The sequence below is a fragment of the Peromyscus leucopus genome, chromosome 3, assembly GCF_004664715.2.
Source record: "Peromyscus leucopus breed LL Stock chromosome 3, UCI_PerLeu_2.1, whole genome shotgun sequence".
NCBI classification, from domain to species: Eukaryota; Metazoa; Chordata; class Mammalia; order Rodentia; family Cricetidae; genus Peromyscus; species Peromyscus leucopus.
In genome coordinates, this window is record NC_051065.1 from 3,104,239 (window position 1) to 3,248,417 (window position 144,179).

General features: G+C 38.4%; 4 protein-coding genes and 1 pseudogene across 5 annotated transcripts in view; all 5 read right to left on the reverse strand.

Annotated features, from left to right (window-relative positions):
• Positions 1-13,652: 13,652 nt before the first annotated feature.
• LOC114695616 (hyaluronidase-5-like) lies at positions 13,653-32,427 on the reverse strand. 2 transcript variants are annotated; one of them, XM_037203480.1, is made up of 4 exons: positions 32,381-32,427; positions 20,278-21,431; positions 18,891-18,980; positions 13,653-14,262 (listed from the first exon to the last, which is right to left on the reverse strand). In XM_037203480.1, the coding sequence occupies exons 2-4, from the start codon at positions 21,229-21,231 to the stop codon at positions 13,726-13,728; spliced, it is 1,581 nt and encodes a 526-aa protein (XP_037059375.1). In that variant the 5' UTR covers positions 21,232-21,431; positions 32,381-32,427; the 3' UTR covers positions 13,653-13,725. The 2 variants fall into 2 exon arrangements, with proteins under 2 accessions (XP_037059375.1, XP_028728847.1); XM_028873014.2 differs by lacking the exon at positions 32,381-32,427 and adding an exon at positions 32,276-32,374.
• A 17,921-nt stretch (positions 32,428-50,348) lies between these two features.
• On the reverse strand, positions 50,349-94,697 carry LOC114695583 (hyaluronidase PH-20-like). The gene is made up of 4 exons (XM_028872958.2): positions 94,614-94,697; positions 56,369-57,526; positions 55,642-55,734; positions 50,349-51,545 (listed from the first exon to the last, which is right to left on the reverse strand). Exons 2-4 carry the CDS (start codon positions 57,326-57,328, stop codon positions 51,096-51,098), a joined length of 1,503 nt encoding a protein of 500 aa, XP_028728791.1. The 5' UTR covers positions 57,329-57,526; positions 94,614-94,697; the 3' UTR covers positions 50,349-51,095.
• On the reverse strand, positions 80,139-94,702 carry LOC114695617 (hyaluronidase PH-20-like). The gene is made up of 4 exons (XM_028873015.2): positions 94,614-94,702; positions 88,172-89,329; positions 87,631-87,720; positions 80,139-80,895 (listed from the first exon to the last, which is right to left on the reverse strand). The coding sequence occupies exons 2-4, from the start codon at positions 89,129-89,131 to the stop codon at positions 80,404-80,406; spliced, it is 1,542 nt and encodes a 513-aa protein (XP_028728848.1). The 5' UTR covers positions 89,132-89,329; positions 94,614-94,702; the 3' UTR covers positions 80,139-80,403.
• Positions 94,703-106,978: 12,276 nt separating this feature from the next.
• LOC114695592 lies at positions 106,979-112,253 on the reverse strand (annotated as a pseudogene).
• A 19,339-nt stretch (positions 112,254-131,592) lies between these two features.
• LOC114695618 (hyaluronidase-4) overlaps positions 131,593-144,179 on the reverse strand; it is a 20,065-nt gene continuing 7,478 nt past the window's right edge. Inside the window, exons 3-4 of the mRNA XM_028873016.2 lie at positions 138,475-138,564; positions 131,593-134,052 (exon numbers count right to left, since the gene is read on the reverse strand). Coding sequence (XP_028728849.1) covers positions 133,651-134,052; positions 138,475-138,564 — 492 coding nt within the window. The 3' untranslated portion in view covers positions 131,593-133,650. The remainder of the gene's footprint in view (positions 134,053-138,474; positions 138,565-144,179) is intronic.

Below are 144,179 nucleotides of genomic sequence, written 5' to 3' on the forward strand. Positions count from 1 at the left end.
TATGTCTTCAGCAATAGCATTTACCATCAAGTTCTAGAAAGCAATCAAGAATACTGGCAATAGCCTGTAATGTTTGGTCATCTGTGGGACCTCTCTGGCTAACAACTATAAAAGAAGTGGCCCATTCCTGGCACTATGATTTTTATTTGCTATCCTGTGGCATCTACTAGGGGCACTGTTCCCCATTATAGGGTAACTCCATTTTAGCTCGTGTGTGTGTGTGTGTGTGTGTGTGTGTGTGTGTGTGTGTGTGTGTGTAGCTTCTGCAGCTGTAGGTTTTCATATATGTTCTTAAAAAGCGTTACAGTTTGAACATAAAAAAAACACTACAGACTGATGTGTCGGAACACTTGTTCTCCAGCAGGTAATGTTGTTTTGAAAGTTGTGAAACCTTCCTAGCATGGAGGCTAGCTGGAAAAGGTCAGTCTCCTGTGGTTGGTCATTCAAAGTTATTATCCTTTGGGTCTGATCTCCTAGTGTGGGCCATATGAGGATACATCAGCCAAGTGTTCACCTCTTTATCACAGAGCCATGTTAGCAGCCATACACTCTCCAGCTTGATAGAATTAAACACTGACATTCTGAATGAAATTATACCCCTCCCATAAGTTACTCATTCCGGGAATTTTGTCCCAGTGACAGTAAAATGAGCTGATATTCCTGCTTCCCAGAAAATAAATAGTAAACAGAAGCCCTTTTTACTTTCCATCTTCTCAAAATTAGTAAAACAACAACAACAAAGTAATTTATAATAACTTACACCATAAAGGTTATATAGCTATGTTATTCCAAGCTCCTTCTTGCATCTATATCTCTTATGTAGATTTAGTACCTTGGGGTATAATGATCCATAAGCAGTCATTAGATTCCCTGAGGATGCTATTTTTTTTCAGATAACTCATTTACACATTTAATATTTGACATGAGTAAATAGCACAATGCTAATGGTTATTTGTATTTTTAGCCAAATTAAACACGTTCATACTAGAAATGCATTTCACTTTGTATCCTACCTGTCTAAATGAAATCATCAATCCATTTTTGTATTCCCAATGTGAACTTCAGCTCATCAATGGGAAGAACATTGGGAAGCAGGTTAAGCCTTTTAAACTGCTGCTGCTGCTGCTTATTGGGTAGCTCCGCCTGGGTGCCTAGTGTGTCAGCTGCCTTTGGCTGATCTCTCATCTTCTCAACAACTGGTCTTTTGTAGTTGATGAAGCATACAGAGAAGAGGGATAATTTTCCCAAGCCAGCAGCTTACTAGTGGCTGGTCTAGAGTTGGCTGGCTTTCCTTGATTTTTGCTACTTAGGATAGGAATTCCCACAAAGATTTAGATTTGTGATTTATTCTAAAGCTCTTATTGCTGGATTGTTTTTCTGCATTTAAAAAAACCCTGCAGTTACATGATGTATATGTGTGTGTCTATTTAAGAAATTTTTGAGATGTCATTTCAGCTATCAGATGAACAGTGGCTACAGAATTTAACAAAGTCTAGTTAGTGAAGGAACACCTGTTATTCACTGTTGTATTGGTATTAGTCATGGTTCTCTAGAAGAATAGATTTTATAGGATGAATATATATATAACTTTCTACATTCTTTTGGATTTACCCTATGCATCAGTAATTCCATTTCCTTGCATATACTGTGCCAAGATATAGATGTCAATGGTACTAACTGCAAGATTTTCAAACAGAAAAACATTTCCAGAAAATAGTATTTCTGTTAATAAGACCTTTCTATAAAAAAAATACCATAATGGTATACTGGAATATGATGTGGTCCCTGCAAGATATGCTGAAATGGGCATTCAAAATACATAATGCATAGGAAGAGTATGTTGTATGTTATATGTATATGTATGTATAAGAGTATGTATAATGGTATGTTGTAGAAAATTATGGGCAACATAGTTCAAATTGTGGAAAATCTACATACACAAATTTGCATCCATAATCCTGAAAATTTTTATGCTATAAAACTAACCAGAAGCTAATAGTGGTAGAGTTCAGGAGGGTTTGGTGATTTGAGCAAGAAACGTTCCCTATGGGCTCAGGTTCCCAGTTGGTGGCACCATTTAGGGCAGTGCATCAGGATGGGGCATTGCTAGAGGGAGAATGACTGTGGAGGCACGGTTTAAGAGTATATAGCCTCACCTTACTCCCAATTCACTCTCTCTGCTTTGTGCTTGTGGCTGTGAATGTGAGCTCTCAGCTTCCTATTCCAGGTATTATGCTTGCCAGCTCTCATGTCTCCCTGCCATACCAGACTCTATTCCCTCCTTCTACAAGTTGCCTTCACCACAGCATCAATAGAAAAGTAAATAACACGAAAGGAAATATTTGGCTTTGACTTTTCATAGTGTAGCCATGAGCAATATTTTGTTTACAATGCTAGAGAAGTTCACAGTAAGATAATATAAAGGATTATGCAAAAAATTTCAATTTAAAATATTGAGTTCAAGAATGCATAATTAAAATTTTATTACTTTTGCAATTCTAACTCAATGCAAATATTTTTTTAAGTTATACATAAAAACCTAAAATCTACAACATGTAAAATATATCTTTTTCCCTAATGGAAAGTTTAATGACCAAAGAATTAACTTTACTATCATACTGCCTTTAACTGAATCTTTAGTTTAAAAAAAAAGACTATACATATGGCATGTCTCATACTGTACGATCACTCTGTTACTTGGTTTTGTTTCTGAAAAGAATTGAGAAGGCTGGAGAGATGTCTCAGAGGTTAAGAACTGCTCTTCTTGAGGACCTGAGTTCTATTTCCAGCACTCACACTGGATAACTCACAGCTGCCTGTAACTCCAGTTCTAAAAGAGCCACCTCTCTTATACCATCGAATGTTTGGCATCCTCATACAGGTGCCCCCCCACACACACACACTGATAAAACAGTTTTAGATGAGTCCAGGGAGAAAATGAGAGGAGGAAGTTGGCAGTAACTCTTCTGGGAAGCCACCAGGCATTTGATGTAACTGATTTTGGCTCCAGAAGAAGTTGAAAACTAATTATGTCCACATCAAATGTTCTTTATGATTCTGTGTAAATCTGTGTTCTCAGTGGGACCAGTGAAAGCAAAGACTGCCAACTCTTCTCACTTCCCTCCCTGTCCTTCCCTCTCCAATCTCCATTCTCACCCTCATCACTCCCACACACGCCCCTTCTTTCTCTCCCGTGTAGGTAGAGGAAATAGTCAGGTTGTCTTCAGTTTTATTGATGAGGTTTTACTTTCATATCATTCTATGTAAAATACTAATTTTATCAAAATGTCGGAACATTGTGCAGAATAATCATGTTAAAACAATCTTGGCAGTTTTATGAGTGAAATTGAGCTCATCTACTCTTAGGAATAGAATATTGGCTGTTAAGCTGCTGAGCCCAGGAATACCAATCATGAGTTCAGGAGTTCAGGACTCACAGTTCATACAAAACTGCTGTGGTTATTGTATTATTCAGGGTTCTCTCTTTTTTTATTTGTTTGTTTGTTTTCCAAGATGGGGTTTCTTTGTATAGCTTTGGAGTCTGTCCTGGAACTCACTTTGTAGACCAGGCTGGCCTTGAACTCACAGAGATCCACCTGCCTCTGCCTCCCAAGTGCTAGGATTAAAGGCACGTGCCTCCATCACCTGGCTTCAGGGTTCTCTAGAGGAACAGAATTTTCAGTACACAAGGCTGGATGTTTCAGCTGATCTTCAGTACACACCAGAATCCTGAAGAAGTAGGCTGTAAGGCCAATGAAGGAATGTACTTTCCAGAAAGAGCAAAAGCAAGCAGGCAAAGAAAGCTAACTTCCTTCTCCCATGTTCTTTATATAGGCTACCAGCAGAAGGTGTGGCCCAGATCAAAGGTGGATCTTACAACCTCAAAAGATCTAGACTAAAGAAATATCTTCCCACCTCAAAAGATAAGGTTTAAAAATAGCTCTTCCCACTTCAAATAATTTAATTGAGAAAAAAATCCCTCACAGGGGTACCCAGACACTTGGGTTTTAGCTAATTCAAATGCAGTCAAGTTGAAAACCAAAAGTGGTCACCACAACTCTACCTCTTGTCAACTTGACACACAATAATATCTTCTTATGTCTTGCTTGATGTTCAAATGAAAACAACAATCATGCCATAATTATGCCTACTATAACTATCCCACATATGAAAACATTACATATTTAACCAGGTCATAATTATGCCTACTATGCTATAACTATCCCTTATACAACCACAAATGCATTACAAATTTTAGAACAAGGGACAATGTCCCTTTAGGGATATTCTTTTAGTATCTCAAACTTAAATATGATAACCACTGATACCCTCTTTATTGAAGTTACATTACATATAAAGAAATTAAGGAAGGAAAACACAAATATCTGTATAAATGCATTTATAACAAAATATGACAGAAACACTCATGTCAATAATACTCCTAATTTCTGCAACTAATCACATGGCCTTAGCTGGTATTTATAACTACCTTCCTCTACTACACATTCTGCATTTCCTCCACCTTCAGTGAGCATCTCAACAAGTCTTGTTTCTTTTCCTGGAGTAGAGACCCATACCTTCATTCCTGGAGGGTCTGTGCCCTTTGCCATCCTGCCTATATTAGGTTGTTATAGTTTCCCATTGACTAGAATCAGAGGCATATACCAAATACCAGCTGAGACATCCAGCCTCGTGGCCTGAACAACTACTGGATCCTTGGACCTTCCGTTGGTAGATAGCCATTATTGGACTAACTGGATCTGTTCCTCAAAAGAACGCTGGCTAATACAGAGTTTGGTACCAGAAGTGGTTCTAGAGCAACAGAAATACAAAAATGAATTATTTAAGTGTCTGGTATACGCTTTTCAATTTACCAATACCTGTGGTAAATGAAACCTCTAGAATTACTAAAATTTTTCACAGAAGTTCAGAAAGTACTAACAATACAAGGTGTAAACTATTTTGAAACTTAAGGAGACCGTTGAATTTGACTATCTTGATTCACTAGTTGTGAAAGGCAAAGGATTTGGTGACTCTGTATATAAAACTTCTGACTATTTGCAAAAAAAAAATAATGATGATGATGACTGGTAGCTCCTAGTATCTCTGGATGAATTGGAAAAAAAAAGAATAAGCTCCTTGATCAAATTAACCAACCTCTAGCATCTCTGAATACGGTGGACAGAAATGAACTCAGTGATAAAATTGACTTGCTCCAGATGTACATAAGCAATCTAAACATTTTTAAGTGTGCTCTGGAAGAGCATCTTCTCTCCAGCAGCTACAGAGATAAAGTGGGAAATCAAACTGAATCACTCATTATCAGGTTGGCTGAGTTACAGTGAAAATTCGAGCTCTAGACTTAGAGGTCGTCGGCAGTTAAAGTAAGGGCATTAATTGGTAAAGAATGGGATCCTGTAACCTGGGATGGGGATTTGTGGGAGGACCCTATGGAAGCTGAGATCTTTGAGCCTTCAGATTCTCAAGAGTTTATCTCACCTGAAGACGTAGTCTTTTCACCATCAGCAGAAGATGTACTCCCACTCCCAACCCCTGAAATATCGCCTTTTCAACCTTTGACTGGGGAAATTAATCTTTCATTGCCTGCTAAGCCACCAGTGACTACCTCTGAAGTAGATACCAGACAAGACAATGCTAATATACTTCAGGCCTCTAGACCTATAAGGCTAAGTAGGCTCCTAGAGAAGACACAGAAAGTGTAGTCCATGAGGAAGTTCACTATACTACTAATGACCTTAATGAGTTTGCTAATTCATTCAAACAGAAGTCTGGAAACAATTGTGAGAATGGATTTTAAGGGTGTGGGATCATGGGGTACGGAACACAAAACTGGATCAGGCTGAGTTTATTGATATGAACACATTGAGAGGAAATTTAAGTTTAATATGAAATCTCATAGAGGTTTTCTTTTGCAATGTTAAAAGTTTGTTTGAATGGTTGGCTAAAGCATTTGTCAAAAGATGACCTACTGGAAAGGAGTAGAGATGGCTGATATTCTTGCCTTAGTGCTGATGAAGAGATTTAGGGCTTGGGGAAATTGCAGTGCTGGAGTGGGTACCCTGTGTAAAATCCAATCCTCCACAATGTGAAGATCCAGAAAACATGCCATTCACTAATCCTACAAGATGCAAAATAGTGAGGTCACCAGCATATCAAGTGTTTTATTGTAGTCATTTTCCTTGTTTCAGACCTTAGGGTTGGAGATGCTGCTGCTCAGTTGGATGAATTAATGCAATGGGTTTGCTGAGCCCCAAATTAGCAGGGATCAGGTGGTGGGTGAATTACCAAGGGCAAGGCAATCATAGTTATTGTAATGGGCAGCACTGATGAAGCAATGTCCATAATGGCCTAATCTGTAATGGGCAGCACAGGCAAAGAAATTGTTATGGTGGCAAAGACTTGTATGGATTTTTAGTACTGCTAATCAATCATGGTGTATCCAAGCATGAAATAGATAAGCCTACTGCATTTTCGTTTGATCTGTGTAAATAGAAATACCCAACCAAATAAAAGAAGGACTACAATGGAGCATGACAAAAGGGAATCTCAGCCTGTGGACCAGTCTCCATGTTTGAGCCAGATTGCAGACCCAGACCCCTTGAATGAAGGGATAGCTAAGTGTCCCAAAGCAAAGACCTTGATAAAATACAGGGTTTTACTGTCTTTCTCCAGTCCTTCCCCAGAGGGATCTACAGCCTTTTACAAGGGTAATTGTACATTGGGGGAAAGGAGACAACCAGAATTTCTGGGGTCTATTGGATACTGATTCTTAATTGATGCTGATTCCTGGAGACCCCCAAGAAACATTGTGACCCTCCAATTAAAGTAGGGGCTTATTGAGGTCAGGTGATTAATGGAGTTTTTGATGAAGCCCAACTCACCATAGGTCCAGTGATTTCTCTGATTCATTCCATGATTATTTCCATAAACCTGGAATGTAAAATTGGGACAGACATGCTCAGAAGTTGGCAGAATTCTCACGTTGATTCCTTGACCTGTGGAGTGGGGGCTATTGAAGTTAGAAAGTCTGACTGGAAACCTTTAGAGGTACCTCTGCCAAGGAAAACAGTGAATCAAAAGCAGTATCACGTCCCTGAAGACATTAGCGCCAACCCTCAGGGATTTGAAAGATGCAGCAGTCATAGTTCCCACCACATCCCTTTGATTCTCCTATCTGGCCAGTGCAAAAGACAGATGGGTAGTAGAGAATGACAGTGGACTATGGAAAACTCAACCGAATTGTGTCTCCAACTGCAGCTGCTGTACCAGACACGGTGTCCTCAGCCTGAGCAGATTGACACCTTTCCTGATACATGGCATGCAGCTGTTGATCTAGCAAATGCCTTTTTCTGGGTACCTGTCCATAGGACCACCAGAAGCATTTAGCTTTCAGTTGCCAAGGCCAGCAGTCAAACTTTACAGTTTCACTTCAAGGATATATTAACTCTCAAGCACTGTGTCATAACTTAGTTAAAAGGGATCCTGATTATCTACTATTTTTCCCACAAAATATGACATTGGTTCACCATATTGACGAAATTATGCTTATCGGATCAGGTGTGCAGGAGGTAGCAACCGTTTTGGACTTGTGGGTAACAGGAATAAGCCTCAGAGAGTGGTAAATAAATCCACCTAAAGCTCAAGGTCCTTCTACCTCAGTAAAATTCTTAGGAGTCCTGTGTTGTGAGTCATGCAGATATTCCTTCTAAGGTGAAGAATAAATTATTGCACCTGGCACCTCCCATCACCAAGAGAGAAGCACAGTGTTTAATGTGCCTATTTGGATCCTGTAGACAGCACATTCCTCACTTGGGTGTGTTACTCTAAGTCATATACCTAGGGACTAGGAAAGCTGCTAGCTTTGAGTGTGGCCTGCAATAGGGGACAGCTTTTCAACAGTGCAGGCTGCTGTGCAAGCTGTTCTACCACTTGGACACTATGATTCAACTGACCATACAGAATGTTTGGTGGCAGTGACAGAGAGGGGTGATGTTTCCAGCCTTGGGGAGGCCCCTATAGATGAATCAAGAAGAGATCTTTTGGGGTTTTGGAGCAAGCAAGTAAACAGCACCCTTCCATGGCCTCTGCATCAATTCTTGCCTCTAGGTCCCAATCCTGCTGGATTTCCTTTCCTGAATTCCTTCAGTGATGGACTATGATGTGGAAGTGTGAGCCAATAAGCCCTTTCCTCCCCCACTTGCTTTTGGTCATGGTACTCCATTATAGCAATACCATAACTAGAACAGGTATCAAGTTCAAAGGGAACCAGTATTCACAGGATAAAGAAATTTAGAATTAATTTTCTAAAATTACCTTTTCAGATAGAGTTTAGTACTATCTGCTAATTCACTAATATAAAGACACACTTTTAAGTGCACATATTGAGGCTTTGGGGTGACAAGTGAGTGAAGTCCTTCCTGTGTAAGTGTGAACATATGAGTTCTGAGCCCTAGAACTCATGGAGAAGCTGGGTGTGATGATATGTATCTGTAGCCCAAGCAATGGGAGTCAGACATAGGTGGATCTTGGCGGCTCGATGGCTAGACAATATATCCCCAAAGTGAGCTGCTGTTTCAGTGAGATACACCGTCTCAGAAAATAAAATAGAGAAGCAACTGAAAGCAGCAGTATTGATTTCTGGCCTACACACACACCTGCAAGTAAGTGTGCAGGTGAAGGAGAATTAGAGGTATAAAGGTAGACAAGGAATATAAAAGCAAGCTCCCTGACATGATGGCTTCATGTTCCCAGAACTCATTACCAAAATGTGAGAAGGAACAGCAGGAAGGTCCAGGGGGCAGTATATAAACAGGACAGGTAGGGGAAGGGGAAGACCCATGTGCCCTATTAAATATCCAAGCCAGAGCAGAACGTCCTATCCAGAAGGAATAAGGCTATTACTGTCACTGTTCTTGAAACTTGGACTTCTTTCCGTCTTTCTCTGACATTCAATTCTTTGTTCTTCCCTGGTAACAAGCTTGGCAATCCCTAGATGATCACTAACACCTGTTACACATGCACACACTTGTACAAACATGCATGTACCCCCCCCCACACACACACACACAAACACATGCACAAAATGCACATATTATTCCTTTCAACTAATATATAGAATCACTACAGAATAACCTTGATAAGAAACAAATATTAATGAAGAAAAAAACATTGTTTTTCCACTACTATGAATCCACCAGGCAAAAATGTAGGCATGAAACTATTTCTAATATGCACCTAGAGAAACAGAAGATGACAGAGAGTGTTTCCAAAGTCTGATGTTTCTATGATGTGTATCTAAACAAATGTTCATCTGACAAAGGAGAAGTAATTAACCCATAGTATCTGATCAGCAGAATCAGAAACTAATCCAATCTGCTTTCAATCAATTGCAGTTACACTCAGCACACATCGAAATCTTTTCAGGCTTCATGGCACTATGTTGTATAATATCAAGCTCACGTTTTTGCCTTCATTAAAAGTATCTAGGAGTCAAGTAGACAAGACACAGCCTGGGAATCAGATTTTTTCAAATGCCTCATCACTCTTTATTGTATTTCTATTTGTTCACTTCCTTACAAGTAGATTAGATGCTAAAGAACACTGTTAGTTTGCCAGCTACTGATACAGAAATTTTCAGAAATTATTACTTCATTGTAGCTGGAGAGTTTTCCTGCCTGGCCCATAGTCAGGACAAATCTCTCTCACCCGCCAGTCCCAAAGCCGCTCAGACGCAACCAAGTAAACACAGAGACTTGGATTGCTTACAAACTGTATGGCCGTGGCAGGCTTCCCGCTAACTATTCTTATATGCCATTTCAGTCTTACAAATGCTGCAGTTTAAAGCAATAGATTCACAATAAGACAGATTCAGATGTAAGAGTTTACAATGTGTGTAAAATATACACAGGCTTGAAAGAGACAAAAAAAGGGGATATATACAGTTATATAAACAAATTCATAGTTTTAAAAAATAAAGTCTTTAAAGAGACAGTAAAATTAATATAAAAATAAGCCACACAAAGATGGATATTTACACAGAGAATCTGGATTGTGTTATCTTTGGGATTTTTAACTGCAGAAAAACATTTGATTGTAAAAGATGTTGAGTTAAACCAATATGTATATTTTAAAGGTACCTTGACTTCAGAATTTGGATGTAAGGATATGTTGCTTTGGAAAGGAGGCTCTACTTTTGTTCCCACAGAAAGCAAGAGGCTATGGATTTGTTCCAGATTAAGATACATCAGGTTTGACCAGTGAAAGGTCTCCGATGACACCAAGGCCCAGATGATCCAACATCCAGAACCATTTCAAGACAACTGGCTCAGAAGATACACCTTCACGGACAACTCCATAATCCTAAAATTTTCTTTGTGCCCCCATAAGATACAGTGCCCCACCCCCCAGCAGGAAGTAATAAGAGAAGCTACGCCCAAATTCCCAAATATACCAAGCTGGCTTTGGAGATGTGTAAAAGTTAAAACCTTCCTTTAAAAAAAAAAAAGAAAGAAAGAAAAGAGGAAGTGTTATGGGATGGTCTGTATGCCAAATGTGTTGCTCTGATTGGTCAATAAATAAAACACTGATTGGCCAGTAGCCAGGCAGGAAGTATAGGCAGGACTAACAGAGAGGAGAATTGAGAGAACAGGAAGGTGGAGGGAGACACTGCCAGCCACCACCATGACAAACAGCATGTGAAGATGTCAGTAAGCCACAAGCCATGTGGCAAGGTATAGATTTATAGAAATGGATTAATTTAAGATGTAAGAACTACATAGCTAGAAGCCTGAGCCATTAGGCCAAACAGTTTAAATAATATAAGCGTCTGTGTGTTTATTTTATAAGTGGGCTGTCGGACTGCTGGGACTTGGTGGGACCCAGAGAGAAAACTCTCCAGCTACACTTCATTGCCAAATGCAAATCATTATTTTGCAAGAATTTCTGTTATGGCCTTTCCCTCTTCATTTTGTATTATATTTTCTAATGACTATGATTTTTCAATTCTGCATCATAAGATTAGCACAGTATTTGCATGTACTTAGAACCTAGCAGTTATCCTAAGTGGACACACACACACACACCAGCCTCTCACATTCACACCCAAAATTCACTTCCAAGGTTATTCTTCTTTCTTTCCTTCCTTTCTTCTTTGTGTCTTTCATCTTTTCTTTCTCTCTCCCATCCTTCTTTTCTTCCTTTTTTGCCTTTATGGTTTCTGGAACTTAAATCAGAAATTTAAACACCCTAGCAAAGTAGTCTTCTACTGAGCTGTATAATCTGACCCTTGTGATTTGTTTGTAGAAAATCATCCCATTTTGTGTGCCGATTACAGCTCAGTAAATATCTAACTCCTTTCTAAAAAACACATCTTTTTTTTGTTGAGGACGTCTTACCTACATAAAATGTTTTGATCAAGCACAACCTTCATTCTCTTCCCTCCAATTCCCCTCCATAAACCCATTATTATCACTTTCAATTCCCACCTTCTTGTGGGAAAAAATAATCTGAATCCATTCAATACTGCCTGGATATACATGGCTGTAGGATCATGTATTAGATCATGGGTAGCCTCTTCAGGGTCACATTCCTGAAGAAAACTCTTTCCCTCCCTGTCAGGGAGAATGTATTGTATGAAACCTGACATTTAAAGGTAGTCTGCACACAGGCAAACTAATACTGAGTCAGTAGGAAGCCAATTACTTCATTATTTTTAATGCTCTGTTGATTAATTGTGTGAATGTCTGTTTTTTCACATCTGCAATTTAACTGTATATATTTGTACCATATTCTATGGCCATTGTTATTTATGGCTCTATCAGTGAAGATGAACAGAAACTCCCTATCATTTTCTATGTGATACTTGATAAAACAATATACTTGATGGAAATAGAAATGCAATTTGCTTTTTCAAACCTCATCATAAACAAAGTTGTGTTTTATGTAAAATATTACCAGTGAGACTAATTTTCAACTTGGCATATTTTTTATCAGGTGCATAACCATGAAAGACCTTTCAAGGTAGATAAGTTTGTTTCAACTTTCTATCCAGCAATACCAATGTGAGAGTGTTTCCATGATCAACAAAACATACCCATTTCCTTTCAGATCTTTACTGAATTATGTTTAAAGTCAACTGTTTTTAATGTATCATATCACTCACTCTTTTCAAGACTTTAAAAAGTAAACCTTAACCGGAATTATGGAAGCCTATGCTGAACCTGGTTACCTCTCTCCATGGAATTTGGATTTTGTTTTTCAAATTGCTCAGTTACAAAATCTCTTCAATTTTTGCGGCCTCCATTCTTTCTAACTCCTGAACATTAGTTATTATGACACTCATCTCTGTAAGGTAGCCCACATATTGCATCTATTTCAGAACGTTATCAGATCATTTCTTTTCAATGACCAACTTTTGAAGACACAGCTTTGACAAAATCTTAACAAGGTTGGGGTGTGAAAGATGCAGTTTAAGGGAAAGCAAGCATTGATGCTAGATCTTAAGGTTAAAAGTACCTATGACCATCTCCAAGTCCAAAACCTTGTACTGAGTCCTCATATTTTGTACTCAACAATTATTCAGTGGACTCATCCTAAGTCCCAGAGGTTGGTTGTCACATACTAGAGACAGTTATAATACAAGTCACCTAATAACTGTCCTCATTGTGTATATATTACAGAACTATAATAAGTATAGAAATATAGACACAACATGTTGTGGGTGAGTGAAGAAAAACAGGGCAGGCTTAAAGATGTTGGAGTGTTTTCACTGGAAAGTCCTGACTTCTCAGTTTGGGTCACAAAGATTGCATCATTTGATCATTTTCTACTCTATGTTCTTCTAACAAGCATGCTCAGTTTTTCCTCCATCTGAAGTTTTTCTCTCTCATACTAACTTGTACTCACCCTTTCAAAAACTTTCACTCATTCCTTTCAGGACATTCTGACCTCTGAGCTTCTTATGTGCATGCCAGAGCACTGTAAACACACTATAGCATTGAAAACACACTATGTTGTCATTCTCAACATTCATTTATTTCATTTCAAACATACAACAGACTCACTGAAGGAAAGAAATATGCTGCTTCACAAGGACTTAGTGACATTGAATACCAAGCCCGAAAGAAGTAAAACTCAATACATGCTTTATGATGCAGGTTAATATACAAGTAGGTGCTTAGATTTTTAAAAAAAGCCATTTTAGGTACACAAATTAAACCTGACAATCATAAATAAAAAATCAATTTGAATACTTTAAAATATGAGTTTTAAGAATATAGTAAGTCATATAAAAATAAAATTATCATTTTTTAAAGTTTACTTTTCCATAAACCCTAAATATAAATATTTTTCAAGATATAATAGCTAAAAATTACAGTTATGGCAGGTTAGAGCACTTCCATTTTAAAAGATATAAATTTTCATTTTCTTGAAGATTTTAACCAATGATAAATTACTAAAACATTACTAAATTTTAGCCAACAGCAAATTACTAAAAGCAAATTACTAAAAGACACTCATTTATAGAAACTTGATTTTATTTAATCTCCACTCTTCTCAGACTGTTAATCCTGTAACTATGATAGCCTTGCACTCAGTTTTTGATATAAGAATATATTTTGTCTCTGAAATTTAAAGTAGAATCTTTATTATTTCTATAGAATTGTTTCTGAAAGATGATGTTCAATTTTTGAGTGATCAAAAAACCTATAGCAAATATTTCAAATGCTGTGAGTAGATAGAGAGAATAAAGAGAAACCCACTGACATCTTTCCTCAGCACACATAGACCTCTTGTGGCAGATGATATAATATCTGACTGATTGCTATTAGCAAAATTAGGGCGTTTCCAGTTGACAGGTAGAGCGCTAGGTTCTTCAATTATGAAGGAATTAATGCAAACGTCTTCAACAGCACACACACTGATAGTGTTCACACTTTCCATGTCATCTCTCTCCTTGCAGTTCAGGTTGGCATAACAGTTGCAACGGAAGTTTTTGGAAAAGTACTGCAGGTCATCAAAGGTGGGACTGCCACGGATTTCATACTTTCCACTTTTCACAAATTGAATCTGAAAATTTTGGGAGCTCAAGTGAAGATAGTCATCTGAATTCCAGTTTTTCCTCGAACACATGCCTTGATCCCGGCAAAGTGTTTGGCTACACATTTTGGCTGCCAGGGTAACGTTGATTAAGTAAGGATTCAGTGTGTTCTCCAAGTAATCACGTAAGGTCAGACAAGATTTCTGTAAAGTCATAAGATAGAATATCAAGGCAGAAGTTCTATGTGACAATATACTGCATCAAGCAACTCTTAGAAAACAAAGCAATAGACACACCGCATTCTTAGGAAGTACTCTTTTTCACTTTAACAAGCAATATTATTTAATCAATTATTTACAAAAAATTCCTGAGTTTTGTGTGCCATTTCATGGCACTGAATAATTATTTAGTTGAGGCACAATTTATCCTTGAACTTCCACAATTATTAAAGAATTAATCTAAGGGATGGAATGTTTCAGCTTTTAGAATATAGGCTTTGAATCTCTCTTGCTCTGAAAGTTGGAGTTAACACCTTCATAAATAACGTTCTGTATGACTTGCAAATATATCAAACCTTGTAAGTCTTAGTTTCCTATTTGGGTGACCCCCAAGTCAAATTTATTAATTGAATTAATTGATAAGATTATGCTTGAGTTTTATCACCTGTAAGATAAGGATGTTTTTAAAGCCTGATACATGGAACTATTCTGAAGACAAAAAGAAAGATACATATATACATGTTTAATATGAGGCCTATGGTTTAATTAACCATAAAAATCATAGTAAGAATTATAATTGTCAGACAAGTTTAAACAGCATCAAAAATAGTTCCCAAAGTGATGGCTCAAAACAAATGGGTTCAACCTGCATAGTTTATATATTACATAATTGTGTATTCATGACAGTCAGTCCTTTGGCAAATTTTGCAGAGTTTGAGTGTTGAGCATCTTAATGCTGGTACAAATGAGGACTGCAGATAAAAATTGATTAGGCAGCTTAGGAATCTTTGCTGGAGTTATAGAATTCTGGAATAGTTCTGGTTCCTAGTTTCTTGTTATCTCCTCTAAAGGAACACTCTGCTTAAAAGCTATGCATTATGGTGCAATAGTGATATTAAACACTGTGGAAGTAACCACTGTCTGATAAGATTTAAGGCCCACTCCATGAGATGGAACCTATGCCTGACACTGTTCAAGTGGCCAAGAATTTGAAACTGTACAGTCCATGGACCTAGGGGAACATCAAATACTACTATTCTGCTAAAGGAACGTAGCAATAAAATGACTCCTAATGATATTCTGCTATACTCATAGATCAGTGTCTCACTCCATCATAATTAGAGAAGCTTTTTTCTGCACTAGATGAGAACTAGTAAAGAGATCCACAACTGGACAATGGGAACAGAGTGAAACATCTTGTAACCATCTTTTAACACTCAATCTTAAATGGGATGTCTTCATCAAATCCCTCACTACAGGGCTCAGGGAATTATGAGGAAGAGGAGGCAGATAATAGCCAGAGGAGATGAAGGATACCAAGCAAACAGTGTCATTAAAACACAATAGGACTTACACACATAGGAAATCACAGAGATTGTGGTAGCATGCATAGGGGCTGTCTGTGCTCTTTCTTAATTTTTGTTTTTCCTTTGTTTGTCTATTTTATTTGCCTGTTTGTTTTCTTAAGAGAGAGAAAGAAGGCATGGAGTTGGAAGGGTGAGGTGGTGAGGAGGATATGGGAGATGAGGGAAGAGAAACCATGGTCAGGAATTTATTGTACAAAAAAGACTTTATTTTCATTAGAAGAAAGGAGGAGGAAGAGGAGAAAGAGGAGGAAGGAGGAGGAGGAGAAGGACGACAACGATGATGACAACAACAACCTGCTACCCATTAGGATATGACTGAAACTCAGCCCATACACCAATCCCTTCCATGTGGAAATGGTTTATTATATATTCCCCAATTTCAGCTTATCTCCTAATGATTTAAGATCCCTATTCAAGGAGGGAATGTTATAAGATCCATAAAGGTCATTGAGGGGGGGCCTTCCCTCTAGCCCTGGGTAAAGACATGACATTCTGACCTACTCCAAAGATTCAATATTGCATACTGTTATTTCTTTCTTCCTTTAAAAGTTACTCCTAGGCAGGCCTGATCCTCAGGAGTTGACCAACACAAACCAACTCCAATCAGCGTGTGTGTGTGTGTGTGTGTGTGTGTGTGTGTGTGTGTGTGTGTGCTGGAGGAATGCTAAATGTTGCATTTTGGGTTGTTTTTGTATTCTTTGTATCTTATTAGTTTCTAGTTTGTTCGTTTTGATTTTTTTTTTTGCTTTTTGTTTTTAGTTTGAGAGAGGTAGGGGAAAGAGAGGGAGGGGGTGGGAAAGGGGGAGGAGAGATTAAGAAAAATTATGAAGTTGGATGGGTAAGGAAGTGAGAGGATCTGGGAGAAGTTAGGGGAGAGAAATATCAAAATATATGGTAGGACTCACATGCATATACTAATTGTCAGTAAAGCACTTCTAATATCAAATATTTTCTTCAGACATATTTTCTTTTTTTAGTGTCACAAAAAGACTGTTTTTATTTATTTTTTATTTAATTTTCCATTTTATTGAAAATAGATGCTTTTCTCAGAATATGTATCCCGATTACAGATTACAGTTTTTTCCTTCCTCTACTCCTCCCAGTTTCTCCCCACTTCCCCTCCCACCTGGCTCCACTCCCTTTCTGTCTCACATTAGAAAAGAACAGGCTCCTAAAGATAGTATTAAAATATAACAAAATAAAATATAATAAGAAAAAACAAAAATTATCACATTGATGTTGGAAAGAACAAACCAACAGAAGGAAAAGAGCCCAGGAGAAGGCACAAGAGACCCACTCATTTGCACACTTACGAATCCCACACAAACACTAAACTGTAAGTCATAATATATATGCAGAGGACCTGTTACAGACCCGTACAGGCCCTGTGAATACGGTTTCAGTCTCTGTGTGTTCATATGAGGTTTGATCACGTTAATCTACAGGGTTTTGTTTCTTTGGTATCCTCTAGTTTCAAGTGTGCGCAGATTGTCAGTATTCTTTAATGCTACATTCTCAGCCCCAAATATATGAAAAGTTATACCAAGTTCAAGTGATGTTGCCGATGCTTTCAGAGACAAAGGTTAGCCAAAAGATAGATAAGTGGAATGAGTATGATTTGAGGATCACCTTATATGTACTCTATGGAAAGATTTAAATCGGCTGTATAAGAGATATAATGTAAATATACCCCACATTAGCCAACTTCAGGTTACCAATCTAACAGTACTGAATGCAGAGTTGGGAACTGAGCATACCACCATTACACAGTATAATCATGTGATGTGGGCAGCATCCATTCTAGGATGTATCCATCTACATTTACCTAATAGCTAGATCTACCCAACCTTGTGCACTGAAATGAACACAAAGTAACAACTGGTATATTTTGAGTATTAGTTATTACTTTTATTTTTATTATGAAAACATGTTTATATTTAATTTATATTAGTTATTGTTTTAACATTAATTTTATATCTTTTTGTATCTTTTATATAATTTTGTATCTTCCTATAATTTTACTTTTAATAATGGCTATGGTTAACAACTCACAAATTCCTAAACAATAAACAATCAAGTCTCATAAGGTCAGACTGGTAGATCTGGCTTCATCACATCATTGTATCTGATAAAGTAGAGTGGAGGGAAACGGTTTTCTTTATGCTTGTTTTAATTCAGTTCTAGCATCTGCCGACAAACACAAAACTGTGCAATCACCAGTTTCTCAAGTTCTTGGAAATCAGAGGAAATGTGACAAGTGATCCATGGAAATACAGATCAGAAATGATGAATAACAAAGATAAAATTAAACTGATCATGAATTGGGGAAGTTTAGCAGAAACATATTGAAAGAGTCCACAAGAGATAATGTTAAGACAGTGCCTTAAATAGAAAGCAATGCCATCAAAGTTGAAGGCTGTCTCTGAGTGAATCATACTGAAGATCCTTCAGAGACATGGTAGAACATCAACCTGTGTCTATTTTTCACTCGCAGACATTACAGTGAAATGTGTTCCTTCAAATAGAAGAAACAGAATCTTATTACAAATCAGTACTTGAGATCTGTACCGACTTGCATAAGACAGGAAATCCCTTCCTGCCCAAAACAACCAAACATATAAGATGCTGTACAGAGACTGTACAGGGTCAGCCTTCTCTTGGGAGGTGACAGCTAAGAATGCCTTCTTCCTGCCCTTGATGTGCCCATCTGAACAAGAGAGGCTATCGGGATAAGACCTCCAGGGACCCTCTACTGCTGACCCTTAAGTCCTCTGGGGTGATAGGAGACTTGCACTACTCTCTCATAACACTCTAACCTGCACTGTTTGTCTCTGTAACTCTTATTAATAAGGATGACAAAAGAAATAGGTAGCTAGACCATTCTTGGTAGATCTCTACACTCAATGTAAGGAAGCCATGTCATTTGAGGAACTATACAGGTCTACTCTCTTTCCTGGTACACACACACACACACACACACACACACACACACACACACAATTTCAATCTTTTTCAGAGCGCCAGGACTGCAAAACACTCTGCATGACCCTCCTCCACAGCTTGATCCTACATCTCCCACCTTATTCATTATGCATTGGGCCTATTATGGCAGTGGAAGGGAAATGGGGAACGTTTATGACTGCACTTTGTTGTGTGTGTATACATATATATGTACATATATGCATGATTATTCAAACATTAAAACTGTAGAAATATCTTCATCTATTTCCTACTAATTCAACTTACCATACTTCGTGCTAAACCAAGAGTTCCCCACATTACCATTCCAGAGGCACCCAGAGCAACTGTTTCACCAATTGTATTCACAAGGTCATCCTAGAAAATATGACAGAAAGAAAGAGTTATCCCATGGGGATGAAGTGAAAGTATTAAACATTTGACAGTAATACCAAAGTTAAACATGATGATCCAACAATTTAAATATTTCTATTCTCTTTATACACTCTACACAAGTATTTTGTTACTGTTTTAAAATGGAGATTATCATTGCTTTAATTACTTCTTCTGGCAAAAGAACACATTCATTAAATAAAAAAGAGGAACAGTTAAGGTATAGTCTATACTACATATAATTATTCATGGATACTAGCATCTCATAGGATTAAAATCAGGATCAAGTGCTGGGCTGAGGAGATAGATTGGTTGGTAAAGTGGATTCTGTGTAAACATGAGGACCCAAGCTCCACCCCTAGGACCCATGCTTGCTGTGGGATGTTCTGTAAGTCCTGTGGGAGCCCGTTCTTGGGTTCCTCGTGGCTTTACACAGCAGGTCCAAATAGAGGATGATTAGGACCACAAGCCTGAGTGCAGGTGTCTGAGATGGTCTGCACTTGGCTGTGCTGGGGGGAATGGTCTGTATGTCAAGTTGCTCTGATTGGTCAATAAATAAAACCTGATTGGCCATGGCTAGGCAGGAAGTATAGGCAGGACTAACAGAGAGGAGAAATAAAAGAACAGGAAGGCAGAAGGAGACACTGCCAGCCACCGCCAGGACAAGCAGCATGTGAAGATGCCAGTAAGCCACGAGGCAAGGTATAGATTTGTGGAAATGGATTAATTTAAGCTATAAGAACAGTTAGCAAGAAGCCTGCCATGGCCATACAGTTTGTAAGCAATATGTCTCTATGATTACTTGGTTGGGTCTAAGTAGCTGTGGGACTGGCGGGTGACAAAGATTTGTCCTGACTGTGGGCAAGGCAGGAAAACTCTAGCTACACATGCTCTAAAAAAAAGGAATGGGGCATGGAGAGGCAAGCTTGCCAGCTTGCAAACCCAGTGCTGGGAGGCAGTCAGGCAGATCTCTGGGGCTCACCAGCCAGGTAGACTAACCTAACAGGCAAACTTCAGGTCACAGCAAGAGGATCTGATTCAAAAATCAAGGGAGACATAAAGGAATGACACTGGAGGTGAATGAACCCTCACCCACACCAAAAATTTTGTTCATTTTAAATGACTTAAAGTGTTCTCATTTTGCCTCCATTACAAACAGCACTTTCTTGTTGTACATATTCATAAATATTAAATACCAAATTTCACCCTTTGAAAACATAAAATTCCGGTTCAATGTGGTTTGTAAAAATGATCTCTTAGCTGATGTGCTTGTTTTACTTACCTGATTCAGGTATTGGGAAGTCAGATCAATAAACACAATGCGAGCATATACAAAAACAGGAACTGGATTATGAGGGTCCCTTGTCTTAGACACCCTAATGGCCTCTCGTACCCGATTTCTGACATAGAGTGCTGCCTGTGGAGATGACTTCAAGTCACTTTTCAAATATATAGATGGGTAAAGCGCTGTGCTTTCCTTCCATATCCAGAAGAGAGCGTCGTTTCTTTTCTTTTCTATATCAGGGCAATGTCCATTGTAGTTGGGGTCTTGAAATTTATTGTTATAACAATCAGGAAAAAGATAAAAACCCCATAAGTGATTTGGCCGAAGTGATTTCCCCAGTTTTAAAGTCTCTTCCATAAAATTTCTTGCTGCATGTTCAAATTCCTTTTTGGCCCTCCTAGTGACTTCTGTTAAATTAAGTTGTTTATTTTGTTGGTGGACCAGTTCAATAGACTTATTCCTGTAAATATCCTTGGGTTTCCAGTTTCTTGACCAGGTGGGCCTCCAGTCTTCCCAATCAATGATAGCCAAGCCCACATTGTCTATTGGCATGTAATGCTCGATGTCACTCTTAGATTTTGCCAAATGATTTTTTAGAGATCCCAACTGGGGTATCCCTCCATGAATACTTGTTTGTGCATCATCTATATGAGGATAGAGGCCAAGTCGATCAGTGTAAAATATTGTGACAGGCTGGCCCGTGGCAGTTTTTTTGGGACTTCCTACTAAAGAGAACAAACTAAGATCTAGTGGCTCATTAAACTTTGTGAGACAAGCTTCAGTTGGGGCATTCCAGGCCCAGAGGAAAGGTACGTTAGGTATAAGTGGGGGTGCTCTAAAATCTGCAGTCAAGCAACATGGGAGCAAAAGGAAGATGATTGCTGTCTGGAGTGCTCCATTAAACTCAAAAAAGCTCCCAGAAAAGGAGTGCTTCAAATCCAACACTCGCATTGCAGAGAATTAAGTAGTATGCAAACACTTATTTCTTCTTACACACTTTGTTCTCTCCAATATTTGGTGCAAAAGGTGAGAAAGATAGTGACATGAGGCCTCTCTGAGGGATGAAAGTTTGATGACTGCCTTACAATGAACTATTATTCTTCTTGCATCGTGTTTCAGGAATGTTTTGTGACAAGTTGTATAATCTATAACTAAGAAAAGGAAAAAAAAACAGTAAAGCCAAAATTTATTACCACTGGATTTGAAGGTTTACTAAGTCCTTAGCAAGCATTGATTATAGGCACTTTAATTCAATTTCAGAAGATAGAATCTCCTACTGTGTTTAAATCAATCAGGGTTTTTTCTCTTATATATGATACAAATTCTGTAACAGCCTCTCCAAATCTCATCTTATCTCATGGATAACTAGCTGTAATTATGTTTCCGTTTTCCTTCTTATATCCTCAGATGCCTTAGCAAAGACAAGTTAAAAGAAAATAAACTCTTGCTTAGCAGGGTTGAAAGACCACTCTGTTACTAAATGCCAAATTTTGAAAACAACTTCTCATACAGTGGAAAATTTTTGCCTTTTCAGATTCATTTGTATGCGTGACTGTAGGAACAATATTAAGAACTAAACCCAAGGTCTTGCCCATAAAGCAAATACTGCTACTACTAAGTTACATTCTCAGTCAATGTTTGTTTGAACAAGGTCTTGCTAAGCTCGCCTAGCTGACCTGGAACTTGGGATTGTTCTTTCTCAGCCTCTCGAGGATTTGAGGTTATATGGCTGTGTGCCACCATTCTGGCTCATAATTTTTTCATTTCGTCCACCTATACTTATCAACTTTCTTAGCAACAACAAGGGAGAAAGAAAAAGGCAGTTTTATGTTTGCAACAAGTTAAAAAAAAGTTCAAGAGCCCCTTAGAACTCCAAGGGACCAAATCTTACAGCAATGTCCACATGTAGTTAAAATTCACAAACTACTTTATATCTTTACAAAAGGAATTGGTTCTAGCCTACCTTTAATAAAAACAAGATACGGATTTTGGAAATTAAACAGTGTTTAATAAGCAAAATTGCCTTGTTATTCTGAGGTAAACTGAAGGATTATTAGTAAATTTGTCATATAATGAATGAACCTACAACCAGAGATTAAATTCCCTGGATCAGTATGCAAAACCTACCACCTCTAACGCATATTAAAATGTTTTAATATAAGGAAAATATGGCCTTTCTATAATTATGTTGCCATGTGACGGTAGAGTGATAATTATATCCTTCTTGCTAGGAATGTTGTCCTTATCATAGCAAACTATTCACTCATTCTCGTTGTTGAAAAATAACCTCAAAAGAGTGGCATAGTCAAAATAAAAGGAAATCCTAACCTTTGTTAGTCTCATGCTTTAAACATAATGAATTATACTCTCCTAATGTTTAGAACAGGTGAAAGCCCCAAGAAGTTCATTATTTAAACTCATACATACCTCCATATTGTAAAATGTAGAAATTTTTACTCTAAAATAAAGGAGGACAAAATAATTCTTTTCAAATATCAAGTGTCAACATCAATGACTGACTGACAGATGGGACAAGGAAACTGAATAAAAGTTTAGCTTTCTATAAATGCCAGATGAGAGAGACACTAGGCTTTTGTCTTTCTGGGTCTGGTTCACACCATTCAATATAATATATTCTTGGTCCATCCGTTTACCTTAAAATTTCATTTTTCTTTACAACTGAATAGTATTGCATTTTGTATGTTAACCACAGTTTCACTATCCATTCATGTGTTGAAAGACATTCAGGTATTTTCCATTTCCTACCCATTGTTAATAGAGTGGCTAGTAACATTGTTGAGCAGCCATCTGAAGTAGGATGCCACATCCTTGGGTCATGTGTCAAGGAGTGGTATAGTTGGGTCATATGGCAGATTTGGTTTTAGTTTTTTGAAGATTCTCCATTCTGATTTCCAGAGTGTGTAAACCAAAGTGCATACCCACTAACAGTGAATGAGAGTTCCTCTTTTTCCACAATCTCACCAACATTTGGTGTCTCTTGTTGACCTTAGCTATTCTGACTGCGGTGAGATGAAATGTTGGATACTTTAATTTATATTTCTCTACTTACTAAGTGATTCCAAAAGCAATATACATTATAGATGTAGCTCTTCGTTGCTTCTCGGGGGTCAGGGTGGTTCCATAATGCTGAAGACACCGCACACTTAGGACACAGGACTCAAATTATTTGAGCTGGGTCTGACCTAAAAGCCACGGGGAGGCTGGCTAGGTTTCCAGGACCAGACCTGATTCCTCTCCTGTTGAGTGGCTCTTAAATCCCATTTGACAACTGTTGTTGGCACTGACATGTGAATGCTACGTATTATACCTTCGTGCATATCTTGCCATGCTGGTAATTGTCATGATTTCTAAGTGTGCAGCTGCATAGGACTGTTAATTGCTTTTTTCCCTTGACAGATTGCGTAATATTTTCTGGAACCATGGAAGACAGTCTGTATGAAAGAGGCTTTTAGGTCAGACCCAGATTTTACACCATTCAACTGTATTCTGTGAATTAAAACATTTGAAAGTGTTGTATAAAATTACTTTCAACTAGTTATATATAAAATAACAGCATTTCAGTTTTCTTTGGTCTCATGCCTAAGATATCTCCCTGTGTATATTCAGATATTCTAAAACTATATGAAGGCTGTGATCTGAAGCACTTCTGATTCCATGCATTTCAGGTAAGGACTATGTCACCTGTATTATACTACAGTTGGCTCCTACGTGTCTTCTTGCTCAATCTGGGAACAGTTTTCTCAATACACAGCAGCTGGGTCCTGATAGCACCTCAGGCTCCAATGGGGAGACTCACCCTGTTTCCAGCCACTAGACCACTCTTGAGTGGCTTTATGGCAAGAAATCTGTTAGTCTCGATGTCTTCTCAAGTAGGGACGTGTTGATTGCATCCCTTTACAAACAGGTTTCTTTCAAAATAATTTTAGAAGTAAGAGAATGAAATACATTTGAAATCCTAGTTAAACTCTTATTCTTTTGTAAGGAAACTTTATCAATGGAATACATGCCTGCTTAATAAATCCTTTGAGTTAGGCATCACTTGTCTGAGAAATCCCAAAAAATTTTGTGATAAAATTGTAAAGCCATCTGTATACACTTACCAATATAGTATTTACCACTATATATTCAAAAATCTCTAAAATGAGAAACTATCTAGAATAAGTCATTGTGACACTTTAAAACCTTATTTTATTTTGATAGAATTTATGCAAATATCAGAACCAGTAATAATCCTAGTGAAGCAACATGTAAATTGTCTTAAATGCTTGCTAATTAAAATAAAATACACAACTAAAAGTTGAGGTACCCAAAAGCATGGAAGTAGGTGATTAAAGAATTAAAGAATTAAAGAGCTCTGTGAATGCTCATTTTTTTTTCTGACAGTCTTTTAAATATTTTTTAGCTGCTCTTGGATCCAACTATCATATAGTTTTCCAAATAAGAAATGAAAGTAACATAAAGTGTAAATCTAAAAATGAATCGGCCAGAACAGATTTGAAGTAGTTGCTTCTCTTCACTGAAGAAAGAAAAATGACCACAAAGTTTCTCACTCTTGTTCATTGCAAGGCTGATCAGGACTTCTGTGTTATTTTATGGCAAAGAAGTTGGTTATTGCTTTTTGAGCTTCTTTTTCAATTTTGTTGTATATATTTGAAATGTACAAAATGATTTTATTAGAAGGTACAAGTTGTTGAGATCAAAACAGGCAAGTTATGATAGGATAGGCCAAACAAAAGGGACCAAATTTCTTGTACTGATTTCTGCTTTCTTTACAGCAAATGCTTTCTTTCATAATGAATGCTTTACTCTGGTACATCATAATTAAAAGTACAGAAAACACAGTCATAATTATGAAATAGAAACCATCACGCTGCTGTATCTAGGTTATGTATGTATATTATGATAGTCCTCATCCATGTAACCATCAGCTTGATGATGTTAGGAACTGCATGCAGCTATAGTCATTTTACCATTAAAATTATAGATTTTTAAAGATAAATTGTTACTATAAATATAAACAGAGAACTTTCAGAAACATTGGTAAGTATTGATATACAAAGATGATGTTTTTGGTGGCAAAAAGAACCAAGGAGTTGGTGAGGCATAGAAAAGAGCACAAAGAATTAGGTCATTCTTTGGCCATTCCCTCATTCTCCATTGCTGTTCAGTTAGAACACCTGAGCATGATAAAGGCCATCACAGGACTAAGCAAACAGCTGGTAGCCTTTGGAGCCTCACACTACCAAAGTCAGCTTTTACTGTATCTGGATCATATCCACAAATATCTAAAGACTCATTCTTTAGAATAAAAATAGATATAGATAGATAGATAGATAGATCGATGGATGGATGGATGGATATATATACATATATATATGTATATATATATGTATATATATATATATATATATATATATATATATATATATATATATAGAGAGAGAGAGAGAGAGAGAGAGAGAGATAGATAGATAGATAAATCCACTTGGGAATAGACTTCAGTTTTATTGTCCTTGTACACTAATGACATTGGGTACAGAGTACTAAAGTTCTTCATTTCAAAACAAAGATGGACGCCTACTGCCAGTTAAACACTACAGGGATTCTAAACTGAATTTCAGACAAACTTTTAAAAGGTAAGATTAAGCCGGGTGGTGGTGGTGGTGGCGACGGCGGCGGCGGCACACGCCTTTAATCCCAGCACTCGGGAGGCAGAGCCAAGTGGATCTCTGTGAGTTCGAGGCCAGCCTGGGCTACCAAGTGAGTCTCAGGAAAGGCGCAAAGCTACACAGAGAAACCCTGTCTCGAAAAACCAAAAAAAAAAAAAAAAAAAAAAAAAAAAAGGTAAGATTAAAAGGATCAGAAAGATGGCTCTTACAGAAGACTTGAGTTCTGTTCTCAGCACTCACATTGGGAAGCTCACAACTACATTTAACTTTGGGCTCAGGGGATCCAAAACTCTCTTCTGACCTCCATGAACACTGCATTCATGTGTACATACCCACCTACTCACATACACACAGACACACACACACACACACAAATAAATCTTTAAAAAAGGTAAGCATTTAAAAAAAACACACACACACAAAAAGTGAACATTTCTTCTCTTAAAGAAAGGTTATTTTCTAACATTTTTTTCTTGAACTATATTTTACAGATAATTTGGCCAGAACTAGATTACACAAACTTGCTTCAACAAGAAAAGTTAGTATAATGTTGCATTTCTCCTTTCTCCCCTTTTCAATTTCTCATTTTTCTTCCTCATCCTTGGCATCTTGTACCTTTGCCTTAGCTTTCAGAATGTTGCCCCAAATGGGTTTGGAAAGTCTGGAGGCCCTCAAAGCCCAAGAAGTTCTACTTCAACATCTACCAGGGACTATTATGGCAGAAGCACCTCTCACACAATTAAGTGAGTTACAGAAAAAAACGATGTGGAACATTACAGATACAGAACTTGATAATCATATTCCCCAATGCTAGGACAGCTTTTTCTCTATTTGATTATGACACAGAAGAAAAATAGGCAACTTACTACTGAAGTAAGTGAGTTTTCATCTAGGGTCTCTGTAGGTCAGAAGTGCTTCCAGTTTATTGGTTATGCAGTATTTAACACTCTGAGTAAGAAAAAGGTAGCCCTTTGACCAAAGAAAAAATATTTTGCAATGTTTATGATGGGCAGGAAGACCAGTATTTCTGTGCGTGGCATGTGTTTGGTGGCAGGGAAGATTAGCAAGAATGGTACATTAACAAAAGAAGGCTATAAATGTTTTTATTAGCGCTTGAAATGAGTTCCAGGGTCCAGTGGTAAAGGCAGCTCCCATTGACTGGTTTTTTTTTTTTGGATGGGTAAGCATTTTAAGGTACTGATAGACACATGTCTGCATTATATTACAGTTAACCTTAAGACAAATCAGCATTCACTGCAAATGTGATTTGTTTTAAAATATTAGAATCAAAGTTTTCAAAATGTTAAGGAAAGTAGTGCTTGACTTCTTGTCATAGGAAAAGAATAGTATTCTGAGTCAGGTTCCTTTCCTTGAGGTGGTGGTGGAGGCAAATATCAGTGACCAGGGATATCAGCTTAGAGTTCCCGTGCAAAGGAACACTGTCTTTATGTCATCAGCCTTCACAGTAAATGTTAATTGTGCTCAAATTCTCACCTCGGGTGAGATGCTTCAAATGGATTCTGGGTGGAGGGGTTTTCTTCACTTCCTGTGTCCCTGATATACTTCCTGTCTCTTATTTGCACAAAATAACTCTTCTTTTTTTTTAAATCTCACTTAATTGTTTCAATCTCACACCAAAGCACAAGTTCATCTCTTGCTTGACATCTAAATTATTATTTCTAAATTAGTGCATTGGGGGCTGTTACACTAAAATGTTATAGCTTTCGGACTGGAAAGGTGTTTCAAGAGTTAAGTCACGTCTTACTTCTATAGAGCACCTGATTTCAGTTCCTAGCCCCACCCAGGTTGGCTCACAGCCAGCACTCCACAGAATTCTACACCTTCTCTGGACTCTACAGGCACCTGCACACATGTAGCATACACACATACACACACACACACACACACACACACACACACACGCACACACACACACACACTCACAAATAAAAAAATAAATCTTAAGAATTATAAATTTGGTAAGAAAAACAGAAGAATTTGATTTTATATAATGGAATTGCAAGATCAAAATGAAAGCCACTCCCACATGATAGTAGGACTAAGCAAGCTCTCTGTGGCCCATCTGAGACAGTGGTACTCAACCCATCCTTGAGAGCTCTGATTTCATATGGTGATATTTTATTTGTACTGAAATGTGATTTTATTTGTATGTCAATATATAAAGTTACCTGGGAGTCAGAGCTAATAGCAAGCCATAACAGAAGCTGGGCAGTGGTGACGCACGCCTTTAATCCCAGCACTTGGGAGGCAGAGCTAAGAGGATCTCTGTGTGTTCAAGGATACAGCCAACATGAAGACACATGCCTTTAATCTCAATACCAACCACAGAAAACCTGGAGGTCTATACAGACAGACAGTGACGAGAAGGTCATGTGGTTGGGTTTACAACCAATGAGAAGGCAGAACAGAAAGTCTATATAAAGACAAACACACAGGAAGTAGGGCTCTCTTTCTGAGAGGAAGGACAACAGAGGCAGCTAAGGGTAAGAAAGGCAGTTTTAAGTCTCAGCTCTCAGCTACTTCTCTGACCTCTTGGGCTTTTAACTCTGCAATTGGCTCTGTGTTTCTTATTTAATAAGACTGTTCATCTACAGATTTCATGTCATCATTTCTCAAATGGCACCACATCTAAATATCTCCTTGAGGTTAAGTTTCAGCAGGTGCATGGATACATACATTCATACATATATGTATATGTAAGGTAGGACATAAACTTTCATACCAATATCTTAAACATTAAATAGATTTTAACTTAAATAAACAATATTATATTCCTTAATAATAGTTGCTTTTGACCTTAGATATGAACTTGCTTCTTAGAAGACACAAATTTAGAAGAGAATTTAAAGAATATTTATACTAATCTAATCCTATATATTATAATAGCTGTCCCAACTGCCATCATTTCCCATCACTAATGATATATTGTGATATAATATTAGAATTCTTGTATCATGAAATGGAACTAGAAACACTTACTGGTAATGCCAATGTACAGGAAAGGGGGTTATGAATGGTATTTAACATTTGTGAATAATAAAACACAATGTATGTGATTAGATTGGGGGTAACGCTAGAAGAATATGAGGATTTGGAATTCCTAGGCTGAAATACCAAAGTATATTATTTAGCAGGAGTCTATATTTAGAGCAGTGGTTCTCAACCTTCCTAATGGCTGCGACCCTTTAATATAGTTCCTCATGTTGTGGTGACCCCCAATTGTAAAATTACTATTGTTGCTACTTCATAACTGCAATTTTGCTGCTATTACGAATTGTAATATAAGTATATGACATGCAGGATATCTGTTATACAACCTCAAGGAAGGTCGCAGCCCACATGTTGAGAAGCACCGATTTAGAGGATGCAGAGTTGTTAAGAATGACAGCAGCACATACACACTCTCCATCCCAGACTGTGAGTCAGTGAGAGAAGAGAGAAGAAGCAGCAGCTAGAAAATCCCTCCACAGAGCTAGAACTCTTGGCTGATAGCCGAGCCCAGGTCCACAGGACTATCCCTACCTACTTCAAGATGGCAGTCTCAAAATACAGGGAGTTTTACCTGTGCTGTTGGCCAACTGCCTGTATATCAAGGTTCTCACAGTCCTCTCCTTGGGTTTAGTTAATTTACTTAAGCAATTCCCAGAACTATAGGAATCAGGCTTTAGAGTCTGTCATACAAGTGCTGTCAAGGCCAGGAATGGAGAGAAACATAGTGTTGTGTGGGTGAAGCATCCACAGCTTCACACTCTCTCTGGGTAAACCTCCACCCAGGACTTTCCACATAGAAATTCCAAAAGTCTGTCCTTTCTGATTTCAATAGTGATTTCATTGCATTGGCGTGATAGAAGCATTGATAAATACATCAAAATGAGATTAGACAAATAGAGTGTGTTCTGGTGATTGTGAACTGGGAGTTCCGGGCAAGGCCTGTTATTCTTTGGAAACTTTGTGCACACTTACAGCATGCACAGTGTTAGGCAGGCAGTCTCTGGAAAAAGGAGTCTTATGACCTCTTATCAGACAAAGAGAAGTCAGAGAATTTATGGACAATTCAAAGGCAAAGTTCAGAGATAGTTAAAGTTTCCACGACATGTCTGGGAAAAAAAAAAAAGTCTCATATCAGGGAGGAAATTATGAATCAAGACCTACAGATGGGAAACACTTGTATATTAAAAAATCCTGGTTACATAATAATATGTTTGTGTATTAAATGCAAAATACAATTGTTACTGAAGAGTTATCAAATCACTTTAATAGACAAAAATTTTATAGTTCAACACACAGGTTTGAATTATAAGAGTGGCTATGTTCTAATTAATTGGCCATAGGCAAATTACTTCCTCTCTTTAATTTGTTCTCTCAGCAACCAGAAGAAAACTCTTACCTACTTGAAGAACATATAAGTAATGTCAGTGAATGTCTTAACTACCAATTTCATATTCGAGGTTAGGACCAATAGTATCAACATTGAGATAAGACCAAATCTCAAATTACCTTGTCCAAATATTTTACTTCAGTATACTTTAGAGCTCTTATGTGTTTAACTACAAAATGGGAGTGATAAATAACTAGTACACAGGTTTCTTTGTGATAGTGCAGCAAAATAGTGTGCATAAAAAACATGGGCATAACACTTCGGGAGGGGTTCAAAACACACCACCCTTAAAGACAATGTTTGCCATTTTAAGGGACTAAAAAGGACTGAGCAAAAGCCAATGAGGGAAGGGCTCTGTCATCTCCCCCAGGAGATAATGTGAACCACATACTAGATACCCTCTCCTGTACATGAAAGAGGAGAATATTCTACAGCAGGGGACTGGGAGCAGATGCTAAAATGAATTTGTGCAATCAAAACTCTGGTGTGTTCTTTATTGACAGTGAGTTTGCCCCACATACATCCTAGTCACTTCCCTATAAGTTACTCCCTCTAGAGGCCTTTCCTATGTCTTGTTAGTTTTCCCTAAAATTCTTGTTTAACATATTTCTTTGAATTTTTCCTGTGCACATGAAAATATTAAATGAATTTTGTTTGTTTTGTTCTTATTTGCCTATTTGTTCAATTTATTGGCCCAAGTCACAGAACTTCAGAGAAGTTTGATTTCACCAGGATGGTCCATCATCATTGCCCAGGATACCCTGCTTATTCCTGAAGCTACTGCTGACATCTTGGAGGCGTTAGAGTCAGCCAAAAGCAAGAAACTTTTAGATCAGCCTCCCAAACATCTGCCTGCAGAGTGTGATCAATTAAATAAAATTATCACTGGACCAGGCACACTGGGAAACAAGAAAATTGCCCCGATTCACTTTTCCATATAGGATTTTGGAGTCTGTCATGCTGATAAAAAATCTAGGGATTTTTCATTTTTCTCTGATATTCCTGTTACAAATGGGGATATAATGCTGGTGTTTCAAACTCTCCCTTTTCCTTTTAAACAATTTATCCACCATCAAGCCTGCCCCTGGAAAGACAGAATCTCTTGAGAATAAATAAACTGACATATTTGCTATTATATGCAGCTGGAAAATTGACCCCTGGTTTCCTTTCTCCACCCAGTTTGCACACTTACAAGGAGTGAGAAATAAGGAACTAAAATGTAAGTGATTCTGCTCCAGCATTAGAATCCTGAGCAAATTCCTTCCTGTTTCACTAACTATAAATATTACAGACTTTCAGGAGGAAACCATTCTGCCTTTATGATGCTCTGAAGACACTCCACATGATCCTCCAGACCCGTCCCCTGCCCTCAGCTATTCACACTGCTAAGTTATGCACCACGTGTTCAGTGGATGGACTGAATGTAATCCAAGTCTTCATACCAACACTATGACAGTGCAAAGATATCAGTAACTGAGATTATTCCTCACCTTGACATTCCATTATAGATTGGACTTGATCAGGAAACTCATTTTTCACTATAAATAAGCTATTTATTCACAATAAGTTTTTATACTCAAAATAATTTTATAATTGATAACATCCTTAATAATCAGGACAAGTAAGACATAAAATCTAAACATAAAAGTTAAAAAAATACTTAGGGAAAAATTTCAGTCAAGCAATTTGGCTTAAACAACTAAAATGGACCTTTATAATAATAAAAACTTTGGTTTTGAGCATAAATGCTTCTGGTAACTTTATACTTAGCAGAGTCCCCCAAAAAAGAAAGAAGAAATATATATGAACAAAGGATGGCCTCCATTGAACAACAATTCTTGTCATTGCTTTCAGTCAAGAAGTCAAGTGTATATCAAGAAGCTTAGGAAATATCATGCATTGTTACCTTGCTTGGAAGGACCTTATGAAGAACTCCTCACCGCCCGCACTTCCATTATAATAACAGACACTCCTCCCACGTTCAAGTGAACCATGGCCTAGCTAGACTCACCAACATTCCCAGAACAGCTGGAATACCATCTCCACAGGTGACCTCATAGAAAGGATTTCAGAGTCAGTTCAAGGTCCTAGAAGCTGATGACATCACAAAGTAGACAGATTTTTCCTAAGACCACCAATCCAGAAACTTTGCTTCTGTCTCTCTTTTGCCTCTTTTAGACTCTCACTTGCCTGAGGGAAAAAATATTCTTAATGCAAATCCTCCTCTCTCTTCCTCTCTTCTCAGTCTCTCCTGCTCAACCTCTGATCTTCTGGGAGGGGCTTTGTTTCAAACTTGTCTTTCCTATCAGCCATACTGTTTTCCTAAGTGAGGCACAATTTTTATAGTGCCTTACAACAGCTGTCCAAACTTTTGTCATGTTAACTAATCAGTCTGACTTTTAGTAATGTCAGTATCTAGCTAATATCAAAAATCTGAATTACATTAGTCTCTGCCAGTATGATCATCAAGTAGACTCGTGGTAGCAGATGGATAAGTGAAGGGATAACATCTACCACCAGACAAGAACATCCTGATATCCTTCCTGCATGTGAGACCCTAATGCCTAAGAAAAAACTCATGGAGTGTTTTTGTTTATGGTCTATTATACTCCAAAATTATCACCCTGTAAATACACAACTGTACACAACACAAATGTACAAAGAGAAGTGTTTATAGTCACTGCGAAAAAAATGCTGCTTACTAAAAATTATATGGCATAGAGTATTTTACACATGTGAACAGAAGACACCAGCACTACCCATCAGACAATTGAGATTCTACCATTTGATTGGACTGGCATATTCACAAGGTTAGAAGATAAATTTAATTGAATTTGAGGCAGTGTGCTTACATCTGTTCTTTTCAGTGTATTTTCTCCTAATGTACCTTCTCTGTTTGTCGTTTAGGGATATTAGGCATTTGAGCTAATGATAATGAAGGAACAATAAGTGTAGGGAGGACCCTCCAACTTTCTGCACCATAGCAAATCCCTCATGTATGCAAAACCATCCCTAAAGTAGGGAGATGAGACTATTTCAAACACTTGACACTTGAGTGGACGCTGAAATGGATCAGTATAAGCAAGCCTGGTAATGTGACCTGAACCCTTCATTAATTTCCAACATACATTTTACTTTCTCAAAAATTATTATACCTTACTAGCTACAACTAACTTTTCCCTTTGTACTATCAATTTTCACAGTTTAGTATTCTTTATTTCTAAAATTTCAAAGTTCTTAGGACTTTTTGCTTCTTTTGATCTTACTTAGCTCATGAAGTCTCCTTTGTACCTGTAAAATTATTAAATAAAAATGTATGTTCTCTGTTAATCTGCCTTTTGGTTTATTCAGTCATCATACACAGAACTTAAAAAGAGTAAATACAAGATTTGGTTGTTTTGTTTGAGTTTTTGTTTGTTTTACTTTATACTTGATACATTAAAAAATTTTTTTTTCTCTAGTGGAGTGTCATTGGAGTATACCAACCACACTCCAGGACAGGCCTCATGACCTGAAATAGTCAGCAACACAAGGCAAAGTAAATTCCATGGTTTGGGGTGTGTGTGTGTGTGTGTGTGTGTGTGTTTATACCATTGCTTTTTTGTTTGTTTTGGCTTTTTTTTAAGTTCACAGAACATAAGGTCTGGTAGGAAGGCAGGCAGGAAGGATCTGGGAAGAGTGGGAGAGAGGAAAACATGATCAAAATGCATTGTATAAAAATGTAAATGAGAAAACAATAAATTAAGTTTTTTCTATTGCTATTATTAGTACTTTTGATTCTTGCCCACTCCCTTTCATAACTAATACAGTAGTAGCAGGTATGAAAAGAGAAATAAATCCAAAGCCCATTTAATGATTTGTAAAATTGTTGGCACTAAAAGTCCCCCAAAATGAAAAAAAAGGGATCTAAATATGTAAACCATGGAGAAACTTTTTTGGTGGAAATGAAACACTCCCAGAATTTGTGCTGCAACAGATATGGTGATGCTCTGCCTTGGTGATAATTCTCAGGAACAAAACTTTGTGATGCTGAGAGACAACCTGCACAAGGAAACCTTTATGGACCATGACTCTATCAACATGTCAAATGGACTCAGACTCTTTGTGGGCTGCGTTCTCTGGCTTCAATTCTTTGGGACATGATAACATCCTATTCAAAGTTAGGCTTTAAGTTGCCTCCCTTTAATCCAATGAAATGGTTTTCTAACCAGCAAAATGCAACTTACCTAGAAAATTTTACTCCTTTGAATTAGATTATTAGAATAAATTATATATAAGTAAGTAACACTTAAATGAAATAGTAGCAAACCATACGATTAATACGAAATCCAGACACTTTTCCAGTGTCAGGAGATTATGTTTAAGTCTAGTCAAACAAGCTGATTGTGCTTCTATTCCACAAAAGAGGAAGAATGGTTATCAAAAATCAAAGCAATGCTGGTCTTTCTTTGGCTATTAGTGTGTTCGTTGCATCTATATGAGGCCAGCAATCATCAATAAGCATTATTGCATCATAGAGTGTAAGTGTGTGGCAGATGTTATACAAAAGAAAAGTAGACTAAAACTTCAACTCAGAATGCCTCACATATAAATATGTGTCAGTAGAGTCTCTCTGCCTCTCTGTACTCCACAGACGTCTGCAAATGTTTACCCTTACAGATGAGAAGACCAGACAGTTGTATTTGTCTCATCACCAAGAACAAAGGAAAGCAGAGAACTGCCAGCATTCTCATATGAGACAAAGAAACAGAAACTCAGTACTAGAGCACCACTGAGAAAACAAGAATATGGCTACATAATGACCAGGGGAATCTCAGGTACAGGAAAGAAAAGAACTTTGAGAGATTCTGGGAAACCATATGCAAAAATACCCATGAATGTTTCTGGAGGTGGGCGCTGTTCTGTTTCAGAATGCTTGATGAGTTTAAACCAAAATGAGATTGGGGATAGAGACAAAACCTTTATAAAACCTACTTTTTTATTAAAAAACAAACGTAACAAAGTTATAAAATATAGGAAAATACCCCAGAGCAGAGAAATTGATAACTCTGAAGACTTAAAAAGAAACTTCAAAAGGCACAGACTCCATTGTAAACATAATTACAAAGCATCCAATGCCTTGGATGTTGCATCTAATTAGTACTTTAGCTACATGATTAATGCTATCGTTGACACAACAAATATTTTTGTTTAGTTGCATATGGCTTATTTGCTTTTAATTCTTAGCATGTAATCACTGCATTTCCAAAAATATACTAAGTAAAATAAATACTATTAAAAGTCGTATTTTCGCCGGGCGTTGGTGGCGCACGCCTTTAATCCCAGCACTCGGGAGGCAGAGCCAGGTGGATCTCTGTGAGTTCGAGGCCAGCCTGGGCTATCAAGTGAGCTCCAGGAAAGGCGCAAAGCTACACAGAGAAACCCTGTCTCGAAAAACCAAAAAAAAAAAAAAAAAAGTCGTATTTTCTGATAATCTACACTCTTAGTAGAATTGAGATTTTTGTTATAATTTCAAAAATTGAGAAAATACAGCAATTTTAATAAGATTTCATTGAAACATTATTAACAACAGAGTAAGTGTATCAAATTTCTAAAAACAGACCATGTATAAATGAATATAGAAACATTTAAGAATTTTCAACAAAACTAGGGTAGAATTATCATTATCATTTTTTCCAAGTGGGATAATAAGCACTAGAAAAAACTTCAGTGATTTGCCTCCCAATCCAATTAGGAAATCTAGGTCCAGCCACATCTCCCTAGGTGAGTCTCTGTTGTTACAGAGGTAACACTGAAACCAACATATTTCAGACAGATGATTTGTCTTGTGCAGCATGTAGATGATGGAAATCTTTCTGCTCATCCAAGTAACCAAAAAATTTGGAGTTAGAATCTAGTTGTCTTGGGCAAGGGAGTGGGGAGGAGAGGAATTAAGCCCATATCTAGACGTCTTCAAAGATGTCAATTTAGACTCCAATATAGTGGTCTTATGTTTGAATTTCCATGTAACAGTGGATTTATATGGCTACATGATAAGAAGTCTGAGTACAACATCAAGTTACATTTTGTGTTTTAAGTTGCCACTAATGATCAGAAAAATAGAATTTTACATTCACACTCACACACACACACACACACACACACACACACACACACACACACACGAACTGTTCCTTCAGTGGATGGGGCTTAAGAATCAGAATAAGCCGGGTGGTGGTGGCGCACGCCTTTAATCCCAGCACTCGGGAGGCAGAGCCAGGTGGATCTCTGTGAGTTCGAGGCCAGCCTGGGCTATCAAGTGAGTCCCAGGAAAGGCGCAAAGCTACACAGAGAAACCCTGTCTCGAAAAAACCAAAAAAAAAAAAAAAGAATCAGAATAAGACCTTTGCATTGAGACCTAATACTTTACCTAATCAAATTAAATTTCAAGGCTGGGGAAATGGGACAATGGGTAAAGTGTTTGCTACATAAGCATAAGGACTTGAGTTTGGACCCCTAGCACCAGCTTTAAAGCCAGGTGTCTGTGCACATGCTAACCTGAGAGCCAGGAGATGAAGAACAAGAGAATCTTGCGAGTCTAGATAAAAGGGAGTGTTCAGGGTTCAGTGGAGATCCTGCCTTAAACAGTAAGGAAGATGACTGGATGGCAATCTGTGGCCTCCACACATGCCTCCCTGGGTGGCCACACCTGTATGCCCACACACCAAACACTCAGACACACACAAACACTGGTACAGAGAAACAGAGAAAGAAGGGAGAAACAGAGACAGAGAGACAGAGAAGACATAGAGTAGGTAAATTTCATTTATTTACAGGAATCTTTTCTCTCCTGGCCATCTAGTTATTATGGCCAAGTGATTGATGCAAAGTTATGTAAGGCCAAAACTTAGTATATAATTTCTCAGATAAATTTGAAGAATAATTAAAATACCTTGCTGAGTGTGGTGACACACTCCTTTAATCCCAAAACTCAGAAGACAGATGAAGGCTGATCTCTGCATTTATGCCCAGCCTGGTCTAGAGAGCAAGATTCAGGACAGTCAGAGCTACACAGAGAAACTCTGTCTCAAAAAACAAACAAACAAACAAAAAAGAACAAGCAAAAAATTCCAATACTGTATTCATTTTTGTCATATAAAACACAATGAAGAAACATGACAAATGATATTAGCTTAAGGCTAGCCTCAGTTCCAAAATCTGAGTTGGATAATCGTGGTGGTTTGAAAGAAAATGACCCCCAAACGGAGTAGCACTATTAGGAGGTGTTGCCTTGTTGGAGGAAGGTAAGATAGAAACATGAAGTAGACTTGTTAGAGACACCAAAAAATAGACACCAAAGACCAGAATCAGAGTTCTAGCCAAAACCAGATGTGCCCAAGTACCCTTGATTTCTTATACCATCAAAATCTATCAAAAGCTGAGATTCATTGTAATTGTTAAAAAAAAAAATTCAGTTGCCAGTGATCCACAACAGAGAATATTCTCAGAAAGAGTCCCTTTCATTTACCTATTGATAGAAAATGAGGAATAATATAATCATATGACTGTTTAAATGGTCTGATGCCTCAAATGCCTTATTTCCTCACACACAGAAGTGATGCTATACATTTCCTATCAATCACCTTGCACCCACAGCCTATGTGCTGGTCTGCTTCTGTTCCTACCCATCTCATATCAGTTTTATTCTGTGGTCTGATGGACTGTGACTACCCCTCCTATTTTGTTTGACAGGCTGTTTTCTTCTCCATAGTCTTACTTAATAATCCCTTTGGCCACTCTATAAGCAAAGTTGGACTTCCAACATTAGAGACAAAGGTCTCATATATAATTAGTTTGAAATTCATTAAATTCTACTTTATGATTCTGATATCCTCTTGATCTTTGTTAAAACAACTTTTTCCTTAACTCCAATTCTATAATTTACTTCCATACTCTTCTGAAATAATAATTTATACATTTGTATCCATATATAAAATTTTATATTTCTAGATTTTACTTTATGTTTTTGTTTTTTTAATATTTGCATGTAAAGAATGTGATACTTTGAAATGAAATCCAAACCTAAACTTGAAATTCATGTATTTCATTTCATATGTCCCTTATACTCATAGGCTGAAAGTAATTGCATACAATATTTGTTTGACTAATCACTTAAGGTCAAGTCTGTAAATTTCCATTTACAGTGATACCTTATAACTGGACAGAAGTCTTTCTTGGTTCCTTAATTCTGGAAGGAAAGAATCTAGCCAGAGTTACAGCGATAGAGACAGTTTAAGCAGAAGTTTATTTAATAAAACAAAGTGACAGTGTACTCCAGAGGCTTAAGAAGGCTGAATCATGGTGTGGGTCAGGTGTCCTGCTGGGTTCTGTATTCTGAGCTCCTAAGAAGTTTAATACAGCTCCTTCCCTCTTATGATATCATTGTTAAATTCCCCATCTTTTGTGTCCAATTGTACTGCACTTGATTTAGGGCCAAGAAATCCCTGAAATATTCTAGAATCTTCTAAATGGAAAAGGTACCTACAGAGGTAGGCTTTGGCATCAATTCTCCTGGCCAGAGCTATATAATTAGTACTAGATGGGGGATTGCAAAGTTAACCATCTGTAGGGACTTAGGCCCCTCCAATCACTAACTGGGTAGTTTCAGTTTGCAAAGTATATGAGAATCCTAAATATTCTGAACTCAGTTTTTGACATAATTTTGATAGAGACAATGAGAACAATAAACACATATACTCTTTGAGGTTATTTAAGGATATGCCCAACACTTTTAATGGCCTGTAGAATCTGCAGTTTCATTTATGAAAGGGCTGAAGAAGCCATGGGTTTCAAATGAACCTGGTAGCAGCCACAACACAGACAGAATGATGAGCATTATGAATAAGTAGCAACTCACTGTCAGCTCCTGACGCAGACAAGTCTGGAGCAGAGTGGGAAGCACAGGGTCCCAACAAGCAGACAGAGGCCGTGAACTGAGGCTCACTTATTCTGTGGTAGAGAATTCCACTGTTAACGGGGACCACATATCTGTTTTGTATGAGGCACTTTAAATCCTCTGTGGGTTCACAGTTCTTGGAGGACTGTGGTGGGTCTTCTATGGGTGTGCTGGAGGGGAGTAACACTTGACTTGTGAATGAACAATTCAGCTGGAGAGCATAAGCATCACAATTGCTGAGGGTGGAAAGCAAGACAGTGATAGGAACTTTCCTGTTGGCCCAGGGGACCAGCTTTCTAGGTCTTGATAACCACTTGACTACCTGATTAGTAAAGGGGAAGTTTCATCTCCCCAAAGAGCCCAACAGTGCATTATGCCATAGGCCTATGTGGCCTCTTAACCCCAGAAAGACCTGTTGGGTTAGACTAAATTTCAGAACCAAAGAGAATCATGGGTGAAGTGTGACCTCCTATACAAAAGCACAAGGGAGTTAAGTTTTGATGGGACCTAGGTCTTGGTCTGTATTCTGAGAAGAACCAAACCAGGGCTGCAATGTCATAGGGCAGGGTCTACTCAGGGTGTGCTTTCAGGCATGACTGAAAGACTCAGTGTTTACTGGAAATTGTAATTTCCATGAAGAATGTAGGCTCCTTTGTCACCTGGTAGGAAATCTAGGATGTGGAAGATGACACGTTTTCATTTTGTAGAAATCAGAGAACACAAAACTGGAGATTATTTTCTTCATGAAAGATTATCCAGCTAGACAGTCTTTTCTGTCAGGGTTGGAAGTTTTCTACACACAGTAAGGTATCAAATCATCACAAGTACCGTACTTGTAGCCTCAGCAAGAGGGTGACTGATAAAATTTTCTCAGAGACATGAGTACCATCCGTTGGCCATGCTGAACCAAGAGAGGGCACCTTGAAACTTGTAATCACTTTGCTTGTATGCTCAACAGACTGTCCATGGATTTACTTTTGTTTGTGGAGGGGTGAAGGAGGAAAGGTCTTTCATGATCTTTTTAGTTTGTCTTTTATTTCTGTTTTGTTTTGAGACCTGGCCTCAGGTAACCCAAGCTAGCTTTGTACTCACTATATAGCGGAGGCTGGTCTTAAACTCCTGATCTTCCTGTCTTTAATACCTAAGTGCTGAGATTATGGATATATGCTACCATATCTGGCTGTCTGTAGCTCTTTCAAGTTCCTTCCCTCTGTGTCCTTTATTTTTTTGTGCAAAACAAATTCATTCATTTCTATTTCAAGTCTTGTGTCACCTTCAATATCTGGGTGTGGTTGAAGCAGGGAGGAGGGAACAAGGAAAGATAAAAATGCATGGTGAAGACAATGATGATTTTTTTGTTTGCTCTGGGCAATACTTGTATAATTATTTTCATTATTTTTTGAGATTATAACATAATTATATCATTTCCCTCTTACTTTTACTCATTTCAAACCCTGTTACTATTTTATTGCTATGAGGAGACACATGACTGAAAGACCCTAACCCTTCAGGCTTACACCCCCCAAGCCCCAGGAGAATGAGGAACTAAAAAGCTAGTTCCAAGGGCAAACTGACTCAGCCATTACTCAACCACCCTTACCACAATGTATGGAGATTTCTGTTAAGATATGTTGCTCAGCTGTGACTGGGATAATTGCAAGTGTTCCAGGAAAGACCACTGTAACCTTTGTGTAACCTTCACTCCTGCCCTGATACCCACCCCTTCCCCCACTGAGGTTCCAGGGAAAATTGTGCATGTGAACATGATTGTACCTACCCTGTGATTAGGCCATAATCTTGTGAAATTAGCCCCTAGACATGAACCAACCGAAATGAAATTGCATGGGAATTGTAATCATATGGCTTTTGTGGGTTTTCCTTTCCTTTAAAAGTACCCATGTGGCTACAGTAGGGCGCGACTCTTGCTCTTGGGAGGAGATAAGCCCGACTGTACAGCCGCATCAATAAACCTCTTGCTGTTTGCATCAACTGGACCAGAGTCTGGGTTCTTGGGGTGTCCACCCGAGAAGGTAGTACCCTGGGTTTTGGGGTCTATCAATGACCAAGGAAACTTACAGAAAGAAGCATTTAACTGCAATACTCACAGTTTAAGAGTGTTAGTCCATGATCATCATGGCAGGCAGACATGATGCTTGCATCAGTAGCTGTGAGGTCACATCTGATCAGCAAGTTATAGGATAGAGAGAAGGACACTGGAACTGGTGTGGGCTTTGAAGCCTCGAAGCCCATCCTCAGTGACACACCTCCTCCAACAAGGTCACACTTACTCCAACAAGGCCACACCTCCTAACCCTTCCTAAACAGTTCTACTAAGTAGGGAATAAGCACTCAAATATATGAGCCTGTGGAAGCCGTTCTTCTTCAAACCACCTACTTCACATATGCCCCTTATGACCACTTCTTTCATCAATTGTTACACACACACACACACACACACACACACACACACACACACACGTTAGATGTTAGGCATCTAACATCTAAAAAATTACTTTTTAAAAATAAATACTAGCTGTGACCATTATGTTTGTTTGCTGTATAAAATAGTCTTACTATATAACTGTGGCTGACACTGTACTCATTAATTACTCCTGACTAGCCTCAAAGTCATGGCCATTGTCTTGTTACAGCTTCCTGACTGCTGGCTTACAGGCATACACCACTTCACCAAGCTGACAGTTTTGCTCTGATCATCAAGATTTTAACACCTTGATAACATTTCACAATATTTTAGAAGAGAGGAAGCCCATTTTATTGTGCTTTACAGGGTTGCCAAGGGCAGAACACACTTCAAGTGGACAGCATAACTGAGAGCTGCTCACCTGAGTTTACATGGGTCTTGATGGACTAGCATTCCCCACTCCCTGCAATATCCTCTACCAGGCTGGCATCCATGTCTGCATGTAGGTCATACAGTAACCCCTGTCACCTGTTTCATGCAATCCAGGAAGGGCCCTATCACACCATGAAATAAAGAAAACAGCCTGTCTCCTGTCACAGAACGATGGTCACTTGACACTGGGTACCTCTGAAACCTCAGGTTCAGTGGGTTGACAGGGTAAGAAGCAGCAAATGTGTCTGTCCCAGGCAGCATGGTTCCATCTCATTCTAGCCTTCAGGAACACCAAGGAGATAGCTTGGTATGAAGTTACTGATGATACAAAAGAAGCCTTCCTCACAGCTCTCAGAGATGGCTTTGATGATGTCTTACTCAGCCAGGCCAACTGGACCTGGTAGAACCACAGCTTGTTGGGGAATATTATTTTAAGGTGTGTTACTTATATTTATGTTGCATTTGTTTAACTCTGTGAAGCTGTGTTACTGTGCCTGTCTAAAACACCTGATGGCCTAATAAAGAGCTGAATGGCCAATAGCAAGGCAGGAGAAAGGATAGATGGGGCTGGCAGGCAGAGAGAAGATAGAGAAGGAGAAGAAAAGAGATGGAGGAGTGAAGAGAAGGAAGCAGCCAGAGAAGGAGGATGACTCAGGGGCCAGCCACCCAGCTACACAGCAAGCCATGGAGTAAGAGTAAGATTTACAGAAGTAAGAGAATGGGAAAAGCCCAGAGGCAAAAGATGGACGGGTTAAAGTTAATAAAAAGCTGGCTAGAGGGTTGGAGAGATGGCTCAGAGGTTAAGAGCACTAACTGCTCTTCCAGAGGTCCTGAGTTCAATTCCCAGCAACCACATGGTGGCTCACAACCATCTGTAATGAGATCTGGCGCCCTCTTCTGTATACATAATAAATAAGTAAATCTTTAAAAAAAAAAAAAAAAAAAAAGCTGGCTAGAAACTAAGCCAAGCTAAGGCCAGGCATTCATAATTAAAACTAAGCCTCTTTGTGTGATTTGTTTGGTATCTAAGTGGTGGGCCCCCTTAAAAGAGTAAAAGCCCCCAAACAACAACAGCTGACTTCTAATGCAGATGAGCTGGGAAACTGGTTTTAGTTGTGATCACTTCAGGACACTGGAATCCTTCTGTGCTGCCTCTGCTGCTGAGGACTCCATGGTCTGTGTCTTCCCTCTTCCTTTTCAGTAAACTTATTTCAACCACAGACACTAATCCTGAGCAGCTAACTGGGTGGCAGCTTTCACTCTTGGGTGGACATCATGAAACTTCCTAATATTAAAGACCTAGGAGGAATTACAGCATGTAGTTCTCTCTAGACATAAAAAATAAGACTGTAGTAGACCAAATGCTGAACAGCTATAGAAAATTCTTAAATCTCATTTCCCTAGTTAGTGTTGCCACTCAATTCCTGTGTTGTGATTCTAACACTAAGGGTGGTTTTAGAAAATAAGTCTTTTGGGAGATGATTATATCACAATGATAGAACCCTAGTAAATGGCTTTAGTGTTCTTAGGAGAGAGATTCCAGAGGTCAGGCATAATCTTTCCACCACATGATGACATGGTCCGTGCTTTTGAGCAGAAAGAGGGACCAGAGATGAAATCAGCTGTCCCCCCGACCTTGGACTTTCAAACTTCCAGAAAGAGAAAAAAATCCTGTTTTTAAAAAGGTACCTAATATTATATTTTGTTATAATAGTTCAAACCAGACAAAAATGATGCAAAGTACTATTTTAGTTGACAGAAACATAAAAGGCGAAGAAACCAAAGGTCTTGAAATAAAATTACATTCTCCAATGAAGAACACACTTGTTGGATAAATATATCCTTCATAGTATAAAATATGTAGTAGATCAGTATCTTAAAAAAAACTCTGCATTCCTATGAACACTACAGCAGCATTCATAAGAGCTAGGATGAAAACAAATTTAATGACCTGTGACAAAAGAATAGGAAAAGAACAGAAATATCTTACCATTTCAAACAGCATGGAGGAATCTGACCATTATGCTAAGTCCGCTAAGCCAGACACATAGAGACAAATGCTCCATGATCTCACTTATATGAGACACCTTAAGTGGTTAAATTCATGTGCACCAGGTACTACACGATAGTGGTTTCTGAGAATTGGGGCTGAGCAGTGGGGGTACAATGGAAAGATGCTGCTCCAAGTGTACAACGTTTCAATCATGGCAGATGAGTTTCAGCACAGTAAAGTGACTATGGCTAGTATTGTACTGTGCCATATACTTGAAATTTGCTAAAAGATTAGTTCTTAAGTATTCTGAACACAAAAGTAAAGACAATGGAATCTATGTGAGATGATGGGCATGTTAATTAGCTTGATGGCAACTATTTCACAATGGCATATTTCAAAATATCAAATTGCACACATTAAGTATATTGTTTTTGTCAATCTCAAGCTATGAGCTGGGAGAGGAGAGTTATAATAAGGCAAGGGAAAAAATCAGTGGTGAGGTCATTCAGTTGATATTTATCCATATTATATGCTGCTAAAAAATATTCCATTGTACCATTGTATATTTATATCTCAGCTTATTTGTATGTTCATCAATTAATGCACATTTGGCCTATTAGTTTGGAGAATGTGTGTGTGTGTGTGTGTGTGTGTGTGTGTGTGTATGTGCATTGCTATTATGAACATTTAAAAATTATTTACAGGAGGATATATTTTTATTCTTTCTTGAGTAAGCACTTGGAATGTGTTTATAACAAAGGGTCAGACACTTTTCCACAGTTGTGATAGCATTAAACTCCTACAAGCAAATCTGTACAAGGAAGTTGTTCTATACCTTAACAACCACTGGACACTTTATCCACACTGTGAGGCTGTAGTGATATCTTGCTATAATTCCTATTTAACTACTCTCAAATGTTATTAAGGACCAGCCTTAATAATCTTCTTCCCAGGGGCCCAGAAGAGAAGCTACGAATGGCAAGAATTATTTTTGGGAAATGAATCTAGGTACACCAAGCTCTTAGTCCATCTACTCTATTCCTCTGGGATAAAATCCTATCTACAAAGCTTCAGTTCGGTTCTCATGCCTAGCTTTTTTCTTACCTGATTTCTCTCTGCCTTTATCTGCTGTCTCCTCTAAGTCATATCTTAAATCTCTCATGTTAGTTCTGCTTCATCTTAGTTTTTTTTTTCTCTTGTTCTTATCCATCTGGCTCTTCCTCATCTTCCATCTCATTTATCTAGTTCTCCATCTAGTTCTCCAGTCAAAATCCTCTCTAAGTCTCCAAGGTTTGCAACTATATACCCATGCAATAGAATGCTCTAGCTAAATCAAGGTCACCAGGCTTAAATTCTAACAGGGTCATAAAGGCAGACAAGAGTTTTCCTCAGTCAGTGACTGTCAGGCTTTCTTTTACAACTCAAAAAGGAAGTGGTAAAGGAAGAGGTCAACTGAGAGCTAAAATCAGTTAATATATCAGAAAAGGGGAATTTGTGTGCTCAAACTACCTTCCTAGAAGTAGTTAGGTAAAATGTAAGGAGTCTATAATGTTAGTAAGGCTGTATAAGAAAGGTCTCAGTTTAAATTGCACAAGAAATAAAGCTATCTGCCTGACCTAGGACACAGGCATTATTTGCCTAAGGGTGTTACTTAGTTCAGGAGATTGTTTGGCTTGGATGCGTAGGTATTTTAGATGAAAACACTATTGGGCATTCTTGGAAGCACACATAGCATAGAAAATCATTGTAAGAACCAGCTAAAAGCTAAAATATCACCAAGACTTCTTAAGCCATGGCTTGACCTTCAGAAAAGTTCTTGACCTTTCCAAGTAGTAGCTTTTGTCATAGCAGCTTGATTCCATTACATTTTCCTGCGACTTGCAGCAAACTACAACAACATTGAACAACAGAGATCAGAACAGGACTTATTTTCAAATATCATAGGTAAGTTGCTTCAGCTCTCTATACCTGATGTTCTTCTTCCTCTAATTGTTGCTAATTATAGTACTGGCATCATAGAATAATTTGGAGGATTGGTACATAAACGATAGAAAATTCTCAGAATAGTGTCTGATGCATAGAAAGTGTATAATGAAAGTTTTCAATTTTTGTTACTGCCCATTTTAGCTAAAAAAAAGTTTAGTTATATCAAATTCAAGTGTCATTTGCATATATCAAATGCAAACTTTAGTTATATCACAATGTCAACCTTCTTAAGCTATTTCTGGAAATATTTTACAGTGTGGAGAGGCCACCAAAACAAGGAATAGTGTGGGTGCATGTTAACTTCCCTTACCTCCCTGTATCCCAGATAAATATAAAATGTTAGGAAGCAAGAATATGGTTTCATTAAGTTGATTTCTGTATGGCTAATGAAGAAATTAGTTTAAGAGTCCTCATATCTTGGCAATGTTGGGGTTGGAGTTATAGGTAAAAGAGAAAGAGAATGGGGAGAAGAAAACACCAAAATAGATTTTTGGGAAAAAAGAGGAAGTACAAGGAAATGTACCAGGGCAGACAGACAAACCAGGTGAAGCCTGGAAAGGACTGAAAAGGCATCATGGAAGCCCTGGGATTGAAGACTGACTCAGTAAACAGGGTGTAGAAGGTTAGAACAGCAAGATCTAGATCAAATATGAATACCAACTCGTGCAGAAAATTGAGTCAGCATGAGTAAAGAAGAAACTGATACCTTCTGTTTACTAAAGGTAGAATCTTTAAAAAAATAAACCAGTGCCTCCAACTGAATTGTAAGCTCAAGGAGGCCCCCAACATTGGAAGCAAATATTTCTACAGAAAAAATAAAGTCTCCCTGGTATACTGAGGAAGAATACATTCACCAAGGACAGGTTACAAATCCAAGTCTTTAGTAAATAACATCTCAGTCTTTTTCCCTTTCCCTTTCCCTTCCCCTTTCCCTTTTTCCCTTTCCCTTTTTCCCTTTCCCTTTCCCTTTCCATTCTGGCCACCAAGCACTGTAGTCTGGGCCATTGTGCACCATGTCAACTTATGAACTCTTGCCCCTGGACTAATTATGATTCTTCTACCATTCCTCTTAAACCTCTTTCTGATTACCCTAATCCACTCCCCCAACTCCACAACTTTACATTCAGCCACTCTATACATCCCTCTTATCCCAACACTTGGACTTTGATCCTTCGACTTTCCTCTTTGCTCCACCTTACCTCCCTCTTATCCCTCTTTACTCCCCAGGCCTTCTCCAAGAAAAAGGACAAAGCACAAGTTTAGCCTGTCTCCAGAATTTTTTTCATACATATACCTGTGTGTCAGACATTTGTATAGATGTTTCTCTGGAAGTCACAATAGGTTTTCCAATCCCCTGAAGCTTAAGTTATAAGCAGTTGTGAGCCATGCAATACAGATTATTTACTTTGAACTTGGGTCCTCTGGAAAATTTGTAAGTGCCCTTAACCCTTGGCATTCTTTCATCACAAACCTGTTATGCCATCCATGAAAATAAAATATGTTTTACTACACCATGATAGCCCATAATGAAAGTTATCAAAAATGACCACTACCACTCATAAATATCAAAAGCCTGTACAGAATCCCCAATAGATTTCCTTATTTAACAAATATTTAATGAGCTCTTCCTAAGTCCCAGGTACATTTTGTCACATTATAGATACAGCTATGCATAAAACTGACCAATTAGCAATTTTCATGGTGCTGAAACCTTAGGTTGAGTGAGGAGCAAAAGCAGATACCTCATATTGTGAGTGGAGAAAAATAGAACAGACCTAAAGATGAGTGAATGTCTTTATTGCAAATTCCTAGTTCTCAAGATAAGTCAATAAAAAATTCGTCACGTGGTTATCTATTGCTTCACACCACTCTAATAAACACAATCAATAATCTCCTTCTCTGAAGTTCTTTCTCTCATATACCACTTATTAACTATTCACACTGCAAAACAACTTCCACAGATGGGAAGAGATGCTTCAGTGGTTAGGAACATTGGGATGCTCATGCAGCAGACTGGAGTTCAGTTACTAAAATCTATATGGTTGACTTAGAGCCATCTATAACTCCAAATCCACAGGATCTGACACCCTCTTCCAGCCTCTATAAACTCTAACACATGTTAGGCATACATACACACAAATACATAAATCAAATACAATTAATTAATAAACTAATTTAAACATAAAACAAGACATTCAACTTTTCTGCCCAGCTAGGCCCAGCACATGTTCCACCAGGGCCCAGCCAAGAAAGTCCTCCTGATCCTCCCCTCCATGTGCTCCAGCCCAGTCTGGTCAACACTGCTGCCACTGTCAACAAACTCCAGGTCAGCTCGGGACCCCTCCTACCACATGACTTCATCTCTCAAGACACATCCAACCTCTCCATCCATTCCAGTCCTACACATCATGTACCAGAGCTGAGCCACCTGGTCCTCCCCTCCACATATCATCCAACTATCCCAGGTCACATAGCCTATGCTGGTGTTATTATCATCCCTGCCTGTACCACACTCTAGGCTTTGCCCAGGATTATACACCTTGCATAGCAGCCCAGATTCCCCCTCCTACCACCTGATTTCATTCTTCCTATGCCTGATCGAACTTCCAGATCCAGTCTGGTTCTGCGTATCTTGTACTAGGGCAAAACCATGTAAGCCCATCAGATTTTTCCTTCCATGTGCCCTCCTCGATCCTCAGTTCTAACCAAATCCCACACCCAGTGTCTTGACCTACTCTGGTCAGCCCTGCCCATGCCACCCCTAACCTCCATGCAACACATAACACATCCTGTATATGAGCCCAGACTTACGTCCACCTGATTTTCTCCCACTGTTTCCAACCTTCAGGCACAGCCCCATCTACTCATTCTGTTCTCTGTCCAGGTCCATGTGCCCAAGTATAATTAGAAAAACACAAATAATATGAAAGGTCAAAGTATACAGCACCCTTCAATTACCCAGTACTATAGAAATATTCTTCAATGAAAATTATTTGAATGAATCCCCAGACACAGAATTTAAAATCACAACCATAAGCTTCATCAAAGAATTCAAAGACTTTAAAGAGAATGCAACAAAACAGTTCAATGAACTTAAAAAAATAAGCACTTAAAGAGAATAAATGTCTGAATGATGCCAAAGAAATCATAAGCAGAATACTCAATGAAATGATGAAGACAAGCTAGGATTTGATAGTGTAATTAAATAAAAAGGTGTGAATACTGAAGAGAATTCAAACTGAAGGTGTAGGACTGAGAAACTCAATAACCCAACTAAAGTATTCAAGGAAAATACTACTGGAATGGACCATGTAGAAGAAAGAATATCCAGGATTCAGATAAAGTAGAGGGTTAAACCACACAAGAAATAATATGAAAAGTTTTTAAAGCACAGGGGAGAAACATGTAGGAAATGGGGGACACTATCAAAGGACAAAAACTTCATATTATAGGCATAGATGAGAGAGAAGAATTCCACATCAATGGCATAGACCATATCTTCAACAAGTTCATGGAAGGAAACTTCCCCAAATAAAGTAAAACAAAGCCAAACAGACACAAGAAGTTCACAGAACACCAAATGAACAAGACCAGAAAACAAATTCATCCTAGCATATTACAACTAAAACATTAAATATGAAGAACAAAGAAAGAGTATTGAAAGCTGAAAGAGAAAGTAACACTGTCACATCTCAAAAACCCAAACCTTAGACAAAGAACGACAGGCAGCTAAGGAACGCTGAGAGTGGAGAAATTGTCTTTCCCAGGGAGGAGCCTCCTGATTGGTTATCCACCACCAACTGGTCAATACTAAAGTTATATACATACAAGTAAAATATAGATAAATCTAAATAAAAAATCAGCTTGAATTTGCTTATCTATCTGTTTACAATAGCAATTAAATAAAGAGAGGCCTTGAATTGAAGAGGAAGCAAGGAGGGCATTGGTAGGGTCTGAGGTAGAAAAGAGAAGGGAGAAAATTATGTAATTATATTTTAATTTAATTAAACAATAAAATTAAATGTAAGTAAATAAATAACTTTCACTTCATCTCTCTCATAAATCTGTAATGTCCTCAAACTTTCATCTGCATGCCAGACCATGCTAAACGTATTACAGCATTTAAAACACACTTTGTTGTCATTTTCTTTTTTTTATTGAAAATAGATTTTTCTCTCATACAATGCATCCTAACCACAGTTTCCTCGCCCTCCACTCCTCCCAGCAACCCCTCCTCCCCCAGATCCACTCCCGCTCCATTTCTTTCACCTTCGAACAACAAAGTCACATTTGGCAATACTGAATAGCAAGCTTGAGAGAAATAAATAGTCAATAAATGTGTTATCAAACAAATGAATAATCATGTGAGTGATTAAATGAAAATGATCATTTGGGAAACACAAATTAAATTTGACAATTAGGAATGGAAAAATAATTAGCTTACAGTATAAAAGTGGTTTCTGAAAACATGTAAAAATATGTAAGATTGTCATTTGTCAAGTTTATCTTACTATAAAATAAAGATATACAAACTTTATTTAAAAAGTTACAAAATTCACAGTTCTATAATTGGGCTGACTAGCACACTTCAGAATATTTTAGCATACTTTTTTACATAAGGAGTTTTTAATACTTCCTTGATCATTTTTTAAACTATGACAAACTACTAATAAAGGCACTCATTTACAGTAATTTGATTTTATTCATTCTTCATTCTCCTGAGACAAAAACTAATATCCAAGTATGGCTGCCTTGTTTGCTACCAGTCTTTCCTAGAAGAATAGACATTTTGCCTTTAAATATCAAAATATAATCTCAATATTAAAATAGAATTACTTTTGTAAGATAGAATCCCATTTTGCATTTGAGTTAGCACAAGACTATAACAAAAAAAATATTGGGAGCAGATATAACTAAGGGGCACCCACTGATATCTTCCCTAGGAAATTCAAGGGCCCCTAGAGCAGATGATAGAGTATGTGATTGATGGCTATGAAAAAGAGAAAGCTTTTTCCAGGTAAGAGACAGAACGCTTGGTCTGGTTCTACACGGGTATCTATACAAATACCGTTGGCAGTGCACACTTTAACATTTCCCACGTTTTCAATGTCAGATCTTTCTTTACAATCCATGTTGGTAAAACAGTTGCATTTAAAGTGCTCAGAAAAGTACTTCAGGTCTCCAACTGTGGGGTTGCCAACTACTTCAAAACTCCCATTTTTCGAAAGTTTAATTTCTAAGTTCTTTGGATTCAACTGAATATAGTGATCTGAATTCACATCTTTTCTTGTGCAGATGCCTCGATGACTGCAAAGTGTTTGGCTGCACATTTTGGCTGCTAGGGTGGCGTTGATTATGTACGGATTCAGGGTAGTCCTCATGTATTTATGGAGGGTTGGACAACCTGTCTGTAAAATAATAAGGCAGTCAGTGTAGCAAGGTACAAGTTCCTATGTGAACAGATATACTATAGTAACTCTTAAAGACGAAGGAAGCATCAGACTGAATAATGATAGGAAATACTCTTTTTCACTCAACAAGCAAGGTTATTCCAACTGTATTTTAACATTTGTAAACTTTGTAGGACATTTCATGCCGCTGAAGAATTGTTTAGTTGAGGCTTAACCTATCTTAGACTTCATCTTTCCCAGTGATTCATGGATTAATCAAAAGTATGGAATTTTACAACCGTTAGACTATGAGCTTTGAGGTTAACTTGCCTAATAGTAGTATCACCTTCGTTAATAACCATGTCTGCCAAGCTAAGATAGCTCAGATTTGTACATCTGAGTTTGCTATTGGGATCACATAAGGAAAGTTGGTTAATTTGATTATGATTCAGTTTCATCACTTGAAAATTAGGGATGATGTTGCAGTCTGCCTCATAGGCTTATTGTGAAGACAAATGATGTTTATGGAACCTACCATTTCTTCAGTTAACCCTCAATAAATCATAAATAATTTTAATAAAAGTCACACTTGCCAGATGATTTCAACATAATTAAACAGATTCAAAATTGATGTCTCAAAATAATAAACTATGTTCAACTGTGTATGTTTTAGCTAAGTGATATACAGTTTAAGGTGTGCACAATGACAATTCTTTAACAAACTGTGTAGACAGAGAGAGAAAGAGCAGAAGTGGTCCATTTTAACATTATTGTGCTCTAATACTTGGTCACTAGCCATTAAAAAACATTGTTGATCAAGATCTGTCATCATCAACAGTTCTACTGGATGAGCCAACTGTGGTAGCAAATTAGCAGGAAAAGCAAAGGACCTTGGCACCTCTGACTCGAGTCTATTTGCTATTTTCCTTGTGGTGAGACTCTATTTTTGGTTCAATAATGGCCTGGCAAAGATATGTGCCCTTCTGTCCCCAAAGCCTGTGACTGAGTGAGTTTACAATGGAGGAGACTGTAGTTATGATTAGAAACATGTTCAAAGGGCCAAAAAGGGAAGTAGGTAGAATTGAGCCTGGAAAGCCAGCTGCCAGGCAACCTTCCGCTATGGCTCTGTTTCAGTTCCAACTTCCAAGTTCCTGCCTTGAGTTTCTGCCCTGTAATCCCTCATCAATGGACTATGATCAGGACGTATAAGCCAAATATATGCTTTCGCCTATAAGTTATTTTCATCAGAGTGTTTTGTTGCAATAGAAACCAAACTAAGAGCAACTAACTTAGCAGGTTCATATGAAGCTCTTCTGATATTCCATTGATGTAGAATGTTGTATATTTAGATTTTAAATGTGATTTTGTTTCTTATCATTCTGGTTGTACTTTAATTAGAAAGTAACCATCCAAGATACTTTTTTGCAAACTCATATCTCTGTGTTAGTTGCTTATAAAGTGCCTATATTTTAATTTTATGTAGTTTTTCCTGAACACTATTATATTCTAAGTGTTTATGGATTGTGTCAATATTCTTTAATATTACATTCCCAGTACTAATGATACATTAAAAATTATACCAAGTTTAAGGAATATTGAAGTTGTTTGCAGAGAGAAGGATTAGACAAAAGGAAGATTACAAGAATGAGAATGTTTTGAGAATCATCTTTCATCTTCTCTGTGGAAAGATTTAAACTAGAAACCTAAGAGATACTGTATAATTAAACCCACACTGGCCAACTTCAAGTTGCCCATCAATAACACTGAATGCAGAGTTGAGAACTGAGCAAGCTACTATTTCACAGTATAAGAGTATGATGTAATAACAGCCATTCTAGAGTGTTCCCCCAATGCAGACACAACAGATATACACAATCTCAGGTACTGGGGTGCACATGAAGCAAAATAGCTGATGTAGTCTAAGCATTAGTTATTTTTGTACTTGATGAAATTTATTTATCCTTCGATTTTTATTAATGACCATGTTTAATAACTGGCTCATGAGGATCCCAAATATTAAAAAAGTGTTTTAAAGTAGGACTGGTCAAACTGGCTTCATCACACCACTGGATCAAATAAAGTAGAGTAGAAGGAAATGGCTTACTTGACACTTTTTGTGAATCAATTTTAACAACTCGGGGAAAAGCCATGAACTGGCTGGTAGGGAAACTAAGAAGATGCTTCATGTGAAAGTATAAGGACCTGGAATTTATTTTCATAACTAACTTCCAAAAGCCAAGTAGAATGTCATTTGATTATATGCCCAGCACTAGAAAGACAGAGACAAGTCAATATTTTAGGCTTTCTGGCCAGTCAATAGAGCTGAACTGCTAAACTCTGGGTTAAGTGAGAGACCTCCCTTAAAAGATAAGGTGGAGAGCAACAGAAGAAGACTCAATATTGCCTCTGTGTCTACATACACAGACACACACACACACACACACACACACACACACACACACACACACACTTGATACTTGGTATCATCATTTTCTCAGGGAATCTGAGGAAACATGAAAAGTGATTCATGAGAATCCTGAGCAGAAATGACACAAGACAAAGGAGTGTGGTGACAGAAATAAAGTTCATCATAAACTGGGGAAGGTCACTGAAATATGGAGTCTATAAGAGACAACACTAAAACAGTACCCAAAATGGAAAATAGTGACATTGAAGTTGAAGCCTACTCTTGAATAAATCGTATGGTAGATCTTTGCAGGGAATGGTAAAACAATGGACAGCTGAGATCAAAGTGACAATAAAAACAAATGTAACAGCTGAAGAGTGACCCTCCCAACCTACTCACTGTGGATGCCTAATTGATTCTTCCTCAGAGGAAGGAATTCTCAATTCTTTTATTTTTAAAGGAGGTAGTATACAGAGATCATAAACAGACCCACCACCAAATTAATATCCTTGACAAAGGTATTTATAATTTTGGAAGAACAACATGTAGTGGGTAGCCATTCCACCTTTGATCTGGAAGTTCCAACCCCCATTGAGGCTTCGGTAACTGTCACACCTACAAGGCAGGGCCGAGAGAGGACCCTGAAGACCCTAGATCCGGATGCACCAGCTCTTTTGGTTCCTGGACCCTGGACGCTGGAGGTAGACTGAGCAGAGTTCTCCAGAGAACACCACCAGACTGTGCTACACCTTTCCCAAACCCTGTAACCAATCCTCTCACTTGTAAGTTACCAAATAAACCTCCCTTTTAACTACATAGAGTGGCCTTAATAATTTTACCAATAACAATAGCAACAATTTGGAATATACCTCAGAAGGTTATGATTTTAAGATAATTTTCTTCAACTCAAAAGATTTTACCAAGACATAGATCCAATTCCCTGACTTGCATTTTCTGTTACTTACATTCTATTGATGATCAAACTAAAGACAATAATGTTATATGAGATGGGTTTTTGAAAAGTAAGACTTGAGAGAATCTAGCAAATGAAGCTGTTTCAGTGCTTTTCCATGATATATGGATGTTCTCTAAAAGACAAATGTTATGCTACTCAAAAGCCTATCTTAGCCTGAGAATACAACATCTGGTCTCTACAAGAGCAGGACAGGACTCCTGGGCAAAGAGCTTCTCTGAGAATCTCCATGATGTATTCATCATTTGTACACACACATACACACACACACACACACACACACACACACACACAAACCTTCAGCCTCTGCTTAGCCATGTTAAACTCACATACATTGACACACATACACAGATGCACAACATATATGCACAAAACTCTTTCATACAAGAGACTAGTAAAAGTGAGGACAGGACTTGATATGGGCAAATAAATTATAGAGACCTGTTGTCTGACATTAAACATCATGCCAGAAAACTGAAATAGTAGTCCTGGTTTTGCTACTTACAAACTATGGAGCCTAGAGAACTTCAGTAAATCTCATCGAACATCTGATTCCTCACTGGAAGACAGGTTCAACATTTTCTACTTCACAACAACAACAACATATACAGCATATCTGGATTTGGCAAATACCGGGTATTTACTTATTGCCAAGCATAATGCTATTTTCTTAACACAAAGTCCTGACAAGCATTAAGGATAGAATTATTTTCTCTTTCCTACCGATATCTTACCTGTGCACATTGTGCTATATATATAGAATCCCATATTACAATTCCACTGGTCCCCAGTGCAACCGCTTCACCAATTGTATTCACAAGGTCATTCTGACAAAGGTGATGCAAAGAGTTAGCAGGGAGTAATCATTGGAAGCATTTACACAGGACAATGTCAACAAACTAAGCATGCTGACCCAACAATAACACTTTAAATACTTCTACGGTCCTTAAAGCTTCTTCTCAGGCATTTCTTTACTATATAAGAATTTATCATTGTTTTAATGACTTCTGCTAGCAAAAGACCCAGATCCCTGGAAGAAGAAGAAGAAGAAGAAGAAGAAGAAGAAGAGGAGGAGGAGGAGGAGGAGGAGGAGGAGGAGGAGGAGGAGGAGGGAAAAAGAAAAAGAGAAGAAGAAAAGAAGAAGAAGAAGAAGAAGAAGAAGAAGAAGAAGAAGAAGAAGAAGAAGAAGAAGAAGAAGAAGAAGAAGAAAGAAGAAAGAAGAAGAAAGAAGAAATAAAATATTGTCTACATTTTGCAGTTCTTTCATGGCTGCTAACAGATCATATTAAATTAAACACTAAAAATGTAGTAGTTTTGTCTCATTTGAAGAGCATAGAACTACTGATGTGTATGTTCCTAAATGATGCATAAAACTGAATTACGCTTTTGAATAACATTACATTCCTGTTGACACTATTTCCTGCACAGTAGCACAAAACTGTAATACTTTGATTTACTCACAATAGAAAGGAATTCCCAGACTTGGTTAGTAAAAACAACGCGTGTATACAGAAAGACAGGAAGTGGATTGTTTTCCCCACGCACTTTAGAAGTCCTGATGCCCTCCAATATACGGTAGCGACTGTAGAGTTTTGCATTTGGAGATAATTTCAATTCACTCCTCAGATAGGTCGATGGGTAAAGGGCAGTGCTTTCTTTCCATATCCAGCCAAGATCATTATTTCTGTCTATTTCTATACTAGGACATTTTCCATCATAGCCTGGCTCTAAATAATTATTATTATAACAATCAGGAAAAAGATAAAACCCCCATAAGTATCGAGGCTTAAGTCTTTTACCCAGTTTTAATGTCTCTTCCATGAATTTTCTTGCTGCCTTTTCAAATTCCTCTTTGGCTTTCTTGGTGGCTTGTGCAGTGTTCATACCTGGATCTTGGGTCTGTACCAACTGAATAGACTTATTCCTATAAATATCCTTGGGTGTCCAGTTTCGTGCCCAGGTAGGCCTCCATTCTTCCCAATCAATGATAGCTAAGCCCAATTGGTCTACTGGAATATAATGCTCAATGTCAGTCTTAACTTTGTCCAAATGCTCTTGCAAATTTCCCGCCTGAGGTATTCCTCCAAACACTTCTGCTTGTTTCTTATCTATATATGGATACTTTCCAAGTCGGTTAGCATAAAATATTGTGACAGCCTGCCCTGTGGCAGTTTTTCGGGGACTTCCGATTAAAGGGAAGAGGCTCAAATCTATTGAGTGATTAAATGCTCCAATACAAGCTTCAGTTGGGACATTCCAGATCCAAAGGAAAGTCTCATTTGGCAAAACTGGCACTGCCCTATAATCCACCATAGTCAAGGAGCATGGAATCAGAAGGAAGATTATTAACACTGACTGGAATGTTCCCCCAGACTCAACAAAGCTTCCCAAATAGAGGTGCTTAAACCTCAACCCTCCCATTGGAGAGAGTGGTTACCATGTAAACACTTATTTCTTGTTGCACACTTAGGTTTGTCCAGTATTTGATGCAAATGATGAGGAAGAGAGTGATATGTGGTCACCCTGAGAGACGACAGTAGGGTGGCTGCTTTCTATTGAAGATTGTTCTTCTTGTGTCACGTTTCAGGAATGTTTTGCAGCAAGTTCAATCATCCAGAACTGAATAAAAGACAAATATGGAATTCACTGTTCACTGTAGCAGAGATGAGAGCTTTACCAATTCCTCAATGTTTTATGCAGAGAACTTAACTCAGTTTCAAAGGATAGAAGGTCTACTATTGTGTTTAAAGCAATAAGATTTTTTTTCTCTTCTGTATGATACAAAATCTGTAACAGTCAACATTAATCTTCTAAAATCATCCCTGATCTGTCACAGAACTGACTGTAACTATTTTGCCTTTCATTATGTATATAAAATATTGTATCTAGCAATACTTTAGCAAAAACCAGTTGAATAAACATAAATTCTTGCTTAAATTCTTAACAAAAAAACCACTGTGTAATGATCTACTAAATTTTGAAAATAACCTTTCAAAGAATTAAAAAACTTTTCAGATATGAAAGGAATTATTTTTAACTTTGGAAATCATAAGAACCAATGCATGCACTTAGATTGAGGAAATCTCTTGAAGTCAGCCATGAAAACATATACACCCAAACAACAAAAATGGACCCAGGAAGTTGTATTTATGTGTACAGCATAATAATCAAAGAAAAAGAGGCTACCAATTTGAGAATGACGGGAGACATGGTAGTAGTCGGGTTAGAGTATTTGGGAGAGACTGGAAGGAGAAAAGTGAAGGGGGGGAGTCATGTAATCTTTTAATTAAATATCTATAAAAATTGGAGATCATGCATTACTAGCCCAATAATGCCAAAGAAATACCTACCAGGAGTCTTGATTTAGGTAATGCAGAGGTGTTTGGGGATAATACAAATAAGCAAAGTCTCCTTCAAAGACTGAGAGTCAATTTAAAAAAATGAAAGAGCAGAAACTTCTATTTTTTTCCACATGGAGAGTTTATTATAATAGAAAGATGAAGAGAAAGATAGGAAAGAAGGAGACAAGGAAGAAAGAGCGAGGAGAAACTTCTTTAGCAGAATTTATTTCAATTTGTAGAAATTTAGGAAAACCCATACAGTTGCCCCCCAATACACATATCATTGATTTAGGTTCTCACATCTCCAGGTGGAATAATCTAGATATGTTAGTTGGGAAAATTAAAAAAAAAATCAATGCACTCTGAGGTATCAGATATTTGTGGAAGACATCACCACAAAATAAGGGTGGAACATCTGTATTTACAATTAAATCACCCCTTCATAGTACTCAAGAGATTGCTATGTTACTGTTTTAACCTCAAAAGTGATCATCAATATTTTGTCAATAGAAAAACAGGACAGTGAATTTTCCCTTTTTCAGGAAGGTTTAGTCAGGCTCTCCATAATGAGAGCACTTTTGGACAAATCTAACTAGAAAGAATACTTCAAACCACAGCCTAGATGTCACTACCGTATCCCATTCATTGTAGGTAAAACTGAGCTAACTGCAATCATGATGACCCAAGAAAGTGACAGTCTACTCATAGCACTTTGTCACACCTTGTCAGGGACATACCTGCCACAAATTCAGTCTAACAGTTGTAATGGGTATTTCAATAATAATAATAGTAATAATAACTGAAGTAGATTAAGGTGGAACAAGTGAGGATGAAATGGGCTAGAGTAGGAACACCAGAGTAGCAGGGCAAACAATAATGGTATTATTATATGGATGCTTTTTATTAGTCGTTCTGTGTTGGGAAAGCAAGGCTTCTGGCTTTTCCTCTGCCCTTGCACCACATGCAAGAGATACAAGACTTCTGGTTGGTCTCTAGGAAGAAAGCTATGAACTCCAAAGGGAACACTAAATGAGTGTCTTCTCATCTAATGTAATGTGACACCAGCTACCTAGAGATAGAGCCCACAGGCTGGCATCTCAGTCACCAGGTGGCCTCCTCCACTTCAGATGACAGTCACAAGATACAGGCAATTTTGATCAACCGGCTATGCAGGAGACTTCTTTTTTTAATTTTATAATTAATTTAATTTTACATATCAGCCACAGGTTCCCCTGTCCTCCCTCCTCCTGCCCCCCGAGGCAGGAGACTTCTTACTGCCCTCTCCTTGTGTTTAACTTTTAAAGCAACCAGAAATCAAGCAAACAGGTTAAAGTGTTTGTCATAACAGATGCTACAAAAGATAGATGAAGAGGTACAAATGGTCCGAGTGGGAGAAGCAGGAAAGAGCTTCACGTTCTTTCCATCCAGGACTCTTGATCTGCAGTCTGAAAGTCCCCCAAACTTTAGGGCTCTTTTTTATGTTTTTATAAAGATTTCATTGAATAGTCAGGATGCAAGCATTGGTAACTATGTCCAAATGAGATTATACAAAATAGAAATGATCAAATGCTTATAAACTGGCTTTGGGAGGGTAGGAAAGGATTGTCATTCTGGTTGGCCTCTTGTAGAAACCTCTACCTTATGTAGTGTGGAACAGGACACTTATCAAAAGAAGATAGCCTTGTGATTTCTACTTAGGTAAAGGGAAGTCAGAGGACTTACTACCAGTTCAAGACAGAGCCCAAGGACAATTAGAAAGCCTATGACTTAGAGCCAGAAGGAAGCTGTTAAGTGGGAGCTAAAGATGAAATCCAAAATTTATGTTTTATAATGTCACAATTAGGTACACATTTGTATGTGTGCTGAGTAAAAGTATAAAATACATATTTATACTGTAGAATCAAAAAGATTACTCTGATACACAAAAATTTGAAACATGATACATTTGAATTTGAACCCTAGAAGTCATTTTCTGATTAAGTGACCAAAGGCAAGTTACTTGTTTTCTATAATTTAATCTTTTCAACAACCAAAAGAAAAACCATTATTCAAAGAATTCCATAGTGTAAATATCTTAATCTACTGGACTAAACAAACATTTTAGATAGGACCACCAGACATACAGGGTGGTTCAGTCTCAGTGTTAGCTTACCAAAATTATTAAATTTCACTACTCTTTATGCTTACTTCCTTAATTAATTATAAAATACAGCAATAACTATTCATCTGGGACTGGTGAGATGTTTAGTAGTTAAAAGCATGTGCTACTCCCCCAGAGGACTCAAATTCAGTGTCCAGCTATTACATAAGATAGATCACAGTGGCCTATAACTTGAACTCCAGGGGATTCAATACCCTCCTTTCAGTTTACATAGGCACCCACACTCATATTTGTATATAGATCCAAAAGGCATGCATACACATAATTCAAAAATAAAAATAAATTATATAAAATAACTATTCATAGGTTCATTGTGTCAATAAAATAATGTACATAAAACATTCAGCCTAATACCTATAAAAGAGTTCAGAATACACTATCCTAAAATTCAATGAACTAAAGAATAATAAGCAAAAGCACATGAGAGAAAACTCTCTGGTACACCGCCGAGCAAAATGTCCATCCTGTAGAAGGTAAACTCTCCATTCTAAGGCCACATTTCATAACTGAAGACGGGGAGTGGATGTTAAAATCGGTACTGACAAACCATGCAGAGTCCTTACTGTCAACTAATTTCCTTATGTCTCCTGGTCATGTCCCCACACATTACTTCCTCTAGAAGTTTTCACTGCTCTCATTTGTTTCCTCATAATTATTGTTTGCTTAAAAGGCCTGCTAGGACCTTGGTCATGGGCATTTCTTTGGAGCTTCATGAAGGTTTCCATGTACATGAGAAAAACACTAAATAATGTTTTAACTTTGCTCCTCTTTACATATTTATCAGTTCAATTCATCATACTCCCCAGACACAGAACTTCAGACACAACATAAGCTCGTTTCTTTTGCTTTGATGCTAGCAGAATGGGTTGCCATTGTCTGAGACAGAAGGCTTACTCCACAGACTGCAGCGGACGTTGTGGAGACATTAGAGTCAGCCAAAGGCAAGAGGTTGTTGCTACATCAGCCTCCCAGAGCTCTGCCTGTAGAGGAAGAACAATTAAAGCAACGCTGTCCCTGGAGCACGCACACTTGCTGGAGAGGAAATTCGCCCATTTGCTCTATCTGGTATGTGACTTTGGAGTCTAGTAATCATATCGAGAAACCTGTGGATTTTTAAGCTCCTCTGATATTCCAATTACAAATGGACATGTAATTGCTATGTGCTTCAAATCATGTTGGGATAAGGTATGAGAGGTAATTGATTCTGCCCTAACATTCATATTCTGACCAAATTCTTACAACACCCACTAATTGTAACATAACTACATTTCTAGAGGTTACCACCACACCTGAGGGAATCCCCCAAGTCTCACACTGCCCTGAAGACACTCCACTTGATTTTATAAATCTGCCTTCTGTCCTGGGTAATTCCCACTCTATTCATTGTCTACATGTTTAGTGGATGGACTAAATACACATTCAGATAACCATGCTGACATTATTACAGTGAAATGATTTTAGCAACTGAGAGCATTCATCACTTTGGTATTCTTTATGGATTGAATTTGTTTAAAGGACTCATTTTTACCATGGATAAACCTCTTGCACCAAAAAATCTGCGGTACTCATATTAATTTTATATCTTATGACAATGTGAATAATCAGGACAAGTAGGAAAGAAAATAGAAATTTTAGGTTTAAGAAACTCAAGAAATTAGACTTAAAAACTGAAATTATTACCTTAGCCCTTATAAAACTATTGACTTTAGTTATGAGGCATAATACTTCTGTGCTAGCTTTTAGCTATATTGACACTATCTGCAAACTTTTCATTCCTGGATTAAGAGGACTTTGCAGGAACTTGGGTAGATAATTTGATGCTGTGACTTATGAAGTTAGTGTGTGTGTGTGTGTGTGTGTGTGTGTGTGTGTGTGTGTGTGTGTGTGTGTATGACTTATATATAATAACTTTTTACTGGTAGACCCAGCACATATAATAGTGGAAAAAATATAGCCTTCGTTGAATGATAATTCTTTTAATCACTTTCAACCAAGAGACAAGTGAATATCAAGAAGATTATGAAAAAAAAAAGCATGCACTGTTACCTTGCTGGAAAGAACCTTATAAACACCTGCCCACCATCTGTATCTCCTACATAACAAAAGAAACTCTTCTTAATTTATGTAAACCATAGCTAACCTAATCTACTCCAGCACTACTAGAACAGGGCAATGGTAAGACCATACCTACAAGTGACCTCATACTTTGGAATTCACAGCAAATTCCAAGGTCCTAAAAGCAGATGACATCACAAAGTAGACAGATTCTCCCAAAATCACAAACCAAGATACTTTATTTCCCTGCTATATTCAGTTCTCCCATCCTTTAGGGAAGAAAATTCTTTTTAAATAAAAATTCCCTATTTTCCACTTTTGTTGAAAGCCTGATAGATAATTACCCATCTCAGTCTACTCAGCTTTCGATGTGTTCCACTATGGGTTCACTTTTCAGACATGTAGCTTTCCTAGTAACTTCATTTTTTCCCTAAGTCAAGCATGAAATTGACAAAACTACATCAGTTTCCAAAGCCCATACCCTATTAATTTATCAATTTGATAATAATTTCAGCTACTATGAAAAATATGTGAACTAGCTTTCAGCTCTATGAAGGGGAACACATGAAAGACTTACTGTAGAATACCAAAAAAATGAAACAAGATGGCGTAGAGCAACATCCCTCGATTTCTTTCATGAGATCTCCTCATGGCTTGGAAAAAGTCTGTGAAAGCTCAGCGACTATTCCTTGATCAGAGACAGTGTAAACACATTTCTCTCTTTTATTAAATATAGACATAATCATGATGCTAGATTTTCCTTAATTCAATGTTGCAATTAAAACCTTGTGATTGGCTTCATAGGGACTACCCCAACTTCTTGGTAAAAATCTTAAGTACCTCTAACATTGTTAGACCAAAAATCTGGACTGGACCAGAGCAGGGAAATAACTCAACTCCCCCAGTTTTCTTCTGTGAATCTGTCACTTGTCAGTTCAGTTTACAGAAACAGAACTTTAAAATAGTAGAGGGAAGTATGTTTTTTTTTCTTATATTTGGTACAAAGAAAGCACTTAATAAATCTACATTTTTCCTAATTGTTGTTACCAACAATATTTCCTTTGTCCCCACTCTTTTTTGCACGCATGAAAAGCAAAGTTTCCTTCAGAATGTTTTAAATTAAGCTATTTATGGTGAACCATAGAAATTTTTTTTGATGGGAATGAAACACTTCAAGAAAGTCATGATGCTTACTTAGCCCAAGTGGTGGTTCTCAGGAACCTGAGAGGAACCTGCATGAAGAAATCTTCATGTATCAGGAGTCTATCAACATAGCAGACTACCTCATCCTCTAATTGGATTGTTCCCAGTTGGCTACCTCTTAGCATCTATGAGAGAGAGCATGCTAGGACAGCATCAGATTGGAGGTTAGAATTTTGCTGCCTTTTCTCAATCCACCTGAAATAAATTTCTAGCTGGTAAAATGCAACGTATATAAAAGGTTTATATTCTTTTTTAAATAGATTATTGGAATAAGTTTCATTTTAATAAATAATATTAAAAACAACAGCAAAATAGTACAGATGTAAAATCCATGTATTTTATAGTGGTGGGTCATTTTATATTGATCTAGCTAAACAACCTGTGAGACGATTAATATTGACTTTCGACTTTATAAGGTCTGGGACTATCTGGGGACAACCCACTGGGAGTGACTGTGAGTGAATTTTATTGTCCCACAATAGTGCAGTTCCTTCAGGACAAAGATGGATTTGTGGATTTCCTTTCTCCCCTATCAGAATATTCATTGGTCTGCTTGTATTGCCACTGGGAAAGAGTCCCAGAACATTAACTTATAAATTTTTTTAGTTATTCAAGACAGGACTTTTCTGTGTAACCCTAGCCATCCTGGAATTCACTCTATAGACAAAGCTAGCCTTAAACTCAGAGATCCGCCTGCCTCTGTCACCCGAGTACTGGGAATAGAATTAAAGGTATGTACCACCAGTGCCCAGGGTAGCATTAATTTCTAATTAATCTGTTTGTGCCTTTAAGGACATCTAACTACAAAAAGACACCTTTAACACCTAGGACTGTAGTTCTCATCCTTCTAAATACTGCAACCCTTTAATCCAGTTCTTCATGTTGTAGTGGCCCCCAACCATATTTTGTTGCTACTTCATAACTGTAATTTTGCTGCCACTAAGAATTACAATGCAAATATCTGATATGCAACCCAAAGGGGTTGTGACCCATAGATTGAGAACCACTGACCTGGAGACACAGCTGTGAAATAGCTATCTCTTTGGTTACCTCATGTATAACTCACCAACTAACCTTTTAGGGTGTACCTAACTCTAAAAGGGGTAGATTTATATGCGGTGCCAGCCTGATTTTGCCTGCCTGTACACCTACTCTAAGTCCTTTTCCTCAAAAAATCCAGACTCCAAAATCTTTCAGGGAAAACATCTCATAGTGATTCTCCTGCCTCAGCTTTCTGAGGGCTGAGATTACAACTGTCAGCCTTTATACCCAATCTCTTAAAGACAGCTTTTCAGTGCTATGCTTTCATAGTAGAGTCCCTACAATGAGAGAGGAGGGTGGGAACAGAGAGAGAGACAGAGAGACAGAGAGAGACAGAGACAGAGACAGAGAGACAGACACAGAGAGAGACAGACAGAGAGAGACAAAGAGACAGAAATAGAGACACAGAGAGAGAGGGAGGAGGGAGGGAGGAGGAAGGGAGGGAGGGAGGGAAGAAAGGAGGGAGGGAGGGGAGGAGGGAAGGAGGGAGAAAACACTGAAAAAATGTTATGTCGGGATCTATGGTCTGTGATGATCTAGCTGTGTGGACTATCTATAGTCAAAATTCCAAATGTGCAACTATAGGTAGAATATTATCATTTTTGATGCCTAGGGGCACAACTGACAAAAGAACCCCAACTGAGGATATTTGCTGGGGAGGAAAGAACAGGGAAATCAATGATAAGAACACTAAGGAAAATAGTGACCACAGTGTAGGTTCCCTTCCATGAATATCAAATCTCAGACAGTACTTCCTTTCAGCCAGAAAACATCAAATCTCTGAAAGAAAATCTTTGTTGGAGGTCCCAGTAGCCAAGCCTTGTTGGGGCTACCATTGAAATCTAGCATTCTAGGAGTCCCAGGACTTCAACATAAATGTATATCAAGATAATAATAACACATAGAAGAATAACTAAAAATTAGAGGTGAATTATAGGCTTGCAGGATATTTGCTTATGACCTGTATACAGGAAATTGGTTGAAAGCAAGGAGTAAAGTTGTCATTTAAATTATATAGCATTCCAGTTCCCAAGCCTCATATAACATGAGAAAGATAGTTATTGAAGGGGTAGACATATTCAAAGTAATTTTTGGTCGCTTGTTTTCATTATTGTCCCCACTACAAGGTATGGTTTAATCTGTACACATCAAATGATTCAGAACCATGATAAGACTCCCAAATTAAATTTATTGCCTTTACAATAGGGGGTTTGTATATTAACAAAGTTCTATGACTCCTGGAAATGTCCTGGAACCTCCTGCTTGGGAAAAACAAAAATTAGTTTTGGCAACAATTCACCTGATTAAATGAACACATTTAGTACAGGATAGGTACCCCTATGACCTTAACTGGTGATCAGAGAGTTTCAGTGTGAAAGTGCATGGGTGCCTGAAGACCTAAGCTTAGGAGGCAAAGCACTTTCCATGCAAGTGTGAGGACCTGGGTTCCTATCCCTGAACACATGTAAAGCCAGACATGATAGCATACATTGGCAATCCCAGCATTTCTGGGATAAGTTCAGGATGGAGACAGGAGAATCCCAGAAACCTGTCAGCCAATTAGCTTGGTGTACACAGCAACAAACAAGAATCCTTTGCTATAAGACTGAAAAGCAGGCCGTGACACCCCAGGTTGTTTTCTGATTTCTATGCACAGGAACACACACACACACACACACACACACACACACACACACACACATTATAGTTAAAGCCAGCAGAATGGTGTGCTGTAGGTCACAGGAAGATTATTAACTCTTCAAAAATTTTGTTTTGGAAGGGATAATCTCCATCAAGCCTTTAGATAGCTATTTATTTTTTTATTTTTATTTTTTTATTTTTTATTTTTTTATTTTTTATTTATTTATTTATTATATATTTTTTTGGTTTTTCGAGACAGGGTTTCTCTGTGTAGCTTTGCGCCTTTCCTGGAGCTCACTTGGTAGCCCAGGCTGGCCTCAAACTCACAGAGATCCGCCTGGCTCTGCCTCCCGAGTGCTGGGATTAAAGGCGTGCGCCACCAACGCCCAGCAAGATAGCTATTTATAAGCAAATGACTTTGCAACCAGGCTTGTCTGGAACTCACATCAATCCTCCTGACTCTGCCTCTTAATTGCTAGAATTAGAGGCATGGCTCACCACATCTGGCCTGTATATCCATTTCTGATGCCCTATTTTTTCCCTGCCCCCCAAAACTATACTCGACTGTAAGGAAGTTGGAAAGCAAGGTGAGAATGTGGACTTCAGTGAATGGATCTCTGGATTTAGTTTATCTGTGGGTTTTGTCTGCTCTCTTAAAATCTCATCTTATCTCCCATAAAATTTTCTGTAATAGGTTACTGCCACCTTTTTCCGTAGGCAGACAGCCTCTGACAGGGTCAACATACATACATAATTGGGGTATTGTGGTAGTGAAATAACCTCATTCCTTTCAAATAACAGTGTATCTACTATTTTACTCAAGTTCCCTACGGTAACTGAAGAGTTAGAATGAACACATACGTTTCAAATGGCATCTATTGAATTGGCTTACATAATATGGGCTATGTAGTTCAACCATGGTTGTGTACACTCTAGGGAAACTGAGAATCTTTAAAAGTCAAGGTCCTAGAACTACAATCCTGTAGGTTCCAAGATATTGCCCCTAGTATTCAGGCATGTCCTCCTAAGGTAACTGCTCATTGCCAATCCATGATTTCCACCCAAATAACACAGAAGAACACAAAGCCATGTGAGACACTTGAACAGTGTATTTTTTTTCTTTTGAGGGATGACTACTATATTTCATAGAGTTCAAGAAAACTGTGTTTTAATTGTTTTTTATATTATGTATCTTACAGTGGATGGTTTTCCATGGTTTAGTTGGAGCATTTGTTGCTGATTTCTTCGTGGTGTTTACAATGACGATGCCTCTTAAATTAATGCCAATTAGATTCATAGAAATTTAGTTGGCATTAGTTGCAAATATATGAGTTGCTTTATAGTCACAAATTTATCTTTAATCTTTAAGAAATGACAAGTGAATATGGCTTTGGTCATAAGGAAGAATCATCTGAGAACACATAAGTGCAGCTATGCCTCTTCTTGAACTACAGGGAGAATCAAAATTTCTGTTTCTCATGGAAGCTCCATAATAACTGAGATGTTTTGGTGATAGACATTTAGACTAAAATGGCTGTAAGTATAGGATTTCCTACATCCTCTGCTCAATGTTGTCACAACAGAGAATAGATTAGATTAGCTCATTATTATATTGCTATAATAATCTGGAAATTCTCTCAATAAGAAGGAAGTCTTATTACTCCACAATGGCATTTTATTTTCCTGCTGTAGGGAAACATTCCTATGGTAGAAGGTAAAGTCAGAAATGAACTGAATAAACAGAAGTGAGATGGTGGCCCAAGTGTGCATATAGGAGCAGACTGAACTGTGAAACATAGATGTCATAGTTACTAACCCCCAAAACTTGTTGGGGGCACAGAGGTCCTTGTACTCACAGAGAAGCACTTGGAGAATCAGAAATGTTAATCATGCAGGAGTGTCTCCTCAATGGAGGAGATAAAATGCAACACCTGCATTCCAACCAGAATGCTGAGAGTGGATTTTGTTAATGATCTGGTGGCCTTTTTGCTCTCTGTGGAGACAGACATCATCCACCTTTTGCTATATAAGTAGACCTCACCCAAACTCCCCAAGATGATTATTCCAGACTCTGCCTCCCTAGACCATTACCCATCCTTAGGAGAGATGTCACAAGTACTTTATGGCCTGCTGGCCTTCATACTATCAGTCAGAGACCACACTAGATTCTAGGCCTTTTAGCTTTACAACCCGCCTTCATGGTCACACTTAAAAGAGTCTCTGTGTAGTCACACTTTAAGCGTTATTGTACACCTGGAATTGGACTGATGGGACTGATTGTTGCCTGGAAACCTTTTCCCAAACTGTACTGTGTTTTTAAAATGTTGACAATGAACCACCTGGTAATCGAGGTTGACGAATTCAGTCTGCACCGGGCTTTCATTCTCATCTCTTTTTTGTGTAGTTTGCTTCCCTGTCGGACACTTGCAGGAACCCCCCTCAACTTGTGCCAAAAATATGGGGCACAGGAATCTTGGAGAAGGTAAGAAAAGTTGTCTTTAAATAGAAATTGGGGGCTAGGGAAACTCAGTCCTCTCACTGAAAAGGGGTCTCGACCTTAGCGTGAGAGAGGGGAACTAAATATGGGCTCTTCTCAGTCTTCTGAGACAAAGAATTGTACACAATTAGTAATGTTTGTTAAGATCTAAACGACAAAAATATTCAGAGCAACAGCTCTGTAACTTTGTATTAGTAACTAGAAAATTTAATCTCTGGTTCTCTAAACAAAGAACCATAGATGTTGAAAATTGGAAATATGTAGGAGCCAGTGTAAAAACAGCCTCTGAGGAAGGGGACAAAATCTTATCAATTATTTTGCAATCTGGACATGAGTAATGTACTGCTTAGATCCACTCCAGAAGGTCCATAAAGAGGATGATCCTTCAGATAGGCCTTACTGCTCCCACATTTAAGGAGACTAGGTTAGATATGCTGTCTCCTCTTTCAAACACCCACAATTTGTATCCATGTATAACGAATATTCAGTCCCATCAATCTGATTTAAAAAAAAAAAAATCTAGTCTATGCTGCCTCACTTCCAGAGACTCCTTATGAAACACGAGAAGAATAATGAACAGAAAATGACTGGACTAAGTCCCCTGTCATGTCAGCCTTTGCAATGCCTGTGACTCCCAATCCTCAAGACCCAAATGTATGACAACATTGCCATTTACTTTGGAGTTGTTAAAGAATTTCAGGAAATCTGTTGCTGACAGTGGCACGCATTCTCCATTTCCTGACATGATGTGGGGAAATTTAAGGAGAGCTATTGCCACTCCTTGAGACTACAAGCAAATATGAAAAGTTTCCTTAGCCCCAGGACAGTACTTGATGTGGAAAGCAAAATATGATTTGATGAAGAGTCAGGGATAAGCCATAGCAAGAATGCCCCTATTAATTCAGGCATGTTTCAGGGAGCAGGAGAACGTAATGACTTTCTAGTAGAAATGAATAGTTCTGCTCAGTACTTTGACCAAGCATGCCTTTGTGCACTGTGAGCCTGGAGAACTGTCAGTCTTCTGATCACTCTAAAACATAAGGTGAATGAGCTTTGGCCTGAGTTTCTTGCATGCATTAAGAAAGCAGTATACTAGAAAGTAACTCATGGGAAGATATCCGGAAGCTCACATTTGATGGAATCACCAAAGAGTGTGGAGCTGCCATACCATAGCCCATAAACATGACGACTTTTTCAAATAGGTAAAAGCTACTCAGGATTTGGGCAACACCTCTCATGATGCACAGGTCACTGCAGCAGTCATTTTAAAACATGTTTCAAAAAGGACCTTTGTTGTGTGATATTCTGATTGCACTCTGAGACTCCAGAGACTGACAATAAAGTTTACAACAAATCAGAGGGTGGAGTTAGCTGCTTGCAGACCAAAATTAACCATAGAGGTTTTGGAGGACTGAGGACATATAGAGAGACACAGGAAGTAGTAGGGAGGGGTTTAGAAAGGCTCAGCCCTTTTGGATCAAGGAAGGATAGAGAGAAGAGGTCATGGGTTCCTCCTCCACTACTTCTCTGATCATTCAGGTTCTTACCCCAATATCTGACTCCTGAGTTTTTATTGATTAAAAAAAATTAGATAAATTCTTCACCTGATATCCAATGCAGGGGCCCAAGATCCCAAGGCAGCTGCTTGCTGCCCACTTTGCAGCCCCCAGAGTCACTGCTGGGGCTTGCTTTCCCTCCAGGCCCCCAGGCTCTCCTCTCAAGGCTGCAGTTTTCCCATTGCAGCCTCTCCTCCAGCTTCAGCCCCAATCTCACCACAAAGGTTTTTTCTTCACATCCTCCTGTGTCCACTTTTCAGGTAGCAGGCTCCCTATCCTTGTGAGTTGTGGACTTCTCCTGGAGCCCCTTCCCAGGCTGCTACCATGCCAGGTTGGCCGCCTCAACACGGCTCAGGCTTGAGTCTGAAGCAAGTTGCTGTGTACCCCAGATGTACTTAACAAATTGTGGTCCTTTAATTTCTCCAAAATCTGCTGCATATGACATCTAAAATGTCTAGGTTTTCTGCAGCATCCTTTGAAGTCTCCAAAAGGATGAGGGGGCCCCCACAATGATGATTCCACCTGGATCAAGGTAATGCTAGTAAACTGACAAACACCACTGGAAGATCAGCTTTGGACTACAAACTGCTCAGGACAATTTCAAGTTGGTTGACTAAGATGGTCCAGCCTCACAGACTACTCCAGCCAGAACTTTGGTTAAGTCATGTACTTTCCCATTACACAGAGACTGGACAACAAATGATATAGCTAGTTCTCCCAGGACTTGACCACTCTCTCAACTTTCTCAGGGTCCCCAAAAGATGCCATCACCCCTAGGCAACAGGAAGCAATTTTAAGGGCACAATGCCCACATTCCCAAGAGGTAGGGTGGGTGGTCTTTGGTCATTCAGTGGGTTTTAGATGTTTGTCATCATTTAGGGAGATTGGTTGCAAATTGTTACTGGTATTGGTAATGGAGGAAACTAAGCAAGGAAGGCTATATTCAGGGCTCTCATTCTGAAAAGAAAAAGGGGGACACAGAAATGATAGGATAGAAGGGTATATTATTGATGTGCTTTTAAACTGAAAAAAGCAACTACTAGTCTTAAGTATTTTACATTGGTATAGATTTTTGTATATTGAGACAAACAAGGTTATTTTTGTTATATTGTATATATGTTTCTACTCTTGTTTTAAGGTATTTTTGTATATTGATACAAATTTAAGGTTATTTTTGTTATATATATATATATATATATATATATATATATATATATATATATATTTCTACTTTTCTTTAAGGTATTGTACCAAAGCAGTTCATTTAACAATATAATGTGACTTTCTAGTCCTTGAAAGTTATTATTACAAACTATTTAGGATAATTAAGAAATACAGGTTAGTAGTTAATCATCTAACAAATTTGTGGCTATGTTAGGTATGTTTTCAAGGTCAAACAGATATATTTTAGATAGAAATTTGGTCTTCAAACACTTCAAAGATCTATAGGATATGGTATTTAAGATGTTTTAATAATATAAGGCTTATCATAAGAGTGAGACACATCTGCTCCTTGCGGCACCAATCTAAGTCAAAAAAGGATGGTTGGGCATCCAAGAACGTCCATAAGGAGTTTGCTTTCATTTGTGGAAACTTTAGCCACTGGGCAAGAAACTTCTCTTGCCTTGACTGCTGACATTTTGCTAGCCAAATTGGAAGAGTGTACACAAAAGAAAGCAACCACCAAACTTTAACATGACAAGATAGGACAGTCATTCAAAATTTCTGCTTCACAGAAAAGTCTTCTAGGCCTGTAGGCCAAAGATGGATGCCCCAACATTGTAGAGGAACCATGGTTAACTGTCCAGGCACCCAGCCACTTCTGTTATTTCTGTTTTGGAAGTTGCTTGCTCTGCACTTCCTGTTTACTCAGGTGATAGTATATACTTCTCAGGTCTGTGATGGTGTTGAAGAATAGATAATTATAATAACAGTTTTTCCTTGTTACCAAATTCAGAAAAGAAACTCACCGAACAGGTATAAAGTATATAAGGTTGAGAGACATGAAAGCTTCAATTGTTTAACTAAGAAAGTGTTTTGAGATCTAAAGAGATAGTTTTGGATTGGCAACACAAGTTATGATAGAAAGTGAATTAGGTACAAAACTTTGGACTCACCAAGATAGGATAGATAATGGAGTATTTTCTCTGAAATTGCCAAATGCAAATGGACTGGACATTGTGGATGTAATTCTTACCTGATAATTGTTCTTATTATACATAGTTTTACTGTGTTAGAGTTAAAACCCTCCTTTGTTTTGCTTAAACAAAAAGGAGAAAATATTATGGAATATTTTGATTGCGTTCTGACACTCCTGAGACTGTCAATGAAGTTTACTTTGAATCAGAGGGCAGAGCTAGCTACTAGCTGACCAAAATTAGCTGTAGAGGTTTTAGAGGACTGAGGACATATAGAGAGACAGATGAAGTAGTAGGGAGGGGTTTAGAAAGAATTTGTACCCTTTTTGATCAAGGATGGAGAAAAAGAGGTGATCACTGGTTGCTTCTCCACTTCTCTGCTTCTCTGATTGTTCAGGTTCTTATCCCCAATATCTGACTCCTGTGTTTTTATTTATTAAAAAAAATAATTAGAATTAGATAGATGCTTCAGACCTTGCTTTGAAAGTGGGAACTGAGGGCATTGGAACAATGAATATAAAATTTCTAATAATCCAGCCCTTCATCTTTGCTGATGATGTAAAAAAGGAAAAACACTGGACTAAAGAATTTAGGTCCAAATTTGGTAAGGATGGTAAGCCTTTAACTTCCCAAAGGGACAACTCCCAGCCACAAACAAAATCAAAATCAACCCAGACAACAAAAAATAAATCAGGTTCAAGAACAATATCCAGTCATTCATGAGGAACAATAGCATCTAGTACAATGGAATTAAATTTCTTAGCTTTGTGGAAAAGACCATTTTCAGAGGACAGACATTCATTGCTGACCTTCTATGTAGAAAACTATCCCTTTAGAGACATTCTAGATACTGCAACAAATCAATGTTATTTGGCCTCTATACTAGCCAATGTCTACAAACCCACCTTTACAAGGTGTTAGAGGCTGATGGGATTCTTTAAAAAGTAATAAAGTCTTAAATTGGACTAATAAAGTGTAAAAAAAAATGCAAGCATAATTGCATGTTACTTAAATCCCCTTGGCGGTTAAAAAGAATTTAACCGAAAGGATAATCAATAAAAATTGGATTATTTTGAAGTTTTCACCTAAAAATATTTTTGGTACAGCTTGAAAATTTATTACATCAAACTGTCTACAGAATGTAGTAAAAACTAAGACCTTCCAGCAAGTTCTTTGTCCATGAAACTGTTATGCTTTGATATTGTTCACAGTTTTGTTTCATGTACAGTATTAGCTGAAATTAATTGAGAGACGGGTGAATTGAGGAAGGCTTTCCCCTTTCCTCAGTCCTCTGTTAGCTACTCTTATAATCCTTTCATGCTTGCTTGTATTAATTATACTAGCTATAGAGGTGATGAACTCAACCTTGCCCTCTATTATAGCCATTATTTTTTCTTTAAAAATTAGAAGGGAAGAGATGTTGGGGAAACAGAGGTCCTTATACTCACAAAGAAACACCAAGAGGACCAGGAATGTTGTCTCCTGAGTGGAGGAGATACAAATCAACTATCTGAATTCCATCTGGTGGCCTTTTTTCTATCTATGGAGGCAGACATCACCCACCTTTTGCTGTATAAGCAGACCTCACCCAAATTCCCCAGAATGATTATCCCAGACTCTTCCCCCTCTAGACTGTTAACCATTCTTAGGTGAGATATCACATGTACTTAATGGCTGCTATTGGTCAGAGACCACACTAAATTCTTTTAGCTGTACAACCCACCCTTATGGTCACATGTACTTTGTAAAAGGGTTTCTATGTAGTCACACCTTAAGTTTTATTGTACACATGGAATTGGACTGATTAGACCGCTTGTTGCCTGGAAATATTTTCTCATATTGTTCTGTGTTTTAAATATGCTGACAATGAATGACCAAGTATTAGACTTCCCAAAGTCTGATCCTAGTTGATGAAGTCAATCTGCACCAACCAGGCTTTAATTATCTTCTTGAGGTTTGCTTCCCTCTATAACAGCTGCAGGGACCCCCTCAAAACCTCTATAAATTGCTGATCTAGAGCAATTATTTATATAAAAAGAAAATGAAGAGTTGCTAATCAATTTAGTGGGAGAGCATGAAAAAGGAGACAGTCACGGCTCCAAATCCAGTGATTCCATCACTGTTCAGCAGGTAGCCTGGCATCAACACAGAGGGAACAATTTCCTTTCACCTTGAAAGTGAAAACTTTTTAAAGAATTTATATCAATAATGCAGAAACCTTAAGTGTTTTCTGCCTCATTCCCACATGGTAAGTCTGGGTTTTTATTTTCTTTTTATAGAAGTCCAGATTTCTTTCCAGCAAAAATATATTTGACCTTGGGAAGGACATTTGACCTCAAGCATTTCCCTTTCACTCCCTGACAATTATTCAAAAAGATAAAAGTAAAACAAGAAGCAATTTAAGCTGTTTTCTTAATACCATGGCAGAAATCCAAAATCAAATCTTGTAATAGTTTTGGTTTAAGAACTTTTTAAATGTACCTTAAAAACAAATTTACATTACCAGAAAAAAAAGTCAGAGAAATCTTTCATTATAGGATTCAAATATCTGTATAAATAAATGATATATATGTGATGGAAATGGATCTTTTCCTCGGCTTTTACTGAATTTGCCTAGTGTTGTTATATTTAAACTTTTAACAAGCAATAGGAAGTACAAGTTGAAAATGGAGCATTTGTGAGCAAGCACAAGGCCTGGTACTTGATTTTCACCATCAAAAAAAGAGATTAAATTAAAAACAGTATACCAATAAAAAGTGTTCTTTAAAAAGTAAGGTAACACTGTAGAGTAGTGGTGCTGTTAGTAGATGATGCTAGTTAAATTATATACTCAGAGAGATGCCTTACTTTTCATCTGAGGGAAATAAATTCTAGGTAGACTATAGTTCTAAACGTGAGATGTAAAACAGTGAAGCTAATGAAGATAACCATGGTGTCATCTAGATCACACAAATGGCTATGGTCCAGGCAAAGATTTTTAAGTAGGACAAAACACATGAACACTACAGAGGAAAAAAAGAAAACCTCATTAATGAAACTATATTAAAATTATGAACTTCTGAGACAGGGTAAGAGTGTATACTTACCTTATTATATATGACTCCCTTTGTTCAACCCCTAGAAGCAAAAAATAAAAAAAAACAAAAACAGAAAGGGAAGAATGGAAGAATGGAGGAGTTAAGAGGGTATCTGTTCTTCACACAAGACTGCTAAGAGAGAAAAACCAAGCTTCCAGATTCAGGGGAAATTCTTGATTGGACTAGCACTGTTACAGGTATTCTTCAACTGGTTCTCTACAAGCCTCTAAATGAACTAGGAATGACTTGTTATGTAAATCAACATGCACATACTAAATATTATTCAATATTTAAAATGAACCAGCTATTACCAAAACAGTGTAAGTGAAATCTCACAAAAATTATACTGAGGAGAGAAAGCAGACACAAAACAGTACACACGATAATTTTATATAAACACATTTGTAGAGCAGTAAAACTCATGTAGGGAGATAGAGTCAAATAATAACTAACTTTGATGAGAAACTAGGTCCTCATCAAAACAATCTCAATGTGAAAATGCTTTGCACTGTAGATGTGTGATCTATGTTCTCTGTACATTTATACTTTGTCAATGAGAAAGATAGATATACCCAACAGCAAAAATCATCATCACTGACTGTGATCCAACAGTGCTACATGGTGTGATGATATAAATTAATCATTAAGTTTCAGGTGAATTATTGCCTACCATAACCACACACATTTCAGAGTTCATTTGTTACTATATGTAGTAATTACTTTCCTTGTTACTACCAAAAAGTGCCTGACAAATTCTTAATGAGGGGTTTACTTTGGTTTACAGTTACAGGGAAGTCCACTAGGATGGAGAAGGCATTTGAGACAGCTGAATACACTGCAACCATACTCAAGAAGTAAAGACCGATGAATGCTGGTGCTAAGCCATCTTTCTCCTCTGTGTCTGCGTCTGTCTGTCTCACTGTCTGCCTCTCTCCCTCTGTGTGTGTGTGTGTGTGTGTGTGTGTGTGTGTGTGTGTGTGTGTGTGTGTGTTATGAGATCAGGTTTTGTAATAGTTTTGACTAGCCTGATAGTCATGAGGTAGCCAAGGCTGGCCTCAACATTATTGAAATCTCCCTACTCCAGCTCCTGAATGCTCACTTTACATCATGCCACCCCACTTGGCTACCCATCATACCTTTGATCATAAAGATACCCATGTGCTCTGATTCACCATTGCCCCAACACATCTTGCAGGCAGATCAGGTTGTGGGTCAGATTTTGTGACTGGGTTGGTGTCCAAGTCCTGCCACTGGAACCCTAGCCTGGTTACAGAAGATGGCTGGCTCAGGCTCCATAAGCTCCATTACTAAGAATCCTCACTAGGGCCAACCTCACAGATTCCACAAAGTATCTACTGCAATGTTTCCATACAGTCATCTAAAGGCCCAACTCTACCAGCCATCTTTCCCAGTACCCTCTGCTCCATCCCTACTACCCTTACCTGATACCTCTGTTCTATCCCCAACAGCCCCCATTCCACCTTCAAACCCACAGAAGCATCTTAATTGGAAGTTTGTGATGATGCCAAAGTGATTGTGATCCCAGATCTCAAACTTGGCATCGACCAGGTTGTCTTCCTGAGCCAATCACAGTGGACCTGGTAGAACCACAGCTGGTTCTCCAGGTGGCTGAGTTGGACAGGTGGTTCTAACTGGGGTTACTTCAGTGCATGGGAGTCTTGCTCTGCTGTCTCTACTATTGGGGCTGCTCCAGTCTATGCTTGAGCTTCCTTCCTTCTTCCTTTTCATTAAACTTGTTTCAACAGAAACTAATCCTGGTGTGTGTGTGTGTGTGTGTGTGTGTGTGTGTGTGTGTGTGTGTGTGTGTAATGATACAATTTGTCTGCCTGCAAAATGTGCTGGGACAATGGTGGCACGTAACTTGAGAGTAGCTCACCAATGTCTGATTTTACTTTGAGGCCCACCCCACAAGAGGGAGTCCATGCCTGCTGATGGCCATGTCAGAGGAGCAGCAAGTGGAAATTGAAGTTCCGGGTGTCGGGCCACCAGGAGGAAAATCCCGGAAAGGTGAATCTCAGTTACGCAAGGCCCCACAAACACAGACTCCAGAATGTCTTTTGCTTCTGCTTGCCTTTACATATTTGCTATTGCTATCATTCTCTGGTATCTGGCATGGTGTGAGTGCGTGTGGGAGATCCCCACTTCCTGTAATGTAGTGTACTTATCCCATGGATACATCTTGTTCTACTGGGCATTTTTACCTGTGGATTATTATGAAGATGATTTCTTCCTAAGGTGTTTTGTCTAAGGATAATAATAATGTTATTTTAAATAGAGTTTTGATTATTAGAAATATAAATAAGGAAGTGTCACACAGCTAGACCATGTGAGTTTCTATTGAGGAGTCATATAGACTGTGGCTTAGGTTAATGATTAAGAAAAAAAAATTGAGTCCCAGTAGCCCAGCTAGCTTAAAATCTTTTAATGCTAATGTTGGGAGATGTGTTCACAGGTTTCAGAGTGCATCATAGCTGAAACATAGCTTTGAAAATAACTTAAAGTTAGACTAAGATGTTTTAGTTAAGTAGCTTTGAGGGGAAAAACTCAAGAAGACAACCTAAAGTTTTAGAAAGGTACATCGTTAAATGAGGAACTCTTTAAGGTCAGGGAACAAGAACAAAGCAGCCCAATTATCATTAGCTGACCTGCCTTTTTTCCTAGGATTGGTTGATGACCAAAGGTGATGATTCATTCCTTATACCCATTTCTACCCTCAATCTCCTGATATAAAAAAAACTATTGATGAGTGGGTATGCACCCCAAAGATTTAAAATAGAACTGACTGTTTTTCATGCATAAAAGTTTAGGTTTGTGATTCCTTTAAAATTAATATTTTAAGTAAATGTTTTAATATTTGTTAGGACTCCTAGCTTGGGGCTCCTGTAAGTGGGAGCGGGTGTATCTCCGACTCTTTTGCCTGCTCCTGCAACTCTTTTCTTCCTACTGAGTTGCCTTGTCAAGCCTCTATGTGAAGGCTTTGACCTTGTCTTATTGTAACTTCTTTTGTCCTGTTTGACTGTTGTCTCTTGGGGGCCTGCTCTTTTATGGAAAATAAACAGAAGGGGGTGTGGATCTGAAGGAGAGAGGAGGTAGGGGAGAGCTAGGAGGAGAGGGAAGGAGAGGAACTGTGGATGGGATGTATTTCATGAGAGAATCTATTTCCAATGTTGAAAAAGATTAAGAACCTAATAATTTGGATCATTTGTATTGCTTTTGCAACTCCATCTTACTTCACATTCCGGTAAACCAGTCCATATATCCTGACCATTCCAGTCATTGTCAAATTCTTTCTTTTCAATAACTAACTGATAAAGACATTGTTAAGTTTGAAAATAGAATCATGATAGCAGTGGAAGCTACAGCTTCAAGTCGAGCAAATTGGTCATAACTGATCTCAAATTCAAAATCTTGCATTAAGTCCCTAATAGTTTTTATTCAGTCACTATTCAGTGGGCTAATCTGAAGTCTCAGGTACTGTTTGTCACAACATAGATGTAGTTGTAATAAGGAGATCATACCCCTGACGTTGTGCTTATATTAGGATAGCAGTGTAGAGTAAAAATAGTATGTCATGTCGTTATGTGTGAGTCAAGGAAATGGAGCACACTTAAAGAAGTAGGAGTATCTGCCATGTAAAGTCCCAAATTCACAGTGTGGGTCACGAAAGTTAGTCATTTAGTCATTTGCTTTTCACAACACTTGACAGTGTATTTCATGCCTCCTCTTTCTGAAGTTCTTTCTCTTTTGTACAGTAACTACTAACCTTCTAAAGCAATTTGACATAATCTCCTTCAGGAAACTTAGACAACACCAAATTCTTCTTTGCACATCAGAGCACCTTAAATTTGTCACAACATGGAAAATGCACTCTGTTGTCTTGTCAACATGCATTTCTTTCATCTTCAAATACATAGCAAGCTCACTGATAGAAAAAATACACTACTTCATTTAGATTCAGTAAGACTGAATACAAACACTGAATTACTATTTAAGAAAGAAATTGATAAGACATGAGACGCCATTTCAGCTATCACTTCTGCTATCAGATGAATGCGAACTGCAGAACTGCAGTTGGCAAGGCAACACTTCTCATTAACTGGAAAACAACATTTGGAAGTTAATTCACTAATATCATCCCAGCAGTTCTGAGTGATAACACTCCATAAATACTCTATAAAGTGGGTGAATGATTGGTGAAATAAGTCACCTCAGGTATGCAAATTAAACTTGACAATCAGGAATGAGAAGGAAATTAGAGTACTTTATAAAAGTAAATTCTGAAAATATACTAAATTATATACCAAAACAGAATTATCAGTTTTAAAGTTGAGCTTTCCACAAAACAGTTATAAAAACTTTTCAACATGAAGTAGCTAAAAACCATAGTTCTATAAATGGACAGACTAGCACACTTGAGGCATTCCATTTTAAACAGCAGAAGTTTTCATCTTATTACTTGCTTGATCATTTTTTAAGCAATGACAGACTACTAAGATGACATTAATTTATAGTAATTTTATTTTATTCAGTCTTCATTCTCTTTAAACCAAACCTATGGTTTAAAAAGAATATAAATTCAAATGCAGCAGAGCCTTGCTTGTAATCAGTCTTTGGTAGAAGAATAGATACTTTGCCTTTGAAACTCAAAAATAGAATCTTGATTATTAAAATAGAATTACTTTTTCAAAATAGAATCCCATCTTACATTTTCAAATGACTGAGGCCCACTTTTAAAAAGTACAACAAATGCTGTGGGTAGAGAGAACTAAGGAGCACCAATGAGCATCTTCCCCAGAAAAAGAAAAATATCTTCTGGCAGATGATTCAGTATGTGCATGAGTGCTATCAGAAAGAGAAGGCTTTTGCCAGGTAGGAGGTAGGATGCTAGGTCAACTACTTCGGCCTTTATACAAACATTGTCGCCTGTGCACACATTAACATCTTCTATGTCTTCTATTTCAGAGTTTTCCTTACAGTTCATGTTGGTAAAGCAGCTGCATTGAAAATGTTTGTAAAAATACTCCAGGTCTCCAACTGTGGGGTTGCCACGGATTTCATACTTTGCATTGTTCGTTAATTCAATACTTAAATGACTTGGGTTCAAGTGAAGATATACATCTGAACTTTCATTTTTCCTTGAACACGCACCTTTTCCCTCACAAAGTGTTTGGCTGCACATTTTGGCTGCTAGGGTAACGTTGATTATATATGGATTCAGGGTTGTCTTGAGGTAATTATGTAGGATTGGGCAACCTGGCTGTAAAATAATAAGGCAGTCAACATGACAAGGCACAACTTCAAGCATGAACTATAGTAACTCTTAAAGAAGAAAGAAGCACCAAACCAAACAAGTGGTAAGAAATAACTCTGTTTCACTTTAACAAGCAAGGTTATTCCAACTAATTTTGTAATCTGTAAGTTTATCAGGTCATTGAAGAATTGTTTAGATGGGACTTAACTATCCTAGTCTTCATCTTCCCCAATCCTTCATGAATTAATCAATAGAATGGGGTATTATAGCTGTTAGATGATGGGCTTTGAAGCTATCTTGCCCGATAGGAGTACCACTTTCATTAATTACCATGTCTGCCAATCTAAGATATTGCAAGCTTTCTAAATCTTAGTTTAATATGTCTCAAGCTTTCTAAATCTTAGTTTAATATCACATCATAAAAATTAAGTATCTTGGTTATGTTTCTGTTTCATCAATCTTAAAGTAGGAATGATTTTGGAGCCTTACCTCATGGGCTTATTGTGAAGATAATATGAATGATAAGATATATATGGGACCTACCATTTCTTCCATTAACACTCAAGAAATCACAGAAAAAAATGTAACAAGAATTCCATTTGTCAGATAAGTTTAAACATCACTAAATATAGTTCCAAAACTGATGGCTCAAATGATACATAGTCAAACATGTGTATAATGACAGTCCTTAGACTAACTGTAGACAAGAATGATAAGGAGCAGAAATGATCCATCTTAACAGTATTGTGTTCTAAAACTTGGATGTTGGCCTTTAAAACAAATTGAAGACAGTCTTGTTCTCTCATGATCAACAGTTCTACTGAATGGATTGACTGTGGTAACACATTGGAAAAACTGCAGGAAATCTTCGAAGCTCTGACTTGAATCTACACTTGATATTTTCCTTGTGTTGAAATTTCTTATTGTGTCAGGAATTGCCTGGCAAAAGTATCTGCCCTCCAGTCCCCAGAACCTGAGACTATGTAAGTTTACAATAAAGGAGACTATAGATATGATTGGAAAATTTTGGTTGACAAGGGAAGACAATCTTGAGTTGTTTAAGAGGGCTCAATATAATAAAACAAGATCTTGTAAGTATATAAACATTTCCAACTTTGTTCATAGATAACATAGGCAAAGTCTGTGAGACAAAAGTGTAAGAAAAATTGTATCTGTACAGTAGACTATGGTGGCACACTCCAGTAATCCCAAGAGAATCCAAAGGATTAAGAGTTCAAGGTTATACTCAGCTGCATAGAAATTAATAGCTAACCAGCATATGCTACATGGGAGTCTGAAAACATACATACAAGTAACATTATATGGCCTGAGTGGATTATATTTAGGGATATATATCTATATACATATAAGTATGTAATAACAATTAATGGAGAAGAGGTCATTAATTTGAAGAAGAGTAGGGAGGGGTATTTGGGAGCATTTGGAGGAAGGACAGGGAAGACAGACATACAATTATATTGTAATTATAATATAAATAAATAAGTAAATAAAATCAATGAGTCACTACTACTAACTCTATAGCAGAAGAAAAGATATATGACCTTGCTACAAACTGCAGAAATATGAAGTAGGAATTCAGTTGACTATGGCCAAAGCTATTACCTAAAAGAGTTGAGAACTCTTCCAGAGGATAAAGCCAAGTGTTAAGGAGTCTTGGTGATACTGGCTTTTGAATATTAGTCATTTCCTGCAATGAATTTCTCATGTGCTATTGTCACTTTCCCATTCCTAGAACAGTGTGTTTGATCATTCATTGGGCACAATTTCTCCTATACAATTAAAGTATTTGGATAACATCTCCCTACTGTGCTAACAGCAGTCACACAGCCAGACCCCTAACTTCAGACCTTTCTATAATTATCACCATTAGCAACATCCAGCCAGGTCCATCTCCAGATGTAAGTATTTTATCTGAGATACTTCCTAGACTTTCTAAGTACAGACCACAGATAGATAACATCCAGACTATCAGTTAGAGAAGGCCAGGTGGATGTGCTAATTAAGCTTAACTCTCATCTCTTCCAAGGGCCATCTCCAACTCTAGAACTCTTTTTAAAAATTAACTCAGAACTAGAACTAAAGGGCTTTTACATACCAGGTACATCAAGCTGTGATGCAGATTGCCTAGCTACCAAGCAGACTTGCCCCATCCAAGCAGAAAACAATGGAGCCAGAGAACTGCTGACTGTATGTATATTTAAACTGGACTGGGAAGAGAGGAAGGAAAGAAGAGAAAGAGAACTACAAGAATGAGATGGAAGATGGGGAAGAACAAGATGAGGAAGACCTGTATGAGGAAGAACAAGATGAGGAAGAACTAGATGGAAAAGAAGTAGATGGGAAAGAACTAGATGGGAGAATTAAGATAGAACTTAAGGATAAATGTAGAGAGAAATCAGGCAAGAAAGGAGCTAAGTATGAGAGCAGAAAAGAAGCTGTGTAGGGAAAGAACTGACTCAGAAGAATAAAGTGAATGAACTAAAGAGTTTTGTGTACGTAGATTTATTTATTATCATCAAAGATTAGATTATCAGCTGATTGTAGATTCTTCCACGGACCCTGGGAAAAGGCTATCAAGGGGTTGGACCCCAACAGTCTTTGATACCTGTTGCCACAAACAGATTTGGTACTTGGGGGACTGATAGGAAGCGGGGTTTGGAGCATACCCAGGGAGAAAGGTATCGCTTCACAGAGAGTTGCCCAGTTAAAGGCTCAACTCTTCGGAAGGTACAATTTTTGGAGACCTCCAGAGTATCAACTACAACCAGACCTCTCTCACCAAAGGGTGCTATGGACCCATGGGACACCGATACCTCAGTTTGGGGTGGTGAGATAGGACCTTAAAAAGCCCCAAACTTCTAGAAGGTAGAAGTGATGACAAACATGATATGTACTCAGTCATCAATGAATATTAGACACAAAGTGAAGGATAGCCAGGCTACAACCCACAATGCTAGAGAAGCTAGGTAAAGAGGAGGACCCTAAGAGGAACAGGTATGGATCACCCCAGGAAGGGGAAAAGGGAGGAGGAAGTAGAGGACAGGGCATGGGGGTGGGAATATAAGAGTTCAAGATGGCTGAGTTGGAGGAGGAACAAAGAGTGAGAGCAATGAGAGATATCTTGACAGAGGGAGCCATTATGAGGTTAGGGAGAAATATGGTGCTAGGGAAATCCCCAGGAACCCACAAGGATGTCCCCAACTAAGACTCATAGCAATGGTGTGGAAGGTGCTTGAACTAACCTTTCCCTGTACTTAGATTGGTGACTACCCTAATTGTCATCATAGAACCTACATCCAGTGACAGATAAAAGAAGATTCAAAGACCCACAGGCAAGCACTTGGCCAATATCCCGGAGTTCAGTTGAAGAGAGGGAGAAGGGATTATAGGAGCAAGGGGGGATCAGGATCATAATAGGAATAACCACATAAACAGCTGGTCCAAGCTAGTGGGAGCTCATGGACTCTGTACTGACAGCTGGGAAGTCTACATGGGAATGCACTAGGCCCTCTGAATGAGGGTGACACTTGTATGGCTTGATCTGTTTGTGGGTCCCCTGGCAAGGGGACCAGGACTCATCTGAAGTACATGAACTGGCTTTTTAGAGCCCATTCCCTATGGTGGGATGCCTTACTCAGCCTTGATGCAGTGGGGAGGGGCTTGGTCCTGCCCCAACTTGGTATGCCAGCCTGTATTGAATACCCAAGGGAGGCCTTACCTCCTGTGAAGAGTGGATGGGGGTGGAATGGGAAGACCAGGGTGGGGGGAGAGCAGGATAAGGAGAGGGAGGGAGAACAGTGGTTGGTATATAAAATGAAAAATAAATAATAAAAAAGAATGCACACATTAAGGAAGGAAGGAAGGAAGGAAGGAAGGAAGGAAGGAAAAAAGAAAAGAGGAAAGAAAGGACCCTCAATCAACAACCAGTCAGATGAAGACAGAGACAAGGGTTAGACAAAATTCAGACTAGAGAAATGAGGATGATTTGATAGTCATTTTATTTGTACACTACAGAAAGATTTGAACTGGCAATCTAAGAGATACTGTATAATTATACCTACAATGGCCAACTTCAATTACCAATCAATAAAAGTAAACACAGAGTTGGGAGCTGAGCACACTATTGTATAGTATGATCATGTGAAGTGTTCCCCCCATGCAGATACTACAGATATGCACAAGCTGAGGCATTAAGATGCACACGAAATGAAACAGCTTGCATATTTTGAGAATTAGTTATTTGGGATTTTAACAAAATTTATCTTATTGTCTTTCTAGTCTTTAGTTTTAATAATGACTGTGTTTTACAACTGGCTCACAAATTCCTGAATATTAAAAAAAATCAAGTTTCATAATGCAGAACTGATAGAGCTGGCTTCTTCACACCGCTGGGTGGATAAAGTGAAGTGATAGGAAATGGCTTACTTGACACTTTTTATGGAAAGTTATAGCAAGTGAAAAAAAAATAACTATCAGGACAGTGGGATAGGAGCTGACGTGGGAAATGGCTTGGTCTGTAAAATACTTTCTGTGCAAACACAATTGTCTGAATTTGATCCCCAAACCTTCTTCAAAAAGGCAGGCACAGGGTCATTTGTGTTTAAAGCCCCTCAATGGGGAGGTGGAGACAAGAGAATCCTTAGGGATGGCTGGCCAGACAGTATAGGTAAACTGCTGAATTCCAGATAAGGTAGAGAACAATTAAGGAAGATGAGATCTTGCCTCTGTTTCTATGCATGCGTGCGCACGCGCGCACACACACACACACACACACACACACACACACCACTATACTTGCATTTACCATTTTGTCAGTGAACCTGAGGAAATAGAACAAGTGATCCATAACAATACTAATCACAAGTGACACAAAATATTTTTGGTTGTGACCCTAGCCTTTAACGGCTGAGCCAAGGAATAGGAGACCATGGTAAATGAAGACCACATGAGAAAAGGAAGAAACAAAGTGCTAAAGAGGCCCGCAGAAATCCACAAAGATACTCCCACAAAAGACTGCTGGCAATGACCGAGAGACAGCCGAGACTGACCTACTCTGGTGATGGGGTGGCCAAACACCCTAATAGTTGTGCCAAAACCCCATCCAAGGACTGAGGAATCTGGATGCAGACATCCACAGCTAGGTCCCGGGTGGAGTGCTGCGAGTCTAATTAGCGAGAAAGAGGAGGGTTTATATGAGCGAGAATTGTTGAAACCAAGGTTGGATAAAGCACAGGGACAAATAGCCAAATGAATGGAAACACATGAACTATGAACCAAAGGCTGAGGCGCCCCCAACTGGATCAGGCCCTCTGAATAGGTGAGACAGTTGATTGGCCTGATCTGTTTGGGAAGCATCTAGGCAGTGGTACCAGGCCCTGGGCTCACTGCATGAGCTAGCTGTTTGAAACCTGGGACTTATACAGGGACGCTTGGCTCAATCTGGGAGGAGGGGACTGGACCTGCCTGGACTGAGTCTATCAGGTCGATCCCAGTCCTCGGGGGTGGCCTTGATCTGGAGGTGGTGGGAATGGGGGGGGGGGGCTGGGGGGAAGGGGAGGGGGGCAGGAAGGGGGAGAACAAGGGAATCTGTGGCTGTTATGTAGAACTGAATAGTATTATAAAATAAAATAAAATAAAAAAATAAAAACAAGTGACACGAAATAAAAGAGGGGTAATGATAACACTAAAAAGACTGTGACTTGGGGGAAGAAGTGGAAATCTAAAGAAAAGGGTCTATAGGGAACAATGTCAAGGCCGTACCTAAAATGGAAAATAGTGACATTGAAGTCTGTCCCTGAGTGAATCATATGGCAGATCTTTAGGGGGATTGGTAAAACAATGGGCAGCTAAAATTAAAATGACAATAAAAACAAATGTGACACTGAAGAGTGACCCTCCCAACCTACTCACTGTGAATGCCTGATTGATCCCTCCTCAGAGGAAAGGTGGAGCTCTCAATTCTTTTAATTTTAAGAAGGTAGTACATAGAAATCATAAATGGACTCATGACCAAATTAATATCCTTGAGAAAGGCATTTAGAATTTTGGAAGAACAACCACAAGAACTTGGAATATACCTTGGAAGATTATAATTTTAAGATAGTTTTCTATGACTCAAAGATTTTACAGCAATACATATACCTGTACCTGACTGCATTTTCTGTTAGTCACTTTCTATTGATCAAACTAAAAATAATAAAGTCACATAAAATGGGCAGAGAGGGTCAGAGGACTGTGAAATACATCTATTCTTAATAGTTTTAAATTAAGCATTTTGCTATCCCGTCTAAATGTTAATATCCATGGCATATGCAGCTACATGTTAACAATGTTTACATTCAGATATACATATACACACACACTTTTATTCAATAGTATTGGGGAAATGGGAATAAATACTTGATATGTGGAAATAAATAAATCATAGATACCTGTTGTCTGACACAGAACATCATGTCAGAAAGCTGAAACGGTAGTCCTAGTTTTGTTATTTACAAACCACGGAGTCTAGAGAACTTCAGTGAACTCACTGAATGTCTCATTCCTTACTGGGAGACAAGTACAACATTTTCTACTTCATAATAAAAGATGCAACACAACATGTTTCAGCCAATGCTGAGCATCTACTGCTTGCCAGGCATAGGACTAATTTCCTTAACACCAAGTCTTCAGAAACATTGAGGATAGAACGATTTTCTATTTCCTACCAATTCAACTTACCGCACGTTGTGCTAAACTCATAGCATCCCATACTATAATCCCAGCGGGACCCAGAGCAACAATTTCACCAATTGTATTCACAAGGTCCTCCTGGCAAAGGTAACAGAAAGAATTAGCAAGGAGGGAAACATAGAAACATTTACATGGGACAACATACCAACAAACTACGCATGCTGAACCAACAATAACACTTTAAACATTTCTATACTCTTTAAATCTTTTTACTGTGGCATTCCTTTACTATTTAAAAAGAGGGTATTGTTGTAATTATTTCTGCTGAAAATATCCATAAAATATAAATAAAATAGTTAAAATATTGTGTCTATTTTATGATTCTCCGTGGCTGCTAACAGGTCGGATGATTGCAATAAGCATTAAAAATGTAGTAATTGTAACTCTTTTGGAGAACATAGAATTAGCCCTGTGTGTATTCCTATGTGACATATGCAACTGAATTACATGTCCTTTAAAAACAGCACTAATTTCCAGTAAGCATTATTTGTGAACGCTAGGTCAGAGATGCTGTGCACCATTTGTTTACCTCCAGAAGGTATTCAGTAGTGTTATCAGTAAAAACAACACGGATATAGACAAAAATCGGGACAGGATCCCTTTCATTCCGAACTTTGGACACTCTGATAGATTCCACGACTCGGAAGCGGACATAGAGTGTTGCTTGTCGATTCGACTTCAAGTCTCTCTTCAAATAGACAGATGGATAAAGGCCAGTGCTTTCTCTCCACATCCAGTTAAGATCATCATTTCTTTGCTTTTCCACATCAGGGCATTTCCCATCATAATTTGGGTTTTGAAACTTATTGTTATAACAATCAGGAAACAGATAATAACCCCATAAGTTTTTTGGTCGAACCGATTTCCCCAGTTTTAAAGTCTCTTCCATGAACCTTTTTCCTGCCTCTTCAAATTCCACTTTGGCTCTCTTGGTGGCATCTGAGATACTAATTCCTGCATTATTTGTCTGAACCAAGTCAATAGACTTATTCCTGTAGATATCCTTGGGTCTCCAGTTTCTCAACCAGGTGGGCCTCCATTCTTCCCAGTCAATGACAGCTAAGCCTAAACTGTCTGTTGGGATGTAATGCTCAATGTCAGTCCTAGCTTTGGCCAGATGATCTTGCAAATTCCCCAGCTGAGGTATTCCTCCATGATGTTCTACCATTTTTGTATCTATGTGAGGGTAGAGGCCAAGTCGATCAACATAAAACAGTGTAACAGGCTGCCCTGTGGCAGTTTTTCGGGGACTTCCGATTAAAGGGAAGAGGCTCAAATCTATTGAGTGATTAAATGCTCCAATACAAGCTTCAGTTGGGACATTCCAGATCCAAAGGAAAGTCTCATTTGGCAAAATTGGCGCCGCCCTATAATCCACCACAGTCAAGGAGCATGGAATCAGAAGGAAGATTATTAACACTGACTGGAATGTTCCCCCAGACTCAACAAAGCTCCCCCAATAGAGGTGCTTAAACCTCAACCCTCCCATTGGAGAGAGCAGTTACTGTGTAAACACTTATTTCTTGTTGCACACTTAGGTTTGTCCAGTATTTGATGCAAATGATGAGGAAGAGAGTTACATGTGGTCACCCTGAGAGACGACAGTAGGGTGGCTGCTTTCTATTGAAGATTGTTCTTCTTGTGTCACGTTTCAGGAATGTTTTGCAGCAAGTTCAATCATCCAGAACTGAAAAAAGGACAAATATGGAATTCACTGTAGCCATAATGAGAGTTTTACCAAGTCCAATTTTATGTATGGAGTTTAAATCAATTTTAAAAGATGGAAGACTTTATTTAAATTATTTAAAGCAATAAGATGTTTTTCTCTGTTTGATAACAAATTCTGTAACAGTCAGCACTTAATCTTCAAAAATCATTCCTGATCCCAAAAAGAACTGAATGTAACTATTTTTCTTATTTTATTCCCAGGTATATAAGATGCTATATCTATGAATACTTTAGAAAAATACCAGTTGCAGGTATATAAATTTGTATGTATTGGTTGTGAAAAACCACTCTGTCATGATCTGCCAAATTTTGAAAACATGTCGCAGAATTTGATTTCTTTTTCATTTTTGTGATTCTTGCATGTGTGTGTGTGAATGTGAGAGTGGTATTTATAACTGAACCTAAGACCTTGCACATGCTAGGCAAACACTGAAATGAGTTATATCTTCAGTAATTTGTTTGTTGACTTATTGATTGGATCATGTACTAAGTTTCCCTGGATATCCTAGAACTCATAATCCTTCTGCCTCAGCCTCCCAAATACGTGTGATTATTTGTGTACAACCATCCCTGCTTGCAACTTGGTCTTTCTTCCCACTTTATTTGTATTTTTCCTGTAGAGAACAGTATGAAAGAAAGGAAAAGTCACTTTTTTCCACAGGTAGTAATTCAATGTAAGTTTGAGAATTCTGCTAAATCAAATTTTACAGTGATGTCCTCTAACTATTAAAATTAACAAACTATTATATATTGATTGCCTCTAGTCTTATTAAATAAAAATAAGATAGGAATTCTGGTCTTTAAAGGCTGTTTCAAAAACAAGACTGTGTTGTCATTCTGACCGCTGACAAACTGAAGTGTAACAGCAATAAAATGGTCTAAGGTCAGAACCAGAGATTAAAAAATGAAGAAAGTTCTGCATTAATTAAATTGTCCCTTAATCTTGTCAACAAGAGATTGCTAACAAATTTGCTGTTGTTTTACCCTCAATGAATATCATTTGTCTCATGTTGATAGACAATAGGACAGTGGAGTAACTTCTTCCACAGGAGTGTTGTTCAATCAGCCCCTGAACCTGAGAACACTTCTGGATGAATCTAACTAGAAGGCCAGTAAGAGCGCAGCTTAAATATTATGAAGGCACAATGAAGACTCATTACATACATAGTGATCTAAGAAAGTGATGGTTAGTCCTACACCTAGCACTGTTTTCAAATTTGAAAGTCACAACTATCAGTCATCTACCCAGCACAAATTCAGTTTCGTAGCTGTAATGGACATGTATAAAAGAAATAATAACTGAAGTCGATTGAAGTAGAGTAAGGATAAGCTAGGGTGGAATGGGGTAGAGTGGGAGGTACCGGAAGGGCAGGGCAAATAATAAGGGTGTAATCACATGGGCACTCTTTATGTTATCCTGTGTCAGGAAAAAAAAATATATATCTGTTACTCTCTCTTCTCATGTATCCAGCACAGAAGATTCCTGTGAGCTTAAAAAGTGTGGAGGTTTCTCTTTATCTATAAATAATGAATTTTACAAAAGACACCAATTAAGTATCCTCAAATCCAGTCTGACACTATCTTCATAGAGATATAGCTCATGGGCTGACAGCTCCTTATGGAATTCCTCTTCCCCACATCAGGAGGCCATCAAAAAGTGATGATTTTTATCAACTGGCTATACACTAAGTTTCCCATGGTCCTCTCTTTGGATTTCATTAATTTCCGTAAACACAGAACTCTAGGAAACAGGTTTAGCAGATTGTCATCATAGATGCTGCAAAGGACGAGTGGAAAGATGCATCGGGTCAAATGTGAAAGAAGCAGGACAAGGTTGCACCCTTCCCCAGGTGAAACTCCATCCAGGAATCCTCACATGAGCTGTAACCTGAGAACACCCAAATTCTGTGCTTTCAGGTTTCCACAGTGACTTTATTGCATAGGCATGACAGAAGGAAGCATTGATAACTGTATAAAATAAGACAAGACAAGATAGGAAAGAGCTAATACCTGTAAACTGGTGTCAAGCCCTGCCACACCCCTTGGTCTCTTTTAGGAACCCCTCCCACCATACTCGGTATGGAACAACACCTTTGGAAAAAGGAGTCCTACGTCTCGCTATGAGAGAGAGTGTATGACCCATTCAAAAGCAAAATTTAGAAAAATTAGTTCTTGTACCAGAGGGGAAAAAAAAAAGAACCAGGAACTAAGGCTGGAAACCACAACTTATGTACAACAATGTCGTAGTTACATCTTGATTTGTTTATGTACCAAGTATAGTGATATAAATCACCTTGATAGACGTATATCAGATTGTATGAACTAGTTTGATATGAGAAATCTTTTGAACCTGAAACATTTAAATTTGAATCTTTCGAGAGGCCACTCTTGGGCTGGAGAGATGGCTGAGAACTGAAGAGCTCTGTGGCTGCTCTTCCAGACGTCCTGAGTTCAACCCTAGCAAACACATGGTGGCTCACAACCATCTGTAATGAGATCTGGTGCCCTCCTCTGACCTGCAGGGATACATGGAGGCAGAACACTGTATACATAATTAATTAATAAATAAATCTTTTTTTTAAAAAAAAGACCAATCTCTAATTAATTGTTATTTATTGTCTTCAGTTTAATCTCTTCAACAACCAGAAAATAATGCTTACCTATCTGAGTTTTCCTTAACTAATGTCTATAATATCCATAATGCACTAAACAACTGAATTTTCTACATAGGACCAACAGGCATACAGTCTGACTCAGTCTCAAAGTCAGCTTGCCTAGACATATAACTTTGCCTCATTTTAGAGATTTTTTCCCCTTTCATCTTTAACTACAAAATGTGGATTACAAAGAACTATATGCATAGGTCCCTTATGATATTATAAGGATGTATATAAAGCTCTTAGGATAATGACTGTGAAGAAATTAGTAATACACCACCATAAAACACAGTGATATGGCATTTTAAGCTAATAAGGATTAATCAAATATTTAGGAGAGAAGAGCTTTCTGATCCATCCCAGAGCAAAATACCATCGTATAGAGGATTGCCTTCTTGTACTAAGAACACATCTCATAACTGGACAATGAGTGGCTGTGAAAATAAGTCAGTGCTGACAAACTTACTGCACACCCCATACTGTCAACTGGCTTCTACATATGTCTCCAGGTCATGTCCTCACTCATTACTTCCTCCAGAAGTTCTCACTTAGTCCACATAATTATTCTTTGCTTTAAAAGCCTATTAGGATCTTGGTCATAGCTATTTCTTTAGAGCAATAATTCTGAATCCCTTTGGCAAACTTCTATCTCCAAAAGAAATATTTAGATTATGGTTCATAACACTAGCAAGCTTACAGTTATGAAACAGCAACAAAAACAATTTTATGATTGGGGGCCACCACAACATAAGGAACTGTATTAAAGGGTGACAGCCTTAGGAAGGTTGAAAACCACTGCTCTACGGTTTTGTGGTGGTTTGAAAGAAAAAGGCCCCCAAAGCAAGTGGCACTATTAGGAGGTGTGACCTTGTTGGAAGAAGTCCTGTCACTGTGGGGCCTGACTTTGAGGTTTCTTTTCTCAAGCATCCCTCAGTGTGACAGTAAGTCAAATTCCTGTTTCCTCTGAGTCAAAATGTAGGGCTTTCAGTTCCAGCACCACATCTGCCTGCCAGCCATCGTCCTCCCCATCCTGATGATAATGGACTGGAATTCTGAAACTGTAACAGAACCTCTCTCAAATGTTTTCTTTCTAAGCGTTGCCGTGGTCATGGTGTCTCTTGACAGCAATAGTAAACCATAGTACATGTTTCTTTACTTGTCCTATGATGCTTCCTGTGTATGTGAAAAAAATATTGAATAATGTTCTTTGCTCCTATTTACCTGTCAGTTCAAATCATCATGATCCCCAAATCAGAACTTCAGGAACAAAATAAGGTTTCTTTCTTCTGCTTTGGTTCTAGCAGAATGGGTTGCCATTGCCTGAGATAAAAGGCTTACTCCACAGATGACAGCGGACATTTTGGAGACATTAGAGCCAGCAAAAGGCACGATGCTTTTACTACATCAGCCTCCCAGAGCTCTGCCTGTAGAGTATGGACAATTAGAGCAAAGCTGTCCCTGGAGCATGCACACTTAGTGGAGAGGAAACTGCTTTTCTTGCTCTGACTCATCTGTCCTTTTAAAGTCTGTCATGCTGATAATAGTATGGAAACCTGTGGATTTTTCAGCTCTTCTGATATTCCAATCACAAATGGACATATAATTGCTGTGGTGTTTCAAACCATGTTGGGCTAGGGTATGAGAGGCAACTGATTCTGCCTCACATTCACATTTTGACCAAATTCTTTCAACATCCACTAATTGTAACATAACTACATTTCTGGAGGTTACCACCACACCTGAGGGAATCCTCCAAGCCTCACCTTGCCCTGAAGATACTCCACTTGATTTTATAAACCTGCCTTCTGCCCTTGGCAAATCCCACTCTTTGTTCATTGTCTGCGTGTTTGGTGAACGGACTAAATACAAATTCAAATAACCATGCTGGCATTATGACAGTGAGGTGATTTTAGCAACTGAGAGCATTCCTCAGCTTTGGTATTCTTTATGGATTGAATTTGTCTAAAGAACTCATTTTTTCAATGTGGATAAACCACTTGCTTCAAAAGCGTTTGTGGTATTCACATGATTTTTCTGTCCTATAACAGTATCAATGATTGGAACAAGTAGGACATAACATCTAAATATAAAAATAAGTTTAAATAAAAACAACTAATTGAACTCAAATGTTCAAAAGTATTACATTGGTCTTTATAAAACTATACTTCAATTATGAGATGTAAATAAAAACTTTCCAAGTCAGCTCTAGGAAACCTTATAATTAACAGTGTCTCTAAATCTTGAGTTCCTAAGTTAAATGGACTGTAAAATGGATAATTTGATGCTACCAGTTGCAACTTATAACAACTAAGTAATATACTAGGAGCATATCATAAGTTTGAGAAGTATAACCTCCATTGAGTGACAATTCTTTTCATTGCTTTAACCCACACAAGTGAATACTGAGTTTGAGAAAGAAAAAGAAAGAAAGAAAAGGAAAGAAAGAAAAAGAAAGAAAGAAGGAAGGAAAGAAAGAAAGAAAGAGAAAAAGAAAGAAAGAAAGAAAGAAGAAAGAAAGAAAGAAAGAAAGAAAGAAAGAAAGAAAGAAAGAAAGAAAGAAAGAAAGAGAAAAGCATGTACTGTTACCTTGCTGGAAAGAACCTCAGAAGCACCTATTCACAATCTGCTTCTCCATCATAATTTTAAAAACTTAATTCACGTAAACCATGGCCAACCAAAACTACACCAGAACTCCTAAGGGCTAGCAATGGAAAGACTGTAAGTGACCTCATAGTTGGAATTTCACAGTTAATTCCAAAGTCCTAGAAGTAGATGACATCACAAAGTAGACAGATTCTCCCAAGATCACAGATCATGATACTTATTTCCGCCCATTTCCTCCTACTTCCATATTCTCCATTCTTTAGAGGAGGAACTTCTTTTTAAACAAAAGTTTCCTATTTTTATCCTTTCCTTGGGAGCCTGACTGGTAACTATTTTTTCTCAGTTTTTCAGCTTTCAGACATGTGCACAAAATGGCACAACCCAAGCCCATATTATATTAACTAACCATTCTGATAGTGATTTCAACATGTAGGTAGTATGAACAATTATGTAATTAGCTTTTATCCCTGTCAATGTGAGCATTTGGTAGAACTACTGTTGAGAGGGCTGACTAAAACTGGGTAGCATTTTTTACCAGAGAGTAACTTCCCCCTACCGTTCCTCCTGGTGAAATCTTCATGCCTAGGAAAACGTCTAGTAAACCTCTAGTCTGTTCCTTGATCAGAAGATGACATGGTCATTTTTCTCTTTTATTGAATATAAACTTGACTTTTCTTAGGTCATAAAGCAAGACTATATTGCAATTAAAACTTTGTGGTTGGCTTCACAGGCTGTACCTCAAATTCTTGATAAAGTTCTTCTAACATACATTTATTATATTTTTTGCCAAATATATGATACATCGGGTGACTCATATAACATGAAATAACTTAGCTATTCCCCTGACAAGGCCATCCAATTCTAAAATATTTACATTAGAAAATCAAGACTCTGGAATTGGCCAGAGAAATAGCGCACCTTACCTGTTTTTCTTCATTTAATCTGTCATCTGTCAATTCAGTTCCTAGATACGGAACCTAAAAAGAATATAGAAGAATATTTATTTTTCCTCTCTTATACCTAATACATAGAAAGTGCTCAATAAATTTAAATTTTTTCTATTGTAATAGTGTCTCCTGTTCCCAACCTCTTCTATGTATAAGACAGTACCATGAATGAAATTAAAACATCCTTTTCTATATGACAAAGAATATCATCCTTCTGGCAAAGTGGCAGGATACAGAGTGCGAAAAGATCTTTACCAATTACACAGCCATCATCAGAGAAGCTTCTTCTTGCAGAAGATGGGAAGGTCCACAACTGGACTGTAGAAAGTTAGAGGCTTTGGAACACCCAGTCGTAAATGGGATGTCTCCGTCAAAAATTTCTCCCCTCCAGGGTCGGGGAACTATGAGGAAGAGGAAATGGAGCCAGAGGGGATGGATGACCTCAAGAAAACAATGTCCTCCAGATACAAGACTGATGCACGTATGAATTCACAGACACTTGCAGCATGCACAGGGCCCACACATGTTAAAGACAGACAGGGTCCAGGTACTGAGAAGGGGAAATGGAGATGGGCTTCTGCCCCTAGCTGAGAAGCTATCTCCAATTGGTACTCGAAAAGGAAAACGTAGTTTTCTTCAGTGGAATCTCACTAGGTATATTAAACATACTTCAGAGTAGACCCCATGCCCAACAGTAGATGGCCAACATAAAACAAACTCAGTAGTATTTATGTGGACTTTATTGTCTCAAATTTTTTTGTTTGGGCTTTTTTTTCCATTTTATTGGTCTTTTGCTTGTATATTTTGGATTCTGTTTTAGCAGGTTTGTTAGTTTTGTTTTGTTTTGTTTTGTTTTTTCCTTTGTGTGTGGATGTGTGGTTCTTGTTTTTTGTTGTTGTTAGTTGGGAGACTTTTTTTGATTAGGGGGTTGTTTTTTTGGGGGGGTGGTTCTTTCTGTTTTTTAAGGAGAAAGAAAGGGAGTTCGGTGTGTAAGAAAGATCTGAGAGGAACTGGGAAGAGAGAAAAGTATTATCAGAATATATTACATAAAAATTTTTTCTATAAAAATAAATAAGTAAATAAATGAAAATAAATAACAATGAAACAAGTAAGTAAAACTAAAGCTTCCTCAGGAATGTTTTTAAAAGATAACCTTCTTCGTACTAGAATTTGCTGCTGGGCAGTGGTGGCACACGCCTTTAATCCCAGCACTAAGGAGGCAGAGGCAGATGGATCTCTGTGAGTTCAAGGCCAGCCTGGTCTAGAGAGCGAGATCCAGTAAAGGCACCAAAGCTACACAGAGAAACCCTGTCTTGAAAAACCAAAAAAAAAAAAAGAAAGAAAGAAAGAAAGAAGGGAGGGAGGGAGGGAGGGAGGGAGAGAGAGAGAGAGAGAGAGAGAGAGAGAGAGAGAGAGAGAGAGAGAGAGAGAGAAAAGAAAGAAAAAGAAAGAAAAATTTGCTTTGATGGCAATGAACAACTCCAGGAAAGTCACATCACAGGAGAACCAGGCTGATGAAGCTGAGCCCTAGCCATGGTCCTCAGAACCAAACTTTGTGATCTTGAGAGGCAACCTGCATGAGGAAGTCTTCATGAATCAGGACTCTCTCAACACATCGGGCTGGCTTAGCCTTTGCATGGATTACATTCATTTCACTGCTCAACAACTTTGAGAGGGAACATGCTAAGAAAGTACCCCTTCAAGGTTGGGCTTCAAGTTGCCTTGCCTCGACCCAATTGAAATGGCCTTCTGCTCTGTAAAATGTGAGTTATTGGAAAATTTGTCTATTCTTTTTAAATGGATTAGTAGAATAAGTAGATTCAAATAAATGACATTTAAGACAAATAGTAGCAAAGTATTTTTGATGTAGAATCCAGGTATTTTTATAATGTTGGGCATTTTTTATATTAGCCTAGCCAAACAAGTAGCTTGGTAATTAATAATACTGATGGTCCACATTACAGTATCTAGAGTCACCTAGGAGAGAAATCTCTGGACGTGTTTGTAATGGAGTTTCTGGAGTGGGATAACTGAGATGGAAAGACCCCCCCCCCCATGTGAGTGGTACTGTTGTGTGGGGCAGAGCCGGAGACAGGATGGAGAACTGCCTGAGAAGCAGCTTCAGTCACTGTCTCCTTCCGTAAATCCAGTGTCTCAGGAGCCTCGTTCCTCCTGCCATGCCTTCCCTGCCTTGACGGACTCTACCGTCAAACTGCAAGCCAAAATGTATCCTTCCTTAAGCTGGACATGTCAGGGGTTTGGTCATAGAAATATTAAAGTAATTAATACATAAAATTGGGCATTGTTGCTCTGATTCATGGAACTTGTTTGTGACAGGAATGTGGAAAATTTTGAAACTTTGGGATAAAAAAAAAGCCCTAGTATGTTGTAAACAGAGATTAATAGCCTGTTCCAGTCAGAGCCTGGAAGAATAGCATGCTGAGAAAAAAATGCAGGTTATGGGATTTCAGATGATAAACAGGACTCATTCGTGGACTTGACTAGATGCCATTCTTAGTAGATCTGGTAAAGACTCTGAGAGCATTCTACACATGTCCTGAGAACTTGAGTGAAGCTGAACTCAAATATAATGGATTATTTTTGTTTGCCTTTGAAATCTCAAAACAGAGTAATGTTCAGCATGTGCCATAGCTACTTTTTATGTGTTTAATCCATTCTACAGAGAGAAGAGAAAAAAGCGGGCCAGGAGATATGAAAAAAAAAAATCTCAGTTGGATAGAAGAAGCCAAGAATTTAAAGTTGCAAACAAAATGAGTATTGAGAAAAGAGCTATAATTTTTTAGGAAATTAATACCATGAAAAGAATCATCTTGCTCTGTTGAAAAAAAAAAAAAACCAGAAAAGATGACCTGAAAACCTCACACTCATTAAAGGATCTATCTTGAAATAATGCAAAGCATTTAAAGAGAAACCACCTAACTTGAAAATGACTCCTAAGGGATTCACTGCTCAAAAGTAACCACCTAGGGAAACATGTTCCCAGGATCACTACCAGAGGCTGCTACAATTGCTCTTATCAAGCTGTCAGTAGAACTTGGTTTTACTAGCATGAAAGAGGCAGGAGTAAAGGGCTTGTACCAAAGGTTCTCAAAGACCTCTAAGACTAGGCAATGTATATCAGGAATAGAATTACAACAACATTGACCTGAAATGCCATGTAGCTATGTACAGGAAGGCAGTGTCAGAAAGGCCATGCTAGGTTATCAGAGATTCTAAGACCATGGGATGTCCACAAAGGAAACATTCTGGCATTGGATTAAGCCATGTAGTGAAAGGCTATATGTAAAGCAAGGGGCAGAACCAGAGAAATGGACTGCTCAAGCCTTGTGAATCCAGATGATTCCACCATAAGCTCCAAGACAGAATTGTAAGATTTGGTGTTTTCTTACTATGTTTTGGTGTTTTGGTCCAATATTCCCTTGCCATGACCATATTCCTCGATTTTGGAATGGAAATACTTATTCTGAGTTGTATGTTATAAATATTTAACTTGTTTCTGGAAATAATTGGGCTCATGTTAAGAGATTGCTTGGACCTCAAACAAGCAAACAAACAATAACAAAGTCTTTAAAATGCCCAAACTTAATTGTAAACGCAGTTGCAGAGCAGCCAGTATTCTGGAAGTTGCATCTAATTGACATTTTATACTTAAAAAATACTTAAGAATAGCAGAAAAAACATTGTGGTTTTTCAGTTATGAATGGCTTATTATATGCTTTCAAATTTTAGCATAAAGATACATTAAAATCCAAATTTATAGCCTTACTATTTCAACAAATTATGATCTTTGTTATAATGTTAAATAGTAGATAAATATGGTTGTTCTTTTATTAAAATTTCTTTGAAACATTGTTAACAAGAAAGCCATTTTACTAAATCTAAAAAGTGACAATCAACATCAGATTTTTAAATCATTTAAGAATTTCCAATAAAATAGGGGTAAAATTAATCATTTTAATTTTCCATATGAGGAATTAAGAACTAAAAATTTATTTGCCTGCCAACCCCAAACTAGAAAATTCAGACATCAATAAAAATGCAAAACCAAATAATCCAATTTAAAAAAAAATGGGATACAGGTCTAAACAGAATTCTTAACAGAGAATCTCAAATGGCAAAGAAATATCTAAAGTAATGTTCAACATCCTTAGCCATCATGGTAATGCAAATCAAAACAACACTGAGATTCCATCTTACACCCATCAGAATGGCTAAGATCATAAACAGAAGTGACATCTCATGCTGGAGAGGATGTGGAGCAAGGGGAACACTCCTCCATTGCTGGTAGGAGTACAAAATTGTACTGGGAAACAATATGGCAGTTTCTTCAGAAAATTGGGAATCAATATACCCCAGGACCCAGTTATACCACTCCTGGGCATATACCCAAAGGACACTCCACTATACCACAAGAACACTTGCTCAACTATGCTCATAGCAGCTTTATTCTTAATAGCTTGAAACTGGAAACAACCTAGATGTCCTCAAATGAAGATTAAATAAAGAAAATGTGATACATTTACACAATGGAGAACAACTCAGCTGTTAAAAACAATGACATCTTGAAACTTGTAGGCAAATGGATGGAACTAGAAAAGATCATCCTGAGTGAGGTAATCCAGACCCAGAAAGACAAACATGGTATGTACTTACTAAAAAGTGGATATTTTCTATGGCTATCACTCTGTATAAATAAAATGCTGATTGGTCAGTAGCCAGGCAGGAAGTATAGGCAGGAAAAGCAAAGAAGAGAATTCTGGGAAGTGGAAGGCTGAGGCAGAGAGACACTGCCAGCCACCGTGATGAGAAGCAACATGTTAAGATACCAGTAAGCCATGAGGCAACTTATAGATTAATAGAAATGGGTTAATTTAAGATATAAGAACAGTTAGCAAGAAGCCTGCTGTGGCCATACAGTTTATAAGTAATATATGTCTCTGTGTGTTTACTTGGTTGGGTGTGAGCAGCTGTGGGAAAAGTGGTTGAGAGAGATTTGTCCTGACAGAGATTTGGCCCGGCAGGAAAACTCTAGCTACAGATATTAGCCATAAAATAAAGGATAACCATGCTGCAATCCACAGACCCAAAAAAGCTAAGTAACAAGGAGGACTCAAGGGAGGACACATGAATCTCACTTTGAAGGGGAAATAAAATAGACATGGCCATTGGATGAGCAAGGGATCTGGATAGGGAGAGAGTACTGGAAGAGACAACTGGAATTAGGGAGAGGAGCATCTCTGAGGCAAGCTAGAAACCCAGGGCAATGGAAACTCCCAGCAATCTATGAGGGTGACTCTAGCTAAGATTCCTAGCAAAGGGGGATACAGAGCCTGAACCTGCCATCTCTATAACCCAGGAAAGACTTCCAGTTGAGGGATTGGGACACTAGCCACATAATCTTCAACTTAATTTGTCTTGCTTACAAGATGTGCTGGGGCAAAGGTAGTGCAGAAATTGTGGGAGTGACCAAACAATGACTGGCCCAGCTTGAGACTCTACCATGAGAGGGAGCTCACCCCTGAGGGCCAGGACCCAGAGACTGAATAGCTCAGAGACCTGAGATAGAACCAAACAAGACCAGAAACACCCCCCCCCAAAAGGCAATGAAATGATTCCTAATGATATTCTGCTATACTCATACATTGGTGCCTTGTCCAACTGTCATCAGAGAGGTTTCATTCAGCAACTGATGGAAATAGATGCAGAAACCCACAGTCAAACATTAGGCAGAGCTTAGGCAATGCTGCAGAAGAGAGTGAGGAAGAATTATAGGAGCCAGTGGGGTCAAGGACACCACAAGAAAACCTACAGAAACAACTAACCTGGGCTCATTGAGTCTCAGAGACTGAACCAACAAGCAGGGAGTCTGTGTGGAACTGACCTAGGCCCTCTGCACATAGCAGTTGTGGAACTTATTCTTCCTATGGTCTCCTAACAGTGGGAGCAGGTGTTGTCTCTGACTCTGTTGCCTGCTTTTGGGACCCCTTCCTCCCACCAGGTTGTCTTGTCCAGCCTTAAAAGAAGAGTAGAAGAGATGCCTAGTCTCATTGCAACTTGATATACCATGGCTGGTGATATCCGTGGGAAGACTGCCCTTTTCTGAAGAGAAACAGAGGAGGAGGAGTGGAAGGGAAGGAGAGGGGGGAAGCTGGGAGGAGAGGAGGGAGGGGCAACAATGGTCCTGATGTGAAAACAAGAAAATAATAAACAAAAAAAATGCAACACCAACAAAGGATATTCTATACTGACTAGTTTGTCTTATACAGTTTGTGGATGATAGAAATCTTTCTGTTTAGATGATTAACCATCGTACTTTGCTCCTGGAGTTAGCATTACTTGGGGGTAAGGGAAACTAATGATGGTAGTCTAGATGAGAAATAAGAATTGTGTACGACTCCTGTATAATGCTCTTTCTTTAAAGCATCTGATTGTTTTGAATTTTGATAACTTCCACCAAGTTACTGACTCAATTCTTAATTTTTACTTTGCCATGTTTTGATCATGCACCTCCGAGAGTCTAGAGGTCTCAGTACAAGTAAGTTATATTTCATGCTTCAACTCATCCACTTGTGATGAGCTGAATTCATAATTGCTAATGTTTTACCTCAATGGGACTGAGGAACCAAAATGAGCCTTTAAATTCCAATGAACACTTGACCTAACTCACAGATAATTTTCATTTATTTTGGAAAGAAGGATTTTTTCTTTTTTTTTTTTTTTTTTTTTTTTTTTTTTTTTTTTTTTTTTTTGGTCTTATGATCACTGTGGCTCACAGTGATTGATTGAATATCATACTAACTGTATAATTTTCTTAGATAAATTCAATGAAAAATTAGAATGGCCAAGACATTTGAATGATGTAAAACCCACAAAAATATAGGACAAAGGGCATTAACTTAATGCTGGCCTCACAGAATAATCATGAACTTTTTGAAGTGTCTCTCACATCCTCTCCCCAGTTTTGACAAATATTCATATAATACATTCCAATGCCTCATATAGTAGACACAAGGGTTAGTCATACTCTACTGATGACATTCTGTCTCTTTGTACCTCAGGTCAAGCAAATCTATCTCATCCTTCGGCTTCAAACTTCAGAATCATGTCTCCTTCACTAATGAATCCCTAAAAGACTTTGGTCAATGATTCAGGTGAGAAAAGCAATCAGATAAAGATAAAGCAATCAGAGTCAAGCCAGGTAGGTCCTCAAATGATCTGCTCCATTGTAAAGCCAGGCTTGAACCAGGCATGGTGGTACAAACCTGTAATTCCAGTACTCAGGAAGTGGGGGTGGGGTGGGAGGGTGGAGTGTGTGGCTGCAAATCAAAGGCTAGTCTGGTCTACATAGTCATTTCCAAGACAGATAGGGCCACAGGACATGACTCTATAAAAATTCCCAACAAATGAGCCATCTTGAATGATACATGAGCTGTTTCTGGCTAGCTTCAGGTTTTAGAACAGAAGTTTAAAACTTCAAGGGAGAAGAATCTAGAAAGCACCAAAAGAAAAGGCAGAATGTGAAGGGATGGAGAAGTGGAGAATAGAACCAGGGAACCAAACCAAAATATTTGACCAAAACCAGGCTGTGCCCAAGAAATCTTCATGTCTGATATCCTCAGTGTCTGTGATTCACTGTAACTCTGATGGCCACTGAGGCTCAACAGAATGTATTTACAGAGGGAACAGTGGCTGCTCCCTATCTCAGGTCTCCCCTTTCCATGTTCCTAGTACTAGAAAACTTAAGGAATGATAGAAAAATTGTCATGTGCCTACTTATAGCAGTCAGTAACTCAAATGCCTTACTTTCTCACATAGAAATGATGCTGTGGATTTCCCATAAATCTTTGACAACCAAACCCTATGAGCTGGTCTCTCTAGGTTCTTGGTAATCCATGGCTTCTCAACTTCTGTCTGTTCCTTCTGTGGCCTGGTTTTTATTTCTCTGCTTTAAGTATTCTGATCTACACTGTGGGTTCCCTGCTTGCTTTGATTTTGATTCTCTTATTTCCTCTATATTCTGCCTTAAAAATCACTTTCGCCATAATCTGTACTATGAAATTTAGACTCCCGATATCAAAGATAAGGTTTAATATTCATCAGTTTCCAGTTCATTAAATCCTACTTTCTGATTCTGATATTTCTGACTTATTGCAATTACTTTTCAACTGCTCCAATTCCTAATCTATTCTATAGATTTTCTGGCATAAAACTTATACCATATGTTTTTATATCTAAAATGTTCAGGTTTCTAGATTTTACTTTATATTTTAGTGGGGTTTTTTTTAGTATTTGCATCCTTATGGTGACATATATTGAATGAAACCCCAAACCTAAATTTAAGTTACTTTTTTTTCATATGTACCTTATAGTCATAGGCTGAAGATAATTATACACAATATTTGTTTTAACTAAATGCATAAGGTCTGGTATATAATTCCCCATTTGCAGTGTCATGCTGCCACTGGGAAAAGGTTCAAAAGAAAGGATTTAGACAAGATACAGAACATTTAGGCAGAAGTTTATTTAGCAAAGTGTCAGTGTACCCCGGAGTCTTGGAGGAGACTGATTTAGGGCAGAGAGTAGCCTCCCATTCGCATTTGTAGAGTGCTAAGAAGTCTCTTACAGTCTCCCTTGCATTAGGATGTTATCTTGAAGTTCTCCACCTTGGTATGACCATTATTTTACTACTACATGTGCACCAAGATCAAGACACTTTTGTGAGTTCCCTTTGCCACTTGTCAGGATATTCATTGATAACGTATGTAGAGCTGTTGGGAATGTCCTAGAGCCTAGTTTCTGATACAGTGGGAACATTCTAACTGAAGTGTCAAGGATGCCTAACTACAAAGAGGCATTTTACTCATTAGGGTACATAGTTACCTCATATGTAACTCCATAACTAACCCATCAGGATGTATATAACCATAAAAAGAGCAGATTGACAAACTCCTGCTGGTTGCTGCCTTGCTACCTACTCTAACCATTCTTTTCTAAAACTCAGTACTCTGAAACAGTAACAAGGCAAGATGATGATTTTGTTCAACAAACCAATACTTTCTGCTGAATGGGATGATTTTACCTCCAGAGTCTAAGGTGGGAACAAGGAAATGGGAACAAAATACCTTATACTCTCAGATCACTAATGCCCAGAGGTAAGGAGTAAAAACCTGGGAAACATTGTCTGGTTCCATATAATATTGAAAATAACAAGGTAGTATACTGGCCAAGGGAAATTGATTGATACATCTTTGATAAGAGTAGATACTATTTGATAGGTCTTATAGTTTAAATGTGGAATGTTCCACTTAGGCTCATGTGTTTGAACACTTGGTCCCCATCAGGTGGCAGTTTGGGGAAGTTTTGTAATGTTTGAAACTGTGACTTCTGTCAAAGTCGGCCACCTAGAGCAGGGTGGGGTCTGAGCTGATACTCCTCTCAGTTCTGGCTTAAACTCTCTGTTTCCTGACAGGTCAAGATGCAAAGCTCTTCCAACTCTAGCTTTCATTGCTATGAATGAAGCTACCAAAGTTTTCCAAGCTTTCCACACAGTAGTGGAATCTCTGCCCCAAAACTTTACTGAAACAAACCTCCTTACCTTTAAATATATTTTGGAAATTATCTTGTCTCATCAATGAAAAAATATACCCATTTTGTAGCCTGAAAGCAAGAAGAAGCAAGTTTAGTTGAAGTTATGAACAGGGACCAAAAAATGCCAAGTCAAAACAGGAGTCCTAGTACTGAGAGGAGGGCCAGCCATGGATATACTCAGTCCCCAAAAATATTTGGGAAAACTGACCCAAATATCAAATCCTTGATCCTCTTACTTTGTGGAACCATCCAGGGAAGTGATACTGGTTTTATTCTTAATCATATTTTCTCCTACCACCCCAGAGGTATTAATGAAGAAGCAGTCATTCTCACTCAGCACTAGATAGGGACCCACGGTGTCAAGAAATCCAGTACTTACCATGGATCTGTTGAGGCTTCAGCAAACATCCAGGTGTCTGCCATCAGAGGGGAGATTGGGGTTTTTTGTTTGTTTCTTTGTTTTTAGATAGAGTCTTACTCTGTAATCTAAACTGCTCTGAAATCCACAGCTCAGGCTTGAGGTGATCCTCCTGCGTCATCCTTCTGAGCACTAGAATTATAGGTAGACACAGCCAGCATAAGGAAAAGTTTGTGATGTTGTGTTTTGGTAGTGGGATCCCTGTAAACCATCCCCACTTCACACACAAATTTTTTTTTATCAGTATTAAGGAAAGAGATTTAGTGTGTCACAGCAATAATTCCAATAATTCCATAGAATAATAACCATATATTAAATCTGAAGAGCATTAAGTAAAATGGCCTGCCTTAGCAGAGTCAGACACAACTGTTAAAAAAATACAGTCATTTGTTATACTTGTAGTATCTGCATAAAGATGTCATCAAAGGATAGAATAGAAACATATGAAATCATTTGTTCATTTATTCATTAATATGTTGTCAAATTCAGTATTCTATACACTATGTTTATTCCATTTTCGTTCTATTAGAGTACATATTTATAAAAATATCCAACTTATTTTTATGAAGAAATTAAATATTTCTGAAAAAGAATCATTTTATTACTCCTCTCTAGCAACAACCCTGAAAACACTCTTTCCAATTAACTAGCTACTTCAGCACATTTGCTCAGTGCCAACTTCTAAAGTCTGAGTTTACATGGTTCTCTTTCACAGAACACCACTTCACTGTTACACAGGATACAAACAACATTTTTGTAATAAACATGTTTCTCTTTGATACAGAACATTTTTTTCACCCTTCCCAGCAATCACGCAAATAGATTAAAAATGTAACCTTCAAAAGGCACACGTATTTACATTTTCAATTCTTTATTGTCTTAAAATTGTACAGGTCCTTTACAATACACTATTTTGTTATTTAAATGACCTCTAAATGTTAATGTACAATGAATATCTTTTTTGAAGCTCAATCATGAATTAAGAGTTCATCAATATGATTATTTGAAACAGTCCTAAGAGCTGAGAAGTCTGAGTCCTGCACTTGAAAATATCAGTGGTGCAGACTTTTCTTCCCTGGGAGACCAGATATCTGTGTGGAAAGTGCTTTTGAAGATTGCTCATTATTTATGGCCAATCTTAAAGTCAGTCAAATTACATTGTTAATTTTTTGAAACATCAAAGGGTATCTTAAAAAAATTAAAGAATTTGTTAGCAGTCTTCTGAGGCAAACTCAAAATTACGATTATCTGCATGCAATAACACTCCTCTTTAAATAGCTTGGAAGGATTTACACATTTTATAAAGAACGTGTTAAAGAGTGCAAGGACTCTTGAGTTCACAACAGAACAAATGCTGGTAACAACAACACTGGTATCTATTCAGCTAATGTTTATTAGCAGGCAATTAATGAGGCTAGTCACAAGCCACAGTGTAGGCTTTGCCCTTGGAGAACATTAACTAGTTTGGTCCGCATTTCTAGTTTTTGGGTGGAAACAAAACAAAACCATCTTGATTCAGCCAAGAATTTTGATGAATTTATTGTTCCTAAGATGTATCCACTTAAAAGGTAAGTGAAGTCCACCAATGAAGCATACTGTCATGTTGACTTTTGTAAAAAAGGATGGCCAGTTATTTTGGAGTGATTTATTAGCACTAGAGGACAAATCAGAAAATGGTATCAGATGTAGATTTCTTCTGTGGCTATACTTTCTTATTCCATGACACAGCTTTTACTCTGTAAAACTTTGTCCCCAAAGGAACTTTAAATCTGTTTTGTGCCTTTTTGGCTTGACAATATTCCTTTTCCATTACTTTTCCAAGGACCCAGGGTCTTCTAGATGCACCTGAAGCTCCCTCACCTGGTTTGAGGTCCAAGGCAGGAAGAGACTCTGAATGCAGAAAATACAAAGTAGGACTAACAGTAAACAACACATAATTGTCATGCCGCTCATCTAGGATGATGAGAACCAAATCTCCCACCTGAAAATCTCGAATGGCTATTTTTTCAGAATGCCGTGAAGATACTGAGGACATGCTCTGAGACATCAGTCTTTGATTTAACCGCTTGTTTTCTTCTTCCTTCAACTGCAATGTCCGTTCTAGAAGCATGATCCTCTGTTTCTCTTCAGATAACATGTTTTCTTGGACAGACATCATGCTTGTCTCCATTGCCGAGTCCACTCTTCCCTCATCTGCTGTCTCCACGGCTGATCTCTCTGTCTCACCTAGGAGCTCAGGTGCACAAGCTCCATAAACCTCTGGGGCTGCAACCAGAGGTGCCGAGGGAATAAAACTGCTAGTACGCAGTTTATTCACTTCTTCAAGCTTTTTCTTTTCTTCAAGCAAACGAGCTCGATCCTCAGAAAGTGGCTCTATCAAATCTTTATCACGCTCTTGTTGCTGCATTGTACTTTTTAACTTATCACTAAGATCATTTATAATGTTTTCTTTCCTCATTTTCTCTCTTGTTAAAACAGTGTTAAAATTGGTCTGTTGTTCAGCAATTAAAGATGTTCGAACATTTTGCATTTCTTCATTCTTTCTTTTTTCTTGTTCTTCAAGCTGTTCTAGAAACTTAGCTTTTTCTTCCTGAAGCTTCTCTTGAAGTTCAGCAACTAAGCTTGAAGAATCTTCTCTGGATGATTCAAAGGCAGGACTTTTGGCTACTTGATTCTCAAGATGTTTAATTTTTTCTAATAACTCTTTCTCAACAAGTTCTCTCTCCAATTTAAATTCATCTAGTGCAGTTTGAACAGCTTCATCTTTTTCACAAGTTAAGTTTCTGAATTAGCTGTTCTTTGTCTTGTCCGTGGCTCATGACCAATTTCTCCTTGCCTTTCTCAAGGTTCTGGATAAGAGCCTCATACTTCTCTTCTTGCTGGGTTATTTTTTCATCTTTTTGTCTTTCAAGCGCATTCAGTTCTGAATTCAATTTACTCTGCAGTTCAACTATTTGTTCTTTCAGGTTTTTTTCTATTTCAAATGCTTGGTGATGCAAAGATGTTACATTGTCTAATTCAGCCTTAAGTATATTAGATTCTTCTTCATGTCTACTAATTCACTCTGAAATGCACTGATCTTTTTCAATTGTCATTAAAGCTCTTAACTCTGATAAGCCCACTTGATAATTCTCATTATTATCATGAATCTTCTGGTTTAGTTTTCTTATTTCTGTTCTCAAATTTTCTGTCTCTTGTTCAAGGAGAGACTTCAAAGTCTCCTTCTGCTGTGTTCTACTCTCTTCCAACAAGAGCTTTATCTCATCAGTTTCTGCTTCTTTTAACGCGAGTTCAACCTCTAATCTATACCTCATGTCTGACAAATCAGAAACCTTGAGTTTCAATTCCTGCAGCTGTTGTTCTTTTTCCTGGATAGTTGAGGCATGAGATTCCAGTATCTGGTCAATTCTTTGTTGATTTTCACTTTTTAATTTCTCCAAAGACACTTTGTGGTCTGTCATAACTTTCTCAAATTCATGTGTGTGCCTGACATGCATTGTATCCTCTAATTCCTTTAGGTGGCTTTGCTCTAAGCACTGAAATTCGGTTCTCAGTGATTCTATTTTCCTATCACTTTCAACATGTAGCTTTTTCATGTCTTCTAACACCATCTCTCGTGACTGCTTTAGTTCTTTAATTTCACAATTTTGAGTATGCATTATATTTTCCATCTCTAACAACTTCTGATCTTTTTCATGTTGCATGAAGATGACAGCATCCTTTTCACGTTTAATCAAAGCAAATTCATTGTCTTTATTCTGTAAAACCTCTTCAAGGGATACTAAATCTCCTTTCAATTTTTTAATTTTATTTACATTTTCTTCACTGTCTTTTACTAGAACATCAAGTTTACATTCATACTCATTTTTTAAAGATTGGAGTTCTTTCTGATGTTTTTCCTTTAGTGTTATTACTAGAGAGCATTTTACTTTTTCAATAATGTTTCTTATTTCTACTGCTGTACATTTTAAAGAATTTGATAAGTCACACTGCTCTTTTTGTACAATTGTTCTGAGGTGGCACAGATCTTCCTTGATGGTTTGTATACTGACGTGAGAGTCTTGGGCAGCAACTCTGTACTTCTCCAGCTGGACATGCAGAGCAGCACGATCTCCAAACCCCTCTTTTCCACGTGCACTTGTGTCCTGCATGCGCCTACTATCTATTGCATTGATGACTGAAGAATAAAGTGACTCCACCATCATTTCTGGACTTTGTGGATCACTTATAGGGTTTGGAGATGATAAATTTTCTTCAATCACAAACTCATTCACAGCAGACATAAAATCAGACTCAGGACTTTCTGCTAATGAGTCCAAGTCTAACGAAGCTTGGTGAATAGTTTGTTCTGCATTTGGATGGGAGATGGTTTCAAAATCAAATGTATGAGCATCAATGCTATCTGGAGATAATTCTTCTAAGGGATACACTGCTGGGCATAAGGGATCCTGAACAGTTAGTGGAGGAGGAGTTTTTGGTGAGGTAGTAGTTGTACTTTCTATCCTTGGAGAAGCAGCCGACTGTGGGGATGCCTGACTTGTGGACACCTTTTGTTCATTCAGCAGATCTGTGATGGTCTGTGACATTTCATCCAAACTTTGTGCTGCTTTTACCAAATTATGTAGGGCAAGTACATGCTGGTGTAAAGGCTCAAAGTCACAAAGTAAGGGAACCCTGAGGAACGGCTGCACTTCTGAAGGACAAAATGATTGAAGAAACTGTAAATCTTTTAATGATATATCTGGAAGTTCACAGTCAAATTTTCGAGGCTTCTGAGTACAAAATGAGGGGGGCCAAGTGTCCAGTCCCTTAAACAGACGGTTTCTTAAAAAGGATTTCCTAAATAATTTCCCAAAGGATTCCCTTTTTGATTTTTCAGCTTCATACAATTGTTTCCCATCTTTGACTAGAGCACCAGCCCACTCTCTGTAGTGTTTAATGAACATTTTCCTCCTTACAACCTCAACAACAGCTAGGCAATACATCTGCGGAACTGTGCTAAGAACCTCGACAGTTCTGACTCTTTCTAACAGCTCTATCACAAGGCGGAGCAGTGCTTGCAGTTTTTCTCCATCTTGATCAGCATGAAGCATCACAAAGCAACACCACTTCAGTCTGACATGTAGATTGTTTGCTAGCTCTTGTTTGGCAGTGGTACATTTCTGCTTAATATCCAACAATTTTCTGTGGTTTTGCAACATAATCATTAGCTGATTTGCATGATTCAGGCACAGATCAGGTAACACAGATGCATCCTTCAAGTTTTCAGCTCTCATTTGATTAGCTAAAAATCCTTGAGCAAGCTCTTTCTGTTCATTTACCAGCCGGCCACAGCTAGCAATCATCTGGTCCAGGGCATATAGCCTATCTTCAAGCCCTTTAGTGGCTTTCATATTCTGATTATCAAGTTTGGCAATAGTTTGATGACATTCTAAGATAAATGGTTGAATAATCTTTGGGTCAAGCCTGCTCATAGAATCAAAGCACTTCCTGACCAAAGATTCGACATCATTGGGTCTATCTTGAACATTTATCCAGTCTAACAAGGAAACATTAAAAAATGGTAGATCACTGTCTTTATCATCTACTGAAGCTTCTTCTTGCTGGACAGTACTTTGACAAGATTCCCTAAGTTCTTTGCCATGTTCAGCATTGGTGGGATCTGGAGCTACATGCTCCACTGACTTGTGAAATGAGGTTAACAAAGATGTGTTAGTTGTTCTAGGCATATCAGGAGAGAGCACCAGTTCAGAGGATCTTTTCATCTCAGTTTTCTCTGCGCCTTCATGTTCATTTAAAGAGTCCAGTCTTCCCAAACATTCCCTGTAGCTATGTCTGGTTAGGCACTCCAACAGTGGAATCTTGGCCATCACTGAGACCGCAGTTCCTAAATGAGTAAGTTTTAACTTGATGTCTTCTATGGATTGCAGATAATCTGAATAAATACTTTCAAACTTGAAAAGAAGCTTTTGGTATGAATTTGAACAGTCCTCCAGATTGGCCATGATTGCAGCCCAGCCTTGGTGCTGAAGATGTTCATCATGGACAAGACCTTCACAGAAAGAGCAAAGCTTCTTAGCAACTTCATACATTTCCACTGCAAGTTGTGTCCTTGAAGCAACAGTATGAAAAACTGCAGGCATCATAAGAGGTTCCTCAACTTTTATTTCCGTGTCATTTTCTGTTGAAAAGGTAGTTTTAGGAATAGCAGGTGCACGGTCACATAAGATCATTTCTTTATTAAAAAGAAAAATTGGATTTGTGTCTGTTCCAGCGCTGTAGGTACACACTCTTCGATCTGCAGCCATGCATTCTCCTCCATTGACCACTAGCACCTGATGCTGAATAGCAATCTTGTATTTGCTTTGAATGGCATGGCATGCTTAAGGTCAGCCACAGTTTGCACAGTTAGCTCAGTGTCAAATGTCAAAGTGGTCCCAGTGTTAACCAGAAACACATATAACTTCATGATGATCTTTCTGGAATCTGTGAGCTGTACCTCACACTCCAATGCAGTTCCGCCAGGTACTGTGAAGAGTATTACTGCTTTTCTTAGAAGATTACAAGTGGCTTATTTGTGTTTGCTTGATATTGACAACTGAGTGGCACTACTGGTGAATCTCAAAGAACCAACAGCACCTCCTCCGCCCGCGGCAGCAGCACAGCCGGCGGCCCCCCGGCACCATCTTCTGCCGCCGCCCTGGCCTCGGCGGTGGCTACCGACCGCCCCAGCGGCGCCGCCGACCAACACGACCGTCGGCGCCCGGCCACTGAGCGCCCGGCGCGGCCGGAGGGTCGGCGGGAGCTGGGTCAGGTGCAGCCGCTGCTCGGGCCCCTGGGCTCCCCGCGGAGACCCGCGTCCGCGGGCCGAGGCGCTGGCACCTGAGGCAGCCCGAGCTGGCAGGGCCAGGTCGCGGCCGCTGCGGGTTTGTTATTGTCAATTTTTTAAAAAGCTCCAGAAACGTGTCTTAAAGCTATGATCTGGGAATGGGTTGTCTATAGTCAAGATTACAAAACTTGCAACTATTAACACAATCTCTTTTTTGACGTGTAAGTGTCCAACTGAGGAAGGAATTCACATCAGGGACTCTCTGAGAAGTGACCAATTAAGTCCAAAACATAAAACCTTGGAAGGATAGCTCCCATGGTGCATTTCTCTTCCTGAGCAGTGAGGCTTAGACAGACGTTCCAGCCTCCTGATAAACATCATCCAGTCGATTCTCCAATATAGACCTTTCAGTTGTAGATCTCTGTACCCTCATAGAAGTGTGGCTAGAGGGAAGACCACTAAACTTTATGAATATTGCAGAGTTCCAGACACACTAAAATTTAAAAGCAAAGGGACCAGAAAAATAATCATCAGTTCATAGATGAGTAAAATTTCTCAGAGATAAAGTCTGGGTATGGGGAAATTTGCATCTGAGACATCAGAGCGTGAACTGTGTTTGGGGAAATGGTTAAGAGAAAGGAGTAGAGATGTCGATTAATTTACATAGTGCCACACTCTCCAGGCCTATTTGTTTTGAGAAAGAGAGTTATTAAGGGTGTAGGTTTTGTCACAGCAAAGTCTGGTTATCTGCTTTTTATTATTGCTCTTCCATAAGCTGTGGTTCACTCTGTTGGTGTCAAATGAGTCACAGTCATCATAAGGTTCCCGTATTTGATTGGCTTTATTAGACAATGGAGTGTTCTCACATAAACAGGATGGCAGAGATCCCAAGAGTATACCAAGACCTTCTGTAGTGGAAAAAGAAAGGCTGACCCTGGAAGCAACCTACAAAGACTGAACAATACATTCAGTACTGCATAGGGACTATGACATTGACCAGCCATGGGACCTTAGTCTTTCCAAACCCCTGACTATTTACATATTTACTATGTAAAGTGCATGAGAAGTCTGAATATCATGCATTCATTTCTGCCACGGTTTTGAGGGAAACTGGAAAGCCAAAAGAAAATTCATTTGTAAGTAGAATGTCTGAAAAGATTACCTGGGAAAATAGAGACCCCAAGATGCCCTACTTAAAAATGGCTACACAGAGAAATATTCTCCCATAAGTCACAGTGACAGCACTAGAGCTATGGTACAATGTATGGGGGGATAAATCCTGAGAGGACCACAGACCCTGGCATACCCCGTATAGTGCTGATATTGTAGGTGTGTACAATGTAAGGTATATGGAGTCATAGATGCTTCTACTAATATTTCAGAAAGCTTCAGAAGTCCGTGAATATGTAGTAAGGTTACATTCCTTTCACGGAGCTTTGAGTGGGTTAGCAGAGACGTAAATTGTAATGGAGACCAAAAAATAATAGAGATGCTAGGAATGTGAGATATCTACCAAGGAAAGCTGCAGGCATTGGCAGAGCCAACCCAAGAGAGCATGTATATTCTGTGGGCAATGAAGATGGAAGAGAGAGGCTACCCAAACCAGTTGAAGCCTGGATTGTGTTTCCTCAAGTCCAAGACGGTACACAGGAAGCTACAAGGCTTCATGTTTTCTGACTTTAATCAAATCTCTCCTTGCTATGCCCCCTCTCCTTCATTTGGGAACTGGAATATTTATTTGGTACCATTGGCTATTGGAAGAATATAAGTTCGGGTTTTGTTTGTTTGTTTGTTTAGAGAGGCTCAAAGTTTTTTTAAAAACTACCTTAGGAGGCTGGACAGATGGTTCAACAGTTAATTGCTCTTCCAGAGGACTTGGGTTCAATTTCTAGCACCTATATGAGGGATGACAACTCTGTAACTCCAGGTCCAGAGACTATGATTACCTCTTTTCTCTTTGGGAAGGTTAAACAATCATTTAATTAAGCTTCCTGTCCAATTCATCTTTTTTTTTTCTTTTCTTTTTTGGTTTTTCAAGACAGGGTTTCTCTGTGTAGCTTTGTGCCTTTCCTAAGACTCACTCTGTAGCCCAGGCTGTCCTCGAACTCACAGAGATCCGCCTGCCTCTGCCTCCCAAGTGCTGAGATTAAAGGCGTGCGCCACCACCGCCCAGCCTCTCTTTCATCATTTTTATCCCTTTGAAAATATCATAATTTTTATTAGCTTAATAGCTTCCTTTTGTTCCTGTAGATGTTCTTCATTATTTGTGTCCTTTTTTTATTAACCTTCTAACAGAAAAAATAGACAAACTAGTTAACATAAAAGCAATTAACAGTATAAAAACACTGTAAAATTAAAAGTATTTTTAATTTTTAATTTTTCCTTTGAGACTTGTTTATTAATTTATTTTTATTCATTTTACATACCAACCACAGATCCCCCTCTCATCTCTCCTCCCGCTCCCCCCTTTCCCGCCTTCCCCCTTCTTCATCCCTCCCTGTATCAGGGTAAGTTCTCCCATGGGGGGAAAGCTAAGCCTGGTACATTCAGTTGAGGCAGGACCAAGGCCCTCCCCACTTTATCAGGGGTGAACAAGGTGTCAGAGCATAGGTAATGGGATCCAGAAAGAAAGCTCATGCACCAGGGATAGATCCTGATCCCACTGCCAGGGGACCCTTAAACAGACCCAGCTACACAGCTGTCTCCCTTATGCAGAGGACCTAGTCCAGTCCCATGCAGGTTCCACAGCTGTTGGTCTAAAGTTTGTGAGTTCATTTGAACTTGGTTCAGTTGTCTCTGTAGATTTCCCCAGCATGGTCTTGACCCCCCTTGCTCATGTAATCTCTCTTCCCTCTCCTTAACTGGACTACCAGAGCTTGGCCTGGTGCTTGGCTGTGGATCTCTGCATCTGCTCCATCAGTTACTGGATGAAGGCTCTATGATGACAGGGTAGTCACCAATCTGATTACCTGGGTAGGCCACTTCAGGCACCCTCTCCACTATTGCTAGGACTCTAATCTGGGTCATCCTTGTGGATTCCTGAGAACTTCCCTAGCACCAGGTTTCTCCCTTACCCCATAATGTCTCCCTCTATCAAGATCTTTCACTGCTCTCCCACTCTTCCCTCCCCCAGCTCGGCCATCCTGTTCCCTCTTGTTCTCATCCCCCATGCCCTCCCCTCTAATGCTCCCCGCCCCCAGTTTACTCATCAGGATCTCCTTTGTTTCCTCTTCCCAAGATGATCCAGACATCCCTCTTAGGATCCTCCTTGTTTAGTATCTTCTCTGATACTCTGGGTTGTAGTCTAATTATTCTTTGCTTTACATCTAGTATCAACTTATCAGTGAATAAACACCATATTTGTCTTTCTGAGTCTAGGTTACCTCACTCAGGATGATATTTTCTACTTCCATCCATTTGCCTGCAATTTTCATGATGTCATTGTTTTTCTCTGCTGAGTAGTACTCCATTATGCATATGTACCACATTTCCTTCACCCATTCTTCAGTTGAGGGGCATCTAGGTTGCTTCCAGGTTCTGGCTATTATAAATAATGCTACTATGAGCATAGTTGAGCAAGTGTCTTTGTGGTATGATTGAGCATTCCTTGGGTATATGCCCAAGGGGTCTTGAGGTAGATTGATTTCCTAATTTCTGAGAAACCACCATACTGATTTCCAAAGTGGCTGTACAAGTTTGTACTCCCACAAACAGTGGAGTGCTGTGAGATGTCTTTCTGTATGCTGTGAATATGTGTTGCTATGATTGGCTAATAAAGAAGCTGCTCTGGCCTATGGTGAGTCAGGTTATAGCCAGGCAGGAAATCCAAAAATAAGACAGGAAGAAGAAAGGCAAAGGCAGAAGAGACGCCATCCCACTGTCCAGGGAGCAGCATGTAATAGCACACAGGTAAAGTCACAGAACATATGGCAACATATAGATTAATAGAAATGGGCTGAGCTTAGTTATAAGAGAACTAGCTTTCAAGAAGCTTGAGCCATAGGCCATGACCATATGGTTTGTAATTAATATAAGCCTCTGTATGATTACTTTATAAATGGCTGCATGACCAGGTGGGACTGCAGGGCCAGGCAGGACTGGAGAACCTTTCGACCACAGTGGAGGAATGTTCTGCTTGTTCCACATCCTCACCAACATAAGCTGTCATCAGTACTTTTTATCTTAGCCATTCTGACAGGTGTAAGATAATATCTCAGAGTTGTTTTGATTTGCATTTCCTTGATGTCTAAGGATGTTGAGCAATTCCTTAAATGTCTTTCAGCCATTTGAGACTCTTCTGTTGAGAATTCTCTGGTTAGATCTGTAGCCCATTTTTTAATTGGATTGTTTAGAATTTTGCTGTCTAGTTTTTTGAGTTCTTTATATATTTTGGAGATCAGCCTTCTGTCAGATGTGGGGTTAGTGAAGGTATTTTCCTATTTTGTAGGCTGTCATTTTGTCTTATTTACTGTATCCTTTACCTTACAGAAGCTTCTTAGTTTCAGGAGGTCCCATTTATTAATTGTTGACCTCAGTGTCTGTGCTACTGGTGTTATATTTAGGAAGTGGTCTCCTGTGCCAAACCTTTCTCAACTACTTCCTACTTTCTCCTCTATCAGGTTCAGAGTAGCTGAATTTTTGTTGAGGTCTTTGATCCACTTGGATTTGAGTTTTGTGCATGGTGATAGATATGGATCTTTTTGCAATCTTCTACATGTTGAAATCCAGTTATGCCAGCACCATTTTTTGAAGATGCTTTCTTTTTTTTCATTGTACAGTTTTGGCTTCGTTGTCAAAAATCAGGTGTTCATAGGTGTGTGGGTTAATGTCAGGATCTTCAGTTTGATTCCATTGGTCCCCATGTCAGTTTTTATGCCAATACCAAGCTGTTTTTATTACTATAGCTCTATAGTAGAATGTGAAGTCAGGGATGGTGCTGCCTCCAGAAGTTGCTTTATTGAAAGGGATTGTTTTAGCTATCCTGGGTTTTCTGTTTTTCCATGTAAAGTTGAGTATTGTTCTTTTGAGGTCTGTGAAGAATTTTGTTGGGATTTTGATGGGGATTTCATTGAATCTGTAGATTGCTTTTAATAAGACAGCCATTTTTATTATATTGGTTCTACCTATCCATGAACATGAGAGATCTTTCCATTGTCTGATATCTTCTTCAATTTCTTTCTTCGGAGACTTAAAGTTCTTGTCACACAGGTCTTTCACTTGTTCAGTTAGTTACCCCAAGGTATTTTATATTATTTGTGGCTATTATAAAGGGTGATGTTTCTCTGATTTATTTCTTGGCCTGTTTATCATTTGTGTATGCTGCAAGCCACAGGAAAATGTGATGGAGTTCAGCTACTATCACAAAAGCTAGTACTTGGAAAGGTCAAGGACTTTTCCAAAGGTCAATTCATGGCTTAAGAAGTCTTGGAAATATTTTAGTTTTTGTATATATATTAGCCAACTCCTGAAATGGTTTCCTTGTATGTTATATATGCTTCCAAGAACTACCAACAGTGTAATTTATCTGAAATACCTATCAAGCATCCAAGGCCAAATGATCTTCTGAATTAAAGTGTATTAAACTTAGACCCTCCTTTCTTATACAGACTTAATGGCATTTATACTAACATTATAGACTCCTAACATTTACCTAACCACCTCTAGGAATGTAGTTTGAGCACACAAATTCCCTTTTTCTGATATAACTGATTTTAGTTCTTAGTTGACCTCCTCCTTTACAGCTCTCCTTTGGGGTTATAAAAGAAAGCCTGACATCACTGCCTGAGGAAAACTCTTGTCTGCCTTTATGACCCAGTAAGAATTCAAGCCTGGTGACCTTGCTTTAGCTAAAGAAAGCACTGTTATTGCATGGATATATAACTGTAAACCTCAGAGACTTAGGAGGATTTTGACTGGGAAACTAGAAGAATGAGATGGAAGATGAGGAAGAGCCAGGTGGTGAAGAACAAGATGAGAAAGACCAAGACAGGGCAGAACTAAGATGAGAGAATTAAGATAGAACTTAGGACAGAAGATAAATGTAAAAAGAAATCAGGCAAGAAAGGAGCTAGGCATGAGAACAGAACTGTAGCTGTGTAGATAGAATTTTATCCCAGGGGAATAAAGTAGACGGACTAAGAGCTCGGTGTACTTGGATTCTTTTCCCGAAAATAATTTGTGCCATTTGTAGCTACTCTTCTGGTCCCCTGGGAAGAGTATTAAGGCTGGACCATAACAATATTCGAGATGTATATAGGAAGGCAACTGATTTTTTTTTTTTTTTTAGTTAATCTTGGATCCTGCCACATTACTGAAGGTGTTTATCAGCTGTAGGCGTTCCCTGGTAGAATGTTTGGGGTCACTTATGTAGACTACCATATCATCTCCAAATAGCAAAAGTTTGACTTCTTCCTTTCCAATTTATATCCCCTTAATCTCCTTTTGTTGTCTTATTGCTATAGCTAGAAATTCAAGTACTGTATTGAAAAGATATGGGGAAAGTGGACAGACTTGTCTTGTTCCTGGTTTTAGTGGAATTACTTTGAGTTTCTCTCCATTTAATTTGATGTTGCCTACTTAAATTGCCTTTATTATGTTTAGGTATGTTCCTTGTATTCCTGTTCTCTCCAGGACTTTTATCAAGAAGCAATGTTGGATTTTGTTAAAGGTTTTTTTCAGCGTCTAATGAGATGATCATGTGGTTTTTTTTTTTCCTTTCAGTTCGTTTATATAATGGATAACATTGATAAACTTTTGTATGTTGAACCATCCCTGCATCTCTGGGATGAAGCCTACTTGATCATGATGGATGATTTTTTTGATGTGTTCTTGGATTCAGTTTGCCAGTATTTTATTGAGTATTGTTGCATCAATATTCTTGAGGGAGCTCTGTCTGTAGTTCTCTTTCTTTGTTGCATCCTTGTGTTGTTTGGGTATCACGGTGACTGTAGCCTCATAAAAAGAGTTTGGTAATGTTCCTTCTCTTTCTATTGTGTGAAACAATCTAAGGAGTATTGTATTAGCTCTTCTTTGAAATTAAGGTAGAGTTCTGCTCTGAAATCATCTTGCCCTGGGCTTTTTTTTTTTTTTTTTTTTTTTTTGGTTGGGGGCCTTTTAATGAATGCTTCTATTTCCATAGGTGTTATAGATCTATTTAAATTGTTTATCTGGTCTTGATTTAATTTGGGTACATGGTACCTATCCACAAAATTGTCCATTTCTTTTAGATTTTTCAATTTTGTGAAGTACGGGTTTTTGAAGTATGACCTCTGAATTTCCTCTTTGTCAGTTGTTATGTTTCCCTTTTTTCATTTCTGATTTTATTTATTTGGTTATTCTCGGCCTTTTAGTTAGTTTAGATAAGGGTTTGTCTATGTTGTTGATTTTCTCAAAGAACCAATTCTTTGTTTCGTTGATTCTTTGTACTGTTCTCTTTGTTTCTATTTTATTTATTTCAGCCCTCAATTTGATTATTTCCTGGTGTCTATTCTTCCTGGATGAGTTTGCTTCTTTTTCTTCTATAGCTTTCAGGTGTGCTGCTAAGTCACTAGTGTGAGATTTCTCCAACTTTTTTATGTAGGCATTTTGCACTATGAACTTTCCTCTTAGCACTGGTTTCATAGTGTCCCATAAGTTTGGGTATGTTGTACACTCATTTTCATTGAACTCTAGGAAGTCTTTAACTTCTTTATTTCTTCCTTGACTGAGTGATGATTCAGTTGAGCATTGTTCAGTTTCCATGAGTTTATAGGCTTTCTGTAATTTGTGTTGTTGTTGAGTTCTAACTCTAAGGCATGGTGGTCCGATAAAATACAGGAGGTTATTCCATTTTTTTATCTGTTGAGATTTGCTTTGTGATGGAGTATATGGCCAATTTTACAGAAGGTTCCATGGGGTGCTGAGAAGAAGATATATTCTCTTGTATTTGGATGGAATGTTCTGTAGATGTCTATTAAGTCCATTTGAGTCATAACATCTGTTAGTTCCCTTATTTGTCTGTTAAGTTTCTGTCTGGCAGACCTATCCTTTGGTAAGCGTGGGAAGTTGAAGTCTCCCACTATTAGTATGTGGGGTTTGATGTGCGATTTGAGCCTCAATAATGTTTCTTTGACATATGTGGATGCCCTTATATTTGGGGCATAAATGTTCAGAACTGAGACTTCATCTTGATGGATTTTTCCAGTGAAGAATATTTAATGTACTTCTTGATCTCTTTTGATTAATTTTAGTGTGAAGTCTATTTTGTTAGATATTAGGATAGCTACACCAGCTTGCTTCTTAAGTCTATTTGATTGGAACGACATTTCCCAGCCCTTTACTCTGAGATAGTGTCTGTCTTTGAACTTGAGGTGTGTTTCTTGTATGCAGCAGAAGGATAGATTCTGTTTTCATATCCATTCTATTAGCCTGTGTCTTTTTATAGATGAATTGAGTCCATTGGTATTAAGGGATATTAATGACCAGTAATTGTTAATTCCTGTTGTTTTTTGGTGGTTGTGTTGTATGTTTCCATTCTTTAGGATTACTTGGTGTATAATCATCTATTGCCTATGTTTCATGGGTGCATCTAACTTCACTGGGTTGGATTTTTCCTTTTAGTGCTTTCTGTAGGGCTGGACTTATGGAGAGGTATTGTTTAAACCTGGTTTTATCATGGAATATTTTGTTTATTCTGTCTATGGCAATTGAGAGTTTTGCTGGGTATAATAGTCTGGGCTGGCATCCATGGTATCTTAGTGTCTGCATTACATCTGTCCAGGACCTTTTGGCTTTCAGAGTCTCCATTGAGAAGTCAGGTGTTATTCTGATGGGTCTACCTTTATATGTTACTTGGCCTTTTTCCTTTGCAGCTCTTAATATTTTTTCCTTTATTCTGTATGTTTAGTGGTTTGATGATTATGTAGTGAGGGGACTTCTTTTAGGGGTCCACTCTATTTGGTGTTCTGTAACCTTCTTGTATCTTCATAGGCATTTCCTTCTTTAGGTTGGGAAAGTTTTCTTCTATGATTTTGTTGAATATACTTTCTGTGGCTTTGAATTGGTATTCTTCTTCTTCTATCCTTAATATTCTTAGGTTTGGCTTTTTCATGGTGTCCCAGATTTCCTGGACATTTTGTGTTATGACTTTTTTGGCTTTAGTATTTTCTTTGACTGATGAATCTATTTCCTCTATTGTATCCTCCATGCCAGGGGTTAAGCTTACATCTGTAGTTCCTGTTCATTTACTCAGATTTTCTATTTCTAACATTCTCTTGGTTTGTGTCTTCTTTATTGTTTCTATTTTGCTTTTCAGGTCTTGAACTTTTTCCTTCACCTGTTTAATTGCTTTTTCTTGGTTTTCTTGGCTTTCTTTAAGGGATCTACTGATTTCTTCTAATTTTTTGTTTGTCTTTCCCTCTATTTCATTAAAGGAATTTTTCATTTCTTCTTTAGAGGCCTCTATCATCTTCTTAAAGTCATTTTAATGTCATTCTTTTCTGCTTCTTCTATGTTATGATGTAGAACCACTAGCTTCTATATCAGATGCCATATTGTTCTTTGTGCTGTTGAATGTATTCTTGCACTGGCATCTACCCATCTCTTCCTCCAACTGGTGCAAATGGTGTCTGTGTCTCAGGGAGCCACTCTTGGTCCAATCAGAGCTGGCAGAATCTGTGACTCAGGAAGCAGCTGTGGTTTTGGAGTATGGGTGGGTTTGAGGGGTAGATTGGGGCTTGTAGGTCACAGGGTCCATGGGGGGGGCATTGTCAAGCCTGCCTGCAGGAGTCCTATGTGCTGGCCTTCCACTGGGGCTGCAAACTATTTTTTATTTTTTGAGATTACAATAAAATTATACAATTTCCCCATTCCCCTTTTCTTCATCAAAACTTTCCCAAATATCCCTCCTTGCTCTTTCAAATTCATGGCTTATTTTTTTCATTAATTGTTGTTACATATATAGATACATACAGACATACATACTTCTAGAGACATAATTATAATATGAAGGGCTAATATATGAAATATATAAAGAGCTAAAATAACACAGTAACAAGTAAACAACTGGCAAGTAGCAAACTGGCAAGAGCCTTGCACAGATATTTCTAAAGAAAAAAATGAAAATCACAGTGCAACATCATTTATTACCTATCATGGAGGGTATTATTAAAGACAAAAGACAAGCATTTGACAAGGATATGGAGAAAACGGAAAACACACTTTTGAAGAGAATGTATGTTATTGATTCATTGAAGAAAACTCTATGGTAGTTCCTAAGACACTTAAAATGTAATTGGCATATGATGTAGCAATCCCACTTTCGTTTGCCTAAAGATTAGAAACCTGTTTGTTAAACAGGTATCTGCACTCCTGCTGTACTCATCGAAGCCCCGTTCACAATAGTCAAGACATAAAGTCAATCACAATGTCTATCAACAGATATGCATAGAGGGAAAATATGGTGTATATACATAACAGTCTTAAGGAATGCTGTCATTTGTGTTAACATGGGTAGAATTGAAGAAAAGTATGCTAAACAGAATGAGCAAAGACTAAATACCCATGTTCTTAGCTCTACTGGGGACACAAAACAATTTAGTCCATAGAAGCAGGAAGTAGAAACTTGGTTAAAGGCTATGAGAAAGTATTGAAATGGAAAAATAATATATAAAAGATACAAAGTCTTGGAACAAATGAGTTTTTATTTTGAAATTAATTTTACAGTGTGGTGAATATGATAGACAAGTGTGTTTTACATTTCAAAATTTTTACATGTAAATTTTAAATGTTCTTATATTATGGAAGTATTTTAGATGATGGATATGTTGACTTAATTGTCTCAGGTTGTCTCATGAATCATAATGTCACTCTATATTCCATAAATATTGATAACTATAAGTTGTTAATTTGTGATATTTTAAGAAGATATAAATTTTTTCTCTCTTAAATATTTTATTTATTTACTTGTTAATTTCATGTATGTATGTGTGCTTGACCATTACACAAAGCATATGTGTGAAGATCAGAGGACATCTCATGAGGGTCAGTTTTCTCCTTCTACCATGCGGATTTCTGAAATAGAATTCAGGCTATCATGTATGGTGGCAATCACTTATCCCATGAGTCATCACTTCAACCCCAATCTATCTTGTCTACATTTTACTTTTACACAACATTATGATTATTTTTCCCAGAGACTATTACTGTAAATCCATTCTACCCAATTTCATTTAGTTTACTTTTTCATTTGTGTACTTCTTGCCTGTTTTGCAAACTTACATATATTGAGGAAAGGCACAGGAACAGTATTTTATGGCTTAAATTAGAATCTTAGATCACTAAGTCACTGTCTTTGTAGACTTGACATAATAAATGTCTTAATTCTTTTTTATTTTATTTATTATCTCTTGAAAAATATTTCTAAGGAATTTATATTTATTAAATGATTAATATTTTATGTTTTGTATTACTACTATAGACATAAGACTCAAAGAATCACTCTAATATTAAAACCAGAAGACATAATGCCAATAAGTGAAGAAATTTATGGAAGTAAACCATGTAGGTTTTCAGAAAACTAGAAATCCCAATAAGCTTACATGACTTGGAGTTCTCAGAAATTATTTGATTTAAGCAACATTTACTACATATCTAATATTTCACACTTATCTTCTCTAGACATATCACATAAAAGATGAGGTGACTAAGACATAACATGGACTGTGGGTACAATATATGAAAACAAAGTAACTGTGATACACTGAAGTATGCACATTTGCATATTAAACACAAAACCAATTCAATAAGCCCAAATACACAGGTCTCATGAAAACACAAACAATATGAAAAGTCAAGACAGTATATCTACCCCCAAATGTATCAGTCCTATAGAAATGTTCTCCAATGAGAATTTTCTAGGTAAACCCAGGACACAGATTGTAAAAGAACAAACACAAACTTCATGAAAGAATCCAAGGAGTTTAAAGATGAAGTGTTAATCAGTTCAGTGAACTTTATTAGAATTGCAATAAACATTTACATAATGACCAAATAGACACATGCATACAGCAGAATAAAATGATGAAGACAATCCAGCATTAGAGGATGAACTCAGTTAAGAGAAAGAAACATTGAAGAAAACTTAAGCTGAAACAAAGTTGCAAGTGAAAATTCAATAACCCAACCAGAAAATTCAGGAGAAAGCTGCACAAGTAGAATCTATCAAGTAGAAGAAAAAGGAACTTGGAAGATAAAATAAAGGAATTAGACCACACAAGCAAAGAATATGAAATGTTTTTAAAACAGGCAAAAAGAACACACAGAAACTGTGGAACACAATGTAAAGATCAAATATTTGAATCACAGGCACAGAAAAAGGACATAAATCGGGCCAGGCGGTGGTGGTGCATGCCTTTAATCCCAGCACTCGGAGGGCAGAGGCAGACAGCTCTCTGTGAGTCCGAAGCCAGCCTGGTCTACAGAGCAAGATCCAGGAAAGATGCATAGCTACACAGAGAAACCCTGTCTCGAAAAACAAAAAAAAAAACAAAAACAAAAAAGGACATAAATCTCAGGCGAATAGCATAGAGACCAGATCTTTAGCAAAAGCATAGAAGAAAAATTGCCTACACTAAGGAAAGATAAACTAATACACATTCAAGAAACACAAAGCACCAAAAAAAAAAATGTTCCCCATGGCATATTATAGTCAAAACATGAAATATACATAACAAAAAATGAGTATTGAAAAAAGAAAGAAAAAATACAAGTCACATATAAAAGAAAGTCCATCAGAATAACAGCTGGTTTCCAAGTGGAAATTTTAAAAGCCAGAAGAACCTGGAGCAGTATACTCTAAGTTCTAAAAAGACTATAGATGCTAACCTAGACTATATTGCCTTTGAAAATATCTGCCATAGTTGAAAAAGAAAAAGGAAAAAAAAATCGATGATACAAATATCTAAAAGGATTCATTTTTACTAAGCCACCCCTGCATGTAGAGCATACTGGACGCAATGCTTTGTAATGAATAGAGTAATAAGCATAACAAAGAGACTGTAGAAAGAAAATGAATTAAATGTATATATTGAAACACAAAGTATAAGTAAGAAAACAAACACCGTAATTTTTTAAAATGACTGAAATAAATCCATACTTTCCAATAATAACTTCAAATATCAATAGCCTCAATACTCCAGTCCAAAGACACAGACTGTCTCAATGGATGAGAAAACAAAATCTGTCTTTCTGTTGTCTACAGGAAACTCATATCCAAAGATAGAAACCATCTTACAATGGAAAGATGGAAAATGCACTCTAATCAAATGAAACCAGGAAGCAAGCAGACATGGCTACCCTAATATCTGAATTAAATAGACTTCAAGAAACTCAGCAGATTACATTAATATTCATGTGTATGTCTACTTGTCATGACAATAATTAAAGAAATTTGTAAAGAAATAGAAAGAGGGCTTGCAGGTGGGGTAAGGGAAATGAACAGTTGAAGTGGGGAGGACACAATAGAAATTGCTGAGGATCACCATGTACTCTATAATGTATGAAATTCTTTTTCTTTCATTTTTCTTTATTAAGAAAATTTCTACTCACTCCCCATACTATCCACAGATTCCCCACCTCCCTCCTTCCAACCCCCAGTCCTCTTTCCCAAGCCACCCCACATCCCCACATTCCCTCAAATCGAGGTCTCCCACGGGAGTCAGCAGAGCCCAGCACACTGAACCTAGGCAGATCCAAGCCCCTTCCCACTGCACCAAGGCTGTGCAAGGTGTCACACCACAGGCACCAGGTTCCAGAAGCCTACCCATGCCCCAGGGACAGATCCAGATCCCCCTGCCTGGGTGCCCCCAAACAGTTCGAGCCAAACAACCGTCTTCTGTATCCAGAGGGCCTAGTCCAGTCCCATGGGGGCTCCACAGCCACCAGTCCACAGTTCATGGGCTTCCACTAGTGTGGACGGTCATCTCTGCTCGTCCTCCCATCATGATCTCAACGTCCCTCGCCTGCAGTATCTCTCCTCTCTCTCATTAGTTGGATTCCCAGAGCTCGGCCTGGTGCCTGACCATGGATCTCAGTATCTGCCTCCATCAGTCACTGGACAAAGGCTCTATGATGACAGTCACGGTATTCACTAGACCAGTCACCAGAGTAGACCAGACCAGGCACCCTCTGGACCACTGCCAGCAGACCAAGGTGGGGTCAACCTTGTGGATTCCTGAGAGCCTCCCAGCACCCTGCCTCTTCCTATTCCCATGGTATCTTCCTCCCTGCCGTCCCACTCTGCCCCTGTTCCAGCTTGACCCTCCCATTTCCCTATGTTCTCATCCCCCACTCCTCGCCCTCTGCCAGCCCCCCCCCACACACACACCCAGTCCACTCATATAGATCTCATCCACTTCTCCTTCGCAGAGTCATCCATGTGTCCTGGATAAAGAAAATATGGCACATATACACAATGGAGTACTACTCAGCAGTAAAAAAACAATGATATCATGAAATTTGCAGGCAAATGAATGAAACTAGAAAATATCATCTTGAGTGAGGTAACCCAGACTCAGAAGGACAAACATAGTATGTACTCACTCATAAGTGGATACTAAATGTGAGGGAAGGGATGGCCAGACTGCAACCCACAACTCCAGAGAGGCTAGCTAACAGGGAAAGACCCTAATTATGAAATTCTTAATGAAACAAATTGTTTTGTACAATTAATAAATGCTAATAAATTTTTTAAAGAATTTATGTTTCAGTCTACTGGAGAACCATTTATAAACAAACATCTACTTGAGACTTCTGTTTGGATCACAGTTGGGAGGCCCAGATATGTTTTCACTGAGGTGACTCTCCAAGTGATTCCTCTCTATCTCTGAGCAAAAATAATTCAATATTACCCTGTTTTATTCAACAAAGGTTTTTAGAAAATTCAACTGTGAGTATAGTGCAATTCCCAGTATTGAAGCTCCAGGGTGGAGACAGTATCCACTGTTCAGGAAGTTTCAATGAATAGAGAAATGAAAACATGGAAATGAAAATATGCCCACAAGGATATAGTGGGAAGGAGCTGATCATGACTCAGCACTATCTCATTCCCTTCCCATGTAGTAAATCACTAATGACAGGTTTGTGCAGCATTTGTTGTGAGAATACACATGAATTATAATCGGAAACTGTTCCTATCAGAAAGGACATAGCAGCCAATTGTGCCTGTTGCATAAATGCCATGCCATAAACAGTACATTATAAATTCAGTATTTTGTGGGAGCTGGAGGGATATCAGAGCCATGGTTGTTAAGAGCACTTGTTGCTCTTACAAACGACCTAAGTTTGAGTTCTATCATCTGTATGGTGGACCACAAGCATCTATAACTCCAGTTAATGGGATCTGATGCCCTGTTTGGACCCCTGTGGGCACATATATACATGCAAGCAAAACACACATTAAAAAATAAAATCAACAAATCTAGCATTTTTTCCCTTTTTCTACAAAGGACAAGGAAGTGATACCTATTAAGTCTCACCAATGATTTAGCATGATCTGAACAACGATGACACCAACAGACATGCTGACATGGAAGAAGGAAAACTCACTAGGCCTCAGCCCAACACAAAGAGCTACAGACAACTGAGGAATGATGAGAACAGGGGAAAATAGTCTTTCTTGGGAAACTGCACACCAACTAGTTATCCAATTCCAATGCCAAGTGGTCAGCTCTGAAAAAATACAAGTAACATTATGTAGACTGAGCAGGTTATGTTTATATATTTAGGAATGTGTACGTGTGTGTGCATGCATGTGTGTGTGTGCACATGCATGCATGCATGTGTGCACGTGTGTGTGTGTGTGTGTGTGTGTGTGTAAAACAATAGTTAAAGAAAAAGAGGTCATGGATTTGAAGAATGGAAAATAACCAATAGCTACTCATACATGCATGTATACATAGACTCACACATATATGTATAGTCATGATGGAGACAGAAAAACTCAGATTCACTTATTATAATGAATTGGTTCCATTCAGAGGTTGAAACACCCCAAGAGATAGTAAGCAGACTAGAGACCCAGGAGAGCTGATGGTATGATTCCAGTCTGAGTCCAAATCTGAAGGCGGAGTGCATCAGTGTTCCAGATGTAAGATAGTGCAGAGTCTCCCTTCCTCTACCTTTTGGTTCTAATATTTTAGACTTTCATACACTGGTCCTTTTCAGACCATGGAAGGAGGCCCATCTACATTGCTCTAAGCAATATATTTTCATCTGCTCATTGAACTGTCATTCTCATATAGAAAAACTTTCAAAGACACAATCATAGTGTGTAGCCAAATATCTGGGTACTGCATGTCTTGATTAGGCTGTTACAGCAAGGTAATCATGACACTAGGCAGCTTAATGTAGCAGAATAAGTCCTGATGACAAGCTACAGGCTTTTACATTCTTGCCTCAGAATGCAAGGAAACAAAATGCCTTAATTCAGACTCTTAAAATTTTATACAAGAAGCAAGCAAGAAATGTTCCTGGAGACTCAACGAGAATGAAATATCCACTTTAGCTATTTGGTAACATTCTAATTTGTTCACGTTCTTGGTACCAGCGAAGACAAAGGCAGCTATACCATTATGTATTTAATTCGCTGGCACATAAACCATGTAATACTAATATCAACCAATATTCAAATATGTTTTTCTAATTATTAAACCCTTATGCTACACATTTATGATTTTGATACTGTAACAGAGCTTCTATTCAAGGCTTAGGATAGTTTTTAATATTCAGGAATTGATGAAATTATACATTATGTATTGCATACATTGTTTCACAGTGACTTCCCTGACTCTTTTTCCTTGATAGAACTGTCGTTCCAGTGAGGTAAGTGTTTAGGCACTAGTTTCTCAGCTAGGTTTTGAAGCCTGATAAAAGATTTGAGAAGGATTGTTCTCTGTTGATGTTCCCCACTTTGACTAAATGATGTAAAATGTTTTGGTGAACTTCCTTTTTGGACACTAGCAACCACTGGCTATCAATGTTTTCACGCACTAAACAACAAAGATGAGAAGAGTAACAATAATGACTTCAAAATGTTTATATTCTAATTTATCATGCCTTCTTCACTTATTGTCTTGAAAAAAAAATTTCCCTCCACAATTTGGTTGCCCTCAATTATAATTGTGTAGGAAATGCAGGGTAAGTGGCTGATTCTTTCTCTTTATTACCGGGTTTCAGAGTAATAAGTTGGTCCCCTCACATTCTTCAAACATAGCCAAGAAAGGGGTTTTTGTTTTAATGGTGCTGTGGAATAATCTTTTTTTTTTTTTTTTTTTTGGTTTTTTAGAGACAGGGTTTCTCTGTGTAGCTTTGCGCCTTTCCTGGGACTCACTTGGTAGCCCAGGCTGGCCTCAAACTCACAGAGATCTGCCTGGCTCTGCCTCCCGAGTGCTGGGATTAAAGGCGTGGGCCACCACCGCCCGACTGGAATAATCTTTTTGTATACTCTGAAGATGTGTCTTTGCCAAGTCGCCTTCTGATTGGTTTGATAAAAAGCTAAATGCCCACTCTCCAGGCAGGAGGTATAGGCAGGAGAGCCAGCCAGCCAGAACTCTGGGAAGAAGAAGGGCAGAGTCGCCAGCAGACAAGAGGGAACATGCAAGAAAAGAGGTAAAAGGCCTGAGTCACGAGGCAGTGTGTTGATGAATAGAAATGGGTTATTTAAGTTATTTAAGTTATTTAAGTTATAAGAGCTAGTTATAAACAAGCCAAAGCTTTGCATTTATTAGGGAACAGGCTGGTGGGACAAAATAATGCCTATATAATGGCATTATTTTGACTACATGGATGTAAACATGCTCCATTTATTTCAACACATAACTGCTGTTTCTTTAGTGACTAACGTTTTCCATTGTTGGCAGCAGGAGATTCCTTTTTCTTTGCTTTTGTGTGTGTGTGTGTGTGTATGTTGTCGTTTATTTTAATTGGTAATCAATTTTAATGGGTGAACCTTTTTTAAGGAATTATTATTAAGAAACTTTCTATTTATTTTACAAACCAACCACCTATCCCCCTCCCCTCCCTCCTCCCACCCCCAGCCTTCCCCCTATCCACCCCACCCACCCACTGCGTGCCATTCCCACCTCCTCCAAAGTGGTAAGGCCTCCCATGAGAGTCAGCAGAACCTGGTACACTCAGATGAGGCAGGTCCAAGTCTCTCCCACTGCACCAAGGCTGTGTAAGGTGCCCCATCATAGGCACTGGGCTCCAAAAAGCCCACTCATGCACCAAGAATGGATCCTGATCCTACTGCCAGGGGGCCCCTTAAGCAGGTCAAGCTACATAACTGTCTCTTCTAAGCAGAGGGCCCAGTCCAGTTAATGGGTGGATCTTTAAATTGGTTCCTGACTGCTTCTAATGCTCTCCTGGTGATCATGGATTGTATCCTTGCTTTGTGTTATCAGCCATTTCAGAGTCACATTGTACAGGCCCTATCTTAGATATAGACTGATGTTTCTCTAAGATGCCCAAATGGAAGCACTGCTAGTTGATCATTCAGTTGACTTAACAGTTCCTTTTCAATTAAGTTGAAAATGATCATTTCGGGGTGCATGATGACAGAATAGTATTGTAACTGACATTTCTGTAGAAGTTGGCAAAATGATAATAAGTAAATGAACCAATGTCAATATGTCTTAGTATTTTCTGTTGAGATCAGATGAAAAGATAGCTCATTTGAGCTTCAGAAGAAAAGGCTCAAGGCCTCAACACTTCTCTGTCTTAAGTACATTGTGTCACTATTCTGCATCATACATACTTTCCAAAAATATTTATCTAATAGTCACAAGCACTTAGATAGTCAATGAATGGCTCTAAGGGTGCTAAAAATAGCCCAATATATTTTAGTTCCCGGCCTGCCACACTCCAGCTCCTCACAATCTCAGAAGTTCTAATTAGTCAGTGAACCTTGTAAGAATCTTTGACATAGGTATGTCTTCTTCCAGACACTTCAGTTCACAGACACATAACAAGTTCCAGGCCAGCCTAACTAACCTAGATGCTAACTCAAAATAAAAGTAAGTGTTAAATCACTTGCTTACTTTCAATCCCTCCCCTGGAAGAGAAAATGATTTTTAAATAATATGCATAAAGATTATGAAATGATTATGAAAACCACTCACATCATTAATTGAAACACACAGTTTATAAAATATATATGTTATGATTACAACAATATAAAAGTCATTTTACAAGAAGTATTAGGCAAGACTACACCAAAAGTTACCAATGTGTAGTATAGTGTTTATTGGTGATTTCTTTGGTTATTCTTTTAATTTGGTGAATGTTCTATAATGCTAATCACATTGTCTTTGATGTAAAAGATTAATTTAATTTTTGAATAATCTACTACATAATCATACCTCTCATTCACGGTATTATGAAAGCTTTGTTTGTTTATATGGTACATTTCAGAATTAAACTTTCACAATGTAATGACCTCTAACAATCAGGGACCCTCAACTGCACTGTTTGTTTGTTTGTTTGTTTTTGCTTTTTTTGAGACTGGGTTTCCCTATGTAGCCCTGGCTGTTCTGGAACTAGCTCTGTAAGACTACACTGGCCTTAAACTCACAAAGATCCTCTGGATTCTGCCTCCTCAGTATTGGGATGAAAGACAAGCACCACCATCAGACAGCTATGAAGTGAAAAGAGTTAAAAGAGGATAAGGCATCAACTTTCATTCCTTCTTTATCAGCATCATATCTTTCTTGAGTCATTATTCCTACTAAATTATCATTATGATAAGAAAATCCTATCCCCTGAGAGCGGCTCTCAAGGCCACACCACAATGCATAAGTAATTATAAGTGGTCCCTGGCTACAGAAGGAAATAGCTTGACTGTTTTATCTTTACCTTTCCTGTTGTTTTAGTCATCACAAGATTATCCTGGACAGCTAAGTGTACTAAGAACCCAAGAGTGCAAAACAGGTTGCTGTATTTAATCCCCAGAATAATTTGCTGAGGTAAAAATTATATTACCAAAATTCAGACCATAAAGGGGAATTTTAAGATTTATAGCACCACATTGGTAGTAAAAATATAATTCAAATCAGGTTCAAAGTGATTCTAAATCCAAATCTACTACTCGAAAGTCATATGGGGAGCAAGGGGATACAAAAATAGCTAATTTTTCTCATGGACTTTTTTTCAACAGCACCTCTTAAGTGTCATTTATGAAATCTCTTTCATTAAAAATTTCATTTTCAAAAGTGACCAGCTGCATTTTATCAACATGGCTTGAGCTTTTGAATCTACTGCACTCTCGGCCTGGACAATCATTTTTCGGTATGAAGACTGGTAGGGTCTGTGAAGGAAGAGGTTGATGATTGAGAGAGACCTTTGTAAAGAGTTGGAAGCGGCTCCCTGAACTCTTCTAAGAAGACACACCAGTCTTCCTTGAGTTCAGCAGGGAAGCAGACACAGCTGAGGCTGGGTTGGCACTGCCTCTGTGAGTTCAGCAGGGAAGCAGACGCAGGTGAGGCTGGGTTGGCACTGCCTCTGTGAGGTCAGCAGGGAAGCAGACACAGGTGAGGCTGAGTTGGCACTGCCTCTGTGAGGTCAGCAGGGGAGCAGACACAGGTGAGGCTGGGTTGGCACTGCCCTCTGTGAGGTCAGTGGGGAAGCAGACGCAGGTAAGGCTGGGTTGGCACTGCCTCTGTGAGGTCAGCAGGGGAGCAGACACAGGTGAGGCTGAGTTGGCACTGCCTCTGTGAGGTCAGCAGGGAAGCAGATACAGGAGAGGCTGGGGTTGGCACAAAAACCCTGAATTTCATCTTCTATGATGACCTACTTGACCAGGTCATGACTGAGGTGACCCTATCTGTTGAACCACGTGACTACTTGTAGTCCATCCTTAAATAAATTTCTATCTAGAAAACGTCATTGAAAATCACAACCTTAATATTCATTTGTATTCATTATACAATTAGAAAAAGAATAAAATTTGATTTAAATACATTTTAAATATTCAAGTAAGAAAACAGTATACATTATTTTTTTTCTCCTCCATCTGGTTTTTAACCAAAGTGTAGCAAATAAAGTAATAGGTTCCTATTTATGTTGTGACACATATGTTGACTTATAGTACCTCTCAGAGGAACCCATAAGAGAAAAAAATATGAAATCCATCTGTTCCCTAACACTCTACTTAAGAGGACACAATTCCCTTTAAACTCAATCATGTCACAGCTGAGTGCATTGATAACTGGCTACAACTAGCAGACACAATGTTATTACTGAGCTAGAGAAAAGGGAAACCCCAGAGCAGCTATCGGATTCCTTTGTTTCTCTACAATCAGCCCCTTCATAGCCCTGGTAACAGTGACATTGAAAATTCTCTTCCATCACAGCTAGGTCTGCTTCTGATGCTCTTCCCTTCACTATGAATTCCCCATCCTCAGAGGTCTCGATGTGGTAACTTGCAGGGTTCAGATGGAGGTAATGGGGTGCTTCCCATGTCTTCCGTATGCACCTCCCATTATTCTTGCAAAGGTGGTGACTGCACATCTCAGCTGCTCTGGTCACATTGATTATGTAGCTCCCAAAATCAGAATTCACAAAGTGGTTCACTTTTGAACAGTTCTCCTGAAAAGGTATTTAAAAACAAAAACAAAAACAAAAAACCCTGGATCAGATATTTTAGACCCAAAAGACAGTTGTTTAGACTGGCCTAAAACTGGATGGCTTTGTCCTAGTGGGTAAACTCTTGGACTCTACTATAACCCAAAGGTCTCAGATCGGAAATGAGAAAGGCCAGGAGATGTTTCAATAAGGCAAAGTAACTGAACTAACAAGCTGCCTGAGTCAACATGTAGATTCTTGCCTTTCTTCAATCCATGCATTGTTTTCTTTTCCTCCTGGCTCTCAAGGTAATGAGTAGTATGAGAAAGAATGACCAAACACAAAGTAGAATCTACGCCAGAGCTCCTGCTATAGGCTGTCTCTCAGGGTGAGTTGTTCTTTCCGGTTGTGTTAAGAAAATCTGAGTCATCAAGTTCAGATTTATTGTAGAGCCTCCCACCTATGGCATTCTGGACTTCTTGGTGACTTATACTTAAACATGACCTGTTGTGGGTTCTATATTCCTACACAGCTAGATACAGGAAAGCTGTTAACACTAGGTCATTTGTGTGTATTTTCTAGAACATGTTCTACATAAATGACACCTCATTGTGTATACTATTTCCTGATGAATCTCTTCCTCAACAGCCATGAGACAGCAGCTGAAGCTCTGGCTCTCTGAGTAATGCTCATAGATATGTGTGATGGCTATTCTTCATTATCAATTTGACTATATCTGGAATTAACTAAAACTCAAATGACTGGGCACACACCTGTGAGGGATTTTTTTCTCCATTAAATCATTTGAAGTGGGAAGAACCACTTCTAATCTGGATCCTTGAGGTGGACCACAGTTTCTGCTGGCAGCCTACACGAAGGACACGGAAGAAGGAAGCAAGCTCTCTTTTTGCCTGGATGTGTTATAGTAATACTTTGGGTAGATAAACAAAGGACAACTGGAGATAAATAGTAGATTGCAATTAATGTGGCTTAAGGAAAGCCAGACGATTTCTTGAAGTGAATGCTATTTCAGCTGGGAGAAATTTGAAAAGATACCTCAATCTTGTTTTAAAGGCTATCAATTTCTAGCTGGCTTCTCTTTAGGGAAAAAAATACTTCTAGTAGGGAGATTTAAAAGTTAGCATCTTTTTCTACTTCTCCAGATAGGATACAATATTTCATGTAGTGATTCAATGCAAGGGATCCAACCTCAAAAATCTATAGTGGATAAGAACAGTTCTACTACTAACTAGCCTGACTAGCTACTAAGCTGTTTCATTTCCCCTCTTGTCTCTTTGTCTATGAATAGTCATCAGCTGACATGACCAGTAAGTGAGCAGACCCAAAACAAACACACAAAAAAAGCATACCTCTTAGCACATGATACATATCAAACAAATATCGGTGTGATGATTACTGTCTTTTTACAGTGAATATTTTAGGCCTATGTAAGTCCTAAGTACTGATTTTGACTTTTGCCCTAACTCTGGCTTGCTAGGGGAATACTGAGATCTTTGATTAGAGTGATCTCTACAGGAAAGCAGAACAATAGACTGCTGTGGATATCGCTCTATATAAATAAAACACTGATGGCCAGTGACCAGACAGGAAGTATAGGCGGGACAAGGAGAAAGGAGAATTGGGGAAACAGGAAAGAGGAAGAGACACTGCAGCCACCGCCAGGACAAACAACATGTAAAGACACCAGTGAGCCACCAGCCATGTGGCAAGGTACAGATTTATAGAAATGGGTTAATTTAAGATATAAGAACAGTTAGCAAGAAGCCTGCCACGGCCATACAGTTTATAAGTAATATAAGCATCTGAGTGATTATTTTATACGTGGATTGTGGGACTGTGGGGCTTGGTGGAACCTGGAGAGAAGCCCTCCAGCAACAAATGGCGTCCAATGGCTCGAGTTTCCACCTTAAACCTGAGAATATTTAATAAGAAATTGTCTCATACAGGCAGCTAGACACCACAAAACGCGGGTTTGAACTACTGGCGGGTTCCTGGCGTTTGCGTTTGACCAGCAGTATGGCGGTAATGAGGTGTCTGCCAGCAGCCACAGCACTGTTTCAGTCTTAGAATACTGCAGTTTAAAGCAATAGATTCACAATAAGACTGATTCAGATAAAATCGTTTACAATGTGTGTAAAATATAAGTAGGCTTGAAAGAGACAAAAAAAAAGAAAAATTAATATAAAAAAGCCACGTAAAGATGAATATTACACAGAGAATCTGGATTGTGTTGTCTTTGGGATTTTTAACTGCAAAAAAACATTTGATTGAAGCCGGGCGGTGGTGGCGCACGCCTTTAATCCCAGCAATCAGGAGTCAGAGGCAGGCGGATCTCTGTGAGTTCAAGGCCAGCCTGGGCTACCAAGAGAGTCCCAGGAAAGGCACAAAGCTACACAGAGAAACCCTGTCTCAAAAAAAAAAATTTGATCGAAAAAGATGTTAAATTAAACCAATATGTATATTTTAAAGGTACCTTGACTTCAAAATTTGGATTTAAGGATATGTTGCTTTGGAAAAGAGGTTCTGCTTTTGTTTCCACAGAAAGCCAGAGGCTATGGATTTGTTCCAGATTAAGATACATCAGGTTTCACCAGCCAAGACCCCCTGAAAGGACTCCGATGACACCATGGCCCAGATGATCCAACATCTAGAATGGTTTCAAGGCAACTGGCTCCCACAATACAGCCTCAAGGACTACCCCATAGGCCTAAAATTTTCTTTGCGTCCCCATAAGATACAGTGCCCCCCTCCAGCAGGAAGTAGTAAGAGATGCTACACCCAAATTCCCAAATATGCCAAGCTGGCTTTAGAGGTGGAATTGGCTCACTCCCCATCTAAACCCAGACATATTGCTTAAAAAAAAATGGTTAAGAGATTCTTGTGTCCCAAATCAGAAGAGCCCTCTGGTGTTAGACAGAAAAAAACCAATATTTTTATTTAAAACAGGTTGATTATAAATGCGATCTCTTTCTAAAAAAGAAAAGGGGATATTATATAGATATATAGGATATAGAGATGATAAGAAAAAGGGTAGATTAATGAACCTACTTTTAAAGAACAACTTGTTTAAAATGTTTTACATTGGTATAGATTTTAGTTTATGTTTAAAATGTTTTACATTGGTAAAAATTTTAGTTTATTGATACAAACTTAAAAGTTAATTTTGTTATCCTGTATATATATTTCTATTCTTTTTTGAGGTATTATGTTTATGTAACTCATTTAAAATTGTAATGGATAATTAAGAAATAGATTAATAATTAGTCATCTATGATAATCATATTTATAGCCATGTTAGATAAGTCTTCTAGGTGTACATAGATATATTTCAGATGGATAGGTAGTCTTCAAACACTTCTAAGACCTACAGAATATGGCATTTAAAATGTTTTAAAAATTTAGACGTTCTGGACAGTGAGACATGTCTGCTCCTGGTAGCACTGGATTTACTTCAGAGAGGCATATGGGCATCAAAGACACTCCATATGGAGTTTATCTTCACCTTGGCAAAGATAGCCATTTGGGCAAGAAACTGTTCTTGCCTGGACTGCTTGATCGACTGGACATGCAAGACCCATGGAAGGATGACCACTGAACTTTGCTTGACAAAATGGTCCTTCAGGTTTCTGCTTTGCAGAGGAAACTGTCATACATTCTACAGGACACTGAAAAAAATGATGGAGAGACTCTAGGCCTGTAAGCTAAAGACAGATGCCCCAACTTTACAAAGGAACATTAGATGACTGTCCAGGCTGTCAGCTGTCTCTGTCTACCCTGTAAGACTCCCAAAAGTTGCTTATATCCTTCTCCCATTTCTCAGGTAATATTATATCCTTCTGAGGTCTTTGATGTGTTTGAAGACTAGATAGTTGTAATTTCCTCAGTTATGATAAAAGATAAGTTAGATATAAAACCTTAAACTCACAAGTATAAGGTAGATAGGACATCTTTAATATTGTAACTGCAATTCTTGCTCAATAATTGTTTTGTTATATGTAATTTTACCATGTTAAAGTTAAAACCTTCCTTTTTAAAAAAAGAAGAAAAGGGGAAGTGCTGTGGATATCGTTCTATATAAATAAAACACTGATGGCCAGTGACCAGACAGGAAGTATAGGCGGGACAAGGAGAGAGGAGAATTAGGGAAACAGGAAAAAGGAGGAGAGACACTGCAGCCACCGCCAGGAGAAGCAGCATGTAGAGACTCTGGTAAGCCACCAGCCACGTGGCAAGGTATAGATTTATAGAAATGGGTTAATTTAAGATATAAGAACAGTTAGCAAGAAGCCTGCCACGGCCATACAGTTTATAAGTGATATAAGCGTCTGAGTGATTATTTTATACGTGGATTGTGGGACTGTGGGGCTTGGTGGAACCTGGAGAGAAGCCCTCCAGCAACAATAGACCCTGGAGGTACCGACCTACCTCAGATGAAGTTAAATTCATGTCTCCCCAAATGACAATGCCTGCAGCTCCCAATGCAGCACTTTCTCCTATGATACTAATTAGGTCTTGCTAGAGGGAAGAGAACAAAGTTAATTAGTCATTGGAAGACAAATCAGCTCACCAGGAATTAAGATTTCAGACTGAGCCCAAATACTCCCTAGATTATCACCCTCTGCTTTCCTAGAGTGACATAAATGTGAGATAGAGTGATGCTCGGAATCCTATTCTCTGATCATATACAACTCTGTGTGTGTGTGTGTTTGTGTGTGTGTTTGTGTGTGTGTGTGTGTTTAGACAGAGTCTCACTAAGTACCCTTGGCTGCTCTGGAACTTACTGTATACATAAGGCTAAACTCAAACTCATAGAGATCTTCCAGCCTTTGCCTCTGAGTACTGGGATTAAGAGCATGTACTACTCAAGAAAACCAACTAAGCAGGACTCATGGGGACTCATAGGGACTGAACCAACAACCAAGGAATCTGCAAGGATCTGACCTAAGCCCTCTGCCTACATGTTATGGTTGTGTAGCTTGGAAGCAGGGCCTGTCTCTGACTCTTTTGCCTATTTTCAGGACCCTTTTTCTCCTACTAGGTTGCCTCATCCAGCCTTAGTATGAGGGGAGGTGCCTAGTCTTATTGCAACTTGATCTGGGATTTTGGTTGATATCCCTGAGAGGCCTACTCTTTTCTGAAGGGAAACTGAGGGGGAGTGATGAGTGGATCTGCAGGAGAGGGGAGGATGTGGGGAAAGACAAGAAGGAGTGGAGAGGAGAGGAAACTACAGTAGGGATGTAATATATTAGAGAAGAATAAATAAAATATATATGTACATATAAATATTTTAAAGAAAAATATTACATCTCAATAGGCAGGATTGTAGTGATATTTTGTGTATGCTCTAACAAATAAAGTTTGCCTGAAGATCAGAGGGTAAAGCCAACCACTAGTTAGCCAGCACTGGGGATCTCCTGCCTTTGCTCCCAGTACTTGGGAGGCACAAACACCTTTAATCCCAGCACTGGGGAAGTAGAGACGGGAAGTAATATGGCTGGGCAGAGAAAGAAATACAAGGCAGGAGGAGAAAGGAACTCAGTCCCTTTTGGCTGAGGACTTGGTGAAGTGAGAGGTGGCTGTGGCTTGTTCCTTAGTTACTCTAATCTTTCAGCATTCACCCTGATACCTGGCTCTGGGTTTTTATTAAGACCAATTAGAATTTGTGCTACACAAGGTATTATTTTTTAAACAATTAGTATATAAATAGCCATCAACAGCTGTGTATTTGAAGTTCACTGGGGACATTTGGTCACAAGCTAGCCATATGTATAAATGCATAAACAGAATCCAAAGATTTTCCTTTTCCTGAGACTTTCAGTTTCCTTCTCTAATCTGCCACGTACATCTGTGGAGCTTCACCAGCACCGTCACTCAGGTGGCTTTGTGTCTCCAGTCTCTTTGTCCAGCCTTTATATTTGGCCCCTGAAATAATCTATATTTAATTTCAAAGTTCTGGGGTTTATCCAGTCTCATCTTGCAATGACAAATCCTCAAGGATTTCTCCCAATATGATTAAAGTAAAGGAAATAGAGGTTTCAGAAGGAAGAATTTGTGCTTTATCATTTAAAGATTATCTTGGTGCCTAAAGATGATTTTGGACCAAGGGAACAGAAAGGGGAAATAGGAGTTGGGTCTATGATACTGGCTTCCTAGCTTATTAAATTACAATGTATTCTTCCTCTATTCAGAACACTAAACACTTACCTTTTACTCCAAGGATAATTTTCATAAGTTAGGTGATAGAAAATGGTGAGTTGGAAGAAAATACAAGCAAAAAAATCAAACTTTTTAATTTGGCTCCCTTATCATAATATCAATACCTAGGGAATTACTCTTTGTCTGACATTTCCATAGTCCATCATTCAAATGAACAATTTTACAATGTCCATCTTTAAACAGATTTTACTGATATTGTTCTCGAGATTTTTGAAATGTGAAGAGAGAGTTAAGTTTGAATTGATTTATGCCTCTGGTTCATACCCATTTCTATATTGCAAGACTATAATATCAGACAGCCCACAAAACAAGGGGAGGTTCTCTGGGGTTCAAACGAGATGATGTACATAAAAGGATTTTGAAAACTGTCAACAGTCTGGTGAATGCAAGTGGAAGAGGAATCACCTATGCGTGGCTCAGATTGCAAACTGCAGAATGGACAGCTGTTGACTCAAAAGCATAAGTATGAGAAACTCAGACCACTGACTTTGAAACAACCTTGAGACCAGCAAGAGGAGAGTCACACAGTGTGATCAGAAGAAAGTCTCCAAGAGCCTGCTTATGATTAAGGTGACTTTATCAAAGGAGGAATGGGAAATGGCATTTATATCTTGTATTTATGTCATTGATTTACATTCATTAAATATGGAAGCTACAGGTTTATGTGTTGACAGCCATACTCCCAAGGTTATATTAGTTTCTTTTAAGTATGTCACTCCCTTAGTGTCCTTATGAGAGAGGGTTTATTGGAACCGATTAAAAATATAGCAAGTCGAGCAGGGCGGTGGTGGCACACGCCTTTAATCCCAGCACTTGGGAGGCAGAGCCAGGCGGATCTCTGTGAGTTCGAGGCCAGCCTGGGCTACCAAGTGAGTCCCAGGAAAGGCGCAAAGCTACACAGAGAAACCCTGTCTCGGAAAACAAAAACAAAAACAAAAACAAAAACAAAAAAAAAAAAAATAGCAAGTCTTCAAGCACATTTTGACCAAAGATAAATGGGTGGTAACATTTTAAAAAAAAATGTTATTTTTACAATAGTTCACTGTCATCTGGTAGAGTTCAAGGTGATAATTGAATCACAGACAAGCTATGGTCTGGGGACCAGAAAACTAAAGGCACTAAGGAAGCCATCAAGAAGGTGCCTTCAGGAATATACAGGGAGCACCTAAGAGGTGGGACTTCATAGATGGTATCACACGAACAGAGAAGTAAAGGAACAAAGTGGCTGTAGCAAAAATGAGCCTCTGAGTCCCATTCTGGCCTCTACTTTTGCCCATGATTCTCAAATTCAATCAGTGTTTCAGAAGTTAATAAGTACTTTGGTTAAAGGACAAAGAAAAAGAAACCAATCTGAAATTAACCAGAAAACTTCCTCCATCCATGCTAGCTTTCGTAGTGCATGCAGACCATCTTGGCACCCATCACAGTACTGAGTAATACTGCTACAATACTTACCACCCTGACCAGATGTGCCTACTGGTACAATAATGTCACAAGTGTTAGAGAGGTAATCAACCACTTTGTGCTTAGATTTGTAGCCCACTCAACAAGAGGGAATTCAGATCTAGCAATGTAAACCAGGTCTTAGGCCTGTAACTGGGAAGGTCATAGGCCCTAGACCGATACCTATGACTGCAATTTTGCTAAGTGGTCATATTATCAAACTGCTTTTAATCACGTGTATTTACTATATCTATAAATATGTACTATTCTTAACTTTGGTCATAGAAGCTTCTTTTTGCAGTGAGCAGTGACTCAAACAAACTCATAATGGTTTAAAGTGCTGAGAATAAGAGTCTATGAGTGATCAGCCTTCATTGGGACATCATATCAACCCTCCACACACTCTACCCTTCTGAGATTCAGGTAACATCAAGGAATTGGGGACAGAAAGAATGCAAGAGCTGGTAGGTGAGAAGAAATGCATTGAAATACTGCCTCCTCCTCTACATGGTGTTTCTATTGCATTCATAAACTCTCAGCAGCTGTGGTGCCTGCTTAAGATCAAGCTAATTAAAATTCTAGTCTGGTTGGGGAGCTCATGTGGTTTCCACTCCTTCCTTAGGAGCTATTGGCTGTTGGTGGTTTTTGGATAGACAGGAAATCATGTTTCTTTGAAAGTGTGGCCACTAGTAAGTTGCTCATACTCCATTACATGGCCTCATACCCATGTACAGGCAGGTAGCACTAACTGTACTAAATGTGTTATTCTAAAAATGAGGACTTAAAATGGGAGGTATATGTATGGAGGGGATGATGGGGAGCATTGAGGGGCAAAGTGGAAGGTGGATATAATCAAATTACATTGTATATCTGTAAGGGAGATAAAAGAAGTAAAAGGTAGGATACCTAGAGGAATCTTCCTCCATACTTGATTTTTGGTCCCTAGTACTTACCAGAATTTATGTTAGAAAGTAGTCTACTAGTGGGAGACATATGGAATAACAGTTGCTAAAGACATACTTTGCATGTTGCCAGGGAAACTAATTTTCACACACACACACACACACACACACACACACACACACACACACACGCACACGCACATGCACACGCACACACACACACACACGCACGCATGCACCCACGCACGCGCACGCACACGCGCGCACACACACACACACACAATTTAAATCTTCAGCCACAGGAACATCTTTCATTGTTTTTATAGAGCACAACACCACATAATTATGTCTAGATTGAATTTATATGTTGGTGGTACAGGCCATCCTCCCAGTGGAATGAGATGTTACTGTTTCTGTATTATTTCCCCAAGCTATGACTGCTGCCTGGGATTCTTAGATAGCGGTTAAGGGCAAGGGTTTGATACTTGTTTTAAAATAATAGCTATTCCATGTGTATTTCTGAAGTGATTCAAATTTTCACATACCTTTTCTCACTTGATTTTTTTTATCATACTTCTGTTAGATCAGTGTGGTAGGTGATAGTGTCCCCGACCCTCTGTTTTTGTGTCAAGAACTGAGACACTGGGTTCTGGAAAAGGTAAGAGATTTGCTACCCATCCTAACTGTATGTGTGCATCCCCTCATAGTCGTTTCAGAGTTTGGGTCAAATGAATATCACCTCTTTTTTAATTGTGAGTAGATTTTTTGGTAGATTGAATGCAGAGGTGTATGTATGCTGATGTTTTTAAACACTCAAAAAGAAGCTGCCCTTTTAGGATAAGGCCCAAAAACTGGTGCTACCTTCCTGAGAGGAGATAGTAGCATTTCTGAGCTATTGCTATTAAAAAAAAAAAAGTTACCTACGCCATGTGCAGTGTGCAGAATGTACCAACACACTGAGTTGCCTTTCCAGATGAACGTGGTTCCTTATTTTTAAAAATAAATTAATCACCACTGAAGAAAGGAACATTATTAAGCTAAATATACAAATATATATATAGGAAGTTAAAATATAATTTTTGATATATATACTATGATTTCACTTCCAATGCCAGAGTCGGGATTATTCTGTAAAAATTTAGATAACTTTTCCAAACCTCCCAGAAATGATCTCTTGCCACTCTTGATTCAATATTCACAGCTGATTTTTCTGGGCAGTGTTGTTCTCACCCCACAGTAAAGACTTTCACCTTCTGGATAGTAGTGAAGGCAGAGCATTTCCCATACCTCCCACAGATGCACTGTTTCTCCTTCACATAAACATGCAAGATAAAGCCCAGGCCAGTGCGTTTCCTAAGCATCCACCTGAGGATGTCAAGACTCAGAACATCAGAACATCTTTTGTCTTTTAGCACAGTCTAGTCAACCAAAATTTATCACTGAGGACTGAAAAGAAATGCCTCTGGTGAAATACCTCAAACCCTTCACCAAGGTAAGGAAAATGGTAAAATGCTATTGTATCATAAAAGGATGGCTGAAACAAGTTTCAAATTTTCTTGGTGCAGAAAA

What these genes read in the sequence shown, in the direction of transcription:
- LOC114695616 (XM_037203480.1), bottom strand. Translation starts at nt 21,231, where the DNA reads ATGCGAGTGTTGGATTTGAAGCACTCCTTTTCTGGGAGCTTTTTTGAG. An exon ending in CTTCCCAATACCTGAATCAG is followed by an intron (nt 18,981 to 20,277) that starts GTAAGTAAAACA and finishes CATATTTTCTAG; the next exon opens with GATGACCTTGTGAATACAAT. An exon ending in TTGGTTTAGCACGAAGTATG is followed by an intron (nt 14,263 to 18,890) that starts GTAAGTTGAATT and finishes ATGACTTTACAG; the next exon opens with AAATCTTGTCTGACCTTACG.
- LOC114695583 (XM_028872958.2), bottom strand. Translation starts at nt 57,328, where the DNA reads ATGGGAGGGTTGAGGTTTAAGCACCTCTATTTGGGAAGCTTTGTTGAG. An exon ending in TCTGGGAATTCCTTTCTATT is followed by an intron (nt 55,735 to 56,368) that starts GTGAGTAAATCA and finishes CACCTTTGTCAG; the next exon opens with AATGACCTTGTGAATACAAT. An exon ending in ATATAGCACAATGTGCACAG is followed by an intron (nt 51,546 to 55,641) that starts GTAAGATATCGG and finishes ATTATTTTACAG; the next exon opens with ACAGGTTGTCCAACCCTCCA.
- LOC114695617 (XM_028873015.2), bottom strand. Translation starts at nt 89,131, where the DNA reads ATGGGAGGGTTGAGGTTTAAGCACCTCTATTGGGGGAGCTTTGTTGAG. An exon ending in CTACTGAATACCTTCTGGAG is followed by an intron (nt 87,721 to 88,171) that starts GTAAACAAATGG and finishes TACCTTTGCCAG; the next exon opens with GAGGACCTTGTGAATACAAT. An exon ending in TGAGTTTAGCACAACGTGCG is followed by an intron (nt 80,896 to 87,630) that starts GTAAGTTGAATT and finishes ATTATTTTACAG; the next exon opens with CCAGGTTGCCCAATCCTACA.